The sequence below is a fragment of the Passer montanus genome, unplaced genomic scaffold, assembly GCF_014805655.1.
Source record: "Passer montanus isolate IOZ18808 unplaced genomic scaffold, ASM1480565v1 scaffold137, whole genome shotgun sequence".
Lineage (NCBI taxonomy): Eukaryota > Metazoa > Chordata > Aves > Passeriformes > Passeridae > Passer > Passer montanus.
In genome coordinates, this window is record NW_024360608.1 from 921,101 (window position 1) to 1,058,578 (window position 137,478).

Below are 137,478 nucleotides of genomic sequence, written 5' to 3' on the forward strand. Positions count from 1 at the left end.
GCAATGGGCAGAAACAGGAAATTCCACACAAATATGAGGAAGAGCTTCTTACTGTGCAGGTGACTGAGCACTGGAACAGATGGCCCAGAGAGGTTATGGACTCTCTCTCACTGGAGATATTTGAAAACTGACTAGACGACATCTTGTGCAATGTGCTCAGGGAGGAATCAGCTTCAGCAGGGAGGCTGGACCAGACGACCCACTGTGATCCCTTCCAATCTGACCTATTGTGTGACATTCTGGACATTCATCCACTCTCAATAGTGTGACCTCTTTCTTTGAGAAGGACACAAAGAGACAAGAATGAGGAGAATGTGTTCATAAAAAAAAAGTGTCTAGTCTCCCTTGCCAAGGAGGCTAACAGTGATTTAGACCAACTCAGAGTTGACTTCTATCAGCCTCTGGCCAGTTATCTCAATCGACTGAACAGTGAGATGTTCACTTGAGAAAAAGGCAATACCAGCTAGCACTAACGTCCTGTACATAATGTGCAGCTCTCATGATGCACGTCAGCCTTCCCAACTCCATCTGGGAACAGACTGTGGAGAGCCTTGGGAGCAGGGCTCCTGAGTTAGCTGAACATTTCTGTGCATCCTGCTTTTTTTGCCAGGTGAAGAGATCCCAACAGATTGCTTGAGTAACATCACATTGGGACACAGGTATGAAAAGCTTAGGCTGCATTGGCACTCTTAAACAGTCCTGGGAAGTATTTCCAGGCACAGAACTGTAGCTGTCTGTATTATTAGGACAGTCCCTTGTACATCTCAGCTCAGACTAACTAATGCTGTCTCACACAAGGCTCAGATGTAGTTTGTGGACTGCTCACAGCAGGCACTTTATGTGATGACTGTGCTTTTCTGGAGGCCAAACTGTTTAACCAGGACAATTGACTACCTGCTGTACAGGCTGCCATCAGTGCTTACAAAATGTCCCACATATTTAATTTGTGAGTTTTAACCCAACCCTCATGTTGAGAAGCAGAACCAAAAGTCTGTATCCCTGGATGCCAGACCTTTCAGACCCAGAATAATGTAGAACTGGAAGCTGTTCCTGAGGCCCCCTCCTTGCAGATGGTGCCATGGCTAATGAGTGTTGCAAGGCGCTGGTGGAGGCCTCTGTGGACCAGTATTTGTTTCCATTTTCCCCGTGGTGTGCAGGGAAGGAAAAGGCAAAGTCATTAGCTCATTAGTGGTTGCTGGCTGATGGCAGTGCTGCTTCCTTATGCACACGGAAGGATTCACTCCATTCTCGAGCCAGACAGCCTGAGGAGATCCACACCCCCCACATCAGAGCTCCTGAGTTCTGTCCCCAGTGAGGACACTGCTGTGTGCAGGGGGCAGCTCTTGCTGTAAACTGCACAGCAGCAATCCATCTCCAGCTGAAACAAAGGGATGCAAGTGACAAGTGATCAGGACCTGGCCTGGGTCACTGGTCAGCAAAGTTCTCACTGTTTTTTTGCCGTGAGAGGTCCATTTGGTCAGGTGTCTCCATGGCAGCCTTGCAGGAGGGGATGTTCTGAACTGGTGGCTGGCAGCCAACATGGCTGCTATTGGCTAAGGGGCACTTGGCACAGGGCACTTATCCTTACAGGTGCTGTGTGGAATCTCAGGAGAGAGGGAGAGGTGGGGAGAGGCTGGCTCCTCCCCACATCCCACCTCTTCATTTAGGCTGTGCTAGAAATTTCCCCCCTTATAGACAGCCTCAGAGATTTCAGAGGAGGAGAGCCATTTGAGACTGGGCAGCAAGAACCCCCAGGATGAGGATACCCATCCTCCTGAGCCTTCTGTTCCATGCTGCAGCTGCTTCTCACCAACTGTGAGTGATGCTGAACTCCTCTTTCAGTCTCTTTCATCATTCTAGCTAGATGGACCACATCCCATGCCATCAGCTCTCATGCTTCCTGCTCTGTCAGGTTACCCCAAGGAGTAGCTGAGTCACACACCTTGCCTCCCATGCCTTAGTTTGACTCCTGCAGGTCAATACAAGATTTCCGGGGGTCTTCCAGGTCAGACCTTAGGCCCAGAGATGTTTGCTCTGCAGTCGCAATGCAGATAAAATAATTGGTGTCTACACTGCAAGGTTATGAAACCACCTCTTCTGAAGACTGCATGGGATGTTTTTGGAGAGTTCAGAAGATTACTGGAATAAGGGGTTTGAAATATATTATAGGGCTGTACTTAAGCTAATCAAGCAGAAACTATTTCTCAAGTTTTAGGGAAGCAATAACTTTGCTGGGCTCACTGTTGCTTTTGAATGTTGATGGAAGCCATGGCACATTGCTGAGGGATTCTGCAGTAGTAGGCCACAGCAGGGCAACTTTCTTACACCTCTTGAGACCTCAAACTGATACCACCTCTGCTGTCTTCCCCCACCACAGACATTACCTGGTGGTGATCCCTGCAGCTCTCCAGTACCCATCCACCCAGGTTGCCTGCCTACACATCACCTGTCATGAAGCAAAAGTTCAAGTGAATCTGGCCTTGGAGCGCTTGGCAGGATGGGAGCTCTTAATGCAAGAAACCATCCAGAAGAAGAAGACTTTCCTGTGCACTAAGTTCTGGGTGAGCCACCCTAGACAAATGCCATCACTGATTTTCTTTTCAGGAAATTGCTTGTGTTGCTCCCTAACCAGGGGTGACATGGGTGGGGTCTGCTTTGTCTTGGTGTGAGCCTTTCAGGAAGGGAATAGGTGGTGTCCAGGGATGCACAGCCCAACACAGCCTGTTGGTTAGCACTGAATATCCTTTCTGAATCTAATTTTGAAATGAAATTTACATTTGTTAAAATCTGCCAGAGTTCTGGATACTACCTGTGTCCTTCTCCTCCATTACAGACCAGGTGAAGCAGCTTCAGCTCTTTCTGAAGGACTTGTGCAGGTTCACAGCTAAAGCCTGGGGAAATGGTGTCTTGCAGCAGTTTCTGTAGTACCTGAAGTCAGGCAGCAACTCAGCTCTTGGGAGCTACTGAAGACTAGTTGGATGGAAATGAATATGCTTGTTTTTCTAAACAGCATCTTAGAGGTTATTTATTGTTGGTGAGAACTTAGCAAATGTCTGGGATAAGGCAGACATATCTAAGCAATATCCCTTCTATTATACTGTATGTTCTGTGCTGAGGCTGCTGGGGTCTTTGGTGTCCAGAGTCTTTCTGGCTGTGTTTTTTTACTTTGGATTTCTTGCTTGTAAGTGCTGGGTAGTTCTGAAAGCCTAGCATTTGAGGCTGTGCAACTGCTTGATCTCTTTATTTTGATTCTCTGCTACCATCACTCACCTTCCTATCTTCCTGAATGAGTCTGAAGACTCCAAAGTGTCAGGTGCTTGCTTGTCACCAGTGGGAAAAAGGACAGATTCCAAGGCATGCAGGGCCTGCTGCTGTTTATGTAGGAGTGAGTGAGATCTGGATGTGATCTAGTTTCAGGGGTTGTTGCTGATTGTTCCCTCCTGGAACAGTGAGAGGGAACCAGTTAGTTGTTCGTCTTTACTGCCAGAAGATTACCTCCTCTCTGTCTGTACAGGTTGCCCCTCCAGCTGATGGCACAGAGGAGGTTGCCACTGTAAAACTGACCATCACAGGAGATGGGGTCAATATTGAGGAGCAGAAAAAGGTCCTGATCTGCAAGTCCAGGAATGGCACCATCATCCAAACAGAAAAGCCCATCTATGAACCAGGGCAGACAGGTGAGATGCAAATGGGATCAGCTGAGGGTCCCAGGCTTTTTGCTGGTTGCACCATGTGGAAAGCAGTGCATGAACAGCCCTAGTAGAAGGCTCTGAGACCACATCTCTTGCTGAGTGGTGTTTTCAGTGTTTGTAATGTCTGGTTTGTGATGACTGTGGAGTTGCAGGAGGCAGCAGATAATGATAACCATGTCCATGGTACCTTCCATGTGGGAATGTTCATGACAGATGTTACCACAAGTGTGTCTAGAATGGAGACAGGAGCTGGGGAAGCACATGGAACAGAGGTCTGTAGGGAAAAATTGACATCTGATAATATATTCCCTGATTTTCTTGTCTTCAGTGAAATTTCGCATTGTGACTCTGGATGAGGAATTCCTTGCACTCAACGATTCGGTAAGTGAGTCCTGGGGGCTATGGAAGAGGCTGCCTTGTACCATACATGGATCCTACCTCCCTTCCACCCTGCTCATCTGCCAAAGCTCCAACTTTTCCACATTCACCCCTGGCAGGTTTTATGAATGTGCAGAGGGCAATAGCAGCTGCCAGGAGGATGGCAGAGGTGTGCATGTCTCTTGCTCATCTTGGTAGAATAGTCATGCAGCTGCAAGTATGGGACATATTGATTCCTGATGTCATGGTGTCACAGGGGGAGTGAACAGATTGTAAATCAGGTTTTCCTTCTTGTGGGGAAAGGTGCTTTTAATCTGCACCCTACAAGTTGGAATGTGGGAAGTGCTGCTTAGACATTTTTAGGACAAAGTTTTGATTGCAACAATGTGGAAATGTGTCCAGAAAATACATTTTCATCATTGGAGATGTTCAGAACCCTGCTGAGAAGGCTATGAGCAATCTGCTCAGAAAGACATGTTTCAGCAGGATGTTGGATTAGGTGGCCTCCAGACAGTTATTCCAAATTATGTGATCCTATACCTCTGTAACCCTCTTAAGACCACATCTGAACCAGAACTAGGTTTGTCTGGGTAGTGACTTCTGAGTTTTTCTGTCAGGAAATCATTAGTAAGGACTAAGTACTCCAGATTAGTTTTTCCTTTCCCTTTCTTCAGACCTTACTGTAATGAATCCGCCTGGTATTTCTCCTTTTTGGAGGCATTTGTTTTACTTTATATTGTTGTCAGTGCTGTTAAATTTCCAAATCACCAGTTGCACATCCTTCTGAGTCTGAAGTACCTTGTGTATGTTTCTGGTATGTGTTTCTCTCTTCTAATGTTTTTTGCATTTTTTCCTCTCCAGATTTCCCTGTTTCTCCTGGTGAGTGATGCTGAAATCTCATGTTAGAGTAATGGTGATGGCAGTCATTTCACTGTGCTGTACATATTCAGTTTCTGGTAGATTTTACAGACCTCTGAGTGGAATAGTAGATCATTTTTGTTGTTGTTGTATGTTAAATTTTTAAACTAACATACATCTTTCAGCTTATTTTTTATGCACTTCTTTGAGGTTATGCTTCCAGGCACTTCAGTAGAAATCTGTTGTTCTAGACTTGCAAAACAATAAATAGAAAACTTAGATGCTTATGTTAGAACTGCAAAGAATCTTTGCTTAAAAACATAGTTTAAATAAGTGTAGAAGGAGGCTCAGATGCTGAGAGCAGAATCTGAGCATTATCATGTTTTCAAAATTTCCTGATCAGTCTACACCAAACCTCATTTCCTTAGCTATAGAACCTGTTAGTCTACAACACTGAAATCCTGAATCTCAGTCTCTATGGGATGTGGATCAATGCGATGCTGGAACAACTCCCTCTTTCTTTTGGGTGCAGGACCCTAAGAACAACCAGATAGAGCAGTGGCAGAACGTGGTCCCTCAGGATGGCATTGCAGACCTGTCCTTCCAGCTGAGTGATGAGCCCCTGCTGGGAACGTATGTCATCAACGTCACCAGCGCCAGAGCCTACGGCAGCTTCTCCGTTAAAGAGCGTGGTATGAGCACGCGGGGTTTGGCTGAGCTGCTGACAGGACCTTGCACTCCTGGTCCAGGAAACAGGGGGTTTATTCCTTGATAACCATCCTAGGAACAAATGGGAAAATGGTAGCATCTGTCATAGAGAAGAGTCTGAGCTGAGGCTCAGGAGAGGAGACTGCTTCAGGACCTTGGCTTAGCGTGTGGGAGGAGTGTTGTGCATGGCTTTTGACACAGCTGATTCCTATGGATCTTGGAGTCAGATAAAACAAAGCAATTTAGGATGGACTTTTCCAGAGATTATGAAGTCCAGTGGCCTCTCACTTCACTTTCATTCCCTAATCAACTGTATTGGGAGGCCAGCCTTCTCTCAGTGAAAACAGCTGTCAGAAGTACCAGGGTCATGGGCATTTTTGGTTTTAGTTTAGGAAGAAGCAAATCATCCAGAGCCTACACACAAATCTGTTAAAGATACATGGAAAATCTTTCCTTTCCCAGTCCCACCACCTCCCTCCTCCTGTTTATAATCAAGTAATTGATTATTCCACCACAGTCTGCCTCCATGTTAATTCTTTGTGAAGGCTGTCCCTGGGCTGCGTTTCCTACAGTTCTCTGTTTCTCCCTTCCAGTGCTGCCAAAATTTGAAGTGATCTTTGAGGCGCCAAATCAGATTTATTCGCTAGAGACAACCTTCCCACTCCGGATATGTGGCAGGTGAGGATCTGATTGGAGGGATGGCCCTGTGCTCATTTCTGGCCTGATGTGCACAAGCTGGATGGGTAACCATGAGGAGCTAAGGGCAACTCTACTACACTTCAGTCACAGAAAGCCAGAATATTCCATGGCAGCTGTTTGCACCCTGTGGCAACAGAAAACATTCCTGTAACTATCATTCTGATACTCTAATGCCTCTTTTCTAAAAACACAAATCTCCAATACCTGGGGAACAGCCTACCCTTTTACAAGCAACAGGTTGTGGGACAGGACATGGCAGATATGTGGTGTTCATCTCCCTGAAGAACAAACTCATGGGAAATGATGGGAAGCTTTTCCAGATTATGCTCAAGTGGAAACTAAAGGGAGGCAAAAATTGCCCCAGGTATGATCTAAGGACAATGCTACAGTTAGCCCTGTGCAAAGGTGATTTTTTTAATAGAAGGCACTTTCTTAATTACCCGTGTTTCTGGTCATAAGATGATGAATGCCTTCAGCACATCCTGGGGTTATTGCAGGTGATGCTGATATAGTGCAGTCAGCACCTACAACATGCTAGTTACCCCAAATAATTTAGTTCAGTGCTAATTATATCACAAAGCCCTTGATCTCCGATCACTGCACAGCCCTGTCCTGGCCTGCTTGCTGGGTCAGGACTCCTGGGCCTGCTGTATGGCTTGTACTATAGTGTGAGTATCTGGCAGTGAATGGTCTCTGGGGGCTATGCAAAGCAGGCCATGTGTTCTCCCACTGTGTGTGACTGTGTCTTCCTTTCCCTGCTCCCCCAAACAGATACACTCGTGGGAAAAGCGTCCAGGGGGTGATTCATGCCAGCGTTTGTCAGAAGATAGCCCCGTTCCTGCCCAGTGCTTCCAAACCCAATCTCTGTTACAAATTCAGCAACCAGGTGAGATGCTTAGGAAGAGCTGAGCCATGTTCAGGGGCATTTGTGCTCAGCCTCAGGGTAACACAAGGCTGCTGGATCCTTTAACTGAAGTAACAGCGATGTTAACCCATTGTTTTGGCTGCTTGGCCACTGCTGCTAGTGCACAATCAGCAGCTGTGCCTGATAATTGTGACTGGGCGTCATCACATGCCTGCTCCACATCCTGGGCTGCAATGCCAAAAGGAAAAGCACTCTGACAGCAGGGGTTTCATGCTGCTGCTCCTCTGCCACTTCCATAACTTCTAACCCAAGTGCCTCTCTCAGACCTTGTTTCTCTCCCCTGTACTTTCAGACAGATGAGGCAGGTTGCTTCTTCACAAACGTGAGCCTGTCCTCCTTCAGCCGAGACTTTCGGTACTATCAGAACAGCATAGTTGCAGAGGCCTCGCTGGTGGAGGATGCCACAGGTAACTCTGGAATTTCTGGTACCTGGGAGGAGGCAGGTGAAGATGTGCAAATCTGACCAAAAGCACTGGAGACTTTCAGGCTAGCAAGGGACCTGAACTTTCTGAGCCCACTGGGGCCTGCTATGTTACCTCATGGATAGAGACAGAGCAGCTCTTGATGATGTGACACACTCACTCTGAGTGTAGTGTCAGGTGGTGAGGCTCTCTAAAAGCTAGAAGATAAATGGGAGAAAGACCAGGTACACAGAATCTTGGGCAGATCACCACTGGGATGTGAAATGTGTGTGCAGCTGAACATATCCATCCATATTACCAATGGGTGACTCTCCAGGAAATTGCTGAGGAGTGCTTGGCTTTCTTGTTCCCTCTCTCAAGTTTCTGTCTTGCTGCTTTCATTCAGAAATACAGGTCAATGCTTCCCACAAATTACTTATCTCCAGGATTGGCGGGATAGCCTTGTTTCATGATGTGAACTCTTACTATCACCCTGGACAGATGTACAGAGGAAAGGTAATTCCCAGTTTCACTTCTTTGAAGGGGAGAGTGTGAGCAATGTTTCACAGTAACCTTTACTTACTGTCTTTTCTGACCCCATCTCTAGCCAGGAGCTTGGGAGGGCACAAATGACTCCCAGAAACAAAACTCTGGAATTGTCCAGTGTCAGAGTAACACCCAAGACTGCCATTTACCAAATAACCCATGGCGGGGAGCAGCTATGGGCTTTAATATGTGGGGTGCAAGCCCAAACATCTGGAGTTTCAGCAGCCAGGAAGTCTTCTGCTGTGAAGGAGTGGAGAGCATTGGAGGTTGGACCAGATGACCCACTGTGATGCCTTCCAACCTTACCCATTCTGTGATTCTGTGAATGAACATGGTAGTGCAAGTGGTAGTATGACAGGAGCAGTGGCAATGTTGATAAAATTATTAGTGACTGAAAGAGTGATTTGCTGTCTTTGGAAAAATTGCTTCTGACTTGGGGTAACCAGAGATTCTGTCTGCTAATTAGATTCTTCTGCACTTCTCTTGCTCCCTATGATATTCTCAGATTAAAGTAATTGATTACCAAGGCAAAGCACTGAAGAACAAAGAAGTCCTCCTTGTAGTAAACTGTGCTGAGCAGCAATTTAGGCAGAAGTACATCACTGGGGACTCTGGAACAACTTCATTTAGCCTGGACACCTCTGACTGGAACAGCACCTTGGCCTCCCTGGAGGTAAGTGAGGAAGGCTGTGTCATGTGGCAGGGGTATGTGTGCATGTCAGAGCTATTTACTGCCCCACAGACATCTTCCTTGTTCCTTCCTGCAGGAGAGTAACTCATACCTGAAACACCTCAGCATGTTCTAGATCTTGGCTGAGATCTTGGCTCTCCCACTGAGAGCTTATTCTCCAGGACCTCGTTGCTTTCCTCATGAGTTCTCCACAGACAGACTTGTCATTGGCATTGCTCAGATCATCTTACCAAGGTGATTTGTAGCTGACTTGTTTAACTAGAGAAACTAACTGGCTTGGTTTTTTAATCTCACCAGGCAAGTGTCCTGCCTCAAGATTCCGACAGAGAGCCTGAGACAGCTGACTTGAGTTACCAGCGAGCCTCTTATTTCATACATCCATTCTACAGTACCAGCAGGAGCTTCCTCTCTATCATCCGTGTGCCAGAGACAATGCCCTGTGGTAAAACACAGTCTGTCCAGGTGGACTTCAAAATTTATGAGGAAGACCTGGAACATGGGCCCAAGCGTGTCATCTTCTCCTACTTTGTGAGTTTCTGGGAAAGCACTAGTGGGTGACAGCTGAAGGGCCAAGATCAGGATCTCTTAAAGGTTCAAGCCTGATGTTTGATAATCTTGGCTCAGGCCAGGACAGGGAGTTCCTCCAGTCATCATGGAACTGGATCCTGGTTTTGATCCTGGTACTGCACTAACAGCAATAAAGGCAGAACCTTTCTTTCAGGCTCTGCACAGGTGCAGGGCAGGTATTGGCCTTACCTGTCCTCGCCGCCACTTCATCTCTGAGCTCTCTTTACTAGCTGAGAGCAAATAAAGCTAATATTCCTCCCCCAACCCCCATTTAATCTCCCAATTTAATTTCAGGGATTCTTAGTGATCTCAAAGTCTATGTGACTATATGACCATCCCTTTCTGTGTTCTCCTCTAGGTCACAGGCAAAAGAGGCATAGTCCATGCAGGTCAGCAGACTGTTTGGGTTGGGCTGCCAAAAAGTAAGTGCACTCCCCAGTGTAATTTCTAGCAAGCACTCAGTGATATGCAGCATCCCCTCTTACTTGGACAAGTGGTGTAAGCCTCCCTTCAGTGTAGCCTCCACTTGTGTGCTGTGTCAGAGCACTGTGCCTTTCAGATTTCATGCTCCCTTTGCCCTCCTGCTTTGTACCAAGAGAAGAATACTCAGCATTTCCTAGCCCATAGGCTCATCCTCTGTTTTCTTCAAGTCTCCTTTTGCTGCTGCTTACCCTGCAGTCTTACCCTCCATAACAACTGTGTCTCCAAATAATCTGGGTCATTAGGATGCCACATCTTATAATTTTGATGTCTGTTGACCCACTGTTTCCTATCTCTCATTCTGTTTTTTGATTCCTGAATTATAAGTATTTTGGGATAAGGTCACCTCTTTGTTGGTGATGGGATGGGAGATGTTGGGTGAGAGGAGGCTTTGAAAAATATCTGAGAATCTCACTCTTTGTGGAGCCAAGCTTGAACTCCAAAGTAGTCTCATGTCCCCAAGGCAATAAACAGAAAAGTCTTTTGCTGGCCTTGAATACCAGATCCAGAGATGTGCTGATTGTTTTAGCAGTCTCTAGAAATCTCTTTGGTCTTGAAAGACTTCAATAAATGAGGAAAAGATTTAAGCAGGCACACACAGAATGGCAAAGCTGATCATACTCTATTTTCACTACCAGTCTAATTCCTCTTATTTCCTCTCTTCTCCATCTAGTGCTGGAAAGCTCCTTCTCCATCCCTCTTACATTCAGCTTGACCTATGCCCCAGCTCCCAGACTTGTTGTTTATGTCATCTTCCCTAATGGAAAAATCATTGCTGATTCTGCCATCTTCAGTGTCTCCACGTGTTTCAGAAACAAGGTAGGGTTTGTGTCTGAGGCTATGACTAAATGTGTGAGCAGGGATGTGTCTGCTGCAATGAAAGGAGAGCTGTGTTGCTGTGTGTGGCTGACACTGTGTGTGATGCTGTCACACAAACTGCGGTTTGTGACTGGTGAGGTGTGCTGTGATGTTTGGAGAAAGTGTGTGCTCAGTATTGTGGGGGCTGCTGCAATGCTTGGGAAAGGCAGAGAGCTGCTGTCTGTCTCCATAGGCAACTGCAGCCTGGCAGGATCATAGATAATCCAGCCCAGCACAGATCATTTGTGTGGTTCTCAGAAGAGCTCAGGGCTGCTCTGCTGCTGCAGCAATTAGAATTGCTAGTATGTGGTATTGGGATGGCATCTGAAAGTGGATGATGGAAGAAGTGGATTTTACTGGCCATCCACAAAGGGCTGAGTGCATCTGATCATTGTGATATCCTTGGCATTCTGCTTTCTTGGCTGTGTCTTGCACTGCAGAGGTGAATTTCTGAGAGGGCATTACCCCTGCTGCACAGCTCCACAGCTGCTTGTCTGCCATAGACAGTCAGATTCAAGCAAGAACAGGAAGAGTTTCAGGAAACTGAGGCAAATCCCACAAAGAGCCTGGAGATAAGGTCTACATTATTTTTGATCTGGGGCCCCAGAAGAAGGGGCTTCATAAGAAAGCTGTGAGGTGTGTGACCGTGGCTGGCTGGTTTGCTGGGTAAAGAAGAGAGGTCTGTGTTCTGATACAGGAATGTCTCCACGTGCACACTGATGGCTACCCCTCTGGCATCATTCCTGTTAGAATCTCAATGTGGTCTTTTTTAAATACCTCCTGGGGGTCTTTGGGAGGTTCCTTTGTTTTCTGTCCAAGGCAGGTCATTGGAAACTCTCTTCATGCAGGTAGGTCCCTTGCCTGCTTGGGAAGTGGTAGGGTGGCCACCCTTAGAGATGTTACTCAGGCATTGCCTGCATTCTTCCTGTCCAGGTGGAGCTGAGCTTCTCCACGCCAGAGACTCTTCCTGGCTCACAGGTTGGCCTCCGCCTGCAGGCAGCTCCTGGCTCCATGTGTGCTGTCTGGGCTGTGGATCCGAGTGCCTTTTGGATGAAGCCAGGAAAAGAACTGAGCAGCCACTTGGTGAGCGAGCCTGCTCTGACTTTTTCCCTTCTCTCCTGACACCAGACGGGAGGGAGGCCACTGCACCTGTGCAGAACTTTACTCCAGGCAACTGAAAGCACGGCCTGGAGGGATCAGCAGCGCTCCCAGTGTGGATGGGTAGGGATTATGGATTAAGGAGGATGTTGAGCATCACTCAGTGGTAAAACAGCTTCTGTGCTGGCACTGTCAGAGAGCCCAGGAAGAGTGACAGCGATCCTGGTCTTTCTGGCATATGTTCATGTATAGTAGCCAGAAGCAACTCAAACAGGCCTTGGATGTGAGAGGGGAAGAGAATGCCAGGTTTAATTTGCATTGATTTTTTTCCCCCTTGCTTTCTCAGATCTATGGGCTGTTCCCATCTGTTTATAATGCCAGGTATCCTCGCCAAGTGTCTGAAGATGATCGTTCGTGTGGGTTCCCAAATTCTGATGAGCCTGATGTGTTTACAGCATTCAGGGTAAAAATGGTTGATTTGGTGGGTTGAGATAATTCATGAACTGAGGGAAACGTGGCCCCTGACTTTACCAGTATCCAAGGGGTGCTGCTGCAGACAGGACAGTGAACAGGTGCAGTTTAAGCCCTTGTAACTCACTGGTTATTTGAATAGGTGACTTGAAATGTATAAAGAAAAATCATTGTGTGGTTGCCACACTTGGGTTGTGTGACTCAGGATGCCAAGGATTATTCATTACTTTAATTGGATTTCACACAATTTGTTTAATCTTCATAGCATGAGCAATTGCACCCTGCAGGCAGAGAGGCATAGTACCCAAATGACCATATGTTTTAAAAGGAATAAATTTGGCTGACTCAGACCAGATGAATTACCTTAGAAGACCTTGTTTGTCCATTGCTGGGAATCTGAATTATTCCTTCTTAAAATGAAGCAAGAGAATACAGAGGAGAGCCAAGCCCCACTGCATGAGGGGACAGGAAGGGCAGAGGGCAGAGAGGAGAGGACAATCTTCTGATAATTAATTTTTTCCAACAGGAAATGGGGCTAAAAATTATGTCTAACACCAATATCAAGAAACCCAGAGTATGCCCAACCTCTCAATTGTCACCTATGCTGCGAGAAAGAGGAATGTCTATTTCCAGGCCCATGTTGACGTTTGCCCAGCCCCATAAAGTGTATAACAGTAAGCATTTGACAGCTGTTTCTTCTTACATGTGAGGCTTAGTCTTTCATGTGAAAGCAGTCCTGGGTTTGAGCCAAGAGGCAACACTTGCTGTAAATGCAAATGGAGGAGAAAGAGGGTTTCCTGTTCCTAAACCTGTTGTGCTTGTGTGAGGGCTGTTAGTGGGATGTCTGGATCTCAGGTTTTATCTGTGGAGTGAGGGAAAGGTTGCATGTCCCACAGTGCCTCCACATGCAAGTAAAGTCCAAAGCACCTCTGACATTTGAAATGAGGGAAGGGATTTTCAAATTTGGGACAGCATATTTTTTTCTGTTGCCATGCTTTTCAAGAGCTGACTGCAATTGCTGCAGCCTGAGCTGTGCTGGAGCTCCTCTGCTCTTGACCAGGACCTGAGGACCGTGTGGTGACTATAGGTCTTTGTTGTTTCCAACAGAGCATCTGACATCAACCTATCAGCCCACTATGTTTCCACCTTTTTCTGCAGCTGAAGAGAAAGCACACAAGCATTTTCACCAAACCTGGCTGTGGGATTTGTATTCTGTGGGGTGAGTAAAGTGAGCAGTGGGGGTTTAGTCTGGGTCATTTTGTGTGGCTGGGAGTGGCAGAAGATGCAGCTGAGTTTAGATCATAGACAGCTGTGCAAGACACTTAAGAACATACATCATGGGGCTCTTACCTGTAGGCTGCTCATTGCCTACAGGTATGAGGAGCTGATGTATTCATTAAATGCATTTTCCTCTACTAGCAGTGCTGGTCATCCATGAGAGATAGCTGGCATAGGAAGATAGAAAGGCACAAGGAGCAGCAAACCAGCTTAGTTTTCTATGATCTGCTTTTGGTAGTCCTGTGGGCTTGCGTTTCCCAAAATGTGTTCACAGATATATCCTGGTATCCAGGGGCAGCTGATGTCCATAGAAGTCCTTCACAGGACTGAAATTGTGTCCTGTGAGAAAGGCTTAGTGTGTACACAGGGTCTGATGAGAGAGCTTTTCGAGATTTTTCATCTGAGAATTCAAGATTTTCTTGTGTGTTCTCTGAAGACTGAAATATGTTCAGGCCAGATCCTGAGCATATTTCCCATCAACATCTTCCCTCTCCCACCTCCACTGTCCTTATAGATACATCTACCTCTTCACCCCTAGCACAACAGATATTTCTTCTGTGACTTGTTCACCAACCTGACCTGAGCCACCAAAAGTTTCTGTATTGTGTGGGTTGCCTTTCTGTACACACATGGTAAAATAAGCTGAATAATACCAGTACCTTTAGCTATACCTGCTTTTTGTGTTGGCTGTGTGGCAGCTGCAGAACAGTCTGCTCCTTTCAAAAGTTGTGATGTGTGCACAGGACAAGTCTCTGCCCTGCCCTTGTGCTGGACTTTAAGCTGTCAGTGTCTCACAGGACAGAGAATGGCTGGATCAACCTCATCTGCTAAGCCCTACTGCTGCTAGTCCTGTTGCTCTGTTGGTTTCTGGTTCTCCACTTCTAGGCCAAGAAAAATAAGACTGCTGACATCTGTAAGACATTTTTAGATGTGCAAAGGGCAAGTACTGCCTGTAAATGATGGCATCTTGCAGCCATGTACCCTAATGACCCAAGTGTTCTGTCGGTATAAGCACCTGAGGCGGGGTCCCCACTTCTACAAGGACTTACTTGTAACCCTGCAAGGGCTGCAAGTTCAGTCGGGGTTGGACTGAGGTGAGGGGATGGGTGCTCTGCAGAGAAGAACACAGAGCAGGTCACCTGGTGTGGCATCATTCAATTTAATGCTTCTGTTGCTGTCCACTTCTCTCCAGCCCCAGTGGGAACAAGAGTGTCACTGTCACTGTGCCTGACGCCATCACAGAATGGAAAGCAGGAATGTTCTGCACAGGACGGAACGGCTTCGGGTTTGCTCCAGCCTCCCGGCTGATTGTTTCCAAGCCCTTTCTTGTGGAGCTGCCCGTGCCATCTTCTGTGGTCCAGGGTGAGACCTTCCACTTGAAGGCCACAGTCTCCAACAACCTGCAGCAATGCATGAGGGTAGGTGAGCCCTGATTGTCTCTGCAAGGAAAGCAGGACATGGCTGACACCTGTGGCCTGTGGTCATAGAGTCACAGGGGAAAGGACCTTAAAGATCACCCAGTTCCAAGTCCCCTTTGGGAAGTCATGGCAATTCAGTGACGTTCCCTCTGACTGGAAAAGGGAAAACATTATCCCCACTTTTAAAAAAAGAAATAAGGAATCACCCTTGACATGCTTGAGAGTTGGGCCTGTGCAAGCCCCATGAAGCCCAGCAAGGCCAAGTGCAAGGTCCTGCACGTGGGTTGGGGCAATCCCAAGCACAAACACAGACACACTTGTTGCCCTTGATAACTCTGGCCAGGTTGCCAGGACTTTAGGTTTCCGAGCCTGATCCCTGGCTAATCAAACAATTGGTGTGTATTCCTCTCAGGCTGTGCCCCTGCTTCTACCCTCTGCAGGCTTCCTTTTTGTGTTGTTGGTGTTCAGTTATTGCCACTGCCATCCCTTCTGCTCCTTCAGATCCAAGTGAGCCTGGAGGAGTCTGCACACTTCCAGCTGAAGCCATGCAAAGGCTGTGTCTACAGTAGCTGTTTATGTGCTGGGGAAGCCAAGACCTTTCAGTGGAGTGTCACAGCTGAGCAGCTGGGTGAGAAGCACAGGGAGGTGTGGGGTAGAATTGGGAAGGGACGGGACCAAGGTGGGGGAGTTTTGTAAGAGCTGGCACAGAGTGAGGAGCTGTTTGCTCTGTTACCCAGAGTACTTATTTGCACTTATCCTATGGTTATGGTTACTCACAAGCCTGTGCTAGGAGGTACAGAAACATATAGGGCTCTGATCAAATTTTTTGTCATCAGCAGGTGATGTCTATTGTATTAACAGGAAATGTTTCCTCAGGAAGTGTCTTATGCACCTAAATGTGTGTTATTTTCAGGGCTCGTGAACATCACCCTCAGCACAGAAGCTGTGGCCTCCAAAGAGCCCTGTGGTGAGGAGATACCATTTGTCCCAAAACAAGGACAGAAAGACACGATCTCCAAACTCATTCAAGTCCGGGTCAGTCAAACTGTTCTGTTGCCTAAGCCTCAAAGGAGGCTTTGTGCAATTCCCAGATTTTGTGTGTGCTAATTTTGGGAGTTACCCCTTGTTATTCAAAATGTGCAATTATCATCTCAGGGCCTGAGCTGGGCTAAGCCGTGAGGGCTGATGGATGTAGAAGGTAAAGGATGTCCTCCACTTCATATCATGGGAAACTTTAAACACTTCTTTATGTCCTTGCCTCCTGAGTTCTCTGCTGAATCTGACAGCACCATTTTCACAGATATTTAGAATTCAGGATATTCTGAAAATGCATGCTGGTTTCTGATCTGAAGTGAAAATGGTTGAAAGTAGTTTTTATTTTTGTGTGATGATGAGATGATAGTGCAGCTGACTGTCCACCCTTAACCAGGATTCTGAACATACCTTCTTCTAATCCACTTGTAATCCTGTTTCTCTCCTGGGTGCTCATTAAAATTCTACTTTTATGTGCTCCAACAGCCAGAGGGAGTGTTGGTAGAAAAGGCTCACAGCTCCATCCTGTGTCCCGAAAAAGGTAGATGGATTGCTTTCTACTTTCACCCTGTTCATCACACTCTTCCTGCCTAACCACCTTCTGGGTATTTCCACTGGTTGAACTATTTTTTCTGTCTGCATGATGAAGTTACAGAATTGTACTCTAATTGTGGTGCCAGCTAGGGCTTTCTCCTAGACTGGGTCATGGGAGGTCTGCTCTTTAACCATTAGCATCCCTGGCACTAATATGACAGCTTGAGGTCTTTTTCACCTGTGGAAATAAAACCACACTACTGAACATGGTGAGGCTGGAGGTCATGGCTTAGGACGGCTGTTCCTGTCTTGAATTTTATGGCATATGATGGGGCCATCAGCTGATTTTGAGAGCATGAGGAGCATTGAGAAGACAAGCCTGCAGCTGAAATCTTAAATGGGATGGAATAACTGCTGTAGAGAAAACCAGGTGGCTTTGACCCCTGTGGGTTTCCAGGAGAAAATCCTCTCAACCTCTTTATAAAGAGGTGTGCTAGGACAGCACAGTTACCATGAGGTGGATGGAGGAAGTTAAGGGTGGAATGGGACATGGATTTTGGAAGTGATTTACAGCCTCTGTGAGAGGAAAATGGGAAGTTATGACAGAACAGTCTTGAACAGTTTCTGTGGTTTTGAAGGCTTTTATCATCAGAATCTCTTTCTTTTTCTTCTGACTGGTGTCAGGCAATCCAGCAGAGGAGTCTGTTTCCCTGGTGTTGCCTCTAAATGTGGTTGAAGGTTCAGTCAGAGCCACCGTCTCAGTCACTGGTAAGGAGTTAAGCTATGGTAGTAGCCTTGCAAATCCCATATCTCTGAGTTTAGTCCAAGGAAAGCCCAAATTCCCCTACACACCACTTCTGAGGTTTCCAAGGTTCCACTGCCATGTTCTTCTCATTCCCGATTACTGATAACCTAAAACATGTAGCAAGGGAGAGAGTGTTGTGTTGATGAGCTTCCCTGCCAGGATGGGAATGTGTACAGCTCATATGAGAGGCACGGTGGAATTGATAAGGTGGCTGGACAGAGGTGTCCCCACCCTGCTGTGCTGGGCCCACCTGGCTTGGTGCACTGCTGGGAATGGTCATAGGTAGGAGGAGGTGAATCTTACTGCCTAGGAGGTGCTCAGGGTGCTTATGTTTTGTCTCAGGGGACCTCATGGGGATGGCACTGCAGAACCTGGACCACCTGGTGCAGCTGCCCCACGGCTGTGGGGAGCAGAACATGGTGCTGTTTGCCCCTGTTGTCTATATGCTGCAGTACCTGGAGAAGACGAGGCAGCTGAGCCCTGAGATCAGGGACAGGGCAGCTGGATTCCTGCGCAATGGTGAGTGCAACAGAGCCACCGTGCTCCTCTGCCTTCCCCGGGTTCCTACTCCCCTTCCACCTGGAGCACTCAGCCACCCCATTCCTGCACAGTGACTTCATTGCAAATACCACTGGGAGCACTCATGTCCTATCCTGCTTCCCAGGGTACCAGATACAGCTGCAATATCAGCACCCTGATGGCTCCTACAGTGAATTTGGTACCAAGGATGAGTATGGTAACACTTGGTAAGCCCTGGGTTCTCTCCCTGCTGTCTACCTGCTCTCTGACAGCTAGAAGGTAGGCAGCTTTCTGCTTCCAGCATGAAATCCTTGCTGTCCTATTGGATCCAAAGGGTTCTAGAAGCTTTGTGTACTAGGGCACCTCAGTCCCGGGGATGAACTGATCTTGAACCAGCGTATTAGAAATAGCACAATAGGTAAAGAGAGATCCACCAGTTTCAAACTCCCACTTTTTTCCTTAACTTCTTCTTAGATTCTTTCTTTCCACTTGTTCTTCCTGCTATTTCATGCGCTCCACCTCTCTCTGATTCTCTCTTGCTTCTTTCATGCCTATTTTTCTGTTCTCCTCGATCAGGCTGACTGCATTTGTGGTTAAATGCTTTGTCCAAGCCAAGCCATATATTTACCTGGACAACCGGATTATCCAAGCTACTCTAACCTGGCTGGAGTTCCACCAACTTCCCAGTGGTTGCTTCAAAAATGTGGGACAACTTTTCCACACATTCATGAAGGTAGGAGCCAGTGCACCTTGAAGGACAGCACCAAGCAGTTCTTGCCAAGTCTGCTGGTAACTGTTTAAATTCACTTGCCTGTGTTGTACTGCTTTCTTGAGCGGGAGTAAGCCAGAGATACATGAGACCTCTCCTGAAAAGCTTCAGTATTTGCCTGTTAATTTTCCCAGCTTTTTGGATGTCTATGCTTTTTTTAGGGAGCTGTAGATGGGGAAGTCCCCTTGGCTGCCTACATCACTGCTGCATACTTGGAGGCAGGAGTAACACCAGAGGTAAATACTGGGATTCTTTGCCATGCTCTTGCCTTAAGATCTGAATCTTAAGTGTTTAGTGGTAACACTGGGGCAGGCAACAGAGCACCTTGGAGGGATTTGTGGGCAAAATAATTCAGTGGGTGAGGAAGATTTTACAGCTTCTCAGGAAAAACTCTCCCTTTGAGGAGGACATCCCAGGCAGGGAGAAGGTGAGGTTAAACTACTGGGAACCACTGGACTTCATCGCTAGATACCATGCTGGCCATTTCCCAGGAATGAGCTGTTCATTCCCCCACCTCCCTTCCCCTTGCTGGTCCTACCCAGCTGAAGGCTGTTTATGAGGTGGGTGGAGCTGCTCCCACAGTCAAGTAAATACACATAATGTAACTCCTAATAGGGTTTAGCTTCACAAATAAAGCAGAAGTCTGGGAAAGGAGTGCTGTAGGGCAGCTGGAGCTGCATGCTTAAGTAATGACAATAGGAGGGAGCTCTTACAAGCGCTAAGGATTGTAGCTAGTTACTAGGCTGTGGTACAGGCAAACAAAAAACCAATTAACTTGATGGAGAAACACAATTGTAGACATTGAGAAGTGAAGCTCTGGAAAGCAGAAAAATAAGTGAAAAAACAATGCTTTTCAATGGAATGGAAAACAGCGGGCCTAGGCAAGAAAAAGGAAGGCAGATGGAAATTAACCTTCTTTCTGGCAATAAATGTCCTTCAGGTCACCCTTTTTCACCATAAGTACAATTATTCGCTGTGAAGATGAATTAAACACAGTCACCCTGCTCAGCAGGCTGTGTGTACGCATTAGCAGTTGTGCGGTTTTGCTGCTGTTGTCTTTCGACTGGGAAAGTAAGACATGGTGGTGTTACTCCCTCAGGAAAGGTGTTCATTTCATTGGGAGAGCACTGCTGAAGCCCAAAACCAGCTCAGGGGGGAGGTCTATAAAGCACCTTTCAGCAAGGGCTGAAGACACTGCTACTGCTGGTAGAGAGAGTGCAGGTGTGGGCACAGAGTCACCGGAGCGAATGAACTGGGTGCTTTCTGGCACAGAAACCTGTGCATGCTCCTGCTTGTGTCCCAGAGTCTGCCTGGCTGCTGGGGGTTTGTGTGTGACCAGCAGCATGTCCCTCTCTCCTGCAGAGCACGGTGGTGCGCAGGGCTCTGGGCTGCATCGCTCCTGCCCTCCCCAAGGCTGCCAGCGCTTACACCCAGGCCCTGCTGGCCTACACCTTCGCCCTGGCTAAGGACTCCCAGCGCACCCAGGAGCTCCTCGATGTGCTTGCCCAAAAGGCAATCAGAGCAGGTACAGGGGTCTTGGTGCCAGGGGAACGTCAGAGAAGGGACAGGTGACCTTTCTGAGCCCTCGGTAAGGGGCAGCCTGGAAGGACCACAGCCTCACCCTCTAGGTCCTTCACTAAAGAGAGTTTTTGGGAATGCACCGAATGAGCTCATGCCATGTGCTGCCGGCACTGTGGTGTGGGTGCAGATTTCCTTCAGATCTCCTGCCTTTTTCTGGTACCTGAAGTGGAGGCTGGGGTTTGGGAGACTTGGGAATTATTTTGCAGGATTGCAAAATGCCAGAGAGGAAAGCAAGCTGCTCCATGTCTTGTTAGTCCCTGACCCTCAGGGCTGGCCACTGGACAGCTGGCTAGTACCAGGTTGTTAGTGGACCTGGCAAACAGAATTGGACATCTGGGAGGTAATGCATATACAGATTATTGGCATATTAGTTTTTGCATGTCACCTTGGTGTGGAATATGGAGTTTTAGGTATTGCAAAATGCATTGGTTTTTAGCTGCCCTGGTGATGTGATGACCCAAACAAAAGGTGTTTACCCAATGGTCTCTGCAGACACAAGACACTGCGTCTAGGAGGCTAGGCCACAGGAGTTCTTCCCTGACATTCCTCAAGATTCCCTCTACTACTTTCCTTTCCCAGATGGGCAGATCCACTGGAGTCAGACATCATCCAAGCCCAGAACCAGTACCAGCCCTTGGTCACAGCCAGTGCCTGTGGACGTGGAGTTGACAGCCTACGTCCTCCTCGCCCTGCTCTCCAAGCCAAATGTCACAGAGTCTGACCTCACCACAGCCTCGGGCATCGTGGCCTGGCTCACAAGACAGCAGAATGCCTATGGAGGCTTTGCCTCAACACAGGTAACTCATGGCTAGGGAAGGGAATGTTTCTTGAGAAAGAACCTCTGCAAGATATGCACACACTGTATGCAAGTGTAAATGCTTTGGGCAAAGGAGCCCTTGGATATGGAGGTCCTCAGGATGCTGATTTCAAGTGTCTCTGGATGTCAGAGATGCAAATGTAATCATGTTTTCCTTTTCAGGACACAGTGGTGGCCTTGCAGGCATTGGCCAAGTATGCAGCGCTGACACACAGCACACAGGGGAATGCAGAGGTGAGGGTGAGATCTCATGGAGGCTTTGGGAAGAAGTTCCAAGTGTCCTACCAGAACCGGCTGCTGGTGCAGGAGGCGGCACTGACAGAGGTCCCGGGCAAGTTCTTGGTGCAGGCCCACGGCAGCTGCTGTGTCTTTACTCGGGTAGGTTCCCACAGACCCTGCCGTGACCACCCTCATCTACTCATCTTGTCAAAACCAAAACTCTGCTGCAGCTCTGTGGAAGGAAATGCCTCGTGCCAATGCAATAAACCTATGTGTATGAGGAAACAGACAGAACCTGCCCAATTATGAGGATCATGATGCTTCCATGGCTTTCAGGAGTACTGGAAGATGAAAATGCTTTATAGTGGTCCTACTGCTGTGTGCATGATTTGCACAGTCTCAGCTGAAAGTTTGAGAAGGAGCCCATGGAAGGTTTCCACTCGGAGTGACCTTTATTTTGGGTACTGGGACGAGTGTGCTTACTGCATATAATTTATCCATTCACTGTCTCGGGTTCAATCTCAAGGAGTCAAGTAGCCAGTGGAAAAAAAAAGGTGTTATAGATGATATCAAGTTAATTATCAATGTCTTAGTCTGTCTTTTTGTCTCTCCCTGCAGATGGTGCTGAGGTACAACACGCCTTCACCACAAGACTCAACATCCTTTGCCCTGCAAGTGAAAACTGAGCCGGTCAATTGCACCAAGGACAATGCCCACTCTGTTACTGTCCATGTTGATGTCAGGTGACTTTAAAGATCTCATCCCACTTGGGAAGGAAAGCTGGGCATGGCTGGAGAGCTGAGAGTGCTTCTTGGCTGAGTGGAGGCACCAGGCAGTTTCAGCAGGAGGACCAGATGGAGAGCCTTGGCTCTTGCTGGAGAGAGGTGTGCAGTAGTCAGCTGAGACTGGGGATGCTCAGAGCAGTGCAGCCATCCGTGCACCCTGTGAGAGGGAGCAGTGGCTGCCCTGGCCCCAGCCCTGGCTGGGCTGCCTGGTTCAGGGCACTGCACACAGGGACTCTGTGTGGTAAAGGGAAGGGAAAGCTGGGAGAGATTCTCTTTTTAATGTTCTCCCCCAGAGACTCTCTTTCTAATCTTCTCCCCCAGGTACAATGGGAAGAAATCCACTTCCAACATGGTGATTCTGGAGGTGTCCTTACTGACTGGATTTGCCCTGGCTCCAGGATCCGGGCTGTCTGTAAGAAGTGTGGAATCAGGGTGGGGATGTGGTGTCAGTGGGACCATGTGTGTCCAAGGAGAGGGGAAGGCTGTATGGGAAGGTTGCATGGGAAGGTTATATAGGAAGGTGTTGCCTGTCTCTTCTTTGAGCAATCTCACCATCCCTTCCCCTCTGCCAACAACAAACTTGGACACATACTGTTGGCTGTTTCTACGGGCCTTGAGGATGGTGATACTTCTGACCCAATCAGCTTAGCATACCCCTGTCAGCTAAGTACCCTAGGCTCTTGTCCTTGGGGTTTGCAGGAGCTGAGTGGCCCTGCAGGGAGATCAGCATGAAGCTATAAGAGTCGAAAATACATTTGGAAGTGAGTGAATGAGCATCTGCCAACTCAAACTTAGATAAACCTTGTTGGGATGTCTCACACTTTCAAATGATGTAACTAAATTGTTTTCTCCTCTCTCCTGTCCTAGCTGCAGCATGGACACTCTGTGAGAAGAACTGAGAAAATACAAGGAGGTGTTGCCATCTACTTGGACAAGGTAATGTCTATGCTGCTGCAGAAGCTGAAGGAGTGGAGGGCACTGCCAGAGTTTTTGGGAGAATCCAGAACTGGGGCTAGCAGATCAGGATACTCAAGATTCATCTTGAAGTCCAGTGTTTGAGTCTACACAGTTGTTATTGTCAGTAGTAGGATCAAATTTAGGCGAGGAATAAAAAGAACAGCTTGTAAGTGAACTGTAATTTATTTTCTTCCTCAGCTGAGCCATATCTCTGACACATATATCCTCCATCTGGAGCAGGAGATTGAGGTGACCAACCTGAAGCCAGGCCATGTCAGGGTCTATGACTACTACAGCCCAGGTCAGTGTGGAACCATGGGGTGCCTGGGTGTCTGCACTTGGCTCTGTGCAAGGATAACTTAGATCTCTCCTGGTCTGTTGCAGAGGAGCAGGCCCTGGCTGACTATAATGTCTTCTGCATCTGAGGTAGGTGCAAATCCCCTCCTCAGCCCTCTGTACAGACCTTCTTCTGCACCCCATCCACTTCTCTGTGTCCCATTGGAGCCCTGTGTATCTCTGATTCAGCATGTTCCCTTCATCTGGACTGTATCTGAAACTCTCTAAGCAGAATTCATTGTACTAATTTCAACTTATTATATTTGGGTATGGAGAGTTTCTCTTTCTGGGGAGGAGCTGAAGTAAAACAAAGATAGTGGATCAAACAAAAAAACTCTTTCCTTTAGAGTCCTTAGTGAGAGCCTGTGCTCCCTAACTGTTAGCATGCCAAAGTTAATAATTTGGGTCATATTATTTGCTCTCTGGCTTATTCTCTCTTCTGCTCTCATTTCTCCAGGGACTTGGACTCCTTCCTTACTGCCCACTGCTTCAGCTCACAGGGATCCCACTAGTCCAAGATGCCTTAGGACAGTGGGGCTGCTGCATTATTGCTCCTGGTATAATGAGACGCCTAGAAAGTCACATCTCATGCTTGGGATTTTGGTGCTGGGACACATCTCAGGTTCGATTTCAGGACTAACTCCAGCCTTACCTATGCTGCTCATTCTGACAGCCATTACCTGGTGAAAATTTTTGAGGTGTCTGATTAATTCTGATTGTTTTAATCCAGGGATTTTCTTGCTTGCAAAAAGAATAAAAATAAAATACAAATCATAAATCTGTCTACTGTGATGTGTGTTTGGACTCTGTGACAGTGTTTACCTGGGAAGAGTGAACAGAAGCAAACTCTTTATCTCAGCTGTGTCACTGGCATTCATTTCCTCCAGCAGTGTTGTGCAGCCATCAGTATGGGGTCAGGACTCTAGTCCTGCATGGAGACTGATTCCACTGGGCATCATCTCCTGCACACAGATGTAGCTGAGCCATAAGGTTTTGGCTGCTGGTACACTTTGTGTGGATGTAAATCTACCCTGCTGTGTATCTCACAGACTGACTCTGTCCTTCTGGCATAGAAAGCAGAAAGGAAGTGATTTCAGTTTCTGTACCTCCTGTGGAGCTGGATCTTGTGCAGGACAAGTCAAACATGAGTTGTCAGGAAGGGGTGGTGCCCTGGGGCTGAACGCCCTGCTCATGAACGAGGAAAGTGAGCAGGGTCTTTGCCACATTACAAAGAGCTGGACAGGCAATTCAGCAGCCAAAGAGTATGTGAAAATTCAACATCTATCACCACTTTTTAAAAGCAAACCTCACAATTTAAGTGCTGGTGATCACAGATCTTTTAGGTTGACAGTGTCAAGTCTCTGTATAAACAGGTAGATCTCCACAGACCCTCCCTAGAGCTGGCTGTAAGAGTGTGATGGCTAAGTGAAAGGCAGGCTTAAGAGTGGAAGGCCTGAAAGACAGGTGAGGGTTGAGGGTCAGGATTTGGTGACAGCCCTGAAAGCTCTCCTTATCCTGCAGCAAGGCTAGGATTTGTGGTGGTTTAATGGGAGGGATTTGGAAAGTGTGTTTAAATTTTAACTATGATGCTCCAGAGTATCCTGAAGACTCAGCAAATCCTGTCTGTGAGACAAAGACATGAGCATTTTGAGTTTTTTTTGTTTGAGAGTGAGCACACCGAGGCTATGTGCCAGCAAGGCAAGCTGCTGACAGCCTGCTCTGTGCTTCATGTGCAGTTTAAGAGGGCTAGAATGAAAGCATCAGCAGCTGGATGGTAGCAATACCTTCTGCAGCACCAGAAGTGGCTGAGCTGATGTTGCATCTTTGTTTAATCAGGTGTTTTTCCTCCTCTCTTTATTCAATTTCCTCAGTAGTCTGTGAGCAAAGCAGGTCTCAACTACAGAACAGAATTTTTAATTACTTTCATTGAAACTTTTTAAAAAGACTTTGCAAATATTTCTGATTTCTTTGCAAATGTCTTCTCTCTCTCTTGCCCTTACCACTGGCAAACTCTGTCCTTGCTGGTATCAAAAAGCAGAACTGGAGCCAGTCAGGCCTACAGCTTTTACTGGTATTTGGAGAGTACACTGCCTAGAGCTTGGAGTCTTGCTGAGAGGGAGGAACTCCACCTACCATTGCCAATGCCACCATGTCCTTATAATCTGTTTTGCAGAGCTTAGCAAAGCAGAGGTCTGAGAAAAATGCCCAGCACAGAGGTTTATAGGGAATACAACTTGTGTGGTGGTTATACACACACAAAAAGCCAACCTACCCCTCGCTGACACCACAAGGGGTAGCTCATGCTATTAGTCCAGTCACTCCCAGTATGATCCAAATATGAGCCCAGTGTGCTACAGTCACTGCCAGTATGAACCAGTTATGCTCCACATGGTTCCAGTTGCTCTCTTTCACCCTCACTTTTGTTGAAGTCCTCCCCAGTATCTCCCAGTGTACCCCAGTTCCTTCCAGCATGTTCCCAGTCACTCCCAATTCCTTACAGTATGGTCCCATTTGCTCCCAACCACTCCCAGTCAGCCTCAGTGTAGTGGCACTCACTGCCAGTATGATCCCAGCTGATCCCAATATAAGCCCAGATGTTTCAAATCACCCCCAGCATGTTCCCAGTCACTCCAAGTTGTTGCTCCCAGTTGGATTTTTTTGGGGGGGATGTTTGGAGAATGAAGAACTCCAAAGCTGAGCGGAAAAGGCCCCTCAGACAAGGAGGTCGCACACAACCCCTTGCTACTCCTATGCCTGTGTGTACACACGCTCTGGCTAAAAATTACACAGTGTCACTTTTGACTCAATATCCATTGTAATTTCTATTCCACTTTCTTAACAACTCTTCTGTGTCCTTTAAAATGTTCTTTATGAGATTTAAACAGTTGTACTTGTGATGTGTGGGTACTAGAGAGCATTTGGAAGGAGGTGGCTGTTTTCCAAGAGAATTTAGACAGGGAAAAAAACACTTTTCTACAAAACGCATCTATTTATTATTTATCTCTCTGGCTTAAACATCCCCTTCTCTGCTTAGAGCAGCAGATGTCAAACATCCCAGTCTTTTTTTTTTTTTTAATCCTTCACAAAATCGAGGGGTTGTGGTGATTCAGGCTGGAGCTTGGTGGTGTGCATCCTTCCATTTAGCTTGTGATCAGCTCACTGCTTCAGCACTGAGAACTGCTGGCTTCCAGGGACACAGATCCACTATGGATGTGCTTTTTGCCTCTCTCTGGGCCAGCTGCTGAATGGATCTGTGGGCTGGGGAGAGGTCTTAGCACAGGACATCACCCAGGCACTGTGTGCCCTGTCACTGAGTGCTAGGGGGTGCAGAGCCCTGCTAAGAGGTGCTCCCTTCCCCGGTGCCTCCTGCCTCCACTTTGTTGTTGTTGCTCCTACTTTTATTTAATTCTGTTTCACTGGGATTGGGTGCTCAGGGGTAGCTTTCCAATCAGTGCCAAGCCCAGAACTTCAGAGGTGTTTGCACGTCTGCTCTCACAAAACAGAGAGTCAGTAGGAGTCAGGACTCTCAATACCTTTGCCATTGTGAGCCCCTGTGCTGCTGTGAGGGATCTGGCTGTCCCCTGGAACTGCTGTGGATCTACTGTAAACAAACAAATGCCAGCTGGGATTGTTCAACAGGCACTGCCTGTACTTTTTGAGACCCATGGAAAGAAATGAAGGGCAGCTTAGTGTCAGAATGATCCACATTCTTGCTCCGGTTCCTGTTTGCTTGTTTGTCCAGGTGCATTTATGCATTTTTCCCAACTGCTGGCACCAGCAGCTCTGACCTGAACAAAGCGCACGGAGAGGGAAGGGAGAGAGAGGAGTTGTATCTGCCCATTACATGTGTGTGCATGAGTGGGTAAAAGAAAGCCCCAAAACCTAGTTTCCTTGTTATGATCAGTCTGTACTAAAGAAGAGAAAATATTACTAGGCCCTACATGTTTAAGAGCTCAGTTTGGTGCTGAAGAATAAGTTAGTGGTACATTTTGATATGAAAATACCTTGATACAAAAATTGAAAAACTCCTTATTTTGAGAATGAGCAATTTCAAGAACCACATTCTCTTTTCAATTATGGTAAGATACTCAGGGAAAAGTTCAGTACAATCAGTGGACTAACATATATAAAATTAGCACGTGGAAAGAAGGCCCCAAACCAGACAGTGTGTGTTCCTATTACCTAGGGCTTGAGCACAGCCTTTTGGTAGCTAGGCAAGACCCTGTAGGACTTCAGCCATGCAGATTTTGACCTGCCTGACCAATGTTTAGCCCTCATTTCCTCCACTGGTGAGGGTGTGAGTAGGTTGGCCTTGAACTGGAGCACAGAGCAATGTGATACAGCTGGGGTGAGTTGTAGCTGTTTAATTTTCTCTTCAAACTGAAATATCTGTAGAGTAGAGGCAAGGTGAGGACTCCAGCTCTGTTCGCTCCCTGTGATTTCCTCCTCTGTGAAGGAGCAGTGAGCTATGCAAATATAATGAATTTGTGCAAAGCCTGGTCTCCATTTCAGGACTGAGACCTGCCTTGGGTGCTACAGACTCAGAAAGCCTGGGGACAGTGTGACCACAAGAGTTCACAGTGAGCTCCAGCTGGGTGCACATGCCAAGGGGTCATGGGACAATCCAGCTGGAGGCAAAACAATGGGACTCGGGCTGCAACTAGCCCAGGGAGCAAGGGCAGTACAGTGACCAGGAAACAGGCTGCTGGATGGCAAAATAAAAGGCACATTTGTCTGAATGACACTGGTCCATCCACAGGGGAGTCAGAGAGCAGTGAGGCCGGAGTCCAAAAGGACTTGGATTGGCTGGGGAACGTCCTGGACAGTACAACCCTGTGCCTGCAGCACTATAAATGCTGGAAAGAGGTGGAGGGAAGGAAACCTTGGGACTTTGTGTCTGCTTCCTGGGAGAAACAGCAACAGCTGCAGGTGTCCTGGAGACTTTGGAAGGAGAGGAGCAGCACCCTACTCCTGAGCAGCCCTCTCAAGGAATCCACCCCTCTGGGGTTCTCCCATGAAAATGTGGACTCCCTTCCTCCTGAGCTGCCTGCTCTGCACCCTGGGGATAGTGGCACAACCGTAAGTGCCACTTAAAAATCTAATGATTGATAAGAATGCTGAGGGAGGGGCCAAGATAGCAGGGAGAGAGTGTGGGACCCTGTGAGTCACCTCGTGGAAAGAGGGTGGGGTGCAGAGCCTTGTTGTGAATGCAGGGTCCTCCTGAAAGTGGGAATCTCTCTCAAGGATATCATTGCAGTACAAGAACTAGGTGAGCACTAGTGGTGGGAACAAGAGTGAGAGAGGGCAGTATGAGGTGGGATGAAGGGAAAGGTGTAGGATACAGTGAAGGGCAAATGGAAAGGGCTGCAAGGCAGGGGATGGATAAGCAGGAGGCAATCTGCTGTCAGGGTAGTTGAGGAGCCATGTCAAAGCAAGAAGGGCAAATTCTGTTCTGTCACCTGAAAGTATGTCTTGTATTTGTCTGAAATGAACTCTATACCTTCCACCCACTCTGTGCAAGGTTCTCACTCTGGCAATCTGTCCCAGTCTCTCCAGCAGAGCAGCACCTCCTAGCCTCAGAGAGATGACGAGCTCTCCTGTTTCCTCAGGCCAGCCTTTTAGTGCCAAGAGGGGGTGAGAGGGCTCCCGGGATATGATGATGTCTTATTCCCTCACTGCAGGAGGTACCTGATCATCATTCCAGCTGCCCTGCCCTACCCCTCATCCCAGAGGGCATGCTTGGACCTTCGTGGGGTTGAAAAGCCTATTCGTGTGGCCTTAACCCTTGTGCACCCATCTGGCAACCTCAGCCTCTACCGCAAGGTTGTCCGGAACGACTGGATCTTCGAGTGCACCAGATTTCAGGTCAGAGTCGTTCTTGGCAGGGACCCCTAGATGGCAGCTCACAGAGTGCTCATTTGCCTCTCACCAAAGAAAGAGACAATGAGGAAGACAGAAGATAAGAGGGCATGGAAAAGAGCGAATGCAAAATCAGGGGGAGGGATCAGTGGCAGCCCGGTGGCTTTGCTCATTGTCTTTGTCTGTCTGCAATGGCGTTCTTCCTGTGGGGTATCCTTTTGGCACACTGAGGAAAGGCTGCCTGGCCTGGCAGCAAAGGTCTGAGGAGGGTGGATTGCTTAGAAGCACCCAAATGGCAGTCATGCAGCTCATTCTCTCCCCTGAGGAGGATGCATTGTCACAGCGTGTTGTTTGTGAATCTGTGATGCAGAAAGTGTCACACCTCTCATCTCATACAGCTTCCCTCATGTCTGCTTCTTTCCAAGCTTTTCTTTCTGGGCTTGAAAATGTCCTGGAAGACAAGGGAAGACATGAGAGGGTGTACACACAAGCTCAGCATAAATCTTTCTTGTTTGCCAGACTCGTGATCCTTATTTTCTTAGTTTGCACTGTTAATAAGGGGGGATTTCGGTCTCTGTGGCCCTCACACTGTAGGAAATAGAATTCTCCTCACCACAGACCTTTTCTTTCCTTAAGTCTTCTCCATCTTGCTCCATGCAGATTCTTAACAGTGGAACGTGAAGTAGTAAACAAAATTTCTGTGTCAGAACAGACTCCTTTTTCTCTTGTCCAAGATCTATCCCAGCTGCTGAGTGTTGTTCCCCGTGCTTCCACAGACACAGCCTTTGGCCACTGAGGGGACACCCTATGCTGGCCTCCAGAGTAAGGTGGCAAAGAGCCTGCCTTGCAGTGCAGCTGAAGTGAGAAGAGCACTGCTCTGATGCCTGCTAACCTAGTGGCTCTCTTGTTTTTTGTCCCAGGTGCCCCGACCTGCAGGCAGCCAGGAGGTGGCCACTGTGCACCTGCACATCTCCAATGGCCACTACTTCAGTGCAAGTGAAGATAAAAAAGTCCTGATCCACAGGGCTGGAACAGGCACCTTCATTCAGATGGATAAGCCCATCTATAATCCAGGACAGACAGGTGAGCAATGCAGAGCACAGTGGCCCTGCCTCGACCCTCCCAGGCTTTGTTCCAAATTTCCTGTCAGTGGAGCACTGAGCACTTTGTGCTATGTGGCCTCCATGGGACAGAGGGGAGAGCTGCAGTCAGGGATCCCATGTTTTGGCAGCAGGAGGGGCCTGGCAGGGGAGGCCTGACATGATCTAGGAGCAGAGTTGGCTTGGAAAAGGGAGCAGACCTGAACATGGGCTTCTTGCTCAGGGGCAGGGGGGACTGGTCTGCCTACACTGCAGACAAGGAAATGTAAGGATAGCCCTGGCTGTAACCCATGGGAAAACCCATAAATTGTGAAGCAGCTCTGCTGCTGCCACGTGTTTGGGGCAAGCAGAGGAGAGTGGGGCAGAGCAAAGGGTGAGAGGGGCTGCAGGGCAGGCATGGGGCTGCCACTGGGACTGGGTGTGGGACTGTGGTTCTGGGGTGAGACAAGTGAGGGGCAAGTTCGTTCCCACGTTCACTCTGTCTGTAATGTGCTTTACCCCATTCTGTCCCTCCAGTGAAATTCAGGATTGTGACGCTCACTGAAGATTTTGTTCCTGTTAACAGCAAGGTAAAGCCTGTCTAAGTGGAGGCAAGGAAGTCTCCAGGCTTCAGGTGGTTCTGCTTCCTCTACCAACCCCATGCCAGGGAGGCTGGGACAGTCCCAGCACCCAGGGTGCCAATGCCAACCCTCGAGTAAACCAATTTGAGCAACAATTCGTGTTGGCTGATGGCTCTGCTGTTGCTGTCATAGGACGGCTGCTGGTTGATGGGAGGGTTGGATGGTATCTGGGGAGTGTGCCAGCACTCCCAGCTAGCTGAGTTACCTGAGTGCACCTGCCCTTGCCAAAAAAGCAGGCAGGGCTTCTGGGGAGCAGTCTGTGGGTTGCTGGCCATGGGCATAATTATCAGACAAAGTTGTGTACAGACATCACCACCCGAAGATCACTTCCCACAGCTCTGGAAAGCTCAGTGATTTGTGCAGTGTGTGGCACCTGAGGGTGGCAGGAGAGCCTAGAGCAAGCTGCAACATTTTAAGAAAAATTAATTAATATGGGGAAGGATACACAGAAGTGATCATAAAAAGAAGAGAGAAAACAGTATAACCAAATTATACTGACTTGCTGCTGGCAGCAGCTCATTGTCCCCGTGTCAAGAGGGTGAGAAGTTGCCAGAGACTTATATATGTGGTGGCCAGGAAACTGTAAGGCTAGTGCCATTCTTCAGTAAGCAATTATATCTGCAGCCAGCAGCTATAGCTATTTCACTCCTCAGTCCTCAAGCAATTTAAGGAGAGCCAACAGGAATTCATGCCATGACAATTAAAATACTGAAGGGCACACATTAGGGGAGCTGGACCAAATCCTTCCAGACTAAAATAAAGGAAGAGATCCTTCCAGCTTCTTTATTGCTGACTTAATTTCTTCTTTCTTGGGCTATTGGTGAGGTCCTTGGATCAAACAGTCTCTTCTCCCCAAAGGGAAGGCATGTATCTTATATTAATAAGACAATGAAGTATAAACAATACATTTTCTTCCATGCCTACAATTGTTTCATGTACATATTTGACTGTAAATGTTTGATGTCTGTGTGTGAGTACAAACAAATTAACATTGTAACTGTTAATTATGCTGTGATGAAAATTCAAAGAGATTGTGTTTAGCCAAAGCTATTATAAAGGCTTGAGTGCACTGCAGCACTGAAGCTATAATATCTAGTTTGTAAAATAGATGAGTTGAAGTTAATATGGGTGCTGTTCACCAGCAGGTTAACCTGCACTGTTCTTTTAATTTCGGTGAAAACAGAGCTGCCTCTGGTAAGCTTAGAATGATGAATAATGTGAATTACATGCCAATTGCATGTTTACAGTCTGGTTACTCTCCCAAGCCCTGCTCCTGCCTCTTTATGTGTTGTGATCCCATATTAGAGGCTTTTCACCAACACTGCCCCTTGGATGATAGATGCAGTGATAACAGAAAAAACAGAGAATTAATGGGCCTAGAAGGGCTGAAATGTGTCCTCTTTTGTCCCTCCCTGTTACTGTCAGCTGCAGTCAGCATTGACGTGTAACTTTCAGCCTTACCTCCTCTGCCAGGGATGTTAAAGAAAGATTTTCTGAGTATTCTTCCTATAGATGATGCAGTTTTGCTAATTATTGGGACATATGTTACAAAACTGGGGCCATTTAATATTTGTTAACTTGGGATGATGGTATTTGAGTGTCTTCCAACTCTTCCCCATTTTATTAGAGCAAACTCTAGCTTTTATTGTTGTCAAATACATATCAAAATGCACCTTAAATATTCAGGGGATCAAAAAGCAAATCTGAAGAATAGCATAGATTTTTACTATTCCTTGCTCTTTCAAAGCAGTTGTCCTGATTTCAGTAGGATCAAGCCTCTTGTACCATAATGTTTGTCATAGTACAGGGGCTGGGTGGGTAAGAGAAATTTGTATGTAGGTTGCTGTGTCATGCCAGTTTGTGAAAGTGCTGTCTGTTTGCTTTGCAGTACTCCATGGTGGAAATCCAGGTGGGTGTTCCAGACTCCTCAGGTGTTATGAGGAAAGGTATTTCAGTATGGATAGTACCTTGGATGCTGCCTTACTGGATCAAGTTGCTTTTCTTAGGCTCTATGCATCCACATTCTCTGTCCAAATGCTTTTTGTTAACAAGACTTGATGATAAAAATGATTTGACTTCATCCATTTCTACATTCAGGAATTTAGGCCCAACTTTAGCTAATTTTTATAGTTCATCTTTACTGGACACTGGAGAGTCTAAATGTCAGAACCTTTTCCGTGGCTGTGCAGAGCAGAGTAAACCTGGGTGGGTTGGGTTCACCTCTGTTGGTGCTCCAGCATCACCATCTGGGCTAAACCAGCAGGAACCTGTGAAAGCCTCTGGAATGTCTGATTTGCTTTTGAATCCAGTGGTCTCTGGGTAGAGAATAGCCAACACTGCTGATGCCTGCCTCTTCTTTGCTTCCCTTGCACCGCAGGACCCGAACCAAAACCGCATTGGCCAGTGGCTGGATGTGAGACCAAAACAGGGCGTTGCAGATCTCTCTTTCCACTTAGCTGATGAACTCTCCCTGGGGACTTACACCATCAGTGCCCAGTCCTTTAAGTCCAACTCAGTCCAGTCCACTACCTTTAAGGTGGAGGAGCGTGGTAAGGAGAAGGAAGAAAGGGATGGAAGAAGTTGCTTGTTTGTTGCTTGCCTGTCTGTACAACAATGTAAAGCCAAATATTGTAAAGTAGGGTTTACTGTCTGAGAGCTACAACTGAACACAAATTTATGGGCAATATAGAAATGATCACAAGGGAGATTGTGCTGGAGATTCCTGGAGAAAGTACCTTCTGGCAGATTGAGATTACACTAAAGACCTCTTCAAGACTGTCAGGGCTGGTGGTGGGGGGGGAAAGGGGATTCTTTCTTTGGTTTCCCTGTTTTTAAGTAATGCTTGCTTTTACCTCATAAACATATTCCTTCATGGGAACATACTCTTCCCTTTTGTAATCCTGTGCCCAGGTAGTCTTTTGCCCTTGATGGATTAACTCTGAGGTTTTTGTTCCAGTGTTGCAAAAGTTTGATGTTTTCTTCGAGGGACCAACTCAGATTTATGCTTCAGATAAAACTTTCCCATTGCAAGTGTGTGGCAGGTAAGGAGAATGTTCAGGGGAAAGGAAAGATTCCATCAAAACTGTCTCTCCTTCCATGTGTCTCCTGTCTTTTCAATCCATCAAAGAGAGGTGGCTCAGGAAGGGTCAAACAGAGCCATTCCTTTAGAAGAATCCCAAATAGTTCGAGTCAAGCTAATGGGTTCTTCCTTGGGGAAGAGGTACCTGAGCCACACATGAGAGAAAACATCCAGCTATAGGGAGACTTGCCCTGGGCAACAGATACCCTCCTCTGGAAGATGTGTCTGTCTAGCACAGAAAGATCTTATGTGGGAAAACCACTTGCCAGTCATGGGACAGACACTTGGAGCTAAAGAAGCAGGAGCTGACATTTCTTTAGGAGTTTATGCCATTCCTTCTTACCTACATGCTACTGAACTTACTACCTTTTTAGAAGCAGTAGATAAATTTCTCTAATTACATGATTATCATAAAAAAATTAGCAGATGAGGGTGGGAAGAAGGGCAGAACCTCTGACACAAAGTATAAATACAAAGAAGGGAGGACAATGAGCTCAAAAGCACTCAAAATCTGGTGAGCTCATTTGTATTTGGGGCTGCATTGTCTGGAGACTTTTGGTCTCTTTTGCCACTATTATCTGACATAATTTCTCATTAATTTGGTTTGTTACAATCAGATCATATGAGGCTGTAGTAGTAAATAGTACACACTACTCTACATCACCACGGTGGGTCACAGATGTCATCTTTTTACTGATACTGTCAGGAGCATTGCTCCAAAGGGCAAGTCAGAGGGGAGTCAAAGCAAGAAAAGGCAGCAAAGCAGGCAGAGGAAATACCTATACATCTAAATCAGCAGAGCAGGTCTGATAATGGAAACAAGAGCCCCGATAATGAGATAAGCCCATAGTGAGGCAAGTCTGAGGTCCCTCTGTGGCTCTATTACTGCAATTTGTTGTCTGCAGGGACACCCGTTTCTGCTGCTTTCCCTCTCAAACTAATATCTTCACCGAGTAGATAAATCAGGTCCACTCTCTGTGTCTGTCTCCAATTCCAGGACAGCAAGTGCCCAGAAGTGGGAGAGCTCCAGAGGGTGTGGGTCTGCTCCTGTCCATTTCTGCATCTATTCCTTTGTTCCTGCATCTGTTGGATGCAGACCACGCTATTGCACTCCCAAAGTACTCAAAGTGCTTTATTTTAATTTGTGGCTGCCTGCTTGCCAGCTGCAGTAAGACCTTTGTCACAAAGGCACCTCTGTGGAGCGATGTGCTAGACAGAGCAGGCAGCGCCTCTGCCCAGAAGCTCCTCTGGTCTTCTCCCTGCAGGTACAGTTTTGGGAAAGCAGTGCGAGGGACCGTGCACGTGACCCTGTGCCAGAAGGCAAGGAGATGGCCCCAGAATGCCAGCAAGGACATCTGTAGGGAATACAGTGGTCCTGTGAGTAAAATCCTCAGGTATATGGACAGTACAGAAGCACCACAGAGGATGCAGTGTCAGGGGCTGAGTGAACAGAATGAGCTGCTCAGAGCAGTCTGACCTTGAATGAATGGAACTGCTCCAGTCTGGCCTTGAAAGTTTCTGGGGATGAAGCACCCACCACTTCCCTGAGGAACATGTTCCAGTGTTTTACAAGTTCTGCATTGTTATTTGTTGTAGTCAATAGTTATGACAGAATGACTAATCCCTTGTACTTCTGACCCCTCCCCTTCTCCCCAGCCCCAGATAATACCTGTCATTCCCATTGCAGACAGCAAGCAATGGGTGTTTCACCCCTTCTGTCAGCACATCAGTCTTCAATCTGACTCCCAGCGAGGAAGACAACAAACTTTATGCAGAAGCCTCTCTCCTGGAGATGGGCACAGGTACCAAGGGGCTCAGCAGGGAAAGTACAGGGGTGAGAGGAACCATCCTGGGGTTTGAGGATTAGAGAGGGCACACATCCCCCTCTCCTCTACCTGCTGCTGGGATCATCACAGGATATGGAGATCTACACTGCCAGCAGCAGGAGGATGAGGAGTGGCTGGGAGCTGAATGAGTGGTATGGGTCCATGAGGGTACAAAGAGTCTTGCAGACAGCTTAACTAAAGAAGGAGCTGCCACAGGAGCAGCCTCCAAACCTTGAAGAATGCTGGTTTTCAGAAGGAAGTTACAGACACTGCTAAAAGGGGTTGGGAATAACAAAGTGAGATTAAACTACAGTGCAGTAGTAACCTCTGGTACTGATCCTGCTTCCTTTGCACTCTGCATTCCAACAGGGGTGCAGATCAACACCTCCAGCCAAATCCTCATCTCCAGGACAGCTGCAAGGGCAGTATTTGAGACACCCAATGAATATTACATCCCTGGAGTACCGTACAGGGGGAAGGTGATTTTCTTCCCTTGCTTTTTTGCTCCCTGTCATTTGCCAAGGAATATGGCATCTGGTAAATCTAGCTGACCTAAAGCATTTCTTGCTCCTCAGACAGAGGAGCAAGAGCACACCTTGCACTGTTTCTCATTTCTTCACAGTGTAGCTACAGTTGCTGCATTTCAGGTTCCTTGTTGCGTTTACACTTCCAGCATCTGCTGAGAGCAATGAGTGGTGTCTCAGCAGGGATGCTGGGGTGCAAGGACGTCTCAGCTGTAGGCTAGGAGAGAAACTCCTCATGTTCTAGCCACACACACTTTTTAGAGCAGACAGATTTGAACCATGCTCAGCTTTGTGTTAGAGATGAGGGAGTTGTGCAATTTTCCTGTCTTCCTGGGGCCATACTGAAGGCTGTGGGTGACCTACACAGGAAGGTCTATGCTTGTCAGAGACAGGAAGGTCTTGGGTATGACATTGGAAGAAATATCTGACTTTGACTTTCCTGCCTCACCCTGTTGTCACCAGATTAAGGTTCAGGATCACTATGGAACTGGTATGAAGAACAGGAAAGTTTATCTTGTGATAAGGTTCATGAGGCGTCGCTTTATCAAAACCTACATCACAGATGACAGCGGAATAGCATCTTTCAACCTCGACACTACTGCCTGGAACAGCTCATCAGTCTCTCTGGAGGTAAACACCATTTCTGCATATGGGAAAGTGAGAATCCTTGAGCTCTACCTGTGCTCCCTGCTCCTGCCCTGCAGCCCCCCTGCCAGCTCAGGCTGGGGCTCACCACACAGCTCTGCACAGAGCCAGCTGGAAGGCACCAGCCTTTCCCAAACCAAGCTGATGACAGCCTAAGGAAGCACTGAAGCACGAAACTCTTCATTTCTGTGTGTCTCTGTGCTATTCCAGGGGAAGTTCACACTGGAGGAGTTCATGCGCACTCCTCGAAGGCCTGACTTCACTTACACGAATGCTTACCATCACCTGCAGCCCTTCCATGTCACAACCAAGAGCTTCCTTGACATACACTCACCCACAGAAACACTGCCTTGTGGCCTGAAGCAGAATGTCCAGGTGACCTTCACACTCAGCAGGGATGACCTGGGAGAAGACACCAGCCGTATAAGTTTTGTATATTATGTGAGTAACAGTAGCAGACAACCTGGGGGGAGAGGCTGCACTGACAGGACCAGTCCTCAATGAAAAGCTGAGGATATAATTTAGGTCATCCCTGGAGGGATGACAGCTAAACCTCGTTCTCAGGGGACTGGGTGAATGCTACATCTGGTGGGGCTCAGCCTGGCCCCACCGTGATCCTGGTGCTGGGGCTGCAGTCACCTCCAAGGATAGGAGGAGATTTCTGTCTTTGTAGCCCATCACCCCCTTAGCCTCTGCCAAGGCTGCAGCTGGAAGTTTCTTCTCCCTTTGAGGATACTGGCTGGGTATCCCTTTTTCACTCTGGTTATCAAACAGCTGCTCAGTAGAAATGGATTTTGGTCTGTTCTGGAGGCCAGCCTGCTAGAGGAGAAACCCTTAATTATCACTCACCAATCTGCAGTGAACCCACTACCCATCCATTGTCCTCACTGAACAGACTAGACCAGAGACTCCTGTGCTACAGCCTCTTCTCCCAGCTGTGATGTCTGCAAATCTCCAGGTCTGGGATTGGATTGAGCCCACAGTTAATTTTGGGGGCTTTCTTTTACTTTTGAGAGCAAGATGCACATAGGTAAGTATGGATGCACTCTGGTGGCAAACAGCAGTCTACTCATCCCATGTCCCTCCTCCTGCAGGTCACTGGCAAGTCTGGAATTGTTGTCAGGGGCCAGAGGAATATCCAGATTGGGAAACTGAACAGTAAGTCGTGGCAGAGAAGTGGAAACAGTTGGTTTCTAGGGTGGACATGAGAATTGCCAGAGTTTCTCCCAAATTCCCTTAATGTATAGGTCTGGAGCAGTCAGCAAACAGGACAGAGGGAGGCTGAGGAAGCAGTTGTGTCAGCTGGAAGAGGACAAAAAGACAGAATGAAACAATGATGGGACGATATAGGGGAAGATGAATACATAGGGTCAGAGAATGGAGAGAGAGGGCAGAGTGCAGCAGCACGAATTTGTTTGACACTTTGAGATTATATAGCACAAAAAGAAGAAGGGCAGAAGGAGGTGTTGGGGGACCTATGATGAAAATATTCTGTCTTTCTTTTTTTCAGTGTTGAAGGGCTCGTTCTCCATCCCTTTGACCTTCACTGCCGACTTGTCCCCATCACCTTCCTTGGTGGTGTACGCCATCTTCCCCAACGGAGGGGTCACAGCTGACAGCATCCGTTTGGATGTTGCCTTGTGCTTCCAAAACCAGGTGAGACTCACTTCTGGCTGGGGGAGAGCTGATGGGCAGGAGTCATGAGGCTTGAGAGCAGGAGACCCTCAGATCCTTCCAAGAGAGAACTGGGCAGAGGAGATGGAAGGGGAATCTGCAGCACAGTGCCCAGGGACCAGGAAAGCTTCAACAGTGATGACTTCTGATAGCCATGGCTGAGCAGGGGAGATCCCAGCTAGTCTTCCTCTTTCTGTCTGTGCCATCTGTCTGTCATCCTCCTTGCACCTCCTTCTTTTTCACATTCCTTTCCTGGTGTGTTGCTCCAGGTCAAGGTACGATTCCCAGGTAAAGAAGCCCATGCAGGGTCAGCAGTGCAGCTCCAGCTGCAGGCAGCACCCGGCTCCTTGTGTGCAGTCCAGGCAGTGGATGAAAACATGTTCTTCACCAGACCAGACCGTGAGCTCACCAGCCAAATGGTGAGTGTCTGTGCAACCAGGCAAAACCTTGGGAGTGATGGATGAGCTGTGAGAGTCAGGCAGGGGCTGTAGCAAGGGGAGCTGGAGGCCAATGAATGAGGAGGTCTCTGTGTGAAGGAGAAAGCAGAGCCTGCCTAGGAAGAAGGACAGGAACTGATGTGCATGCTAGGGGAGGATGGAGTGAAGCATCTGGAGGTATCTGCTCCTTGCCCAATCCTTCCCTGCCTGTGAGTTTGCCTAGGTCTATGGTTTGTTCCCTGCTGCCTACCAACGTGGATACCCTGCCCAAGTAGAAGAGCATTCAGATCGCTGTGTGCAGCCTCAGTCCTTGTCATCTCTGCTACGAGGAAGGCCACAACAGTCCTTTCAGCCTGACATCTTCAACCTCTTCCGGGTAATTGCCTCATGATGTTTCCCAGAGCTGTTGCAATTATGAGCATCAGAGGTATTTTCTCCCCAAGCAGTTTGAGAGGGCTTTTCCTCCTCCAGACAGACCCTGCTGTCTGCCCTGACTGAACTGTGTTGTCTCAAAAGATGTACACCCCATTGAGTAGGAATACTTGTATTTCTTTCCCTCCTCATGTGCATAAAGCAAGGTGATGAAATCTTGGACCAAACTCCATTTTTTTTGACTTGAATGGGAATGAAGAATGAGTTACTGGGCTGTGTCTACAGTATTAGGGAAAAGAGAGACAGGGAGCGATCCCAAGCATTAGATCATAGGTTGTTGCCATGGCTCAGTTGTTAGCTGCTCTTTGCCACTATTTTGGGCAGGTCCCAAGCAGACCTCTTGGTGTCTTTAGGGCAGATCTCCTCCATGTCTCCCTCAGCACTATGTCTGCTCAGGCCAGTGCTCCTCTGGGCTGCCTGGGCACTGGGTTGTCCTGACCCCCATGGTTTCCAGAGTAATTTGAAGAGCAGAAGTCAGTCTTCCCCACTCACAAATGCTTTTCTGCCTCCCCTGCCCTCCCTCTTTTCCTAACAGAACATGGGACTGAAAGTCTTCTCAAACCTTGTAATTAAGAAGCCCTCTCAATGCTCTCGTCGGATGGATAGGAAGCCAATCATAGGTGAGCTGCATTTTGAGCCTACCTGAGATCTTTGGGGTTTGTTGGTGGTGGATATTGTCTCTCCTAGGAGTACTGGGTGCCGCTGCCACAGTCCACCAGACTCAGTAGGAGTGACCCAGTCCCCATAAAAAAGAATGTTACTACCTAGATGTTCCCTGACATTAAAGGATGACACTCCCTTTCCTTACAGACAAACCCAAGCAGGGCTCAGGATCTGTTTCCCAGTGTCTCTTCCCATTCTTCAGGCTGTACTGAGACCCAGCTTCTGTCCCCATTTGTAGCCACAGAGACAGCCTCATGTTCTTCCTCTGTGTCTCAGTTTGCACTCGATAACTGTACTAAGCTGGCTCACATGCCTGCCTATATTTAAACCATAGCTTGCTGTGGAATGTGAGCTTTGTACAGCAAGCAAACAGTTCTATTACTCACAGAATTATACAAGTGTTGGTTAAAATGGCCCTCTGGAGGTTCTCAGTCTCTTATGCAAATCTCTGGGTCAGGTCAGGAAAGGGCTTTGTCTAACCAAGTCTTGGAAACCTTGCAATCAGCTGACTGCAAACTGCTTCTCCTGCTATCACTCTCTTTTCCCTTTATTTCTAATCTCTCCCATGAAATTAGTCCAGCCCCTTGTGCTTTCCTCTGCCAGACCCTCCTATGTCTCTCTTACTGCTTGCTTTTCCTCCAGCCTCACTACTGTCTATGGCTGGCAGGACTCATCTCTCCCACTCTGGTGGGACTCCTTACTCTTTCCTTCAGGGGTGCCTTCTACAGAAGACCAAAGAATCAATGAGGAACAACCCCAATTTACAACTCACAGAAGATCTCACCACTATTTCCCTGAGACTTGGCTCTGGAATGTGTACTCTGTTGGGTAAGTGATTCCTGACTTTACAAGTCGACAGAAGGATGACCCTTTGCTATAGGGACTTGGCTGCCTTGAGTTTGTGTAAAAGAGGTGCAAAGAGAACCCTGAATGCAAATTATGGGGCTCTTCCCTGCCTCTGTAATGTGTCAAACTAGTAGACTTTGAGGTGCAGAACTGAAGTGTACACAGATTTAAGGAACAAGAGTAAACTTCCAGACCAAATCACCATGAGTGTACAGAGCTGGAATGCTTGGGCAGTGTCTTGTTCAGAAGGACATAAAGCCTTTACTGATGGCATTTAAAGAGGGTCTAGGGAAAAAAAATCCCCTGTGCCCAACATGCCAGTAACTCCTGCCCTTGCACCCCCTCTGTCAGCACTGTCCCCTCTGTGTTGCTGTGCCATATTAATCACTGTTCCCATCTCCCCAGGGTATCAGACACAACTTCTTTACAAGCACAGAGATGGCTCCTACAGCTTCTTTGGGCCGAAGGATGGAGAAGGAAACACTTGGTAAGCACCGCAAACATCCCTCACTTATTTTTCCTGTCTGGGTCAGAGAACCTAATGGATCTGAGAAAGCTGACAAGATGTTCCTTTTTTTGGGATGGAGACAGAAGGAACTCTCTGACAGGGAGAGTCTGAGGCACTTGAGCCACTTGAAAAAGCAGTCAGGCAGGGCAGCAGAGTTTCTGGGAAAGTGGAACAGCAAATATGTGGTTCCAGGGAATGAAATGTCTTTTTTTTTGTCTCTATGCCCCTGCTGTTGGCCCACAGACAACACCAGGTCATACTGCTGGTGACCTGGCAGCCAAAAGGGGTACCCATGTCTAGAGAAAAATCAGGTGAGAGCAATAAAAATCCTCTCCTCAGTGAGTGGAGAGGAGCTGCCTTGGCACAACTTACACCTATGGTGCTTGGTTAAGATGAATGGTGAAAGGAAGGGAGGAAGAAACTGGGGAATTCCAGATTGTCTCTAGTAATTTGGGGGAGGTAAAGTGGAACAGTGAAAGTAGAAAGAGTAGGAGGGTTTTCACCTGTGAAATTATGGAGTACATCACTAAGTAGTACATAAGTATTATATCTGTGCAGACAGGGGCAGGGAGACAAGCCACTGGGGTGGGTCCTGTGAACCATTTCCACTTTTAGGTTGACTTTCTTTATGAAAATTACTCTTTTTTTGCACCCCCACTATGTCACTAGTTCAGGGACAAGCACAAGGAGACCTCTGACTGTCTCTGCCTTTTTTTTGTTTGCCTCTTTTTCTTACAACTCATCCTCTTCCTAGGTTGACAGCTTTTGTACTCAAGAATTTTGGCCAAGCCAGAAAATACATCTATATAGATGACAAGAACATCCAGGATGCCCTACGCTGGCTAGAGCAAAACCAGCTCCCCAGTGGCTGCTTTGCCACCAAAGGGAACTTTTTTCACTCCTCCCTAAAGGTAATGGTGGGCAAGGGCAGGTAGCTCTGCTGGGGAATGACTGGAGAGATTTGTGACAGCAGAAGATTGTGGGATCCCAAAGGATCCTAGAAAGTCATTCTGCAACCTGTGCAAGCTCTAAAGAGAGGGAAAACATGAGAGGAATGCTTTTCCTTCTGAGGAGTGGACCCTCCTAACACCCTGTAAGAGTAGAAAGATGTGTTCCCCTTGCAGGGCAGCATGGATGATGAAGTCTCTCTGGGGGCCTATGTCGCTGCAGCACTGCTGGAGATGGGTCTGCCACTGCAGGTGAGCACACCCAGCTCCCTCCTGCTCCCTCCTGCTCTCCTGGGAAACACAACGGAGGTATGCCAGCTTGTGATTCTGGTCTTCTCCAGGCCATGAACTAGGAGGGAACTTCTGGGAATGAGTCCATGTTTGGTCAAATGATGAAGTCATTCCTCAAAAGAGCCAGCCTTGTGAAACTGGCCTGATGCAGTAGTGGCAGTGGCTCCCAGTGCACACCAGGGCTGTACTGCCTGTTTTCTGAAGAGTCTGTAAATTAATGGCTTTCTCTGGAGCTATGTTGGGAAGACGTGTGGCTCCCTAGAATGAGTTCCCCAGCCCCTCTTTCACCCCTGTCAGAGTTTGGCACGTGTCTCCTCCCAACACAGGGCAAGCTGATGCAGACTACTCTCCGCTGCCTGCAGAAGGTGGTTCACAACATCACCAACATCTACACAGAAGCCTTGCTGGCCTATGCCTTTGCCCTGGCTGGGGACTATGAGACAACCCAGGAGCTGCTGTACAAACTGGAGGAACAAGCCATCAAATCAGGTGCTGCCTGCTGGGATTCTGGACCAAAGTGTGCCCAGCTACAGCAGTAGAGAATTATATATGTATTTATAGATGCTCCTTGTATTTGTGCAGTAACTGCATTGTGTGACTTAAAGTACAGTAAGGTATTTCACAAACTGTGAGAGTGACTTAGAAATAGTTTCCTCAGACTGGAGGATTTCAAGATCCCTTTGAGGGAGGAGGAAGGAGTCTATCAGCTAAAACAAAGTGAAACCTTGGAGAATAAATTCAAGAAAGCAATCCTGGCCTGAGTACAGGGAATGTACTGAAGGAGCCCTGAAAGCACTGTGGGGTTTGTTTCCTCTGAAACCCAAATTATGTCCTCCCTAAATAGCCTTCATAATCCTTTTCCTTCTGCAGGAGGACAAATCCACTGGAGCCCCAAGCCAAGCTCTCCATCTTACACAGACTTCCGGCCTGGCACTCAGTCAGTGGACATAGAGCTGACAGCCTATGTGCTCCTGGCGTACCTCTCCAAGCCACGGGTGCACGCCGGTGACATGACAACTGCAGCTGGCATTGTGGCGTGGCTGATGCGGCAGCAGAATGCCTACGGGGGTTTTGCCTCCACCCAGGTAACCAGCAGCTCCCTGTGGATCCTTTTGTGGCCCAGGTTGGCAGCACAAGTCCTCTTGAGGAATTCCTGTTCCAAGCCAGCTCCATTGCGGCTGATGCTTTCAGAGGAGCGCCTGTCTCTCCCTCTCTAGGACACAGCTGTTGCCTTGCAAGCCTTAGCGAAATACGCAGCGAGGACGTTCAGCACATCAGGCCAGGCAGTGGTGAGGGTGAGGTCCCAGAGGGCCTTCGGGAAGGCATTCCAGGTCAGCCGCCAGCAGCGGCTGCTGGTGCAGCAGGCAGCGCTGGTGGAGATCCCGGGGCAGTTCCTGCTGCAGGCCCACGGCAGCAGCTGCATCTTCACTCAGGTCAGGAGACGGGATGAGCGTAGAGAGGGGAGGACTGTGCCTCTTTTCTCCTGCGTGAGATCATGCCTGGCCTGTGTTTTCTGCTCCTGGCCCTTACCCTGCAGACGGTGCTGAGGTACCACAAGCGCTCCCCAGGGACTCCTGTGATCTTCACGCTGCGTGTCAGCACAGAGCTGAACAACTGCAGCCAGGCGAATCCGCGCGTCCTCACCGTCCGCATCCTCACCAGGTGACTCCAAGGGCTGCTTCCTCCTCCAGCAAGATGGAGTGAGCCCGGGGACAGCAGCCAGGAAGGTCTGGGGGCTCTGATGGAGAGACCTGGCCCTTGGGGTGAACAGGACAGAGGGTGAATTGGACAGGTGGATGGCTAGGAGTGGGAAGGTGCTGGCTGACTCCTGTGAGAGGGAGCAGTGGCTGCTATGCCCCCAGTCCCAGATGGGACACCTGGCTCAGGGCGTGGTGGTGGAGGGAAGAGGAGCTGGGACGGCACTGTCCTCACAGAGTCAGACGCTCTGTCTGTTTTTTCTTTTCCAGCTACATTGGGAGCAGAGTCACATCCAACATGGTGATCATAGAGGTCTCCCTGCTATCTGGATTCATCATGACTTCCAGATCCAGAGTGCTGGTAAGAACTTTGGAATAAAAACCCCAGCTGTGGTAAATGGATCCTGCTTGCTTACTCCTGTTGAGAATTGTTCATTTCAGGCCAGGTGGTAGCTAAATTTGCTGTTGCAATTGCACCAAAACTGCTTGTTTTCCTACAGCCCCCACAAGGAAAATCAGAGGTGGTTCTGTTTCTCCCACTGGCAGTATTTGGACTTGGACCAGGAACAAAGTGTACTGCTGGGTGTGCTGACCCCAGGATTTGTTCATCAGAAAGTCAAAGACAGGATTTATCAGAGATACTCTAGCTCTAGCTAAAAAGATTCGTTTGTTTTCCAATTAAATCATAAATTAAATCACAGCCTGCATGCAAGTCTTTAAAAGCAGTTGAACACTCAGTGAGATGAAATAAGAATCTCTACTGGTGCCTGCACCCATTTGCTCACCAGCATATCAGTCATACATACTACCCACACAGTCTTTGGTCCCCAGAGGGGGAGATTCCTCTGCCCTGGGCAGGGTCAGTGTGGTTCACACATGAGATGCTCACAAGGGATGTCCAAGAGGGACTAGCATTTTCCACTGAAAAATGCACAGTTCCACACAGAGTCCAGCTCTATACCTTCCCTGCACTGAAACACTGGCTCCCTCGGGTCAGGAATCCCTAAGAAAAATGCTCACAAATTTCATTCCATTATTGTTTCCTATCCTAGCTGGAGAACAGAACCATTGTTAAGAAAATAGAAGTGAAAGCTAATGTGGTCTACATTTATCTGGAGAAGGTAAGTGAGAACAAAAGCATTCAGTGTGGCACAGTGAGAGCAAAAGGTCAGAGGACAAGGAGCTGTGTAAGAAGCCTGAGGCTGGTCTACGTAAGAAAAGAGCACTGGTAGAATTGGGGGCAGAGGAAGTTTGCTCAATTTCCTTGTCATTGGATTAGAATAGTACTATTCCTCACACAATACTCCATTTTAAAGTCCAGAATCTCTAATGGATTAGAGTAATGTAGTGCAGGAAAACATTCAAATCAGGAAAGATGAAGATGCTGTCACTTCTTTCTCCCCTTCCTTGCTAATTTTCTTCTATCTCCACTAGCTCAATGACGAATCTCAGACTTTCATTCTGCAACTGGAACAAGTAATTCAGGTGAAGAACCTGAAACCAGCTGGCATCAAAATCTATGATTACTACCAGCCAGGTGGGTTGCAGATTTCCTATTGTTTGGGGGTGGGGAGCAGGGTTCCTGATTCTCTGGCTGGGAAGAGACATGCAGTCTTCTCTGTATGCATCCATGTGTAATCACCTTCCTAATTTCCTCATTTCCTTTTGCAGAGGAGCGAGCCTTGGCTGAATACAGCGCTGTCTGTAGTTGAGGTAGGCAGCAAGTTCCCATGTGACACCAACAGTGGCATCAGGAAATGGTGGGTCTTGGGCAGGAAACATGGAATATAAGCAAAGACAGGAAGGGGAATGGTAAGCAGTGGGGAACATGTACCCAGCTAGAAACAGGAAGTATCTGTTTCTAGGTCTATGGATCTTTTTTAAATACTCTATCTACTCTTGTGCATGTCTGCACCTGGAGAGGCAGAGTTTTGTACATGAGCAGAGGTAGAGAATTTAATTTTCCCAGCTGCTCTTAAATGCAATTTTCCTGATTTGGGAGAAAAACAGCAAACCTGAATAATCATTCAATCAGACAGTTCTAGTCTTCTACTTTTAATAAGATGCCACACACAGTCTGAGCCTTCCAGAAACTAACTGCTCAGCAGGAAATTCCAAGCATTTTCTCTTTTCTTCATATCTCCATGTGGTGACAGTTGGCAGGGGTGACAAAGGACTGATGGGAGAGACTGCAGGGGAGGGATCTATCCCTGTTCCTGTGAAGACAATAAAGGACAAAAAAAAAGTTCCTGAAGTATTAAAACAAACCACTGGGAACTTAGGGGACTTTTTTGCACCTTGTGACCAAATGGCACTGTCAGGCCAACACCCAGAGGGTGGTTGGGCACTGGAATGGGTTTTCCCAGGAAGTGTCACAGCACCAAAACTGATGGAGTTCAAGAAGTGTTTGGAGAATGCTGTCAGGCACATGGTGTGACTCTTGGGGCTGTCCTGTGCAGGGACAGGAGCTGGACTCCATGATCCTTGTGGGTCCCTTCCAACTCAGAAGATTTTATGACCTAAGATTCTCTCTCACTTTATCTATACAAAGCTTATGTAAGGTAAGGTTGTGGAGCTTGTGGCAGACATCCCAGGACAGGGCTGTGTGCCTCCCTACCCATGATTCATGGAGCAGGTGGGTTTCCCTGTCTTGTGGGCAGGAAAGCACACAGGTGCAAGGAAAGTTTATCAGGGGCAGGCAGTGGTCAAGCTTAAGCTTTGTGTTTGCTCACCCTGGAAAGAGGATGGGCAGGTGTCCATTCCCTGATATGGATCAGAAGCTAGGCTGAGATGGAGAAAGGCTTGGCACTGAAATGTGGCAAGGCCCTGCAGTAAAGGTGAGCATGCCACGTTGTGTGCACAGGGCTGGAGGAATGTGAAACTACAGAGAAAGTGGCAGGGAAGGGAACTGTGGTAACTTGAAAAAAGTGTATTTGATGCAAAGGGCCAGGACTAGTGATAGTACTTGGTACATGCAGTCCTTGTTTTCTGGAACATATCTCCAGCTTTGTCATGATCTTGTTACATCAAATCTTCTACTTCAGTTCTCTTTCTCTCAGTTTAACTGCTGGGGTACAGGAACTCACCCTTACTTGTCATTGCCAATTGCTTTCTACCCCGGACCTGCAGTCTGGCAAGTTTCTTGACCAAGGGCCTTTTCCTGCATCTCCCTCCCCTTCCCTATTCTTCAGGACCATGCCTGTGATAACAAAAGAGGTGTTGAGCACTCACCTCACTTGCATGGGACACTGTAGCTCATCACTGCAGTTTCTTCTGAAAGATAAGAAAGAAAGTGCTGGTGAGACACATTGTCAAAAACCCTTGAAAGCAATCCAGCATTCTGCCACTGTTCCTAGGAGAGGTGTTCCCTCTGTTTACAGGCTACAACTCCCCTCTATGTGACACATGAAACCACAGGTGCGTGCCTGTGACTCTGCAGCTGAGGATTCACCTGAGGCATGAAGTTGCAAGTCCCAAAGAGCTCCATCACAGTTAAGAATTCCACACTCTCTCAAGGAATAGCAATCCCTGATACATTTTGAGCTTTTCTTTCTACTAGGAACCCCACAGAACAGAGGACAAGTTGGTTTTTGTGTTATTCTTCTAAGGGGCCTTTACTCTTCTGAGTCATCCCCCCACTATGGTCCCTCTGCCTTTTCTGTCTCCCACTAAGTGCTCAAAAGCACAGCTCATTGCTCCACTCTTGTGGGGAGAGCCAGACCCCCAGTGGTTCTACACACCAGCTTCAGGCCTGCAAATTCTGGAGCCAGAGGGAGGAGGACCTACCATTTTGAAAACCAACAGGTGAAGCTCATACCTAGAGAGCTTCTAAGGGACAGTCAGATAACCATGTCAGAGATGGTATTGTGTTAGACTCAACAAAATTCAGAAATTTTCTTTCCAGAAGTACATTTGGGTGGTTTTTGTAGTACAGAATCTGAGCTCACCTGGCATATAGTAATCATAGATCTTGATATTGGCTGGTTTATGATCCTTCACTTGCATGTCCTGCTCCACCAGGAAAGTGTAGGTTTGAGGCTGTCTAGTCAGCTAAGACCAAGAAATGCAAGGATTAAAAACAGAAAAGGACAGAAAAGTCCTTTAAGACAACCCCTCTCACCTACTTGCACTCAGGCTCTGTAGAGACCTCACCACTGTAATAGATCTGTTCTGCTTTCTAGTCCATCTCAGAAATACCTTTTACTTCCCATTCTGTGACTGTCTCCCCTTTTTGGTCACCGAATTTAACTCAGCTCATAAGGAATATCAAAAACCTACAGAGTCAGTGTGCACTACCTAAATGGCATGCTAGTGTTCCCCCACCAATCCCACCTTCCCATCCAGCTCCACCCTGAGCTCCTTCATGCACCTTGCCTCAGTGGCTACTTTCTTATCCACAGTGACATCAGCTCTTATTCTCCAGTCTCATATAACCCTCATCATTAAGCAGACAAGTACAAGCTGTGGATGAACATCTGCTGTAGGGTAGTAGTTACATCACCTGCTGTTGATTGAGGTGCAACTTGTGTTACCTGGCAGCATGAGGTGAAATATTTCTCTGTATTTTCTGCTCTGTGCTGTAGATGTAATGAATGCAGCAGTTCTGCAAGTCTAAAGCATCCATGTGACACTAACCCACTTCCTATGGGGCCGGCTTAGCTCAGCCTACTGATAGAAACTGAGGATGAAGGATCACAGAAATGCTCCTTAGAAATGCTGGAGTTTTAAATACACTCCAGGTCTCATTTCTGGTGCTGTTTAGGTATTCATGGAGCTAGAAAAAGGCTGGAGTGGTTGTTAATCTGTTGATTCATGAGGCTGTGGAATTGAGCACTTCTGTTCACACAACCATCTGGTTTAGTTTCAAACGATCTTGGCAAAATCCATGAGCAATCTTGCGTGCTCTCTGCTGCATTCAGGTTGCTTAAGAGCTTTCTAAGATTTCAGGCTTGCTTGGATTTATTAGATTGATCTTATTACTACTCCCCAGTCCTACTCAGGCACCATATATATGGACTTTCAATAGTCTCTGAACAGTGCCAACAGATGTAGGCTTAACATGAGAGTTTGCCTTGTTTTGCTCAAGCTAAGTAGCCCTTTAAGTGGCTCTACAGATGAACAACTGCAAACTGACACTTCTCCAGATCAGCAAATGTGTCTGGTATGCAAGAACAACACTCCAGTAAACAAGAATAAAAGCTGTCAGTCCATAGCCCCTTTAATGATGATGTTAGCCCAAATTACACTCACTTCCTCCAGGTAGAGAACAACTTGGTCAGCTTTGCTTTCAACTTTCTTCACTAAAGGCATTTTCTTTAGCTGCAAATAGGGGGAAAATATCAGAAAGGCTGTAATAAAAAGCAGAAATATTCAAGGGTGTTTGTCCTTGTGAGAGTACAGGCAAATATTTATACAGCCAGGGAAGCTGTTGATGTAGAAGGCAAGGTGCAGCTTGGAAGAGACTTTGAGTATAAGGATGTCTTAGGAAGAAAATAACCCTGTTTCTCTGCCCACAGGAATGATCACATTTCAGCATACAGTCCTGTATAATGGACATCCATCACTGTTCCCATCCCAGCTGGACACAAATTCACGGTCTCACCTCTTCCAGTGAACCTGCCACGGGGCTGTATCCAGACAGCAGCTCCACTTGGATCAGGACCATGTTGGTGGACACACGGTTCCCTGTGTAGCTGCAGCAGGAACCCAGGGGACAGCACTAATGTTACTTTCTGAGCCATGATCTGCAGATACTCCAGCCCAGCTTTGGTACTCAGGTGGAGGAATGTGCCTTTCTTTCCATGTTTCTCCTGTAAGCATACCTGTTTCTGCACTGTAATAAATCTTTGTGCTTCCCTTGATCTCACTTTTAATTGTGCCAAGGACAATAAGTTCCTTGGAAGCCTTCTGGTATTACCTTCTTTAGCATGGCAGGGAATATCATATCCTATGCCTGTTCTCTTGGCAGTTCTGTCCCAAGCCAGGTGGGTGTACAGCAGAGGAGAGTGGTGTGACAGTCAAACAGGAGCAGAGGAGGGAACACTTAGGAGTATGTGGCAGTCCCACAGGACCTTCACATCATTAGTGTTTTGAGACCTAATCCCAGAGAGGGGTGAGACCCACAGACCTTGGGAGAATTTGTGGTGAGGAGCAGGAGACAAGACAGGAGTACAGTCTGAGCCACCCCTCTGGGGTCTTGTGCCTCTCACCCCGCTGGGGAGAGCACGGCGTGGTCACCTCAGCACTTGCACCCCACGAGCACAGGGGAACCCTGCCATCAAGAGCCTGGTGTGGTGCCAGAAGCATCTCAGCACAGGGGAGGAAAGGGGCAACTGAGTGTCTCCTACCGGGCATGAATGGTGACAGGGAACCGGGTGGCGTCGGGCACGGTGCACTCCGTCTGCACGGATACGGCAAAGGTGGCCTCGCTCCTCAGGGGAGGGATGTGGTACCTCAGGATGGCCTGCCAGGACAGAAAGAAGCTGGATGGCAGAGAACAGCAGGGGTTTTTTTGCTGGAGAGTATTCTTGTCTAGACTCAGCTACTGTTTGCTGTCTTGTATTGGTGTAAGAGAAAATCATGTGGCAGAAGCAGAGGTTCTGCTAGTAGTGCACTGCTCCTGGTGGATTTCTTAGAGCAGAGGAGCTGCTCTGGCTGGATGGAGATGATCCAGATTTCATCTGGGGAATAGATGTTACCATCCTGTTGGATCACAGTTACCCCAACTAACCTTGAAGCCCAGATTCTTGTAAGTTACTACAACTGTTTTCACTGTTGGCGAAGTAGCAAGGTAAGATGTTCTCTGGCTTTCAAGGCTTTTCACCAGACAGACTTCTTCTTCCTGGCTGGGCTTACCTGCAGGAAAAGACACCCATGTCCCTGCACACGCAGGGTATAATCTTGGGGAATGGCTGGTAGCTCCACTGTCTGCAGCAGGAGGCGATTGCTTTTGTCTACTCGGAAGTTTTGGCTGAACCCCTTGGAAGTGAGAGAAACCTGAAGATCAGGGCTATCCTTGCTGAAGATGTTGGTTGCATACAGGGCTAGGGCTTCCAGAGCAGCAACTGTGTCCTGAGGAAAGAGAAAAACATCAGGAAAAGTGGGATTTCTGCTTCCTATGCATGCCCAGCCCATAGCCTTTTCCTCCCTCGTACTGCCGCTATAGCACAATAAGGGTTGAGCTTTTTCCTCTGGCTTTTAGCATAGGTTTATCCATAACTCCCAGGACTTGTAAATCTATACAGCCTTTTTTAATTATTCTTTTTTTTTTTTTTTTTACTATGGGCTGTTAGAACCCACTGCTCTCAAAAAACTAGCATCAAATCTGATGATGATGATGATGATGATGATGATGATGATGATGATGATGATGATGATGATGATGATGATGGCGGCTCAAGGGGATTACCTGGGTTGAAGCAAAGCCTCCATATGGGTTTTGCTGCTTGGTGAGCCAAGACACAATTTTGGATGCCTTTTTGATTTCATCTGACGACAAACTTGATTTTGTAAGGTGAGCCATGAGGATACTAGATGTCAATTCCACATCAACAGATGGAGCCCGATACCAAGATAGGGAATCTTCTTCCTGTTTGGACTGTTGACTCCAGAATATTTGGTCATCTAGAGGTGGAGTGGGAACATTTACGGAGTGTGTAGCTGTATCTAGTGACACTGGAGTTCTACTTAGCCCCTGTATATAAGTATTAAACAAACATGTACATTGGGCATAATACACTTGGACAAGATACACATGCATAGCTCCCTGTTTGCTCCCCACAGCCTGCTTTTCCCAGCAAAACCTTGGACCTGCAGGTTGGGGAGCAGCTTCACAATGTCCGTGAAGCTCCCCTGATTTGGGTCATGGGGAGGTCAGGACGTGAGATGATCCATAGGGACAATCTGTCTCACAGTGAGGATATAACCTGGGACAGCTTGGCAAACTGAGGCTTGGATAGACAAGCCTTGGATTCCCCACAAAGCTCAGGCAGTACCGACCCTCCCTACTGCTTCCCTCCATTCCAATGGTTGTTCAACCAAGGATTTCCACACGGTTCTGCCAGTGGCCTTCCCTCATGCCCCAGAGTCTGTGGTACCTGATATTATGGCAGCCTTATCCAATCTTTTGAGGATTTTCTGCCTGAGGGCCTTGTCCCCTGCCATTGCAAAGGCGTTTGCAGCCAGTGCCAGGCTGTAGAGGTTGGGACTGCCAGAATCAGCATGGACCAGATCCCTTATACATTTCAGAGCTTTCCCCACAACTGGGTCCTAGGATACAAATGAAAGCACTCTTGTTATGGGCAGGGTGTTTGGGAAGGGAATGCAGATTTCACGTGTGCAGAAGAGGGTGGAAATCAAAGACAGAGCCCAGGCAGTGCCTGCAGGAGGCTGCACACACAGCGTGCTCCTGCTGCACATACTCACGGTGTGAGGCATCCCTGAGTGTATGAGAGCTATCACAATCACAGAGCTCAGCCCCAGGCCTTCTTCCACTGCACCCTGCAGACACCACAAAGCACAGAAGAGGGATGCTATGAGAAGGGAGAGGGGAAAGTTTTCCAGTGCCTTCTAGTCCCCTAGCAAATGCCAGCACAGGCAACAATGCTGGTCCTATTCCTTCTCCTAAGGAAACGACAGGACTGGTATCTACTTTTAAAGGTCCTGTTAACCAGAGCACTTCTCTGCCAGGGTTCCTCAGTCTCCTCTGGGTAGCTGATTCCCTCCCCCTGCTGAGGAGGGAAAACTCTTTCTCCTCCCAAATGTAAGATTTTCAGCAGATTTCAATGCCAGGAGAAAGTGATGATCCCACAACCCTGCTGCAAGGTGGCCAGTGTTAGCCCTTGAGATGGAGGTAGGGCAGGGCACTGTTTCAGTTCCCAAGTGCACATCATCAAATGCAAACCTTCATCACTCATAAATTCAAAAAGTGCCACAGTAACTAGGCAACCCTGAGTGTCACCCAAGGGCACTTCAGAGCCTTCCTCCTGCAACAGAGTTCATTTGTTCTTGGCACCCAAACTGGACCGGAGAGTGAAGGAGCTCTGAGGTACCTAATGAACCACCAGCACATGTCATACCATCAGACCATTGTTGAAGAGCTTCCCCACACTCTTGAAGCAGCCAGATGGAGTCTGACTTTTAATCAGGGCACTGGCAGCATCCTTTATATTTTGTTCATCTATGTGGATGAAGTCCCGGGCTTGGCTGAAGGTCTTCAGGACAAGAGCGGTAAGCCTAGGCCAAGGAAGGATGAAAGAAAGATATAGAACTGAATTGTCACTTGATGCATGTCTCCAAGAGGAGACAGGAGTCTCTGTGTCTTCTACTATATTCTCCTTGTAGAAATACAAGCAGGCCACAGCCCCTGTGCAGATGGAGAACTGGAAGCAATGCACATGAGGTCAAGAAGCTTGAGATCAGAACCATGTTGCAGTAAGAGAGAAAAAATTCAAATTTTCAGGCCTTCAGAGCTCTGCTAATTCCAAAAGGGAACAGCTCTGTTGCCCTGGAGGGCTGACATTTAGTGAGATCACTCAGACCCATTCCCAATCCTGTTTGGGTACCAAGCATTCTGAAACCTGTAAAGAAGGCACCTTTGCTGCCAAGTTTTCAGAATCAGTCTTGTTTGAGGTGCCCAAGAACAAACAATCCAACAGGGGTACTTCAGGTTAGTTCATTGTCATATTTGACAGAGGTGTTCTATAGATGAAGAGGAAGATTTTGTATATTTATCAAAAGAGATAAATAGGGAAAGTGATGGCCTGGGGAGTGTCAAAGCTGGCATGACATAAATGTTATGGAGTAAGAGATGGATATTGCTCTGATTTCAGCTAGAGTGGAGTTAATTTCTTCTCAGTAGCTGTTACAGTGCCATGTTTTGGATTTGGCATGAGGATGGTGTTGAGCAAACAGCTGTGTGGTGCTTAATTTCTACCTGGGCTTAAGCCACGACACCTTCCAAAATGCCTCGGGAGCAATTTCTTTTCAAAACTCCACACCTTCAGACTGCCTCAGTTTCCCCAGACCAAAATCCAAGCCAGCTCATGCCTGACCAGGTCAAACTGTTGTTCCCCAGTTATGTGTGGATATCATTGCTTACCAAGTGTTTCCTGGCTCACTTCCTTCCCCAAAGGCACTGTATGAGCCGTCTGTGTGCTTGTACAGGAGCTGCTGCTGATATCCTGCAGGAAGAGGCTGGGGGTAGTGAAGATGCTGTGAGCCTGTCCTGTTCTCCAGGAGCCAACCTGCCCCACCAATCCTGCTGATCATTACAGAGAGCATTATCTCTGAGGAATTTAGCAGAGGGGTGCCGTGTACTGCTTGTGCCACTGACATGCACTAGCCTGATTTACACTGCGGAAATTGCCATGATGCCAGGCAATCCTACTCAGCATCAGGCCTCTGCTGAGGCTTCTTCCATACAAGTACTGCAGTGGACATCACCAGCTTAACAAGCAGGAATTCACTCACCACTTTCTAGGTAGCCAATTGCCTTCTGTTTGATTTCTGGGGTCAGCTGTCCTGTTTCTTCAAGGTATCGTGTGATAAAGACGTTTGGGGCAAAATGAACCATGTTCTGCTCACCACAGCCACTGGACATCTGGAGAAGCTCGTCTATGTTGTCCAGTGCTGTTCCCATAATGTCACCTGTAGGACAGAACCACAGTTTTGGGAGCCATACACATTTTTGCATGTAAAACAACTCAGGTCTCACAGATTCTCCAGGTAACCTGCTAAGACTGATCTCAGTTCACCTCTGCTACGTGATGTCTACAGACTGTAGGAACAGTGATTTGGTACTTGGCTGTCTTTCCCCTGGCTTGGTGAAATCATACATCCATCCAGTGCCACTTGTATAGGAGAGATAGGATACTGCTCTGGAAGACAGTACACACCTTGCTGTACATATTCCCTTTCATTACTTTGTTTGCTAAAGAAGACACAGTGGCACCAGAAGAGATGTGTCCTGCAGGGAAAAATATTACTTGCCAAGACTCTTCTAAAAACTCACCTAAGAAAGAGATGTGGGCTTTCTCTGACCCAAGGACAGTGTTCTCTGGGATAGTGAAAGAGACTGTCTCTGAAGCTGAAGTTCCTGCAAACAGCAAAAACATCGGAACAACAGGCATGAGGAAGATGGCAGAGTCACAGGTGTCCCCCAGGAGATGGTATAAACAGGTCTGGGATCACGTCATCAGTTGGTGAGATCAGCATTCAAAAGAGAGGATCAGACAGAGATCTAGCCACCCATTGATGAGGGTCTGTGATGTGGTTAGGCTGTGGCTTGATGTTGCCAGGAGCTTTTAGTAGGACTGAATGTCTTTGCCTACCCATAAAAGCTCCAAAATCCCTGACTTTCTGCTCCCTACACACCTTCAGAGAGTCCTAGAGTTGTTCAAACACCACACTGCTTCTATCTGATCTCTCTATTGTGCACAGCCCCAGTAAGACAGTACTTGGGGGTCTCTGCACCTACCTTCAGGGCACAGGAGTGAGGTGTGGGTCTTTTCCTCCAGCTGCCCCTCTGCCTGGTGGGGAAAAGGCTGGTCAGCTCAGAAGGGAAAGAGGTAAAATCAGAGAGTAGCTATGCAGCACCCCACCTTTGTGCAAGCACCTTTTTCATCCTCGTGGGCCTTGGCAAAGGGCTTCACACAGACATCAGAGACATCCATGCCAACAGTGAAGTTATACTGGGAAGCAGGTTTCTAAGCTGCTGCCTGGCCTTTGACCCCATTGCCCTGCCAGCAAGCAGTTCTGACATTTCTATCCCACCCAGTGGAGGAGCTCCAACCCAAGCTATCCTCAGAATCGCTCCTTGACCAGTCTCCCTGAGAAATGTGCCCACCTCCCCAGCTGACACTTCCTTCCCAGAGCCACCCACCAGACTGTCTTGAGCCCAACACAGCCCCAGCCTCTCCAGAACCCTGCAGTGCAGCCTGACCTTCACCAGCAGGTGTTTAACCACTGTGTCCTTCCCTCCAGACTCCGGCACAACAGCTGTACGCTCCACGCAAACATCTTCCCGCTCCACCACCTCAGCAGTGACAGTGAAATTCACCTTCCCTAAGAAACAAAACATCAAGAGGCTGGTTAGCATATCTATGCCTATGTTTTAGTTCCCTTAGCCTCAGGCTGCTCACTCATGCTTTGCACAGGAGGCCAGCCTCCCTTCCAACCCAGCTCTGCTTTCTGAAGCAGCTCTGCCAGTGCTTCCCACCCCTGCCCCTCCCTTGGCCCCTTACCTAATTTTGTAGCCTTCACATCCCAGGAAAATGTTTTTGCTGAATCAGGACACAGGCAAAGAGTGAACCTGACATTTTCATGAAGAAACTCAAAATCCCTGGAGTCCATTAGGCTAAGCTGGAGCTAGAGGTGAAACAAAAGGGAGTTCAGGTTACAGAGCTGCTGTTGCTGTGTTTTTTCATTCAGGTCCTTGATTCAAATGACAGTCAATCCCACAAGCCAGAGGTGAGTGTGTTGATGGCCTGTTGCAGTATCTGTGGGACACCAGCAGTGTCCCATGGACATGCAATCCACATTTGTAAGGTTTGGCTTCTGGGGAGGGATAAACAGGTCAGTGATGGCTTTGTGTGGAACTAAACTGAACAACTTCTTTGGTGTCCTTTGCCCACTGCCAAAGCAGGCAGCCCCTCTGTTTGGGTCTTTATTAGTAAAGGAGTTCCCACAATTCCTCTGCTCCAAGCCATCCTGGAGGGAGCCACTCACCGCCATGCACTGCTTCAGGTAGCTGAAGATTTTGACTTTCAGGGGAAATGACTCTCCCCGGAAAACAGAATAGGGCAAAGTGGGTTCCACGAAGAAGGGCCTGAAGCTCCGCAGGCTGGTGGTCTCTGAGATTCCCAAGCCATGGCTCTCCGAGGTGCAGAAGGTCATGGCTCTCCAGTCTGTGATACTGTCAGGTACTGTGACAGCTAGCTCAGCAGCCCCTGATCCACTGAGGAGAAAAGAGAGTGGAAGAGGTTGCCCCACCCTGGAAAGATTGCTCTTGAGAAGACGAATGCAGAAATTCAGACTATGAAATAGAAGTGCACATGAAGGTGTGAGGATTCCTGGCAAGTAGGACAGAGGTATGGAAAGGACAGCAAAAAGGAATGACTTGAGAGGAAAATGCAACCCAAAATTTGCTTCTGAGCAGCGCTGCACTTGAAATTCTTCTTTTGTGTGGGCACAGATGGCTCACAGGTGTCCATGTTATACGCTCAGTCTGTGCCATGGAGTATAGCGTGACACTTCCTATTGGGAAGGTGTGGAGACAATGGAACATATCTCTTCTGAGGTGCATATTGACAGGACAAAAAGTAACACAGCTGGAATGTGGGAGATTCTGATTTGACATAAGAAAACACCATGAGTATGGTCAAACACAGAAACACAGTTTGAGGAATCTCTGTCCTTGGGGATACAGAGTACTTTACTACAAATTGATCTAACAGGACCTGCCTTGTGTAGAATGTTGAGCTATGGATCTCTGGAGGCCTCTTATATCCTGCAAGAGTGTGATATGTTAAATTCCTGAAGCATTTGGAAAATCTCAAGCAGAGACAGGAACTGAACCAAAACCCCATTGTCCTTATCCACTTCTTCATACCTCCCTCTTTTACTTTTGTGCACAGAAGGCACTGTCTCTGCTCCTGCCCATTCCCTCTACAGTGTCTGGTAGAAAGTCTGTATCCCTGTGGAGCCACAGCCTGTAATTACTCACTTGATGGGAACCAGAGTCCAGATGAATGTCTCTGGGAACCAGGTACGTGCTGGCGTTGACTCGCTGCCCAGCTCGGTGTGCTCTGCCTCAGCAGCTTCAACAGCAGCATCTGCTTCTGGGTACAAGCTCTCCAAGTCTGCCAGCTCATCAAAAGCTGTTGGGAATACAAGCATTCATTCAAAGGCAGAGCAACAGTGAAACCAGGATAGAGTTCAGCCAGGAAGAGCTCAGTTCTCCTTCCCTCCCACTCCTAGCCCAAACACCTTTGTCCTCTCCAAAATGCCCTCAACTTCATTATTATCTTCCATAAGACAACCCAGGAGGCCAGGAGGATTCCAATATGTGTGTGCTCCCCCATGAGACATTTTACCTGCTCACAGTTTTGCTCTCATTCCCTGCAGAAAAGCCTAGATACTGCCCAATGCCAATCTTGGTTCATTCTCTGGTTTCCACAAAGACCTCTCCTAACTGTACAAACAGATTTTCTTTGCTCAGACAGATGCCCCATTTCCTTCCTTGACTATATTATCTTCCTGTTCACCAGGCGAAGCTTCCAAACACGTTCAAGCCCTGCAGCCACCCCTCTGCCCCTCCAGTGCTCTGGACACACATTCCTGCTAGGGCTATTCTCCTCTCCCTGTGGAGCACATCTGCTGTACAACCTCCCACTCATGCCTGTAAGCCATCCCCAGCTCCTAAGTACACTGCATGTTCAGCTGCCCATGTGCAGCCTATATGTTACCCGTCATCTCCAAAGAAACAGGAAAAATCGAGATGTACACATGTAGTCGTAGTCAAAAGTGGTCTGGGTGCGGCACTCAATTGGAGACTTGATTTTAAGGTTGGTTAAAAATGTTAGACCTGCATTCTGGAGGAAAGAAGGGGGAGAAAAGAAGGTGTATTTCTGTGGAGGTGTTGATGTGTCCAAGGGTCTGTCTCTACACCCTCCTCCCAGCACATCACAGCTACTCTGTGTTGTTGCACCTCATCACAACCTGCAAATTTATATCAGGAGAGAAGGCAGAACTGCCCTGCTCCCAGAACCTGGTCCTCATGCCAAAGGATTATGGGGGTGACCACTTGCATGTGCATGTCTGTACATAAAGTCATTATTTTGGCACCACAGTTTGCTGCCCACCCTAACCCAGACTATTCGTTATCCTTTACTGCCATTCCTTTCTACTGCTCTTTCTCTCCTTTCCCCGGGTTCCCCTTTTCTCTCAGGTCCTTTGCTTCTCCAGCTTCCAATTTTCTCCAGCACAGGCTGACAATCCACTCTGCTTCCAATCCCTAGAAACTCTAAAGAGGACTAATGGGGAGCTGGGTTCTAGGAATCTGCCTGATCAATGGGAATTTATCATACTGGGAGCATACAGTGTCATTGATCTCTTAGTTCAGAAGCAAATTCAGATCATGAAGTCACCAGCATTTATAGGAAAAACAATATGTTAAGCTATCCAGTGCTGAACTGGGATAAAAAAGGGCTCAGCTCTGATATTTCAGGCTTTCTGGAAATTAGATTTACCTTCAGAAGTTCATAAACATCTGGCTGGGACACTGCATAAGAATATCTGTTGTACATGAATGGTGACATCATTCCTGGTGAAGGGGTGGTCTGAGAGGCATCAATGATTCCTGGGCTCTTGTGGATGGTGCAGTAGTCACTGTAGACATCTGTGAGGGTGCTGAGCTGCTCCTGAGCATAGCTGAACATATTATACACCTGTAGAGAGAGAATGAAAACAGTACAGGTCAGTGTGAGAGGTGCGAAGATCTCAGTTTCTATCCAGAGATTTCCTGTGACCTCAGAGGCCGAGCTCAGGTCCTGCCTGTCACAAAAACCCAGCCCCGAGGGGTTTTGAATTTTATGGAGAGCCTCCACAAATTTTGGATGTGTAGCATCAGAGAAGAACATGAGCCCCTCTGGGGTCTGGCTGCATAGCTGTGGCCAATTCTAGCTTAACAATTGTACCTGTGAACTGGATGCAAACACTAAGGACATCTTCCCTGCATGGGGGAACATTGGATAGCTTCTTGTCTGACTGAAGACACATCCTGGATCCACCAAGAGGTAATTCAGGTGTCCTTAGACCAAGGTCTAAAGGAGAAAAGGGACCCTTCCACTGCCAGTACATCACTTAGAGGCCACTCTGTGAATGGAAGGACTATCTGGGTCACGTGTGCTGGAACAAAGACATGGAGCTTATCCCATGTTTGGCATTTTTTTTAACATGACTTTTTTTTCCGAGCATTGTCATGAATCGGTTCAGGAGATGGATGTCTCTTGTATTCTGCTTGCCACTGTGGTAAAGCACAAGTAAGTGTGCTTTTTTAAAGTGTAAGTTTAACCCGGATGTGACTTCAGGCTGTAGCTGGGGACGACAGTGGGTTATTCCAACAGAATACACCCTCTGTAGACACTGGGAATTTTGGCTGGTGTTTGATGTTGGCCATCATTTTTTCTCATTAAACTATGCCCTGTCCCCATTCAAGCACTTGTTGGTATATCCACCATGCCTTATTAGCCAGCAAAGGTCAGCACTGGAGTGACTTACACTATCCCTGGATAGCTCAGCCTCTGGCCTCAGGAGAAGGACACTTTTGTCTACTGCACGGATGCTGCACAGGGAGCCTGGTGCAGCCTGCAAATGGAGATGTACAGTCGATCCTGGGAGAGCCACTGCCTCTGAGAAGCCAAGCTCCACCTGAAACAGCAGAAGAAAAGGGGACTACAGGCACTGAGAGATGAAGGAAAGGGGAAGCTGCTGGATTCTGGGGAATATCTACTGCCAGTTTGCAGATCATTAGCCACCCTCCAGCCTACCTGCCCCTCTATGCTTTGTGCACTGCTTACGTGGTTCCTGAAGCAGCTGGAGACTTTCAGACGGAAGGTGTCAGCTGCCACTTGTCCCTCAGGGAAGGCAATGTAAACAAAGAGGGTAGCCATGGATGAAATGAGGTCAATGGGCAGAGTGATGTTGAAAGTCCCACTGTACTGACCTGAAGGATGAAGGAAAAATTGAAAAAGTATGGCAAGGTGCAAGGAAGTCTTCAATCCAATGATTACAGCAGCAATGTGCTCTTCCTCTGGAATACTTCAGTACAGATTTTTACATAAAAACTATTCTGCCTTGCTTCTGGGGAGGCCACAGCTAGGCTAGGATGGAGGCTTTATAGCACTGACCTTGTATCATGACACACCTTGGCAACAGTTAGCACTTGGAAGAGAAATGAGTCTTTCTACTTGAGCCCAGAAAGACTCCATAAGTTACTTTGGCATTTTCCTGCTTGGCAGATAAACTCTGACAGTTTCATCATTTGATCAGCAGAAAAAAAAGAAAAAAGGAAATTAAAAGGCAGAAAAAAGACAGCATATTTCCTATAGTTTTTTTGTGCCAGCTTAGTGGTTTCCTGTTAGTCTCAGATCTCTTTTGTCCCCTTCTCCATCTAGGCTGGAAAGACTTTCTTGTTGGATCCTTAATCTGTTCCTGGTAGTTAGATGCTCTTACCTGATGGTGGATCAAGAAGCACTGCTGTTTGGCCATGATGCACAAGGGACCCTCTGGCCATAACCTAAAGGGTAATGAACAGAACAAAGGGTTGAGAGTGCCTTTGCTACACGTTTCTCGGCCAGCAAAGGGCCCCGTGCTGACACACCCTGGGCTCAGAGCTGACCTCGCTGGTGCTGCCTACACTCACCAGGTGGTAGAAGCGTGCCCTGGCAGCCCAGTGTCCCAGTTCTGTGGCAATTATGTGGTAGTGCACAGTGACCTGCTGCATATCCCCACAGGCTGGCACTGTCTGCACGGGCTGGATCCTCACGGAGCTGTGGCTGGAGGAGTAGAAGGCCCTCAGGGGGAGCGATGCCATGCCGTAAGAAACCTTCATGTTTCGACCATTCGCGTCCTCCGGCTGGGACTTTGCCTGGGGCACAGAAAAAAGTGTCTGAGGATTTCCTGCAGCTCTTCCTATGCCAGAACCAAGGCTGACTAAACAGTGGGCTCTGAACTATCCCAGTGTAGGGTGTCTACTTCCACCTACACCAAGTTCAATCAGTCCTCTTCTGCAGAGCTTGGCATTTGCCTGCTGTACCACACTCTGGGATAACTAGTGCCTAAACAGGAGCAGGGAGCTGTATACTGCTAGGCCTTTAGCTGAAGTCTGAAATTCTGCCATGCTGCTGCTACCCTGGGAGCAATCCAGGTAATTTGACTATGTAAAGTGGCTTATCAGCCCCTGGATCAAACCACTGAACTCTTTGCTTCTGTCTGCTATATGTGGGTAAAGTATTAGCATAGGTCTGCCCTTATAATGTATTTCAATTCTAGTTACCTTCTTAGCTCCAGACTGGTTTGTAATAATGGTTCCTAACCTGTAATATAACTTTACTGCTGTTGTCCCATGCTGATGTCTCTAAGACAAAGGAGGCCATCCCAGTGTCATCTGTGAGGTAGGTCTTGGCTTGCCTCCTGCTCCCATAGGACACGGTAAGAATCACCTTCTTGTTCTTCAGGGGTGTCCCACTGGCACTTCTGAGTTCCAGCTGTAACAATGCAGAGAACAGTCAGAGAATTGGAAGACTCGGGACTGAAAATCCACCTCCCAGTAGAAGTCCCAGATCCTTCTCTGCAAAGGGACTCAGTGTAATATTTAACTTCTCCAACCCTTCTCCATATATGCAGTAGCCATCTCATCTGGCAAAGCCACAGATCCTGCAGTCACACCTTTGGATAACCTCTTGGTAGAGATGTCAAAGGGGATACTGGGACAGAAGATTTGCTGGCAGCTTTGGGCAGCTTAGAACAAGGGGACCCCTGGGCACTTCTGTGCCCACCACCTGCTTAGGCCCAGCCGCTGGGCTTTCCATGTTTCTTCCCTTTTCACTCACATTTCCGTAGTAGGGAGCTCCTTGCTGATAGTAGTAGCTCGTCCCCCAGAACTGGAGAGTTGTGATGTCAAAAGTGACCTTGCAGTTTTCAGTGGTGTTGAACTCCACCCCTGGGAAAGACAGGAGGCACATGCAGGTGAGGAGTGTGTCTAAGCAGGCATCAAGACTGGATAAACTCAGTTAAGGGGTGTACTATCACTCACAGGGCACTGCAGTTTCTCCATGCAGCTTCAGGAGTCATTTAACACACATGCACTCAGCTATAGTGCCTCCTACACTCTGATGACAGCAGTCTATCTGGCAGTTTCTCTGTCAGACACTTCTCAAACACTCTTTCCCACTTTAAGATGGTCCTACTCATAATTGTACTCTTCCATTCTCCTTCCCTCCTCACAGCAGTCACTGAAAGGCAGCATTTTTCCTTGCCTTTCCCATGTCAGTTTGCATGTCTCGTCCCATGTGCCCACCTGAAATCACTGCACCTGTTTGTTAAATGAAAGTGTGTCACTGCTTCTGGCAAGGGGCTGTGAAACATTTTCTTCACAGGAAGAAAAGGAAGGCCTTCCAAAATCTTGTGGGAGTGGGAACCTTATAAGAAACATTATCTCCCTATCTGGCATGCGGAGATAAATCTAATGAGGAGCAAATAACAGTACACAGTCAGGGCCTTGGTAATCTCTAGTTGCTCTGAATAATATCTCTTTCCAATGGCCTGTCCTAAAATATGTTTTAAGAACAAGAGAACCTGGCCTGGCCCACCTCTGTACCCATTTTTAATGTGATGAGAAGACAAGAGAAAGCGGCTCTTGCCCATCTCTGTCAAAACAAAATGACTGCCAGAGCAGGCATCAAGACTGCATGAAGTCAATTATCTAATAAATAAAAACACAAAGAAAAGCACATTTTACAAGTGTATAATAGAAGATTTTTCACAAAGTGTAGAATCAGTTTTTTCTACCTGTTCCACTTTCTTTCAGAAAAGCCTCAGCCTCCAGATTGAAATCATAATTATCACCATGCTTCCGGTGGAAAATCTTAGTATTCACTTCAGTGGAAAAGCAGCCGTCCTCATTTGTCTGGGAATATGAAATTGTATTTGTTAACCAATCATGAAGGCAAAAGACCATTCTGTCTCTTTGCCCTCTTTCCTGCCTTTTGCAAGAGGGGTGGGTATCTCCCATGCTCACCTCGCCGGTGTAATCCTTACAGATACTGCGCTTGGCTTTGGAAGACTTCCGGTTATAGCGGATGTGTTTACGGCACACCACAGCCCTTACGCTACCCTGGACTGCTTTCCCATAGGTGTACCTGGCAAAGGGGGCACAGAGGGCTTACACTCACACAGGAGCATTGGCTCAGCAGTGAGTGATGTCAGCTTTACCCTGAGGTTTGCAGCTGCACAGCCCAGCAGCCTGCAGTGTATTCATGGGCCATCAGCTCAGCAGAGGAGGCCAAGAAGTACAAATGGCCTCATCAGATTGAGACAGAAGGCACTGGTGGGTGAGTTCTCTTCAAGTCAACACTAGTCCCACCAGGCAGGGCTAGGGGACACTGTGTTGGCCACAAGCCGAGCCATTATTCCTACACACCTGTCACTAACAAATACAGCAGAGGTGCTGTATTGTAGGGCACATGCTACACTGAGGGAATGCACTGCCACACTTTCAGACTCACAGAGAAAGTAGGGAGAGAGAATATGGAGAAAGGTGAGAGTCCAGGAGAATTGCTTGGCAAAGGATGATGGGGTACCAACTCTTGGGGTGGGGGTAGGGTTGGCAGAGACCACTTTGAGCTCAGTTATTGATGGCTGTGCATTTTCCAAACCAGTCAAAATGCACCTTCTGCCACGATAAGTCAGCTCACATGCCACAGACGTGGAGAGGGAAGTTTTCCTCTAGGATGGTGACCACCTGAGGCATCTGGATGGAGACACTGAACTTGGGCAGCACTGTGTGAAAGCAAGAGAAAGATAATTCAGTGAGAATAGAAAGACTTAATTTGCTCCAATCCTTCCAAAGTTGTGTTGTGTACAGAAAAAAAAATAAAAATCTCTCCTTTTGTTCCAGCACATGGCCTAGTAGGAAAACACCAACAGCCCAGCTGGGAGAATGGGATGGGAGTAGGCAGCTTGAGTCTCCTTCCCAGAGCACAGCTGTGGGGCATTGTCTCAGTCCCATCCTCAGGACATGGGGGAGGAGAAAGCTGGTGGGCCTGGGTGAAGGTCAGTGATCACACCTGTGGGCAGGCACTTGCGCTTCCCAGCAGACAGCACAACCAGCACAGCTGTTCACAGCTGCATGGCCCATCCAGCTCTGTGTGAGGAGGCGGGGCTGGAGGCTGGCAAAACACCTTTCTCTGCTGCCACCAGCTTCCTGAGACTCTTACCATACTCCTCTACCCGAAAGGTGCGTGTGAGGCCAGGCATTCTGATGGTGTACTCTCCAAGCGGTGCTTCTGCAGCCAGTGGGAAGGACAGATCCACAATGCCTCCCACGGGTGTAACATCCAGCCACTGCGCAATTCGGTTCCCTTTGGGGTCCTGCACAGGTGGAGCAGAGAGCAGTTACTTTCCAGTGCAAAAAGACTCTTTTGCAGAATGTCCAAGATACCAGGGCATGGTCTGACCACATATTCTCTTGTGCTGAGAGCCCAGGTCTATGGCACAGCTACAGTGCTCAGGTAAGTCCAAGCTCAAAGAGGAAAGGACTTTTCTCCCTGTCTCATTGACAAAGTAAACCTGTGATATTCCCTTCTGGCACTGCCATCTCTGACTGCTGCAAAACTGTTGTTTACTGCCTGCCTGTCTCACTAAGAGAAAGAAGTGGTCCTTGGAGATCTCTGTGGTCACCTGAGCTGGCACAGCCCACAAGGTAACTGTGGAGACACTCTGCCTAAGGCACAAGCTACTGGGGAGTGATGTCTTGAATTCCCAGGAAACAATGGGGAAATGATGCAGGACTCCATGCAGAGGAACAATTGAGGCCCAGTCATGAAGGACAGTGCCCTCCCACTACTGGTTCTGGGAGGGCATGGTGCAGAACTCTAGGCACAGCCACACTGCCCGGCCACTAGGAGCTTTGTGATGAGTTGATGGGACTGTTTCCATTCATTCTGAGCTAACTGACTTTCTGCACCGATATTTCCCAACCACCATCTCCAAACCTGTGTCTTCCCCAAGGTGAGAAGAGTTCATCACTTACAGTAAAGTAGGAGCTTTACCTTCAGTTCCACCAGGCGCTGCTGTGGGGAGAAAACAACAGTTACTGGTGGGATGCTTTCAGATAAGTTACCATCCACCTCCCTGGTATTTTTTATTTCCCTAACCATCCACCAGTTTTCTCTAAGCCATTCCCAGGGACTGCCCATAACCCATTAGCAGGTCCTGTCTTGCAGGTGGTGCCCAACACTGTTTGTAAGCACCAAAGGCAATTCTGAGACCAGATGTATACACTGTACATCTCCTGGCTGGGCCAAGCACTGATCTAGAAGATGTGCAGGCAACTCACAACATTTCCAGACTTCAGGTGTCTTCCCTCTTGACTTACTGTTTCACTGCTGGCAATAAAGTTCTGATCCAAGGTCACAATCCGCAATTTGACTACAAAGCAAAAGGAAAACAGGCTGGCTGAAATGAAATCAAGTCTCTCAATAGAAAATAACAAGAACACCTGGCTAAGAAAGATGTGTACACATGCTTCACTGACAGGATGAGGGCAGCAGATAGAGCCATCCACTCCTAGGCCTATGCCCAAAGCCCTGCTAGGAGCTGGCAGCCTGCTAGAAAAAAAATGTGTTAGGTGGGGCAGTGTGGGGCTTTCTGGGAAAGATGGCTGTGCTGGTGGGAAAGAGCATTTTTCTGGACACTGGACCTGTGGTGGGCCACTCAGTCTTGCCTGCAGTGAAGGCCATCCCAGTGGAAAGTGTGGAGAGGCTTGGGGCAAACAGCTGAACCCTGTGGTGATCTGAGCTGTGCAAGGGCAGTGGTGGGACCGCAATCCTCACCTGAGGAAGTCTGGGGGGAAGAAAGGGACTGAGAGCCCTGACAGACAGACATGGCTTTGACTGGAGCAATCATGAGTATAACACTGTGGCTTCTAAATCTTTTCTCACACATCAAGGAAAACACACAAGCCCTGTTCACAGTGGCATACAGCACTTTGACACAGGAGAGAGATATTCCCAAACCCTTCAAGGCCTAGAAGGAAGCCTGTGGCCCATCTCCCTTCCTGAGCAGGTCTTGCTCATAGGACAATTTTGTGGCCTGAGGACCACTCTGTCTCTCACAAGACATGGCATTCTGTCCATACCAATCTGTCCAGGTTTGTACACAGGTTTGTCTGTCTGGATGAAAGTCTTCTTGTCTGCATGCTTGATTAGGACTTTCTGTTTCTTCTGGAACTCTGAGTTGGCTTCCATGACTGTGATAACAACAAAAGCCACTTCCTCAAGGCTTCCAACAGGAGCAGGGACCTGCAGGCATAGTTATAACCATTCAGGGTGGATCCCATTCACTGATCCCAAGGTTTTTGGAATAACAATTGTGATATAACTTTTGGGTTGCTCTAGTTCTTCTTGCCTGGAAAGACTTCATATAACATTTCTAGAAGGGGGAGATATATAGCAGAAAGGACAATGGCTGGCTGAAGCAGAAGATTTACTGGCCAGTTAAGATGTCCACATGGGAAGGCCCAACTCTTTGTATTCCTGCACAGCAAGAGCAGAACTCATACAATATCCACCCTAGTGAGAACCCTTGAAAGTATCTTACTCACCTGGAAGCTTGTGCAATAAAAGAAAGGGAACTGAGAGATGGACTGAGTGATCAGAGTCTCATTCCCAGCTCTGCTTTGCAAGGTGACTGACACATGGATTGGGACTGCTTGCTCTCTGCTGAGCTGGAGACACACTGTCTCTGAGAAGGGGTAGTAGAGCTGAGATGGTATTGCCACAGCATAGTTTCTGAAAAAAGTAAAAATTAAACAAAAAAGAAAAAAAAAAGAAAAAAGAAAAAGGAAAAAAAGAAAAAAGAAAAAAGAAAAAAGAAAAGAAAAAAGAAAAAAGAAAAAAGTCAGGTTAAACTGACTTTCTGAGAGGGCAGGTTTTGATCTGTATTTAGGTACTTCCTAACAGACTTCTGGTCTCTTCACTCTGCTGTCATGACACCACTGGGACAAGACACTGTTCTCATCTATGGGTACTGCAGACATTGACAGTGAGGCAGCACTATATGCTGTGTACACATATAAAATTATAAAGTCACTGCCTTACAAACTGAAAGTGAAAATAAGGTGAAGGGGCCTCCCCATGTCACCCAAGGAATCAGCACCATCTTGGCTTTCTTGCAGGTTTCGCAAGTCTTCAATGTTTTCACTGAACCACACTACATTATCACCATCAGTTTTGTTGGCTGGTTTCCCCACTACTCTTGGGCTCAGAAACAATGCCCTCTGCAAGGACCCAGTGTCCCAGCTTCATGTCCCAGCCACAGAGACTCAAGAGCACCTTCACTTCAGCTCCTGACACTCCTGTCCTCTTTGCTCTCTACTTGCTCTCCCATCTCTGCATCTACACTGAGCTGCGTTCATAACACCACAAAGCTTTTCACAGTTTGTTTCCATCTTTTACTGTACTGTAGCATCTAGGACCAACAAAAAGCCAACATTCAAGCAGACTTCAAAATTCTTATTACTGACTCCTCCCACTCACTGCCTCTGGACAGGCTCAGCCAGCAACATGTTTTGCAGGAAGCAGAGGGCAGGGCCTGGAAAGATCAGAAAAGCAGGAGGAAGGGAGGTGACCTGCTGGCAGTTTTCAGCTGGAGCTCAGCACCCTGGCGAGAGGGAGTCAAAGTCCTGCTGGCCAGGAGCCTGAGGCTGCTGTCACACTTGAGTGCTGCCAAGCTGCCTTAGGATCTCAAAACACATAAAAACAACATCTTGTTTTTCCTCCTTGAGCTGAGTCATGGGACCTCCCTCTTGCCACTTGTGCCAAAGGATGGGATGAGCACTAAAAATTCACTGCTTAAAACCTCCAACATCCCCCTTGCTTTTAATGATCTGGAACATTTTATTACACCCCTTTAACATTTCATCCTTTGTCCTTGCCTTCTGAGCTATAAAAGTAAGAAAGTACATCTCTGGGGCTGTCATCCAAGGGTCCCAAAATCCAAGCTGGATCATGAATCTATGAAAAAAATTGGAATACAGGCAGGACAGCAGACAACCTGTTGACCAAGCAAGTGGTATTTCCATAAATCAAAGCTTCATGCTGAGAGTAACAGTGGCAAGCAGACAGCAGTAAAATACATCCTTTGTGTGGGAGCTTGTCAGCCTATGGAACATGTCCTAGAGGAAGTACTCCCACTGGAGAAGGTTTTTAAAACTAGGCTTGTACACACCATGCCACATGCAGCAGGAGGGAACCCTGCTACAACCCACTGCCATCTTTTTCACTGTAACATCTACTGCTCAAGCACAGCCATGCTTCCGTTGGCACTTGTGCCATGGCTGCAAAAGCAAACTCCTTCTAAAAAAGCAAGAACAAGTTCACAAGCCAGGACATCGCAGCAGGGTCTGCTGGAACAGGAGCTGCATTCCTGACAAAGTATATGAAGAGAAGCTGTGCTGGGAATTGTCCTTGAGAGAGGTCTGAGGAAAGGCGTGGTGGGAGCAGACGCCCAGCCAAGCCTGAACGAACACACTGCTGTACCAAGGGCATCCCTACCAGATGCTTGGGCTCATGGCTGCTCACTTTGTAAAGGCACTCAGCTTTGCTGGCTAAACCGTTAAATGGTGACCTATGACTCTGGCAAGAAAGGCTTAGCCCAAAGGAAACATATTCTGTAACGTGAGATATTGGGAGGTCAGAATTAAGCACATGCAGAAAGCTGGCAGAGTCGTTCTGCCTGAGTCCTTGCTGAAATACATGGTCCACATCAAGGGCACTAAAGGAAGAGCCAGTTAGCAGGGGGAATGTGAGGAAACGGCACATGGAAACCAAGCAAAACCTTGGGAACCTGAAAAATTATGCCTCCCTGGAAAAACACTCCTCACCTTAAGACTTCTGTCCCATTTCTGTCATCTACTTCCACCCCCGCCAGGATCCCTCACAGACCAGAGCACATTTGCAAAGCAGTGAAGTTCTTACAGCATTGCAGGCATTCCAGCCGTGCTAGGCAGGAGAAGGATGCAGCCCCACAGGAAAATGATCCTCCTCATAGCTGATTGCAGGTCGAATTCCACCAAGGAAAGCTTAGCCACTCCTCAGTACCCCCTTCTCCCCTGATCCTGCTGTGTTCCTTCTCCCCCTCATCCAGAGCCGAAGAAGCATGCAACTCCTGCCCTGACCAGACGCCCGTTCCTCCCTTGGCTTCAAAACCGAGGTGGAGATCGGGCTGCTCGTGGCTGGAGTGTGGGCGGGAGAAAGGGGTGGTGACAGTGTTCACTGCCTACAAGCCAGAGGCAGCTGCTTCGAGGCTTGTTGGTGTTTCTCTGGGACAGGGCTTGTCTGCCTTAGTCAGCACAGCTGCTGGCAGCAGGAGTACTTACTTACTGTATTTGGTACAGAGGCCCAAAAAAAAATTCCCAGCTTTTCACTGGGGCATCATCAGAAACATTTGGATACAAATTAATTCTTTGTGATGTCTCTGGATTTTTCTCCTTGGTTCTTCTGTAGAACTTAGGTATTATTTGCTTCTTACTGAAATTTTACTCCTGACCTGCAGCCTCCAGCTGGACCAGCCCAGGGCTTCACATGCAGCTCTGCCAGTGTCCGCATTCCTCCCTGGAGGAAGGGAAGAACTTTAGCATTTTATGATCTTTTGCTTGTCTTTGTATTTTTTGTCTCACTAGTTTAGACTTGAACTCAAACTGCATTTTAATTTTACAGGCTGAAATGTGCTCCCAGATCAGTGACATACAGTGCTTTAAACCTGAGGTTCTCTGCAATGTCAATGGTAGGTTAAAGGCTGGTGTTCCCCTGTTACATCAGACTGTGGTCTAGGAGAGTGGGTGCTAAGCACACAGATGGAGACTGTGCCAAAGTAAATTCAGGGGATTGCTACAGCTGGGAGCAAGGCACGGGTGGATGGCAAATTCCCTCTGTGCTTGTATACCTTTGATTGTGCTCTGCTAAAACACAGCAGGGGCCAGGACAGAATGTGGATGTCCACCACCTTCAGGTGAGGTTGTAACTCGAGGGCAAATTCATCCAAGCCCTGTGCACTTCACTGCTGCCACTCAGGAGGTGGAAACACAAGGATGTATTGGCCAGGAAGAGTCTGGGGGAGAGGGGTGGTGGTGCAGAATCACCTTAGGGCAGGGGGTGACAGACTGGGCATCCAGCTTGGACACATGTAAAGTGGAGATTTGATAAAATGTGTGTGAACTTAAAGTGTCGTGCTTTATTTGGAAAGGCCGAAGAGTGGAACTATGAGAGGAGTTGGCATAGCAGGAACTGCCCTGGAAAAGATTCTGTACCCAGGAGGATCAGACATGTCTGGGATGGATGGGTGGACAGAGGTAGTGATGCACTGAATAGGCAAGGTTTGAAAGGTTTTTACTCCCAGCTTATGAGAAGATCACTAATGTTGCTTTTTACAAGCTGAGGTCAGTAGCTGACATGCAGATTTGGCTTTCATCAGATACTACAGCCAGGATCCAGACCAACCCTAGATGAGATGAGACTCTCCCAAGTCCCCTTCAGCTTGAGTTAGAGACATGTATTTCCACATCCCTTCCCAGCGTGCTGGCACCCACGGCCTGGAATACCACTGAATGTAAATGTGGGTGGAGAACTGTGCTATGTGACCTTCACTCTGCTGTTGGTGGGAGCAAGTAAATATTAGCTCATGTCATTAGCCTAGAAAAGATACTATCTCCATATATTAACTCCCCTACTCTTTGAACCTAGCAGCATCTGAGGGGGTATTTAGGATTGCTCCAACCCATCAATACATGCAGTTTTCTCCTCCAGTGTGGATCTTGTCAGCTTTCTGTCCCAGCCCAAGCAATGGGAGCACCACTGCTCCTCTTAGCCCTGACCCTATTCCCAGTTGCAGCTGCAGCAAGCCTGGAACCGTGAGACTCTCTCCTTTTGATTTTGGGGGGCTTGGTGGAAGGGCCTGTCCTTGAAGGGTGGTGCTGAGGGGCTGCACTCATTGGCACCCCAGAGCTGGATGGTGGGAGCCTGGCTCACAGGGAGGCTGAGCAGAAGCAGCTCCTGCAGAGCCCCGGGCATCGAGCACTGCAGTGCTGGCTTGTGCAGGAGCTGCACTGCACACACCACAAGGAGGCCACAGGAGTTCTGCCTCTGTGCATGCTGTGCTGGTGGGGTGAAGTCTGGTGTGAGGATGGAAGCCTAATGCCTCAGCCACTAAATTTTTGGCTTCTTTGGCTTCCTCACACAGCCTTGCTCTGTGTACTTGCAACTGGAGCATCGTGGACTGGGCAGCTCTGTCCTGGCTGGTGCCAGGGTGGTGACACAGAGAAATTGGGAGTTCTCTGAGCATATTCCTTCTTTCTTGTTTGAAAAGGAGCTTAAAAGTGCTGAACTTCCTCCAATGCAGTCCCCCAGACATTTCTCACCCTTGGTCTACCTCTTCGTGAAAGCAGCAGAGATGGATTCTGACCCATCCACCTCAGCCTCTGACTTGTTTTTTAACATGTTCTGCTCTCTTCTAGCCACTATATGGTGGTGTTCCCTGCTGTCATTCAGCAGTCCCAGGAGGAGAAGCTCTACATTCACTTCAGCTCCCTAACTGAGGCCGTCCACCTGGCTGTCACCTTGCAGACAAAAACCCAGAATCACACACTGCTGGAGCAGGATGTGGAGAAGCCAGGCACTTTTCAGAGCATCACCTTCCAGGTGAGTGTAGATGTGATTTGACAGGGGATGCTTTTACGTTCACGCAAGAGTGTGGCACTTCTTTGGGTACACTGTCCTTTTCCTTGCCATAGGTTCCAAACAGGCTAAGTATATTTCCCTACCAGTGCTAGACAAAATACAACAGTGCCCTGGAGTCTAAGACAGTAGGGCATCTTTTCTATGTATAAAAGGATTTTTATAGAAAAGAACAGATTTCTTTTGATCTGCATCAGCACATTGCATCCTACTTAAAGCATGGTGCTAAACATTTATTTTCAGTTTAATCAGTGTTTTGTCCCTAAAAGTGCTTGTATATCACAGCAGAAGTCAATGCATTGCAAACACATTCCTTTAATCCTTGTTTCCTCAGGAGCCTGCCCCTTCATCTCCAAGAGGACCATTCTGCTTTAAAGCTGCATCTGCATTGCCAGATGTAGCTGCAGCCTGCATAGACATTGAGCTTACTTTAATTTAGCTGTGATGGCATTGAACCCACAATGAACTGAATTTCACTGAGGCAAACTGGGTATTTCTGGAGTGGCTTGAGTTCCTGTCATTGCTAATTGCTCTAGTTAGCTTATCTAGACACTGACTACAGAACCTTTAGCTAGGTTTCTGGAGAGCCATGGAGGTGTGTGTGGTGCTGAGGCTCTACAAACTGCCCCTGTCTTCCTCAGCACTGCACAAAGTCACTGTGCCTATGCCCTGATTGCCCTGCAGACTCAGCAGAGTTCAGGGAGGGGCTGTAGTCACTTCTGGTTTTTACATCAACATGACAATGATTAACTAAGAGTGCCAGCCCTTAGGAGAGAGCAAGTCTTGGTTCTGGAAAGCCAAGGAAGTCTGTTTTGCTGTTAGCAAAAAATCAAAACCACCAAAAAAATCTTTCTCCTGCTGAGCTCAATCTCTGATGTTGAAACATCCTGTTTGCCTCATCAGTATCCCATCTCCCATTACTTCAGATCTGACTTTCCTATGGTTTATTTTGTTCCATACAACTCTCACATTTATGTTAAGTGAGAGAATGACATGTTGGTCAGCTCTCTATTAAGTTAAGTTCATGAATAAGGCAGTGACTGCTTCTCCCTAGAATCACAAGTGGGTTACAGAGTCATACTGAAGAATTTGGACTCTGAAGTTCCAGGAGTTTTTAACAGTGAGATGATGTCTTATGTCTGTGATAAGATGCAAAGTTTCTGATTAAATTTTTCCATTTCCTTGTGTCAATCAACCTAGGTGCCAGATCTCATGTTAATTCCTGATAAAACAGATGATTCTGAGACACAGGTAGGACATGTCTCTTGTCTGTCTCTCCTCTTACAAATTAGAGGGCTTCAGCCTCTCCTGTGCCTGAGCCATGTTAATGTTGGAGATGCAGGGTGGGAAAGATAGTAAAGAGGAAAAACATGACAAGCAGAAAGGCAAAGAAAAGGGAATGAAGCTGGACAACAAAAAGAAGACTATGACTGGGGAAAGGAGAGACTTAAATCACAGGAGATGAAAGGAGGAGGGGGACATTGGAGACTTTGGAAGGATGGGTGCCTCAGGCTCTCTTTCAAGCTCTTTGTAATTTGAGGTAATTTGTTTTTTTCTAACCTGACAGTCAGAGGAGGTGGCTTTTCTGCATGTCCTGATCCACAGTGGAGACAATCTGCTACTTGAGGGTGACAAAAAAGTTCTGGTCAAGCCCCAGAAGAATATAATTCTGATAGAGACAGACAAGGGCTTATACAAACCTGGAGAAACAGGTAAGGCAAGAAGGTGGCGTATGGAAATGGGAAGGGAAGGGTCAAGATAGCAGCCACACCTGGAGGGAAGATTTCACCAAGTGCAGCAAGATAAGGCTGTTGGAGATGGAAGGAAACAGATCTCTACTATCAAGTGTTTGTTGGAACAGTTTGAGCCAGGATGTTCCCCTCTAAGGTGTGCTACACCAAATTCGCAGCCCGCTGCTCCTGGGTGTTGTTTTGGTGCCGTATCTCTAGTGAGACCTGAAGGGAAAGCCAGGTCTCTCGAGGACACTGGACAGCCTTGAAGACTGTTGTTCATATTTGAGTAAAACCTAGAGTGTCAGTTCCAACCTGTAAAATTACAGAGTCCCCACAGTCTTCTCAATATGAATGGCCTGCAGACAGACCCCACTATAGACAAACCCACTGTTTACCCCAGCTTTGCAATCTCTCTAGGTAAAGGCAGTGGGGTTCTGCAGCACACAGCTGTGTATAAGCCTCCCAGACAAAGCCCTCTGGGGTGGGAGGTGCTGGGGAGGGCTGTTTGGGAAAAGACCTGAGCATCTCTGAGGTAAACAGAGACACGAATACTGGATCATGGAAAAGGAGAAGCAGGTTTGTACAAGGACATGATGCAGCCAGAATGCTTTACTATGTTTTTCTTTATACCTACAGTGAAATTTCGAATTGTGAACCTTGATGAGAACCTTAAGGTCATTAAAAATGAGGTGAGGATCACCTTGTGCCTTTCTAGAAGTAGGAGCTTCAGTATGAAACACGTTGAGAGGCTCATGAAAGAGATATCTTCCTTCATGTCTGTTAAACCACAAGAATAAATTAGCTTAGGAGGAAACCACTCATCCACTGATCCCTTGGAGAGAGACAGTGTAAACTGGCACAGAGGGAGGAGGAGATGTGCTGTGGGGTCTGGATGGGGCAGAAATTTCTGCTCAGGGACCCATGTCAGGCAGAATTCTTTTTACTGGTTCACATGGATGCTGTTTTACAAAACTGAGGTTGTGTTTCTCTTGTTTTTGCAGTATTCCCAGATATGGCTGCAGGTAAGTGACAAAGAAGTGACCAAAGGGACATATCTGTCTCTTCTACTGTGATCTTTCACTCCCAGAGTTGTGCCACAAATGTTAACTTCATGAAGATATGGTTATAGTTCAGGTTCAGCTGAAGGTTTTTCTATGTGGTCAGCTTCTACGTGGTCAGCACAGCTGCTTCTCTTTCCCATGGTGTTACGCTGTTGCCACTTCCCAGTGGCTTTACTGTTCCTGTCAGCCTCTGTAATTCCTAAGTTTACTAAAATAATACTGGAGGGAAGCAAAGGTATCTCCTGGCAATCTGGAGTCCTCTCTACTGGGTCAGGTTTAAGCCCTTGTAGTGCCTTCTTGTGCTTGAGTATGGCTGGATCTGCCAGGTACATGTGCCCAATGTGTCTTGTGGCTCTGCGTGTCCTTTCCCAAATAGGATCCAGAATACAACCGTATTGCTGAGTGGCTGAATGTAAAGGCAAATCATGGCATTGTGGATCTATCCTTCCCCCTGGCATCTGAAGCATCCCTTGGGAGATATACCATCTCAGTGCAGCAGGACATGGCTCAAAAAACCTTCAGTGTTGAGGAATATGGTGAGAGTCCAGCATCAGAGGGGTGGGAAAGCAGTGTGGGAAGCTGGAGGAGAGAGCAGGGTGATGCAGCTGTGTCCATCCCACCTTTTGCCTTGGGAGAACAACAAGGATGGACTGTTCTGTGTGCACACCTCACATGGGTTGGAGGTTTTGCAGCTGCACAGGGTACAAAGGAGAGGCTGTGGGCTGACGTCTTGCTCTACCTGCATCTGGGCCCTGTAATGAGCACATTTTGCTGAGCTAGGTGTGTCATCCACTGCAGTCAGCTGCTGTAATGGGAAGTGGAATCACGTCTTGGTCCCATTAATTTGCATTGGTAAAGGCAAAACCTTGTGCCATTTAAGTGCTTAAGCTTGCCTGAGCTGGAGTAGAAAGCAGTCCCATGTGCAATTGCAGCAGCAAGTACAGGGTGGTGTGGCTGGAGGGAGTAACTCCACTGCAGCATGGTGATGAAGAACTAGGGGACATCACTGTCTTTCCCTCATCTGGACTGCAGCTATAACACAACTTCTCTCAGTGTCCATATTCATCCATACTATCCATTGTTTTTTTCCCTCTTACATATCTTACTCTCTTTCATACAGTGCTGACAAAATTTGAGATTAAAATTGACCACCCTGCACATATCAGTACATCAGATGAGGAATTTCAGCTGGTTGTCTGTGGCAAGTGAGTACGTGATACCATTGTAGTCTCTGCCCTTTGACTCCACTGCCACCTCCAGGTTGCTCATGAAAAAGAAGTGGCCTTCCACTTGTCAGTATGATCTTTTTGTATTACCCTGTGTCTTGGGGAGACAGATCACACTCTAGAATGGGCTCCTTCTCACACCTGGTCACTTTCTGTGAGGCTGAAGGACACAAAAAATGCTGGATGTAGTGGGTGGAGAGGGATGCAAAATGATTTTAAAGGATGAGCTGAAGTTCCTGAGCAAACAAGGTACAAAGCAAAGCTCTCTGGGCTCCACTTCCCCTGATGAGGATGGGAGGTGTCCTATACCAATATTTCTGCTGACAGTCAGCAGACTGTCTTTTGGTGAATGTTACTCTCTTTTGACATAGGTACACTTATGGGAAGCCTGTTCAAGGGAAAGTAGAAATTACTGTTAGGACACTCTCCCAGGCCATGGAAGACAATTCTACAAGTTCTGCAGTTCAGAAGCAAAACAGCTGGGTAGGTGAACAAATAGGAGATCAAAAAGTGTCATGTGCTGGAAATGTGTTTCTGCCCCCTTAACCTGCCTCAATGCACCCCAGATGGGCACCAACCTATTCAGTTTGGTGTCTTCCCAGTGCTGGACATGGTCACACCACTGATTCCTCTTCCCATAACCCTGTTGCTTGAATTAGTGCTCTAGCTGTGCATTCCTGACTCCGTGCTTTGGGAGAAGGTGTAAGTCATGGGAAGCAGGGGTGCCTGGAACCTTTTCCAAGGGTCTGTATCACATTGTGTGGAGTCAGATCTGCCCATCAGGTGGGGCTATTCAGATCACTGGTCTATTCAGCCCTGTGACCACTGCCACCAATAAGCAGGCTATTGGAGCATCACATGGATTGTGGATCCATGCCATATTCCTTGCTCTACCCCTGCACAATGAGTCATCTTAAGCTTGCTGGTATCTGGTCTGAAATTATGTCTATTGCTGGTTACATTTTCTTCTCATCTGTGTCCATTATTTTTTGTGGTTATGCTTTGCATTTTTTTTTCCCCACGGGTTTCAGATGCATGGGTTTTGGCCTGAGAGTCACAGGAAAATATTTCTAAATGTCAGACCAGACAGCAATGAGCCAGAATATAAAAATCTTGCTGGATCTCTGCATCTTTTAAAATGCACTCCAGCTGGAAGGCTGTGCAGTCTTAGCTGTGCAAAACATCAGCTGAATGCCAGCTCCACATGGCATGTAAGAGGCCCTGAAAGGTTCTGAGGAGCATTTCACAGGCATGGCTAGAAACACTGGATATACCCAGGTTCTGCCTCAATAACTGGCAAAGCTCTTGCCATGTGTACCTGGCAGGATGCCTGTGTTTAATATGGCCATGTCACAGGAATGGTCTTGTCTGGAAAGATACACTGTCAGGCTTTATTCATCAGGGCCATAGCATTTCAGGGAGACCTTTAGCTCACATAATGAAACTCATGCTCTCTCAGCTACAGGATTTGGGCTGAATCCAGACTCCCGAGAGTCTCTGTGACATCATTAACTCTTATGTGATTTGCCTTAAATATTTTTTTTTATTTTTGACACTTTTTTGGTGATTGTTTAATCCAAGTATATTGATTTTCTTTTCTGCCTAAGGTATCCATGATGGGTTTCTGTGGTTAGGATTTGGGAGCTTTCCTCTATTTCAAAAATATCTGGAAATCCTTCTTTAGGATTGCCTGGCATCTATGGAACAGTTTGTCTTCCTCCACACCACACTCTTTCTCTCTGTTTTCCTCTTTCTGCAGACAAATAAGGATGGCTGTGCTACTTTCACAATGAAGACAGAAGCTCTGGAAATAAATGAAGCTAACAGCTACGTAACTGCAGGAGGAAAAATAGTGGAAAATGGAACAGGTACTGGATAATATGTGGATCATTCACTTTTTCACAGGCAACAGTTTTGGTTTTGGTTTTTATGTGGCAGCGGAATTTCTTTTGAAAAAGTAACTTGAAAGTTCCCAAATCTTCTGCCATGGCAATAGTCTCTAGTACCTCTTCCATCTGTTTTCACCAGATTTCCTGATCCTCTCCGCCATTCACCTTCCTTCACGTGTATGTAACTTCATAGTGATTGCCTGGACACCAGGGTGTTCCTCAGCCAGTTGCAAAGTGCTGGACTGTTTATAACTAAACAGTCATCTAATTTCCCTTTATCTTCAAAAAACATAAACAAATAAATATGTAAATAAATACTTACAGGCTGTGATGCATTATGTCATGAAGCAGGAAGCCCAGAAAGCTTGATGGAATCATATCCTAGAAGAATGTATTTTGTCTCCTAAATTTAGAGCTTGTAGATGTCATAGGTAGTGCTGAAGTACGTTTTTTACTTCTGCTTCCCTGAGAGCATGGCTTCAGATTCAACAGATTTTTCACCTCCCCATCCAGGAGCCCATTCTGTGGAAACAGCTCTAATTCCTGTTGCGACGATAATGAAATCTGTACAGTTTGTCAACCTCCATCCATTCTACAAACGAGGGATACCATACACAGGGAAGGTAACATTCATGATCCCTTCTCTGCTCAGAATGCACCACAAATGAAACCTTTTGTAGGAAGAAAGGAACAGTCTCCAGGAAAGTCAATGCTGCTCTGCTGGCACCCAGAAACTAGGAGTGAAGCCTCCTGTAGAAGACATTTTTTTCTCCCCATCCTAGCATAGCATATTTCCTGGACTGGAATTCTGGGGCCAGCTGCAGTTTCTGGAGGCTTTCCCAGGAGCATCTCCTGAAACTAATCTGTGCATATGGGATGGGGGTGGCGTCAGCAGGCACGTAACATTCCCTTTGGATGAAAGCTCATGGTAACTTTGCAGAAATCTCTAGAGCCTTGCATATCAGTTCACTGGCACTCATTTCTAACTCAGGTCCCCTGGGTGATGCTAGGACTGCTGTCCTGGGGCTAGAAACACTTTCACCTAGGCCAGTACTGACCCCAGCATGGAGGGCAAGGAACAGCAAGAGTTAAGTTGTTGGGGACAAATCTCTTTCTGATATCAAAGATCCTGTAGCATTGTCCAAGAAACACCTCAGGATCTTAGGAATTCACCTTTTCCCCCAATAGAGATGTCTCATTTGCCTGTAGTCCTATTTTGTTCCAGTCCTGAACAGCTTCAAATTGTTGGTTTCATGTATTTATTGGACTTTTATTTGTATTCTTACATATGGTCTGCAAGCTAGAAGGGCTGAGGGTACCCAGTGATAGAAGCAATTAATATTAAGCACTGGCAGTGCCTCAGAGTCTGGCACAACAGGGTATTAACTTCCTCCCCTTCCCCACAGATGTTCTTTCACAGTGCAGAGTCTCCCCTCAGAAATGAAACAGTCCATCTAATAGTTGATGTCAATGATGAGGAGACACAGCTGTCACTCCTCACAGATGACAAGGGGGAAGCTCACTTCACACTAGATACCACCAGTTGGAACAGCACGATGGTTTCTCTGAGGGTGAGTATCAGCTGCTGAAAATCTTTTGTCTGGTGTGGGGTGAATCCCATGAAAAGATAAAACAGGAAAAATGAGATTGTGGTCAAATCTACTAGGCTTAGATTTTTGCTAAAACTTTGTAAGAGGAAATCTCATAAGAGACTTTGATGTTTCAACAAATCATTTTAGATGTGCAGTCTGCCATCAGCTCAGGTGATAACAGAATTTCAGCAGGTGTACAAATTCCTTTGCATCACTTGGTGCTAACTGCATTGCCACCTTGTGTTTATGTGCTCGGAAGGCCACCTACCGCCCTCCAAGTGACAACAGTTCATTTTCTGGTGACATTGAAGGAGAGGACCTCCACTGGCTGAAACCTTTCTACTCTGAGAGCGACAGCTTCCTTGAGATCAAGGCCAAGGATGACGTGATGTCCTGTGGTCAACAGCAGGAAGTGCAGGTGGATTATATCCTTTCCCAGAATAAACTCAGCTCTGAAGAAGACCACATTGATTTCTACTACTTGGTGAGCACAGAAGACACCTGATTCTCAGGGCAAGGTTATGCTTACTGGCATTTTACCCTTTTCTCACAGCACAGAGATACTCACAGGAAAGGTAAAGCTACTCCTAGACAGTCAGTTTGTGACTCTGTTCTGCCCAAACCTGTGTCTGCTTTCCAGGTCCTGGACCTGCTCCTAGCCCCCAGCTGCATTGCTTTGTTATCCATGTCTGGACTTAAGCTTGGGTGATAGATGCCTGCCATTTGCCCTACTTTCTCTTATGTCCACATGGATGGCAGTGGCTGGCTGGCCTAAACTCTGCCCAGAAGGTGTGCCCTGGATGTCTGTCTGTGTCTGGGGCAATCTGTCTGAGAACTAAGAGGCAATCTCTGGGGCAGCTGACATTCCCTCACCTGTATCTTTGCAGGGAAGAGCTTGAGAGGCCCTTGCACAGGGCCTTGATGCACACCAGAGATAAGCAATAGTATTTTAATGAAGTCCACTTTCAAGAAAGTGAGTCAAAGCAAGGGTGTGACTAAAGCTTAGCTGAGAGGTTATGACTGTCTTGGTTACTGAACTGGACTCACTCGTACAATCAAAAAGTACTGGATCCTGGTAATGCAAAGATCAGAGTTCTCTGGGTCTTAAGAGCAGCTGCCCATAGCTTCAGAGGTATCTCTGGCTTTGCAAGCAGGCCCACCTTCTCATGGCCTAACCAACACCTCTCAAGTCCTACCCAGCCACACCATCAGCATCTCTGCTGCAGAACTCTGGAAATCATATCCTGCCACAAGAACTTAGGGGGCACCATTTGTTAGATGTCATTTTCTCTTCCTGTGTTGTTTTCACACTCTCCTCATACTCTTGGAATTCAGACCCTTGAATGGTGCTTCTCTTTGTTCTTCAGGTGATAGCAAAAGGCAAGATCCTTTTCAGCAGAGAGAAGAAGGTGCCAATTACGCAGCATGAGAGTGAGTAAAAACATGAGAAGTTAAGTGTCTCATAACATACTCCAGAAAACTGACCACTCTCCAGTGATTCTGTCTCTAGGTTTTATTCTTGTCCACAGGTGGGAAATATTGAACTGAGTTCTTAGTGGTGATCCTTCTCCTAAGACCAACACAATCTCCTCTCAATTCAGTGTCTTTCTAGCCAACTGTCCTCCTTCTGTCTTGTCTAATTGATCTAACATCCAGTCTTATGACTTTGCTGCCAACTTGTACCTTTGGAGAAGATATAAGTCAAAGAAATGGTATGCTTGGTTTATTGTTAAGTTGTGACATTGTCTGTGTGGGGCATTCTTATCTGTAAGGTAAAAATTATTAAGTCCCTCTTTTGATTCTTAATGTGTGTTCCACTCCAATTAGTTGATTTGTTTGGATTTGTCCCTCTCTTCCTCGCTGCTGTCTAGCGCAGATCTGCAGGGCTCCTTCTCATTGACTCTGCCTGTTGGCAATGACTTCCTGCCTGACATCAAGCTTCTGGTGTATGCAGTCTTCTCGGATGGAGAGGTTGTGGCTGATGTGGAGCAGTTTGAAGTAGAAAAATGCTTTAGCCATAAGGTGAGCAGAAATCACACAAGGAGTGTGATAGCATCATTGATGTGCTCTGATGTACTGTAGTTCCTGGTTTTGTTTTATCCTTGTCCAAATGATGTAAGCTGGATATATGCAAACCCAGATGCCCAGTATTTTGGGTGGGAAACAAGACAGGTAACCTCCTTCTCCCTGAATTCCTAGTCCTGCTCTCCACAACACCTGCTGGCAAGCTTTGCTCAAGGAGTAAACCCGGACCCCTTGAACCCTTTTTCCCCCCATTCCCTGTTACTGATTTGGGAACACACTGTCATTCATACGCTCCCTAAGAAGGAAAAGGAACCTGTCTGCTCAGCTCCCTGTGGTAGTTCTGGATCAGAGGGTGATGGATGTTTGATGGTAGAGGAATTCTGGCTAGGGCTGTGTGTACTGCAGCCCCTGTAACCTTCCCAATGGATTTCCAGGATGGCCTGATTCAGCACCTCATTCCCCTTCCCTACCTTATTCAAATCTTTCCCTCTGCAACCCAGACATATAAGAGTCACAGGGTCCCACTCTCCAAGGCTAAGTCACCAGACCTTGTCTTCTTTTGCAGGTGGCACTGGAATTCTCACACAAGGAGGACGTCCCAGGATCACAAGTCAAACTGAACCTCAAGGCTGCTCCAGGGTCCTTGTGCTCTGTGCGAGCTGTTGACAAGAGTGTCCTCCTGAAGAGGAACCAAACCCTAACAGCAGACAGTGTGAGTGCAGCCTGCTGTGTCCAGCCCCCTAAGGTTGCCTGCCTTCTGCCTCCATGCACGGGTGGCAGGAAGCCCACAGGACATCCCAGGACAGCTGCAGTGTTAGGTGGCTGCCCTGCCATGCCTCTTCTTTGGCCTCTTCTGAGCAGTTATGGGATGATCTTGCTGCTCATCCTCAGCTCTGTGCTGTGAGCCTCTGCCTGAAGGGTGGTGGATGCTTCATGGCACTGCAGGGGGAGGCAGAGAGAGCTGCTTCAAGGAGATGCTGGTGCTTTCTACTTGGAGGGAGAGTGCTTAGGGGCCTCCCTCACATCCACATCTCTGCTCCACCATCTTCCACCAACCAGTGAGGTTAAGCCTTTAAAATGGAATTTTGCCCTGGCAGGGTCCTCCTATCCCTCTGCTCCAACCACTGCTGAGTTACAACCATGTGACAGATCAGTGGCTCTGATCAGGAGCAGTTCTTTAGAAAACAAGAGCACCCAGAGCACCCAGTGGCTGGTGAAAGTATCTTGTCAGCACCCAGGTGGGTTCTGACAATCAGAAGGGTTGGAGGCACCTATCTTAAAGCAGGTGTGTGTTTCAGAGGAATTAATTTAACACTTGGAGCAAAAATACTGCAAAACCTGAAAAATCCTAACATAAATCCACAATGTGTACCAGAGATAAAACAGGTGCATGCCTCATGCAAAATTGCAAGTTAAATTATAGCAGTACAGTGTGTTACAAAGAAGCCTCACCAAATCCAGGGGCATGCACTACACCTGTTGATAGGGCCCACAGTATGATCTGGTGGTCCATTTCATAGGGATGCTGTCCTAGTGCAGAGCAGTTGCATCATCTGCTAACAGGTGTTTAAAGTAATAATCTTCAAATACATAGGTCAGATGTGCCAATGGCTTGTGTTTAAACTGAAGCATTTATATCCTAATTTTGCACCCTAGCGTTGAACTGTCTTGCAGCCCAAAAGCTGCTTGTCTACGTGCACTGCTTGGATGTATGTCCTTTAGTATATATTATCCTATATATGTGCTTTATATTATGTCCTTTGGTGTAAGCTGGGTCAGTGCCAACTTCCTCAACTGCAAAGCTCTTCAATATGGAATAAAGGGCAGCAACCCAAACGTTCAACCCATAGACGTGCTCGTTGGCCAGTTCTGTTTGAAGGCTTGTGCTTTTCCATTGCAGTTGTATGAGGAATTCTTCAAGGACAGCTTCACGGTTGGAGGACGAGGCTTGCCTTACCGCCTGGAAGACTTTGAGGCATACCCTTGCCTGCCCCGGCAGCCCAGACCCCACAAAAAGGCTAGGATGGGTGCACCGTGGTACCAAAGTGAGGCTGATGTCTACAACCTGTTTAAGGTGAGTGCCTACACCTCCTCTAAACTTTGCCTGAGCTAGTGAGTTCCAGTATGCCATCCTGAATGCCTACAAGAAGTCATCTGTTCCTTGCTGTCTGCTCTAGCCACGCTCATTTGGGGACTATGGGGAAAGCTGAGTAAGCATAGTACAAACCACCTGATAAGAAAAAGATAGTGTGAAAATGAACAAATTTACTTCAGGCTCCCATAACTACAAAGGGGGAGTGGCAAGAATACAGCAGTAATACTGAGCACCTCACCATACTCTGACCAATCACCACTTGGCTATTATTGTATTTACAAACTGCTTTACTCTGTGTTTTATTGAGCATCTCCTTACTTATCCTCAAGCAGTTTAAATCAAAGGAAGTCTTTCACAGTTTGGCTTTATAGCTAACTGTCAAGATAAACAACTAAATAAACTGATATGCTAACAAGCATGATAGCCAGAAAAGTGTTAAAATGTCTGCTAACTGAAATGGAAGAAGTGCAGAGTGCTGCTTCTGGCAGAATGCTCTTTAATAAAACATATGCAAGTTGAAGCACCTCAAAATAGAAGAGGGTAACAACACACTGAAAACAACCTAAAATGTAGACTGAATTGCATGGGTTTCTTAAGTTGACAGAACTCTACCATGCAAATACAGACCCTGATTCTCTTCAAAAGGCATGTTACTGTGCTGTCTCCTAGATGATTATTCCTTAGACTATGTGTCATTGCTAGGGTTGGGCATATTAAATGCACATCTAGTTGAAATCTTGTATGAGAAATAATAGTTGGTCCCAGTATTCCTCAGAAACTGGTTTTGATTCCTCATGCACTGGTCAGAATCTGAACCACAAGGTTATGCATATAGGTGTAAAGAAGCAGCATTTAAAGTGTTGCACCACTGGCCACCAGCTCCCATTTGATACCCATGATCACAAGATAGTTTCAACATTCCTCGTTCCCTTTTATTTATCAATGATTTACTGTCTGTACTATTTTCCCAGAAACTGCGCATGAAAATATTTACCAACACTAGAATCAAGAAGCCTGTTTCCTGTGTGCTTCCAGACTTTCGTAAAAAGATATATTTAAGAAAACTCTCTATTGTTGGTAAGGAACAGACATGTCCAACTTCTTGAGTGAAGGGTCTTCCCTCTCCCAGTTCTGGCCAGCCTGCAGCTGAGACAACTGAGCCCCATCCTGCTGTGTTTCTTGTTTGTGTATAACAGCAACAAAGCTTGTGTCCATTTCAATGGACCTGATTTACAAATCACAGGTAGAAGCTCAAATCTCCATTCTTTCTTGGTGTCCCTGTGTTCACTGTTTTTCATATGGAATGTAGTGTTCTCTCTGCCAGCACTTTCACAGATTACTTAAAGGAGTGTGACTCCATTTCATCGTGCTGTCTCCTGCTGGATCCAGACCAAATTTGGATCCGTCAGACTGAGCCTTGGGCTAAACTCTATACAACTGTCTTCCTAAAGCTCTGTTCCCCAATATACCCACACTGTGTCAGATTCTCATTGAAACACCAGCCCTGTCCACTCACATTCTGTGTCACAAAACATTTGCGGTTTGTGTTAGATTGCCTGTGAATGAAGAGCCAGTTTCACCAGTAGCTATATATGCTGTTTTCTGAGGTTTCACTTGCTCTCTACCAGGCAGCCAAGCTCCCCATGCTGAAACTAAACCTCACTCTGATGACAAGGAGAAGCCAAAAACACGGACGCTTTTCCCAGAGACCTGGATTTGGGATTTGGTCTCTGTCGGGTGGGTAACAGCCTCTGCCTTCCTTCCCCAGGGATACTCCTGGAGTATTCTGACTGCTTTTAAGCAAGTCCTCCTCTTCTGCTTCCTGCTGCAGGGGTGATGGACAAGCGTCTCTCCAAGTTGCTGTACCTGATACCATCACAGAATGGAATGCCAACACCTTCTGTGTAGCCGATACTGGCTTTGGTTTCTCGCCTCTGACCTCTCTTAGGGTCTTCCAGCCATTCTTTATCGATGTATCACTGCCATACTCTGTGATCCAAGGAGAGACTTTCAGGCTAAAAGCCACTGTCTTCAACTACCTCAAGGACTGCATCCAGGTGAGTTCCTCCAAGTGAGTTTCCCCAATTACATGGCCTCTGTTAAAACAAAATCTTGAGCCCAAAGACAAGCTGTGAGTTCCTCAGGAGCCCTTGATGCTGGTATGTGGGCCATAAAACACAACCTCACAACTTTATGACCCAGGGCATTTGCTGCTTGGTGCAGTGCCTCTTACTAACACTAACCCAATGTGTGCCTGTACATCCAACCATGCTCAGGTCCACACCACCCTCATGGAGATCCCAGAACTACAGGTGGATGCCTGTCCAAGCTGCCAGTTCACCAGCTGCCTCTGTACCAACGAAGCACAAACCTTTGCGTGGAACGTGACAGCAACCAGGCTGGGTGAGTCAGGGCAGAGGGAAGTGTGGCAGCCCCTGGGAGGAGGGGTGGAATTTGCCCACGTTTGCAAATCTAATTTGGATCTAATGCTCTACATACTGCTGTCTACTGGAAGTGCTCAGCAATGTGTCCCTGTGCTCCCTGCAGGCAGAGTGAATGTCACCGTGAGCAGTGTGGCAGAAGAGTCACACAGTCTGTGTGGTAACAGGATTGCTGTGACACCTTTGCAAGGAGAGAGAGACACAGTGATAAAATCTCTGCTTGTGAAGGTTGGTCACATCTTAGGGTGGAGAACCCCTAGGGACAGGGGTTTGTGCCCTGGGGCAGTCAGCAAGATACTGAGAGGAAGTTTAGCCCCTTCTTGGACATCAGACAAACTTGCTAAGGGGAGGGTGACTTCCTTTCTTGTCCTCCCTACCTGAACTACTCTTTCTCCATCTGCAGCCAGGTGGTGTCCTACAAGAGAAGACCCAAAATGCCTTTCTCTGTCCTGCAGGTAGGGGACAAAAATTCCTGACTGTCATTGATCATGAGACCAGGAGGGAAGGGACAGGGTTACTGCAAATACCCAGAAGGTGTCGGGGCGGTGGGGGGGTGGCACCATCCTGCCTGGGAGAACAACCACTATAATTTGTCCTTGTCAATCTTTTACCTGACAAAATTTCCTGTATTGAGGCATTTGTTTGCAAGTCTTGGCTCCTGTGACTTGATGTCACATTTTGCTTCACCTGGGCCTCCTTGGATGCTACGCTTGTATGAATGGCTTCTTCTATGGGATAAATGTCTGGGTTCTACCTTCCTCAGATAACACCATCTCTGAAGAGTTCTCCCTGACTCTGCCTACAGAAGTGCTGGAGGGATCTGCCCGAGTCACGTTCTCTGTGATTGGTGAGAAAGGCTTTCCCTGCTCTTGGGTCTGTAGTGAGAAGAATACGCACAAAACTTTGGCCTTATTCATGCATTGACCCAGCTCCTAATGAGATCATTTGTAAGGGGTGTGATGTTGGCCTCAGAAACGCTGATCAATTAATCTTTTAAATGAACCAAAACTATGCCTGCATAGTTCCACCAGTTTGTCTCTAATTTCTTGATACCCACTCAGGAATGACATCTCTCTTTACCTTTCTTCAGACACCCTCAAGCTTCCTTTCCTCCTCCCAGAACAATGATGGCTTTCCTTTCTGTGCTGGGCTAATGTAGGAAGGGTCACCAGAAATCTCAGTCATGTTCAGGCAGGGACTGGGTCTTCTCTATGATCCCAGCAGAGCCTAGGGAAGGCAGCAGTCCTTTTGTTTTAAACTGCTTAGTGTCTGTGCTTTTCCTTGCTCATGTCTCTCCTCTCAAATGAAAGGTGACATCATGGGTCCAGCACTCCAAAATTTAGACCAACTGCTAAGCATGCCCTTTGGCTGTGGTGAACAAAACATGGTCCAGTTTGCACCAAACATCTTCATTCTCCAGTACCTGAACAAGACTAAACAACTGAACCGAGAAATTAAGGATAAAGCACTGAAATTTCTGACAACAGGTAAGCATTGTCCGTCTTCCTTCTGCTGCAAAATGAAGCTGCTAGAAATCAAGACTGTGGGGCACAGATCTGGTGGGGAGCTGAAGAGCAGGAGTGGCAGCTACTACCAGAGCTGTGACAAAGGAAGGTATCACAGAGGAAAGGGAAATGTCTCATGGAAAGAAAAGTTTCTGAAGAAAGCACAACATGTCACTGCTGGTAATTGAGGTACTAAGTCAAATTTTTTGAGAAAGATGTAGGTAATTAGTGATTTCCATCATTATGTGATGCCTGTTTGTTCCCTTATCAGTCTAAGGCTGACAGAAGCACTTTGTGAAAAGACAGCATCAGCTGCTATTACATGGAATAAAGAGTAGCCCTTAGGACTAAATAAGAATTCAGTAGCTTAATGTTTCCCTGTGTTTTAGAAAACATATTTTGGGGTCACGTCAATTCTCTCCAGTATAATCTGAATTTAATATAGTGCCAGTGTTCGTGTCTCATGTTGTAATGTGCCTCATATTTTAGCCTGCCAGTCTCCTTGTTTGGACAGGATTTGACTCCTTTTATTTCCCCCTATTTCTCTGGTACTGAAGGCACGTACTAAGAACATGTACATGTATTTGGGAGAGTGGGGTCTACCCAAGAGAATGGTGGTGGCAGAGAGGAAAGACAAAGGGTAAACGCTAAGACTGTGAGGAGGGTGGAGGGAGAGCAAACAAATGCAGACAGAATTCTGCCATTAGAGCTCAAAGGCATGGCCTTGTTGCTTCCTGTACATCCCATAAAAAGTGCTTTGTTGAGTCCCAACAGGAGTAGGAGAAGTGCTGAAAAGCAATTAGTGTTTCCTTTGTGTTCCCTCTAGGAAAAGCCTTCCTCCTCACTCCTACCACTCTTTTTGTTCACAGCAAAGCCCCTGAGGGCTCCCTGGCACATGGGGAGCTATGAGGTGGCTGAGCATGTCACTCTTCTGCAAAGCAGCAGGGCAGGAAGCTACAGCACCTGCTCCAAACAGCTCCAGTGGTGCAGAGCTGCACGGCCACTTCAGCAGTGCTGTGCAGCTGCTTCTTGTCACACTGATGCTGTGGGGTGCATGGAATAAAGAGTAGCCTTTGGGAGTAAATAAGAGTTCAGTAGCTTAATGTTTCCCTGTGTTTTAGAAAACATATTTTGGGGTCACGTCAATTCTCTCCAGTATAATCTGAATTTAATATAGTGCCAGTGTTTGTGTCTCATGTTGCAATGTGCCTCATATTTCAGCCTGCCTTTAGGCCCCCCTGGGGTTGGTGTCCTTGTCTCAGCAGCTCTGACTGTAAGACCTGGTGAAGCCTCTTGCTGTGAAGCCATCTTCCCATGGCTAGGATGCAGTCTGAGATGCTGCAGGTGCTCACAATGTGCCGCGTTCTGTTATCACAGGGTACCAGCGTCAGCTGCTCTACAAACACGACGATGGCTCCTACAGTGCCTTTGGGAAAGGTGATGAGCAGGGCAACACGTGGTGAGTGACCAAAATTGCTGTTGTCACCCTAAACCTGTCCTCCTTGCTGGTTCATCTCCTGGATGTGACATGGGATTCCTCTGTTCTCTGCTCACAGGCTGACAGCTTTTGTAGCCAGGTCCTTTGGGCAGGCCAGCTCTCACATTTACATCGACAAGGACCATGTGCACAGCGCTCTGCGCTGGCTGCAGAAGCACCAGGTGCCCAGTGGCTGCTTCCAGAGTGTGGGGAAGCTCTTCAACAATGACCTGAAGGTATGGCTGCCAGACATGGGAGTGGGAGCAGGAGGAACATTGTGAGACACCGGCTTGCTTCCTCAGGCTTTCCCACTGTGAACAGTGGCACAAAGCAGTGTCCCCACACCCTAGCATAATTAAGGCATCCTTCCAGAGCTGAATGAAAAATGTGGCCTAAACCAGCAGTCATTTCCTCTGTGTGAGGTTTTAGACTCTGCTAGGCTTTCTTAATTTTCACTCTAGCCAAAAGACAACACAGCTAATTGTGCCAAGGCACTACAAGGGCAGAGGGAAATGAGAAACGTTTTTATATTTTAGTGCTTCTCTAGAATACCCCAGCTGGATTCTCCCTCTTCTCATATCTTACAGTGCACAATACCCTATGTGCTCTAATACAGGATTGTCTGAAGACACAGTTGTCCCTCCACTGCCCCAAAAATATGACTCCTTTTGGAGCTTGGCATCCCCCAAATGATCCATGCAGTGCAGCTGGAAATGCACCAAACTCTCAGTGAACATGCCCTAGAGCTTAGGTACTCAGCAATGTGTGTACAGTATGGCAATACTTGGGTTCATTGCCTTTGTAAAGGTGCAAATAATCCACACAGGTCAGATTACAAAACTGCCCACATTAAATCCAAAGCAAATTTCTGAAAGAAAACAGGCTGCTACATTCACAGAGCAAATGGTTACACATTTTTTCCTAAAATTTGGATGCAGTACAAAATAAAACCAGAGTGTGCATGAAGACTGTTCATCCCTGTCTGACTGTCATTGATTCCCACCTTGAGCTTTCTATCTGAACAGAACTTTTTGGAATAGGCTTTGCATCTCCACCTGGCTTACACTTGCAAAGTTTCTTCTAGTCAGTGTGAATAACACTATTTAGCATCTTAGCCCAATTTCTCCCTCTCATTTTAGATGTATTCTTGTCTCATACCTGAGGATGTAAGCAGAACATCCCCAAGAATGAATGTCCCCTGAGATGAAAAGCAGCTCCTGAAAGCCTGTTAAACACATATTAACCTGTGGTTTCTCAAAGTCAGATGACCTATATGTAAACTTGCATAACTTCTTCTTTATGATGCAAATCCTGCATCATAAAAACTTTATTCAAGTGTACAGTGGTAACATATTTAATGAGATAAATTGCTTTACAGTTTGCTTCATGCCTTTCTATGAGAAGGGATGTCTAGGCTGAGAGTGCCTTCAACAGCAACCTTTCAGCAAGTGAGACTGGAGGGGTTTCTAGTCCAGGAATGCCTAGAAGGACGTTGCTGTGCTCTCTCAGATGCAGTTTTTGGGGCTATGCAATGACAGGCAAGCAGTGGTTGGGTTTGCCCTTTTCTGAGGACTGTCTGTGTGCTTGCAGGGTGGTGTGGATGATACAATCTCATTAACAGCCTATATTGCTGCTGCACTGCTGGAGCTCCGTCTGGAGAGGAATGTAAGTCACACCTGAACTCCTGCAGGGCTTGGGAGCATGCTCCACCATTCCTTCCTCCCCTGGTTGGGGGCTTGAGGGAGTACCCAGCTTGAGCTGGTGAAAGGTTCTGTCATTCCCACAATAACAGGAAAAGTTTATCTTGGTGAGGAGTTCTTAATATTAAATGGCCTGTTTTGCAGCAAAGCAGAGCACTTGCTTTTCCCAGCTCATCTCAAGGGAAACAATTGTGTCTGAAAATAACAAAGGGTTTGCAGGGAGAGGCAATGGTTTTCATTAACCTGATCAACAGAAGAGAAAAACCCCCTACTTTTCAGGTATGCACTGTCCCTCCTCCCCCAGATAAAAGCAGTGATCTTCAAGACAAGTGTAGACTGTTCTAGAAAAAAAGAAATTATATTCCAGGCTTAATGGTACAGTTCTAAAAACATCATACCCTTCAGGATCAGACACCCACAGCATGTGTCTCTGTCAGTTCTGAGCCAGCATGTTACCAGATGCTTCCTACAGCTGGATTCTCCAGTGTATTAGCAATCTTCTATATCCCAATGATAAGTCCAGCACACCTTTGCTTTCAACTCACAGTCAGTGATGCTTGGACCACTCTATCTCACACTTCACAGTCCTGGGAGAGATGTTAGCACTGAAATACATCAAGGATGTGTCTGGGATTGATGTTCACAACAACATGGTGTTTGGTCAGAGGAAATTCACTTGGTTTGGTTTCCTTTTTCAGGACACTATGCTGGAAAATGCTTTACATTGCCTCAAGAAGGTAACACTTGATGAGACAAGCCTTTATGTCAAGGCTTTGTTGGCTTATGTCTTTACACTGAGTAAGGACACAGAGATGAGAAAGCAGCTCCTGGATATGGTACAGAAGGAAACTGGTAGGTTGTTGCTTTGGGGTCCTAGTGATCATGACTGTGTTCAAGGTCTGATAGCTGCAGCATTTACTTGCAGTATTCTAGGTGATTTAGCTATTCACAAATACAGTTTTGTGTCAGAAAAACGTAATTTATTCATCTCTAGTTTTCTCAGACCCAGGAAACAATTTCTAATCAAAAGCAGCAGAGGTTATCCATGCTTAATCTGTGTCATTAAAATGCTTATTTGTGTCATGGTGTTCCTGTCATTCTTCAGCAATTCATACATAGCACAAGAGATCTTGCAGAGCAAATTTGTTTTACCATGTGTGTTCAGCTACTGGTCAGGACATTTACTTGAAAAATTCAGACCTTTTGACTGCTTCCCCATTGCTGCTTTACTCAGCTCAGTGCTCTTGGGTGGGTGGACCTTTACTGCTGTACTGCTGAGCTTGGTTCTTCTTTTTGTCTCATTGGCTTGGGGAAAAAAATAGACTTCTGTCCTGAGTGAGAATGCCGGGTTGGATGTTCAAAGCACCTAAACCTATGGTTAAATATTTGGTAATATTACCTAAGTGAGTAAGTGAGTTCTTCCCCACATTTGCTTGTCTGGCAGTGTGGTGAACTACATTGAGGGCTGAAAAATAACATATTAAAAAAAAAAAAGGGAGAGAGGATTTTTCAGCCTGACCAGCTACCAGCACTGAATGTTGCTCACTGCATAGCCACTTGAACTGCCAGCTGGAACAGGAAGGAGTAGAATTGCACACATTCAGTGCAGTACTTGTTCAGAGCTGCCTCTGTGATAATACACATGGAAGAAGCAAAATACCTTCCATTGTGATAAACACAATGAAGGTTCTCCATAGAGGACCTTAGCTAAATTCTGAAGTCTTGAGGCTGGTATTATGCAAACAAGTGATTTGGTGATTCTCCTTTCAAAAGTGAAGGTTTCTTTCTGAAAACTGATTTTGAATGTAAAAGCATTTCAGGTTTTCACACTTGTACCTTTGCAGAAGATTCCTACACAACTAAGCCTGGCACAATTAAGTTAAATTCTTATGTTAGTCCCCTACTACCACTACAGCAAAATATTCAACTGGACTCAGATGTATCCAGTGCTTGTGAGCTTGGACCTGAAGTGGGAGCCCAGCTCTTGCTTAAATTGCCCTTCACTATGCACTGCATAGTGAGGATGCCAGAAAAGTAAGTCAGGTAGTCTTTCTCCTCCAGTAGCCTGACAGCAATTTGCCCTCGAAGACTGAGCAGTTCTTGCACAATAGGTACAAGTGACTGGAAATGAGTCCAAAAGCTTTTCAGCACAGGGGGTCCTGTTACTCCATGCTAGGCAAATGCAGAAACAGCAAAAACACTGAAGCTTGGAGACTGAACATACAGGGATCTACACTTCTTCTCTTCCACATATTTCTTCCCCTATCAGCACAGCTACTGACATCACAATCTGCTGATGAAAAGTCTTCTTCCATGATTGAGACAGTAGCCTACATTGTCCTGGCTCACGTCTCCAAACCAGACTTGTCAGTCAATGAAGCCTCGGTGAGCAAGCTTGTGCGCTGGCTCAGTGCACAAAGAAATGCCTTTGGAGGATTTGCTTCCACACAGGTAACAAACCAGGGAAAGTCATGGAGGAAAGAGTTGTTGTGCCTGGCGTGATGTGTACATCTCTCACGTGCATGTTACTCTAGACCCATCCTTTCCAGACAAAAATATATGAGCCCTGTTTGGGAAAGGGAGTGTCATGGGGAAACACTTCTCTGTGTAGTGTAACTGGGATTACCCAGGGTCTCTGGCACTGTTAAGCCCAGAGCTCACAAGCTGCCTGTTCCAGGTAACAGAAATTATCCTTCTGCCTGTGGCATAGACCCTACCTATGCACTTAGCGGGACAGAGCCTGCCTGTGTCAGAGTGTGAATCAGGGCCATGAGGACTGTAGTTCTCTCTGCAGTCCCTGAACTGCTGTGCTGGGTCTTGTCCTGCATGGCCCCTTAGTGAAGTGACAATGACTCTCCCTCCAGGACACGGTTGTCAGCCTGCAGGCCCTCGCTCAGTATGCAGCCCTGATTCCTCAGGAGATCAGAGATGTCAAGGTGGCAGTGAAAGGAAAGGGGGCTTCTCCCCTGGAGTTCCATGTGCACAGGAACAACAAGCTGGTCCTGCATCAGGCATCTCTCCTTGCAGACACAGGGATCTACAGAGTGCAAGCGACGGGCAGTGGCTGCGTCTACGTCCAGGTGCGTACGCGTGAGGCACAGAGCTCTCAGGTTTTGCCTCTGACTGCTGAAGGGAGGCTTGTCTTTAAGTACTATAGCCTCAAGTTCTGAGTAGGATTTTGTCTTCTGGGCAGAATCATGTCAAACTTGAAGGTACTCAGGTGTACTTTGTTGACAGGGTTTCATGTAACCATCTCTGTTATCTCCTCAGAAATGTCTCAGCTTTGCTTTCCTACCCTACAGAGGCATGTCATTATTAAGAGACCAGTAGCTCTGAAGTCAGGAGTAATGAGACACAGAAGAGTAGATGCTTTGATTTTGAATGTGTGTTGTTGATATCACTGCTTCAGGAACTGGACACTATATCTTCTGACACAAAATTCTTTGGGTATTTTTCACATGCAGAGATGACAAGTGATGTGGTACCACGGTCTTCTTATTCCAGTACACCAACAAACACAACTGGTCCATCAGGAAGATACATCTTATTTTTCTGGTAGTTTTGATAGTTGTTCACTTGTGAGCCATTCATCCAGCAACTTAAGTCACGCCCTTTGGTGAAAACCTTTTCTGCTGGGTCACTTCCATTCAGATGATGTCCACAGAGAATCTGCAAGCAGTGTTTAGTCAAGGGGACACAAGAATTATTAATTGTTAATGCACGTAGGAGGTAACTCGAACCATACTGCCTGGCTACACTTGCATACAGTCAATGAGCATAAGACATTTGATGAGCACAGGCAGGTGGAGGAAGATTGGCTTATGGTGCTCTTTGGATGACTGTGATCATCCTGCCTGCTGAGTTGTCTTCTTCCAATTTTTTGTTATTCTTTTTTAAGGGAGTATAATTGTTCTACCAGTATTTTTCCCTTGAGACCTAGAGCTACTGATTATCAGCATGTCAAGCATTAACAGCTACAGTTCTTTCTCCTTGTGGGGCAGTGTTTTAGCTAATGAGCTTCCTTGAACCTTAACAGATATTTATTTTTTATGAGACTGAATGAGACCTTGAATCACAGATAGCTGAGTCTCCAAGTTTTGGGTTGCATTTGACAGGTGTAGCTGATGCAATGTGCTTAACAGCACATCTCTGAACAGAAAGTGCATCTGAGTCCAAGTGTGTTAGCCACCAATCCGTTAAAGCTGGATGCACAGGTGGTGCTTTACTCAGGGAAACTCTGGGGCACTTCACAGAGATGTTTTCTTCCCCACCAGACTACTTTGTACTATAACATCCCACCACCAAGAATAGAAGAGGTCTTTCTCCTGGATGTGGAAACAGTGCCAAGAGAATGTGATGGTGTCAGGAAAGAGTTTGACATCCATGTGTCTGTCAGGTATGAGATCCCTTGAGGTTCTTTCTTCAGTGGTAAAAAGTATGAACCCAGTTGTATGACTAGAACCCCATGAAAGCCTCCTGTCTGTAGAATCACAGACACAGGATGACTCTTCTTCTCCATAGATCCCAAGGAGACTGTTAACTGAGAATTAAGGCCTGGAGAAGCTTGGCAGTGCACTGGTAGTGTCTTGCACAACCACAGCAACCATCTCAGGCAGCTCAGCAGTCCCAGAGCACCAGCAGCTGAGCTCCCATGTTGGGAACACTTGGCATCCTGGGCTGAACCAGCCCTGAGGTGCACCCCCCTGCAGTGTGAACCACTGCTGGAACTAGACAGCAGAAACTCCAGTCCCTCTCCATATTTCACTTGCCTGCATCTGTCTAGAATGAGAGTCTTGATCCATATTCTTCATGCCATTTGTCCTTACTGAAAGAGAATGATAGCAACATTTCCACTCAGCCTGTAACAGCAAAGGTAATTTCTACCTTGGAGAGGGCAACAGGAAGCCATATTATTTCCACAATAACCACAACACATTTGCTGCACAATCTCTGTCCAGATTGAGTAAGTAGATGGGGACCACTTTTTGTACCTTTGTCTTACCAGTTAGACATACTGCTGAGCTTTCATATCACTGTAGAGCAGGGCAAAGTTTCGAAGTGTCAATTAGTATCTCCTAGAAATGCTGTGCTGCCTTCCACGTCTAACATGCTTCTCTCCTGACCCCCTTCAGATATGTAGGAGACCGTGGGACAAGTAACATGGCCCTGGTGGAGGTGGAGATGCTGTCAGGGTTCATTCCTGTTCAGAGCTCTGTGAAAGAGGTAAGACTGTTCCTCTGGCTTTCCTTGAGGATATCAAAATCTATTTTCCAGAGGTAGCTCAGTCAGAAATATCCAAACATTTAAGAAGTGTTGGAGAATAGTAATTACAAGTGCAGATATAACAGGCTATTTCACAAGGAAACTTTCCACTTGCACAAGTGGTTGTACAGTTTTTCATGTCCACAGTGAGGATTGTATACACAGGAAGAGGTCAGAGACAAGATAAAAAAGCACCTAGCTAGAATCACCTGGGGTGCATTGGGCCCCTTTGCACTTACCAGTGCCATTTTTAGGAGTATTCCATAAAGTGGTGTTGAATCCCATAGTGTTGTTCAATGAAATGCTCCAGTGTTCCACACAATAGCTAGGAAGATCTGACATAGCCTGGTACTAACCAGTTTTCCCTTTGCTACCAGTGGTGACAGTAGGAATATGGCCCAAGAACACTTGTACCAAAACTGAAAAATATTTTCTAAGGCTTGATGTGCTCTCAGCAATCTCAATGCCAAGGAAGGCAAACCTGACTAGTCCTCAGGCTAGGCTAAATGCTTTTGTCAACAGTGGTTCATGTACAAATACCAAACCTGGTGTGAAACAGGGAAGCCCAATAAGCTGATGTTGACCAAGCTTATCTCTTGCCTTCCTATACAGCTGGAGAAGGTCCCCCTTGTGAAAAAGACAGAGATAAAACCAGACAAAATCACAATCTACCTGGAGGAGGTAAGAGGAAGACCACAGGGAACTGCCCATTCAAGTAGTAGCAACTGAAGTACTTTGCATGGGGACTTTTGCAGATTAGAAGTACAAATCTCTAGGCTGGCCAAGCAGGCTAAACTTTATTACAGAAGAAGAAGAGGGTGGAGGAACCTGGAAAGATAGAAAAAAACCCCTCTGATGCAGAAGGAGTAAAGTTAGTATATGTAGGTGATTTTTGAGATGATCAGTGCAGTTCTGCTCACTTCCATTCGTCTCTCCAGCTGGGGGAGAGTTCTCTGAAGCTTAACATCTCAGTGGAACAAGATATTGAAGTTCAGAATCTGAAAGCTGCAACAGTGCACGTCTATGACTACTATAAGCCAGGTGAGATTTCACTGACATTGGTGTAAAGTAACTATTGTACCCCCCACCCAGACATAATTATGTGACCCTGTGACCCTAATTCTCTTTAACATCCTTGTTCCAGTGCATGTCCTCCTGCAACTTCAAACTTGGGTTTCCTCTAGAAAACTTCAATATTCAAGTAGCAGTTGCTTAGAAGAGTTCTTGAGACAAGCCTGCCTGGCACTAGGATTATGTTGTGTGGTGTTCTGTGTTCCACGACTGTGTTTGTTTTCTTCCTCTAGCTTCAATCTAGAAGACTTCTCTGACAATTTGCCATGAGTTCTCCAGCTTTTTAGCTCTCTTGAGAATACTTAGGCATTTATTGAAAATCAGTATTACGTAGTGCTACCCTGATCCACTAGAAGGCAGAATTTAGTTGTATGTATTTCATGTATAGTATAATAATCCTGCCATCCATTGTGTCCTGCCATGTCTCAGAGGATAAAAGGAAAATAATTTGTTACCCTTTAAAGCTCTAAATGAATTATTAGCACAGAGAAGAGAGATTGTGATGATATTTTGAGTCTCTCCGATTATTCTGTGCTCAGTATGAGACAAAACAGCAGATGGAACATTAAAAGTTATTTTAAAAAAAATGAGAACAAAATGGAAAAACTGCCACTGGAGATTTCAAAAACAGCACTATGTGTCATATACTAAATTCCATTCCTGTTCCCCCTTTCACCATGGCAAGAAAAGGACACTTTTTAATCCAGCTATTACAGAGCTAAATATTGACACCTAATATGTTCTCTCTCCGCTATTTCATCCTGTACAAGAATTTTTGTGCTTAGTACATACAATTTAAAGAGTGTTATCTGACATGAAAATGCTAATTATCTCTAAATAAACCAGCCTAGCAGGGCATGCTGTGGAAAATTTTTATTTACAAAAATATGTCCTTGCATTAGAAGGTATCACAGTGCACAAGGTGATCTTTTACAGCTGTATAAGATACATGTTGTGGGGACAGACTGCTGGCCTGACCCACTAGAGACATTTCTTTGTTCCTGCATTCACAGTCTGAGGAGTGAAAAATTTAGGTAGTGGGGTTTAGCACTACCCTGCTCTGCAGTCCTGCAGCTCACCACCCTGTCCCTCTTGTTTCTACAGATGACCACTCAGCAAGAGAATATGCTTTCCCCTGCAGTTCAGGTCAGTGTTAACAGGCTCCCAGATGGGACCGGGCACAGACTGGTGGTGAGCAGGTAAAGCATCCCACCTCTGCTCTGCATTTTACCTGTCATGTGATGTAGAGCCTTCTGGGACTGCAGGTTGAATTGGGATCTACTTACTAGTTGTGGGCAATTTCTAGCCCAGGTATTAATCTCAATGAAGACTAAGGCTTGAGCATACCATGGAAGGTTAAAATGATCTCTTTTTATTTCATTTCCATGCAGTCCTCACAGCATCCCAAATCCAAGTACAACTGAAATGCCTATGTCAATGCCTGTGTTGCAACTCATCCCATAAGATCTCTTAGTCCGCAGACCCCTTCCTAAAATTTCATCAGGCACTTTGTCTTTTCTCTTTCTTTCCACAGATGCCTCAAAGCAGGTTTCCTCCTAGTATGCTCTGACTCTGCAGCCGGAGTTTTCTGCCTGCATAGGGAAAACTTCATTGCTCCAGCTCTCCTCTTCCCTGCTGTGTTGGGAACACCCTGTTTCCTTTGTGCTAAGTTTATATGTGAAAACTGGTTTAATACACACTAGTTTGGGAACAGGTGAAATAAAGTATGTGGAACCTGGAAAGAAGGTAGTGACTTGACAGTTGATGAAGACTTCAGTGCATGAAAAAGAGGGAAACACTGTGCATGTTGTGTTACATACTTTGCATTTGGTCACCATAGTGATTTAAATCTTTCTCCTCCCCAAGTCCCATCTCTGAGCTCCCTTTTCAATTCAATTAACTCAATAGTTGATCTGCAACCAAACTCCACACTAAAAAAAACCCCTGCATTTTAAACCCTGGTCTGGTTTACTGCCTGATCCTGTGAGTCATTTTTCTGTCACAACTGAAGAGAGAGAGCAGACAAGGGAATGCGATGGAAGAAATACTTTACCAGTTCAGAGAGAAAAGAACTGTACAGCAAAATCTTATGAAGGGAGGGCATGAACCAAAATAACACTCAGTACACATTCACTGCTTGTTGAGACTCTGACAACACCTAGTCCCATCCTGTCAAGACATTAACCCAAATGACTAATCCTTACCCGTGGCACTACTTAAAAAAGACAACAATCTGAGGAATTTCAGGATGCAGCACATGAAACAAGACAGCAGAGTGTATGCAGATGGCCAGCGGGATTTGCAGTGCCATTAGGGAGATAGCACTCATAAAAAGGGGGACACTGGATAAGAAAAAATCTTATCTCAATCTGGGTACTAGTTTTACAGAGCTGATTGCCAAAAGAGAAATTACCAGAACAGTCATACCAAAAATTTGAAGTAAGGGATGAAGTCAACAAGCCCAGGGGCAATGGAAAAGAAGTCAACAAGATAAGCTTCTAAACAGGAAGTACTTTGCGAGAAAAAAAAAAAAAGGGGGGGGGGGGAAGGAACATAAAGTGAAGCAGGTGATGTGACAAGGATTGCTTGGGTTGTCCCTATGTAGTAGCCCTTTGCCTGATCAACACATCTTGCAAAAGGACAGCAACTATATATTTTTTTCTCTGACCATTCAGAACAATTGGTCCATAAGGTGTGCAGACCCAGCCCTTCTGCACAGGGACAAAAGGAAAATAAAAGTCTCACAGCAGTGCTTAACGAGCATTTAGTGGAGGTAGAAAACCTGAGGAACCGAGTGACACATTTTGTGAACAGCTGATGCAAAAAGCAGACAGGGTTGAGTTCAAGGAAGCAAAAATATGAAGGGACAAGCCTCTAAGGATTGTAGGAGTCAACAGAGACTGTTCAATGGTGCTCTGCAAAGGGAGCAAAGCAAGACCTGTTTCCTCTCCTGGCTGCCTTCCTGGCAAGTCTCTTCCTCTGGATATTTGGGCTGGACTGGAAGAGCTTTGGGGTCAAAGGCATCTGATCTGTTGAACTTCAGATAGGGAGGTTGTAAATAAAACCTGAAGCCTGTTACCCAACATGCTCATTGTGTCCATAAGCCAGGCTTTCCCATTTCTAAATGGACATGTTCTAAGGGTCTGCTTCACAGTTCATGGGATCAGATTGCCATGAAATTAGATCCTAATAGAAGCAGCCCACCAAGATTCCTCTGCTTCTGAAGACAGGATGTCTTGGCACCTTGTACCTGCATGGGGCAGCTAAGTGAGAAAAACAAGTGTGTGAAATATGAATACAAACAGATATTTCCAGGCAGTGGTTTCAAATCAGATAGATGTTATTGAGCTGCAGATGAGGGGCTGAGGAAGCTGGCAAAGCAGAGAGCTGAAAAAAAGCTGCTGTGTGGCAAGCTCCCATAAGCTAGAATGTACAGCAGAAGCCAGTGAGGTCTTTGCCTCTTGAATTAAATATTAGAAAATGCAATAAGTGGCTAGTCTGTGCTGAATGGGCAATCTGATGCTTGCTCAGTTCTGTGGCTGTTGAAAAGTGGTCTCTGTCCTTGGTGACATCCATCGGAAATACCTTCCAGAGCAAGAAAGGAACCTTTGTAATGTGTAAGCAAAGACAGGGCTGATGGCCAGGAGACTTCCTTCCACCACCTCTCTACAAGCAGCTGTGTGGGTCTTGGTTGCACAAACAGTCTGGGGGCAACTGGGAAATTTCCTGCAAAGTTTTGCTGCTTTAATCTGTTAAAAAAAAAAAAAAAAAGGTCCATAAAAGCATAGCGTATGCAGCAGCTAACAGGCAATCTGGTCACCAGCATCTCAGACAGCAAGGGGTTTTTCTGCTCTGCAGCTTTTAAAAGGAGCGGAAAGTATGCCCCTTGAAAAGAGGATGACTGTAAACACACAAGATGGCCCCAAATGGATTCTGACCTTGTTAGGGCACTATTATAAAAATAAATGGCATATTAAAAGTCTGTACATGAAAAAAGGTAGTCTGTACAATGAGCAGTCCACCACAAGAGGCAGGATGTTTCTTCTGAGGTACCTGAAGGTGATGGTCTCACTTCCAGGCTGAAGCGAGTAAGTGGGGGTGGGAAAGGGAAGGGGTGGGAAAGGGTGGGAAAGGGTGGGAAAGGGAAAGAAGACCAATGCAGTTGTATAGACTACATGTCAATTTATATGCCTATACTATAAGAATCTGTACGGCACAGTATGCACGTGCTGTACAGATTCTTATAGTATAGGCACGTGCTGTTTATTCACCTGTGTATAAGGTTCATTTACTACCACTGTCTTCCTGATAAATTGGAAAAAAAAAAAACCCGTGAGCTCGGAAGGTGCACTTTTCCTGCAGGGCCACTGAGTGTCACCATCGCTCCGTGGCTTGCTCTGCAAGATGCCGTTTCTCCAGGGAATAAACCTCCTTTTCTAAAACGGGCTGGAATGGGAAAAAGAAATCATTCGAACGAAAATGAGCTGCTTCTTGCTTCTTCCCAGAGCTGCGAAGAGCTGTACCTAAAACGTGAGCTATCTACGCAATGAATTCTGCCTTATGTGTAGGCAAAGCATTTGACAGGTTTCCAGTCAGACCCTCTAGCCAGGCTTACAATTCGCACCATGATGCTCAGTGACAATTATGGGACTGAACAAGTGCTTTATCGGGAGACACCAAAAAGGCTGGGATCTCACCATTTGGGGAGCAGAATAGATATTGGCCAGGTGCACCTGCTTTCCCTGAAAGTATTAAGGGCAGCTGAACCTGGTGGACTGGAAGGTCCAGTGGCTTCCTTTTTTTCCTGGGTCAGTGGAGGTGAATGAGAGCTTTCTTGTTTCACACCCCAGCAGTAGCAGAGTGCTGTGCAAGACCACAAAAGATATATACACATAGGTTAATCTGACAGGAGACAATACTCAGAGACAGCCATATGAGCACAGTGTCACTGGCCTGATCCTGTTCCTAAGGATCAGCACTCAGAGAAATGCATTTTCATCAGTCTCAGGTTTTTGGCCCTATAAACCTTTCATCCTACTTGCTGATTAGACAGACCATATGCACAAAACAAAGAGCACAATAACACGGGAAACAATTAAAATAATTTATTAAAAATGTAATGCAGGCTCCGGTGATCAGATACGCATCTTGTGCAGACAAACATACTGATTGCATTTGACTGGCTTTGTTTATACCTACTTTCTCTCCATTTGATCCACCTTGATCCTACCATTTCCCTGCCGGTGATTTTTACCCCAAGCATACCAGTGCAGTTTTGAAAACCCTAAAATTCTCTTTATCGGTCTCAACATCCCCCCACAGCTGCTAACTACTCCCCCTCGTAAGTCCTAAAGCCTCTTTATTGCAGTATTTTCCCCTAGTCGTATTGCAGTAACTGCCCTTCGTTTGCATACATTCCAGAGTTTCCTCCTTTGAATCCACTTCGGTGGGTTTTGCAAGTGGGACAAATGGCTTAGTCGTTCATCCAGTTGCTGGGGCTTTTAGGCGTGGTTGATTCACAGGGATTACTCTTTGCTGGGTTTCCTGCCTTGTCATTGTTTCTTTGTTCGCTGTCTGACCTTTTGTTTTGAATAACCTTAAATATCTCCTTGAAAATCAGCCAGACGGTTTTCCATCTGAATTGAAAAAGAACCCTCAGCATTTAGAGCAAGTATGTTTGGTAACAGCCCAAATGCCCTCCTGTACGGTGTGTTTTGCTGCTTTTTAGGCAGCAGCAAATATTATTCTGTGATTCTAAGTCAATGGGAATTGACTGCAATTCATAATGGGAATTTTTTTCCTGTGAACTGATAGCCCAGCACTGTCATTACAGAGCCAGATGCAGCTTTCTTGCAACATGAAGGTCAAAGATGCCATTTGCAGGAGTATTTATGGTGCTTATAGCCTCAGTGGTGCTCGAGCTTCTGCACCTTGTACATGTGGATGGATCGTGACGCATTCCTGTTTGTCTTTTGCTGCATTCCACTTGTCCTTGATGCACGGGATGGCATTCTGAAAGGAAACTCATCAACTCTCATTTAGACGAGCCACTGGTCTGACTCGATGGGCATTTATTTTCCTAGAAACAAATATGTTGATTGTAAAATCATAGAATGCTTTGGGTTGCAAGAGACATTAAAGATCATCCAGTTCCAAACCAAGAGGACATGGGCAGGGACACCATGCACTAGCCTGGGCTGATCAAAGTCCCATCCAGCCTGGACTCAAACACTTCCAGGGATGGGGCATACACAGCTTCTCTGGGCCACCTGTGCCAGTGCCTCAGTACCCTCACAGCAAAAAATTTCTTCCTAATAATTAATCTAAACCTGCTCCTCTTCCTTTTGGAGCCATTGCCCCATGTCCTGTCACTGCATGCATACGTATTTCCCCTCCACTTACCATCTAAAGATGACAACATTACGGTTAAAAATTCATAAATTTGTCATAATCAACCACTCATACCCTAAACCAGGCAACTGACAGGCAACAAACTGATGCTCTTTGAGAGTAATCAAGAGAAGCACGGTCCAAGTGCCTGCACAGTGCAGCTTCTCTTCTAAAAGCTGCCAGTGAGCTCTGGCACTGTGGTTTTTTATGCTGTTCATGCAGGTTTCTACTGTGCACCTCTACGTGTGTACACATGTAGAAGGCAGAAAACCTCCTGCTGTGATCCTGTTTGTTCATCAAAGCTTGTTGCAGGTACCAACACAAACAGTTTACAACCTACATTCTTCTCTCAGGCAGCCGACGAGAGGGCATAGTCTTTAGCTGCTGTGCCAGGGGAGGTGTAGGCTGAACAGCAGGAGGAATTTCTTCATAGAAAGGGTGATTCGACATTGGAATGGGCTGCACAGGGAGGTGGTGGAGTCACTGCTCCTGGAGGTGTCTAAGGAAAGGCGGGATGTGCCATGGTCTACTGACATGGTGGTGTTCGGTCACAGGTTGGACTCAATGATCTCAGAGGTCTTTTCCAACCGAACTGATTCTGTGATACATAAACCCACTAAGATGCGACAAGGCTGATCAGTCTTCAGAAGGACGGACGGTAAAGCGAGACCCGGCAGAGGGAACACGCTCTCAGGCTGGCGAAGAGCGCTGTGCGCCCGCCGAGCACCCGGGCTGTGAGTCTCATCAGCGCCGAGATGCCCCGGTGCCAGCCCGCAGGTCCAGCAGGCGGCAGCGGGCTCGGAGCGGGGCGGGCTCGGGGCCGGGCCGGGCCGGGCCGGGCCGGGCGCTGCTCCCGCCGCCGCCGCCGGACCGCGGGCTCCTCTACGTCACCCGGGCAACGGGCAAGCGGCGCCCAGGGAGGGCACCACGTGCCCGGAAGCGCCTCGAGGGAGGAAGTGACGGAGCGTCGGGGGAGACCCGGAGGCCGAGATTAAAAAAAAAAAAAAAAAAAAAAAAAAAAAAAAAACCCAAAAAAAAAAAAAAAAAAAAAAAAAAAAAAAAAAAGAAAACCCAACAACAACAAAAAATCAAAACAAGGAAAGGAAACAGGGGATTAAAAAAGAGGGATACGGGGAATGGGGCGGGCGGAGCGGGCGCGGGTCCCGCCCCTTCGGGGCCGCCCCGCCAGACCGCGGCCCCGCCGGAGCCGCCGCCAGTCCCGCCCCCNGAGTTCCCCGGGGCCGGCGCGGGATGGAAGTTGACAGCGGCGGCGGAGCAGCCATTGTCTGCCCGGCCCGGCCCCGGGCAGCTCCCCCGCGCAGCCCCGCTCCCTCCCCGGGCAGCCGCCGCCCGGCTTCGGGCATCTTGCGGCGCATCCCGCCTCCCGCCGCGGCCGGGCTGCGGGCACGGCACGGGCGGGCAGGGCGCCGGCACGCCGTGTCGGATGAACTTTGCTGCCGGAGTTGCCGGCGGCCTGGGTGGCTGCCGCCGCGCTGTCCCCTTCCATCCTCTCCTCCTTCCATCCTTCCTTCCCTCCCTCGCTCCCGCCGCCGGCCGGGCGAGGCGCTCGGCGGGGAAAGGCGGGCTGGGCACCGAGGGGTGGGACCAGGTGGTGCGGGGGTCCTGCAGTGCTGGAGCGTCGCACCCGCCGCTGCTTCCAGAGCATCCCAGAGCAGTCAGCTTGTCCCGGCAGTTCCACACCTCTGCTTGTGTGGCTTGGAAACTGTTGTGGAAACATATAGTAGCAGCAGCGAATATGCTGTACTGCGGGGTGCTAGCTTTGCTTCTCCAAACCTGTGGTGTAAACCCGTGTAAATCTTACGTGTTTTTAACTTAGCTTCTCAAGGATGAAGTGACAAAACCACTTAGGAAAGTTAGAAAAGAAAATGTTATGCAGGCAACAGTCGTGTCCCGGGGGAATGGATGGGGTGAGCAAGTAAAACTTTTCAACTTCCTACCTAGTGCTTAGTGATTAAGAGTATTGTTTGGCTTGACTTTTTTTTTTTTTGTCTGCTCTTGTGCTTGAGAAAGGTCAGGAGCTTGTAGATGGGCCACCTGTGGTGTTCTCGGTGTGTGCTGAGATCAGCAAGTGTGGGTTAGGCTCTGGAGTGGCCCATGTTCTCATGCTTGTATGCTGCCTGAGCCAGTTTTCTCCCTTCTCCTTCCCGTCCTTTTTGCTGTGTGGTCATTCCTGCCATGGTGCTAAAAAGCTTTTGTATCCTTCTGTGTCTGCCTTTTAGGGATGCAGTTCTAGCTATTGTTCAAAGGTTAATTTCCAGTAGTGACCACGTTGTTAACTGTGTGTTGGTTTTCCTTTTTTGGTTTGTTTGGAAAATCCATGGTTTAATAATTTTTAGTAGGTTATCCATCTCACAGAGCAGCTAGCTGAGTCAAGTGATGTGATAGCCAGTGATCACCAGGTTTTTGTAAGAGGAAAGTGCTTGGGGATGCAGTTGGAGGAGGGGAGGGTGTGTAATTCTCCTGTTTTGTGTGGAAATGGCCTGTGTTTGGATCGGATTACACTAACATGGAGCTGCATCCTCAGATGAACTTGCTTGGGGAAGTGCTGTGCCTTTTCACTTTTGTGTTTGGAAAGAGTTTTGCTGGATAACTCTCCTTCCTGTAAGTGACTTAAAATTCTTACTGCCCTTCTGCAAAGCAAGTGTATGCTTCTCTGCCCACATCTCCAAAAGGCCTTCTGTCTACAGAGAGACCAAAATTTTTCTATGCCTCATGCCAGAGGTGTTTCAGTAAGATTCTGTTTATACTAGGACCTGATTTTAATAAGATCTAGATTATGGGACTCTCAAAAATGCTGGAAATCTTAGGAATCCATGGTGCTGTTTCCTGAGGAAACACAGATTGACTGATGGAGCAGAGCACCAAGGCAGAAGCCTGGCTTCTCCTGTTGAGGACAAGGTTGTTTGCTGTAGCTAAGGTGAACATCAGTTACATCCTTTCCTCTCTCACAGGCACTTGTGGCATCACAAGTAAGGTAATTCAGCTCAGTGATCTGTCAGAAAATAGGGTTTTAGGGTACCTTTTCTGTAGCTACCAAGTTGATCTAAGGAGCACCAGAAGCGAGGTGAAGGAGGAGGATCTGCATTGAGAAGTTGAGGTGGGACAACATAAATTATCTCCTAATGGCATCTGGGCTACTGGAGAACTTGGTGCAGTGTGTGTAGCTTCATGTGCATTTTAACCCCACTCAAAGTATTTATCCACCACTGTTTCATTCATCAGAAAGTCTGTATTCTCTCTCTTCTCAGTGTTTATTTTCAGGCTTCACTTAATTTTTCCTCTCTGGGGAAGATTTTTAAGGCAGTTGTTTCTCCAAGAGCTTTTATATTCTAGGTAGGTTTATTGACAAGCTGTTTCTAGCTGAAATAGGATTGTGCCTGAAGACAGTAGTGGCCAGTTAGGATGAAGTGTGTCTCAGCTGAGGAGAAGGTGGCCACTGCTGAAGCAGTGCAGGAAGCCAGTTTTGCATCAGCAGGGAGATGCCTGGGCAGGGCTTGAGGGCAGAGGTGAAGATGTTTTTGGAAGACCAGACTGGACCAGCAGCACTCTGCTTGCCAGTTAAAAGAATTTTTCAGATTTTGAGGAGCAGCAGTTCCCTGATTTAGCCACCCATCCTCTGCAGAGTTAATGCTGTTGTCCTGTTTTGAAGTCATCTGCTACCCTTAGCACCATTTCAGAATTTAAAAAGTTGTCTGGCTGAGAGCGTTGTTGCGCCCCCTTTTCTGCTGCACGGGTCTGTTTGCTTATACACCAGGAAAATGTTTGGTGAAGGTTGTAAAGCTCAGAATCTCTGGATTTGAAAGATTAGATATAGGGGCTGTGCTGGTGCTCTGGCTCCTGGAAGCTCATTTACAGGGGTCTCATTTAGAGGTCTCAGATATGCTACAGAGGAACCAGCTGGTACTTTGGAAACAAATAGGCTGTTTTGGCGATAATAAGACTTAACCAGAAATAATTTTTTAAAAATCTTACATGGAGTTTTAACTTTCTAAACAGTCAGGTTGGTTTTCTTTTGTTCCAGTGGAATTCTGTTTCAATTTTTCTCCCTTTTCTGACTCTAGCCCCTCCTGCTCCCTGTGTAGCTCATGTTTCTTGTTGCAGGAAACTCCCTGATCATCTCAATGTGCTACTCTTCTGCTAAGCACTCTCTTCAGTCTCACTTCTCTTCCTCTTACCTGATGAAAGCCTTCTCCAGTCCTTTCTCAGTGCTGCAATGCACTGCAATTCACGCTGCTGCTGCTGGAAGGTCTCCCTGGTTCTTCATGACCTCTTCAGCAGCTTTTGCCTCACAAGTGTTGCCAGTGAACACTTTGTCCACTCTGTTTCTGACTCTGTTCCTCCTAAAAGGAACTTGCCACCACAGATACCAGCTTCTAATCTAATATTCAAGTTAAGATCTGTTGGGAGCAACAAGTAGCTGGAAAGTTTGTGTGATCAGAAGAAGAAAGAGTCGAGGCCTGGGGGCTAAATTGAGAGAAAGAGGGACTCAGTTGGTGTCAGTAGGGCATTGGAGCTGAGGGACTGGAGGAAGAGAGGATCAGAAATTGCCAAAGTGCATTGGAGGACTGGAAGCACAGTGCAATTTGCCTCAGTTTGCTAGTCTCTATTGAAAAGAGAGGCGGTCAGGTCTGTAACCAGAATTGTTTCAGTGAGCTGCAGCTGCTTCTTCATTCCACTACCTTTTTAAGAGTTCAGGAATGTAGTTGCAGCTTGCAGCTATAGCATGGCAATAAAAGTATGAGAACATGCACATTACCTTTCTGATGGTGGTAGTAAAAGATTTAAACTGTGAGTAAGATTTCTGGATGGTTTTAGAACCCCAGCTTCCCTGGACCCTGCAGTGTAGCAAAGATGTAAAAGGAGACTGGTATTGAAATATTCTAGTACAAAAGCTGTGTAATGTAGTCAAATACAGTTTGGTTCTTTCTGCAGCCTGACTTAGTTTCCAATTCTTTCAGTGTAGATCTGGAGTCCATCTCAGCCTGAGCTCCTGGGATCCTGTCACCATGGAGACCGAAAGTGAGCAGAACTCCAACTCCACCAGCGGGAGCTCCAGTTCTGGAGGAAGCACCCGGCCTCAGATCTCGCAGATGTCTCTTTATGAGCGACAGGCAGTACAGGTGAGACATGGGTGTGCTCTGGGATGGCAGTGCATCACTGGAAGGTGGTGGTGAGCCCTTTTGTGTTCCTCTGCATTGTTGTGTGTCAAGGTGAGACCCTGCTTAGAGGACTGTCATCTTTTCAGATTTAGAAATTCTTATGCTAGGCCTGATGTTTAGTACTTGTAGCCTGAGGCTTTGTGTTTTATAGGTTACTCCTTTGTTGTCCAGCCTCCTAGATTTAATCTGTACTGTGATCCAATAGATTGGTTTTAGCCTGCTGTTCTAGAGCAAATCAGTTTGTCATCTCAGTTCCTCTATGCCTTCCTTACACAAATTACACTTGTCTGCCTGTGTGAGCATGTACGTCCCCAGATTCCTGAAGTTTATTAAAATCTTGCAAGTGTGATTCCCACTGTCCTGGAATACACCTGTGATTCCTTGTGCCACCAAATTTGTAACTGTACTATGGATTTGCATGTGTTAATCTGGTGCCTGCTTCTTCATGTGCTCTAGGGATGTTCTCATGGCTTACTTACTTCGTCACTGCTCTCTTCAATCACATTTCAACGGCATGCTGTTTTTGCCAATCGAATTTTCTTCTTTATCTAGGCCCTGCAGGCACTCCAGAGACAGCCCAATGCAGCCCAGTACTTCCATCAGTTTATGCTCCAGCAGCAGTTTAACAGTGCCCAACTTCACAGCCTGGCTGCTGTCCAGCAGGTGAGTTGCCAAGAGGCAGAAGGAGAGGAGATAGATCATTCTCTGGGGAAGATCCAGACGTTGTGTTTTTATACAGTGCCTTGTGCACCGAGTCATCCTGATCCCTGATGAGACAATGAGTCCCTAAACACATTGTTTAGAGGTAATACAAACAGCCAGTCAGCTGGAAGCCTGAAGCAAGGATTAATTTTTTTTTTTGGCTACAGAGCAGGGGAAGATAAAATTTGGCATCACCATCAAGGAACTTGCACTTCAGAGGCCTATTACTACCCCCTGCACCTTCTTTAACTGAAAGATGGGTGGTTAAATCAGCAGTGGATGCAATAGTGCTTAAAAACTGTATTAAAGGGATCAGTGGGTAGTTGCTTCTGTGAGCATAAACATTTGTGTTTGCATGAAATGTCAGGCAGCATTCTCTGAAATTTCTGTCTTGGAACTTAGTAGCCATGTTTTCTTTACCAGCAGGAGGGTAAACCTGTCCAACCAGGAGGCTGTCTCTAATTGACACCTATACAGATTAATATAAATAAATATATTTTATAATATATAAATGTTGAATGTTTGTTTTTTTTAATCTTATCAACTTTGCTTACCTACTAGACTTAATCATCAGTTCAAAATTGATTATGTGTGACATGAATGCATTCTTTTTATGTAACAATACCTCAGTAGCTGTACTCTTTGGCAATTAGTCCAGGATGTCATTGTTCTCAAAATCCCTGACTGCAGTCTTAGAGTATAGAGGAAATAAAATCCTCCCCTCAGTTTTGCACAAATTTTACTTACAAAACTGACTAAACTCTTGCAGGGAAATTCCCCTGGCATCAGAGAGGGGGAAATAAATCTATCAATATTTATGTTCTTCACAAACCATATGCTCTCTAATCTGAATTTTGTTACTTGGAGTGCTATCACTGCATTGCTACTAAGCTGCCTAATTAGCCCAACAAATTGCTAATATTGTGGGGAACGTCTGGGTGATAAGTGGATTCCAGCATGGGGTTGCACTGTGTAGTACAACAGGCTGGGCAAGAGTAGTGCATGCACCCATGGGTGGAAGGACTGGAGGTCATGCACTCTGAGGGTAAGGGACTAGGTGTTCTAACAGAGCCAAGTAATTAGGCTGGATTGAAAAGTTTGTTCAGGCATTCATTTCTCTGCCAATCATTCCTGCAGGCTACAATTGCAGCCAGTAGACAGGCCAGCTCCCCCAACACTAGCACCTCGCAACAGACCACCACCACCCAGGCTTCTGTAAGTAAAACTGCTCCCTCACATCCATCAAAACCTCCCTCCCCACCTTGTTCTGGCTCCTCCATGTCTTTTAGGATACACACAGCTTCTAAGAATCGTGGGAATCAACAAGATGCAGACAGCTTTGAGGATTTGGGATACTGTTGTTATTGGTGGAGCTTGAAGAAACCAGATAAGGTTTTTGTGTGGGTGGCGCCTCTTAGCTGGAAAGGTAGACATGGATCTCTGTTTGTTGAGGCTTTGGGGATACATTGTCATGGATTAGAAAAGGATCAGGACTTGTAAGAAAGTAGAGTCGTGAGCAGCTTTTGTTTTAGGTTGAGCAGTAGTTTGTTGAATGAGAGGATATCTGGTTTTATAGCGAGTGTTGAGGAGCTTGGATTTGCTCAGAGAGTAGATGAGTTGGTAGAGAAGGTTTTGTGGGTTTTTTGCCTTTACTTGGGAGGGTGGAGGAAATGATGTATTTTTTTGGCTCTCTTATTGCAGTTGCATGCTAACAGTGATTCTCAAGCTCAGCATACAAATGAGGTCAGTATCCAGGGCTCTGGCTAATATAGATTGTGTAGCCTGTAGGACAAGTCCTCTAAGACAAGAACTTTCTTCTTCTTGGTCCCCTGTGGGATACAGGAAAAAACTGTAAAATGTCTGTTCTGACTGTACCCCACTAAGCGTATTTGTACTTATTTCTTGGCCTCCATCTCTTCATATGTGATTTGAAACTTTTTTTCTCTTCTAAGATCAACCTTGCCACCACCTCAGCTGCTCAGCTGATCAGTCGGTCCCAGAGCGTGAGCTCCCCGAGCGCCACCACACTGACACAGTCTGTGCTCCTCGGGAACACCACCTCACCACCTCTCAACCAGTCACAGGCTCAGATGTACCTGCGGGTAAGAGATGTGCATCAAAATGTGCCTGACCATGAGCCCCACTTAGCAGCCACTGCAGAGTTTCACTGCTTGGGTTTACCAGCACCTGCAGACTAACCTAGCTTTAAGGATGTCGCAGTATGTTTTAAAATTGCATGGGGAAACTCATCCCTGAAACCACAAGTTTGATTCTGGGCTCAGCCTTCGAGAATGTTAACAATGTGTGTCTCTACCCTGTGTAGATGTTAAAGGTTCCATAGCACTTCTTACTAGAGTGTAAATGTGAAATACATGTCCTAGACTTGAATGTAGCTCACAGAAATAAAGCTGCTCTTTTGGTTCCATGCTGGAACAGATACATAGTAAATTACTCCTGCACTGCTTGCTCAGCTCAGGGATGTAAGTCAGAATTCAAGGAAGCCTGGACAAATAAATCAATGTGAACAAATGTCACCCTTTTAATTGCTTTGAAGTGCAGCTAGGTAGAAAGCATTAGGCTTGACTATGTAGTCAAGTCTGGGGTTTGGGTACCTACTTGCAAAATGTTTTCTGTTTTCCAGTTGACTTCAGGTACAGATTGTAATCCCCTTCTTTTCAAGCAGCAGTAATCTTGGGTGTATGTTTTGTATCACTGTTGTTCAACCAGTTCTAGATACACAGCCTTGGGCAGTCTGTGGGAGTTAGCCCAGGCCTGTGTTAGATAGAAGAGTGCTTGTTTCCATAAGGAAACTGTTCCCAGTTTCCTGCTTTGGAGGGTTATGTTTAGTGTTGCAGTGCAGGGAGGGTTGGTAGTTTTGCAATGTGTGACATTGCGGCCTAGTGTTCCTTTATGATCTGTTTGCTTGTGGTTTTTTTGTCTTCCTTTCTCTCTTCTCCCTCCATTCCTTTCACTGCACATCACCCGATCCTCAACAGCCGCAGCTGGGGAACCTGTTGCAGGTGAACCGGACCTTGGGCCGCAATGTGCCTCTCGCCTCCCAGCTCATCCTGATGCCCAATGGGGCTGTGGCTGCTGTCCAGCAGGAGGTACCACCCACTCAGTCTCCTGGGGTCCATGCAGACACAGACCAGGTCAGTGACCCTCCTCCCTTGTCTCAAGCTGTCCCTGTATAGCAGATTAGAGCTATTTTATCACCAGCCCTTGCCCCTGTGCAGGCAGGAGATTTTGCCACCACGTTTTCATGTTTGCTTTCTGCCTCCAGAGATTAAATTAATTTCTGCTTAAAATTTCTGAGGTGAGCACAACTGGATCAATCCCATCTTCACAGTTTCTTGGCTGTGACTGTGTGAAAAGAACTCTTGAGTTCTACATACAGTTTTCAGTCACACTACAATTAAGAGTCTTTGCCAGAGGTGCTATTCCTTCATGCAGCTAGTTCATTGTTGTGATGATGCCAAAGACTTGTCTGAAGCAATTTTTTTGAAGAAAAATCAGCTGTGATCAAATTTTGGAGATAACGTGGCATTTGGAGTAGAAGTTAATAACAGAGGATGGAAGCACCAAAATGCAGAGTGAAATTGGAAAGGGTGTGGGCCACGAGTAGATCTGTGGCCTGGGGGGGCCTGAGGCAGTCAGATGGGACAAAAATTGAAAATGAATGAATGCTCTTTAAAGGGTAACTCAGTGCTTCTAGAGCGGTGCTGAACTACCCATGCCCAGGGTATGGCAGACAGGTCTGAAGTCTGTCCCATGCCCTGGAGAAAGACTGTGTTCCCAGATCCTGTTCACAAAGTGCCATGAGATCTTTAATTTCCATCAGAGATTGGGCAGGACAGAGTTCAGCATAATGTGCTTCTTGGGTAGGGGCCGTGCTGAGCTCTGCCCTGCAGTGTTAGCAGCTCCTCACACAAGACCTGAAGTATCAACTCAGCCTGCATCCCAGCAGAGTGTGTTGTTGCTTACATGTGCTCTGTCACACTCCTGGCAAGTACCGCATATAAAGCGCATGGATTCTGTTTGGTGTGTGTGTCTCTAGGTGCAGAACTTGGCTGTGAGGAGCCAGCAGACCTCTGCCACTAACGCCCAGCTCCAAGGCTCTGCTCAGAAGACAGCCCTGCCAGGAAGCTCCCAGGCTTCGGGCTTATCGCAGGCCGCCAGCACGGGCCAGACCATGGCGGTGGCGCAGGCCTCCTCCAGCGGGGCAAGCCAGTCCCTCAACCTGAGCCAGGGAGCAGCGGGCAGCAATGGTGTCTCCGGGGGTGTGGTGGCCACCGGTGGGAGCCAGCCCCCAATGGGACTGAGCCAGAGCTCCTCAGCAGGTGCTGCTGGCAGTTGCCAGAGGAAAGGCACTGGCGTGGTTCAGCCGTTGCCGGTGGCGGCTGCCCAGGCCGTGACTGTCAGCCAGGGGAGCCAGACAGAGACGGAGAACGCAGCTGCAAAGAAGGGTGACGCAGACAGTGCTGGACAGCAAACGGTGGGCATGAACCTCACCAGGACCGCTACACCAGCACCCAGCCAGACGCTGATCAGCTCAGGTAAAAAAGTCATCTGTTTTTTTCTCTTCAAAGTCATTGGGTCTTCACAAGAATGAAATTCGGAAGCCTGGTGATAAAAGGTTTTCCAACACCTCTCCCAACTTTGGTCCTCCGAGAGACTTGTCTCAAGGGGTTATCCCTTTCTATTAGCACAAGAGGTTGATTTAATCCCTCATGTCCTCTGCAAGTAAGCTGTCGATTAGTTTGGAGTTTACTGTCTCAAATCAGTGCAGTGGCTGCCTTATTTTTGTTGTTGTTCCCAGCTGCGCTGTTGCTAACTTTTGTGCTCTGTTTTTCTTACTCTGTTTTTGTATAGCAACATATACACAAATCCAGCCACACTCACTGATTCAACAGCAGCAGCAGATCCATCTGCAGAAGCAGGTGGTGATCCAGCAGCAGATAGCCATTCATCACCAGCAGCAGTTCCAGCACCGCCAGTCCCAACTCCTCCACACAGCCACCCATCTCCAGCTGGCTCAACAGCAGCAACAGCAGCAAGCAGCATCTCTGACCCAGCAGCAGCAGCAGCAAGCTCCGCAGCAGCAGGCTCCCCCTCAAAACCAGCAGCAGGCACAGACCCTTGTGGTGCAGCCTATGTTGCAGTCCCAGCCACCGCATTTACAGCTCCAGCAGGACAGTCCGTGCCAGCCAGCCACCAAGTCACCCATTCCCATCCAGTCAAAATCTCTGGTCACCCCCATCAAACCCCCTCAGCTTGGGCCTGCCAAAATGTCAGCAACACAGCAGCCTCCACCACACATCCCAGTGCAGGTAGTGGGCACTCGGCAGCAGGGCTCAGGCCAAGCCCAAGCTCTGGGCTTGGCTCAGATTGCTGCAGCGGTGCCGACATCCCGGGGAATGCCAGCTGTGGTCCAGCCTGTTTCCCAAACCCATGCTGCTTCCCCATCATCATCTTCAGCTCCAGCATCCTCACAGGAAGCTCCCCCTCTCAACACCGGGGTGAATTTGGCACAAGTTCAAGGCACAGCCCACATGGTGAAGAGCCCAGCTTCCTCTCCAGTTGTGGCTCAGATGCCAGCAGCATTCTACATGCAGTCTGTCCAGTTGCCAGTAAGTGATACCATTGAGAAGGAGAATAGCATATGGATTCTCTTTGTTCATTCCTAGGACACCAATCGCAGTCCAGGCCCAGGTCAGTGGGATGGGATGGGTAAAGGGTTTGGGGAAAGGGATATGGAGACTTTTTTACCCTCAAAAACACTAATTCTAATCCAGCCCCTGGGGTTACTGACTACAAGCATTTCTTTTCCACGTTATCATTCAACGGCTTGCATGAAGTTGATAGTTGAAACTCAGAGCCTGCCCCAGCTGGGGTGGCTGTCCACATCACATACTGAGTATCCCATTTTACAATGGGGTTTGGTTCACCTTGGCTGGTTCCTGGGTGACCACCAAGTTGCTCCATCGCTCTCTCTTGACAACATGAGAGGAGGAGAAAAATACAGTGAAAAGCTTGTGGCTTGAGATAAGGATGTGGAGATCACTTTCCAATGACCATCATGGGCAAAATAGACTCAGCTTTTAGAAATCATTTACTGCCAATTTAGTATAGGATAATTGAAAATAAGCACAAATACAAAAAACACCTCCCCCCTTCTTCACAGGCTCAACTTCACTCCTGACTCTTCTACCTCCTCCCCCTAAATGGTTCAGGAGGACAGGAAATGGGATCTGTGGTCAGCTCATAAGGTTTTGTCTCTCCCTCATGCTTTTCCCTTGCTTTAGCATGGGGGAATCCCTCCCATGAGATACAGTCCTTCACAAAGGATACAGTCCTTCATAAAGTCTTTCTCCAGTGTAGGTCTTTCCCACAGGCTGCAGTTTTTCATTAACTGTTCCAGTGTGGATATTTCTGGGTTATAGATTCCTTGGTGTGTAGTACCAGCCACTGACTCTAGGCCTCAGAGGACTCCCTAGCAACAGGCTATGCAGAGGAAGGCTCAAATTCCATGGGCCTTGTCCATGCTGTTGTGAATTGTGCAGCTAGGGCCCACCTAAATCCCTGAGACAACAGCACTTTACCAGCTCAGATCATGGAATCATAAATAATTGGAGTAAAAAAGAATCCTAAAGATTGTGTAATTGCAACACTCCTGCCATGGGCAGGGACACCTTTTGGTGAACTAGGTTGCTCCATCCAACCTTGCCTTGAGCACCTCCTTAGCCAGTTGCTGAGACTCTTTCTAAACTCTGTCTGCTTCTTCAGGAAGGTGTCACAGGATTTGTCTTGATTTTTAGAGCAGGGGGGGTCAGTTCTGCTCCTGGTGAGTGTGTGTCCCCAACTCTTTTGACTCTTCATTGAAACTGATCTGATTTATCCAAAAAACCTGTTTGGAAACTGCTGGGTGAATGCCATTCCATTTCTTCCTGCAGTAATCCTTTGAGGTTCACACAGTGTCTTGGTCTTATACCAGTGTATCAACATGACTTGGGGCATCAGATCCTAGTCTGTGGCGTAGTAGTGGGTCTCCTCAAGCTTTGTTCCTTGCTAGGCAAATACTCCCAAGCAGAGATATGTACTGAGGGAGCTAGAGGCATCTCCAGAAGAAACCAGGCTGGAAATCAGATATGATTGAGCAGGATGCCTTTTTTTTTTTTTTTTTTTTTTTTTTTTTTTTTTTTTTTTTTTTTTCTTTATTTGGGTTTTGGGTTTTTTTTTCCTTTTTTTTTTTAATCTGGCTTGTTCATCGCTTTGGAGGTTTTCTATCTGCTTACATATTCTGCTTTATTCATGCAGGGCAAATCTCAGACCTTGGCAGTAAAGCGCAAGGCAGAGTCAGAGGAAGAGAAGGAGGAGCCGGCCAGTGTCACCACAGTCCTGCCTGCCAGGTCCTCTCCCGTAACAGAGAGCCCCAAAAACATGGAGGAGAAGAGTGCCCTTGGAGGTGAGGTACAAAGGAGAGCTCTGCCTGTGTGTGCTAATGACCTGAAGTAGGTAGAGCAAAGTTAGCTCACTCCTGTGCTGTTAACTTTCCAGATAATTCTGATACCGCTGCCATTGCAACCCCAAATGCCATGGCAAGTGAAGGAGTCTCGGCAACCCCCACCTCTGCTTCCACCCCAAACCTGGCATTGGTGTCACGTCAGATGGGAGACTCCAAACCTCCTCAAGCCATTGTCAAGCCTCAGATCCTCACACACATCATTGAAGGCTTTGTCATCCAGGAGGGAGCAGAGCCCTTTCCAGTAGGGATTTTTTTGTTGTGGGGGAAGGAGGTGTAGCACTTTCTTGGGAGGGTGGTGGGCTTCCATCTTTGCATAGAAGTATCTTTCTCCATGTTCCAATTCTGCATTTTTAGCCTGAGATACAGACAGTAAAGAGGAAGCGAAGGGAGGGCGGTGTCATGAATGAAGCAAGGCATTAGAGGTGTCATTAAAGAGAAGGAGTTTGAAGGAGTAAAACAAGTGTTGCAGCAACTGCTTACTCCAGTTGTCACCAAAGCAGTAATTAATGCAGGAATTGCAAGGAGGCTTTCTTCTCCATGAGGGAAAGATGCATTTTGAGCAGGCAGCAAGTAAAGTTGAAGTAAAGAAGGGGAAATAGAGCTACATGGAATTGGACATTATTCAAGGCAGATAGTGCTTGGGTGTCTTTAAGTGAACAACCAAGCCTGTGAGTCAGGAAGCAGTAATGACTTTTTTCAGCATCTCTTCTTCCCTATTAGGCAGAGATTCTTCTGAGTTGAATTTTGAGCGGCACGTACCTTGGCAGAGGGTGGTGGACACAGGGAATCCTTTATTGGTGGGTCCTACTCATTCTCTCCCTATCCAGGTGGGTTGTTCTCAGCTGCTGAAAGAATCTGAGAAACCACTGCAGGGAGGAGAGGCTCCTTCTGGTCAGAATGAAAACCTGTCCAGCAATTCTCTGGGAGAGGATAGTGCTTCCATGGGTGAGTTTCAAGACCAGGAGGACTAGCTAGTGTTACTGGAAGTTTCTGCTCTGTATTACTAGCTTAATGGACTTGTATCTCTTCCTGCCAGCTCCTTGGAGATTTGGCCTATGGAACTAAGATCTCACTTTTTTTGAGTGCCAGAAGACTGACAATGCTTTTTTTGTTGTGAATATGATTTAACACTTCCTGTGTCAGTAGTAAGCAGGAGGTTCTGAACTGTACCTGTCTTTAATGACTGTAGGCTATGAAGGATGTGTGGACAGAGCAGAGTGATGGAGATTTCCTCCACAGCCTTGTAGGATGTGAGGAATATGCTGTTTTTTCCATTAAGAGGTACTGACCAGGACAAAAAAACTGCTCTGTTTGATATCCTGGAGTCCTAATTAGCAGAGCTTGTGCTTCTCTTTTCCCAGTTGCTTCCCCAAGTAACTACTTACTAGATTCAGCAGAAAATAGTGCTTGGCATCAGTCGGCTCAGAAGGAGAGCAGTGGAATGGGGAATCATTGGGTGTGTGATATGCTTGTGTTCAGATCACCAACTGATGTGTGTCTCTGTATCTCACTAGAGCTTGACAAGAAGGCAAATTTGTTGAAGTGTGAATATTGTGGGAAGTATGCCCCAGCAAGCCAGTTCCGTGGCTCCAAGAGGTTTTGTTCCATGACCTGTGCTAAAAGGTAATAAGGAATATTACATCTTGCTGTCATCTGTGACTACATGTTTGCTGGAACTGGGCATGTGCCCTTTCTCCAAGTAGTGTGACATCTGCCAGTACATCTGATCCTGCCTCTGTGGCATGTACTGGCCACAGAGATCCTTTACCACTCTAAATGATTTGTAAATGCTTCTAGGTCTGCAGAGCTGGATGTGATGCTGAGTATAAACAGGATTTCTGGCTTGCTCAGAAAATGTACTGGGAAGTGGAAAATTCTGGGGCTGTAAAGAACCTCTCTTCAGAGAAATGTGCATTTGACTGACTAAATAAATGCGTACTGGTAGCTGTCTCATGCATTGGTGCTAGACAAAGACACAAGGGAGCATTGGGGGAAAAAAACGGGGAAAAGTTAGACTAGTCATTGTTGCCTCTTGTTGATAGCAGAGTGCTTGTTATGGGTCTTTTTTCCCTTAGGGGAATTACTTAATTGACCCTTCAGATGTTAGATCGAGACTCTGGTGTCCAAATATTGCTTGTGTCAGAAGTCTGGACTGGCTCCTTCCAAGGGGAAGTCTTAGAAGGAGGAGGAACAGAACTTGATGGTAAAGAGGAGTCTTATCCCCATCTAGAGCAAGGAGAAGTAGTTGGTTTAGATACGTGCTGCTTTCTAACTACTGCTGTGCTTCTGCTTACTTGAGGTACAATGTCAGCTGCAGCCATCAGTTTCGGCTTCAGAGAAAGAAGATGAAGGAATTCCAGGAAGCCAACTATGCCCGTGTGCGCCGACGGGGACCACGGCGCAGCAGCTCCGAAATCGCTCGAACAAAGATCCAGGGCAAACGCCACAGGGTAAGGACACGCACCTGTCAAGGCAGGTCTGTGTAGGGTTTGTCCCTTCTGGCTGTACCGCTTTGTCACAGTGGATGCAGTCGTGCAGGATCTGCCATGCTGACACAGTTGTTACACAAGACACGGGGAGCTGCTCTAATCCCTCATGGACTGCAGGAAGTGTGTTCACATTTGTACTTGTTCTGTGAGCTCTGTGTTCGCTCCTGTGTGCATCTTGAAGGTCTCAGTGAGTGAGACCAGCTGACAGCCTTGGCAGAAAGCAATCCACTTGTCCCATTTGATTAGCAGTCTTTCACATGAATGACTTGAATTGGGCAATAGATGAGTTGAATGAGCCTCAGTTCTGATGTGAGGAAGAGAGGGAACTCTTGTGTCAGGTGCCCCTGGACCAGCAGCCTGGGATAGTTGTTCCAGACTGTTGGGACAACTTCTGCTGCTCCCAATGTCTAGTTTTGCAGCTTGTCATTGTGAGTTTCTTATAAAACCCCTTTTATTTTTTTTTCTTTCTTCTGGGCTTGTAGGGCCAGGAAGACTCGAGTCGAGGCTCTGATAACTCCAGCTATGATGAAGCTTTGTCCCCTACATCTCCAGGACCCCTGTCAGTAAGGGCCAGTCATGGAGAGAGGGACGTGACAAACTCTAATATGGCTCCCCCTACCTCAGATCTACATGGCATCAATCCAGTCTTCCTGTCCAGCAATCCTAGTCGTTGGAGTGTGGAGGAAGTGTACGAGTTCATTGCATCATTGCAAGGTGAAGTTAAGATCCTCTCCTGCACTCCTGTGATCCAGTAGCATGGGGAGATTGGGCTCAGTGGTGCCTACTGCTTTTGAACATGTTTCTGAATTGGAGTAGATCATGGAGATGGATTCTCAAGATTTATTTCTCAAGTAGCCTGTATGCTGAAGGAGACTGTGGACTAGAGTGGGGAAAAGGGTTGGTTAGAGTCTTAGTTTGCTATTCTGTACCTGCCAGATATGCAGGAGGAATGAGGGGAGTGCCCAATGCACATGTGTTTCTCACTGCTTTTTTTTTTTGTTTGCTTCACAGGGTGCCAGGAAATTGCTGAGGAATTTCGGTCACAGGAAATTGATGGTCAGGCCCTGTTGCTTCTGAAGGAGGAACATCTCATGAGTGCCATGAACATCAAGCTGGGACCAGCTCTCAAAATCTGTGCCAAAATCAATGTCCTCAAGGAGACCTAAGAACTCTGAAGCCAGAGGTCTCACTTCTGCTCTGACTCCAGAGCAGCTGCCAGTTTTGGAGATTCCTGCTGGGGCAGGGAAGAATGGGACAGTCCCCTGTGGTCTTGCATTCAAGAAGAATGAGAAGGAATTTAACTGACTGAAACTGCCAGGCACAAGCCCATCTCTTGGTCTCTTAATGGTGCTACAAGGTTGAGGAAAACCTGCCACCTGGGGCCTTTAAACAACTTTCCTTCTTCCTCATTTTGAATATGCCTCCCCTGTATACACCACATAAAGATGTTAAGGGGATTTCTTTCTGTCTTAAAAGACTTCTGAAAGGGAATTGCCCTCAACCCTTTCTGCCACAGCAGGTCTGCTAGATCTTAGCTTTGAGTATCATTGCCAGAACTCAAGGCATAGGAAGAGCTGGCCCCACATGGACAGTGGGAGCACCTGTGCTTGGCTTTTATGAAGAGGAAATAGCACATTGCAAGTGACAGAGGTGACAAACAAGAATTTGAGCAAAAGGGGCTGCTGCTATTCCACTTTTAAAAATACTTAGGCTGCTCATGAACTGGGTTTAATAGCCATTCCAGCATGCATACCAAACTTGAAGGCCTGTGGCAATAGGAGCTGTCTTGTCTTCACTCTGCATGTCTACAGGAGACAGTAAAGCTAAAGTGTTGTGGCAGCTATTCACTCCAGGTGCTCCTCTCAGAACCAGTCAGAGGATTTTTCCTGAGTACTTATGACAAAGTGATGGGAAACTAAAAGGGGAGGGGATTGTTTTACATTAGGGAACCTTGCAGCACGAGGTTTGTCTTCCCATTGTGTTAGAGTATACTTTACAGATCCAAAGCAGTCTCCAGAAGCACCAAGACTCTTCATTAAATGGGCTGGGTTTTGTTTTGTGTGTTTTCTTTCCTGTTTGTATTCTTTGTTTTTCATGTCTGTCTTCGTTATCCTTGGGAGAGCTTACAGGACAAAATTTAGGCTGACAGGATTGTACTGCTTGCCTCAGGCGTTGTGGTTTTTTATTTTTGTTTGGTTTTTTGTTTGGTTGTTTTTGTTTTTTGTTGTGTTGTAAAACAAGTATTTCTCAGTTACAAGAAACCAAACACACACCCTATAAGTACTGAATACTGATCTTTTAATATGACTTCTCATTTTGAAAGGGTAGAATTTATGTTACAGGCTGGTTTTCTTTTACTCAGCCCCTCCAGGTTTGCTTAGGAGTTCTTTGGTTGTTTTATTTTTTTAAGGACCAAATGTGGTATTCTGCAGTTTTGTAGCCAAATTGCCAAAGGTGAAAACCTGGGCAAAGTTATTCTCACAAGCACCTCTGCTTCAAACAAACAGGCAAAACACCTGAAGGAGTTAGACTGCGAAGAGGTAAGTGCCCTCTAGAGCCAAATACCTGAAAGCAAGATGGCATTACAAAGCATGTATCTCAGCTTTTCTGTTTTCAGAAGTTTCACGTGAATATTTGAGTGAAACATAAGAGTGTTTTCTGTTAAGCACCTGCTGTTGCAGGAAAGCTGTAGTGGCATGGCAGAAAGCCTTATAGCATAGGTAGGAAAACATTAGAGATCTAAAATGGGTTCTTTATTGACCCATGTTAGAAAAAAGAGGAAGGAAAGTGCTTAGTAGATGGATAAAATGTGGCAGCAGCTTCCTAGTCTTAACTGTGCTGCTGAATCTCACTTTTCTGACATCCTTTTTCATGTGAGAAGACTAAGGCTTTGTGAATGCAAATGAGCCCAAAGGAAGCTGCTGGTGCTTGCTTGCACCCTGGTACCACAGTTTGGTCTGATGTAATCTCGGGACAGGGGAGGGGGACGTTAGAATCAGCAGTGAGCAGAGAAGGCTGCCCTTAAACCATTTTATCCTTAGCAAACTAGGTGTGGTACAACTCCTGCTTAGTTTGACCCTTGGCAGGGTAGGCAGACACGTAGCCTGCCACCGTTACCAGCTACTCCTGAGGACTGGATTTTATTTCAGTCAAATGGGAAGGCTTCACTTCTTCATTTCATGTTCAGTGTTCTTAATAAAAAATGCTTGATCAGGCTTTGCAGGTCTGGCTGCTTTTTAACCCCCAAGTGTTTGGAAAGTACAAATCTCATCACTAAGTTACTTTTGCCTGTCATTTCTGCAGAAAAATACAGAGCATAATCCATCCATCCGTAAGTTTCAGCTTTGAAAGATGTGGATAGCCTTCCCTCACAGGCCTGAGAGGACCTGGAGTGAAACGAGGTGGCGGCAACAAAAACCATGAACTAACAAAAACATGTTCATTACTGGAAAGAGTTCAGGCACCAGGCACCACACACTAAGGACCCTTTACTTTTGGGTGAGAATAAAGGTGCTCTGGCACCAAAGCAAGGTCTTGCTACATCAGCACAACACTTCACCAGGTTTTTTGGTCACTTTATTTTTTTTATTTTTGAAAGTTGTGTTTTGTACAAAAAAAATTACCTTAGACACCACCATGAAAACAGTAAAGGACTTACTGACTTCTTATTTTTCCCGTTATGAGAAAGAGAGACTGTAACAAAACTCAGAGAAAGCAGGAATTGCTTGCCCACTCCAAACCCAGAAAGAAAGCAGGGCCACCCCTTTTCTCTCAACGTCTTAAAAATGCATGACCCTTGTCTGTACTCTGCTGTTAACACAGTGGTGGCTTATTCAGTCTCTGAACCCCAGACAGAGGGCAGTTCTCAGCCAGTCCACACAGTAGGGTAGAATGGGATTGCTGGAGTCTAGCCTCTCAAACAAAAAGCAATTTAGAATCAAGGTGTGAAGTTCCTGAAGGTTCCCATTAAGTCTACAACTCCAGTGTACCTGCTTTTCACCAGGGCCCAAAGAGAAGGTCTTTCTCACTCCCAGCCAGTGGCAGTATACTGAGTACCATCTGCGCAGGGCAAGTGTCTTAAGATGCCTGCACTGTGCTTAAGGGGACAGTGATTTATAAAAGCTGACCATGTAAGGATCCCTTATGCACTTCTGTGTTAGCATTCTTAGCCAGGACTTCCATGGTTTCTTTGATATAAAAATAAATTCTGACGGCTTCGTAGGAAAAGCCTCTGCAAAACATGGAACTTCTGGGGAGCGTGAAATCACAATGCTGACAGTGACTGAGGTGTGTGGGCAGTCACCTCAGGAAGCCTGTGTCAGAACTGAAGTGGCAGCTACCTGTCTCATTTTGTCTCAATGTCACTGTCAGTTTCGGCAAATGTTCTTTTTCCTTAGCAGCACATCTTTTCCTTTTGCTTTCCAGCGATTGAGAAGACTGAGTCAATACTTTGACTGAAGTCAATATTTTGACTCCATTGAACTCCTATGGTTTTTCAGCATTGCCCCTCTCCAGTCTGAGAGGATGGCATGCATCCCTTTACAGCTGTTGAAAGAAAACTGTTCAGAAGTTCACACCACTGTCATTAGGGAAACAAAAGATTGCAGAGGTGCGAATGCCTCTTCACCCCCAGAGTCTGGCACAGATCTGTGCCAGTTATGCTGGCAGAAATTGTATAACAGTGCAGAAGCTAGCAAAGCTGAAAATGCATTCAATGAAAAATAATTCCAGTGTCTTACAGATCCTGTAAACCCTAGGGAAAAAAAAAAAAAGACACAGAATATCCCTTTTACAGTGTCAGCTGTTTTAACCCATAGCCTTTTTCCCTTTCTGCACCCATCCATGCCCCTTTTTTCCTCTTAGTGATTCATCTCCCATTCCTGCTCAGTGCTGAACTGAGCAACTCATATTGCTTTTTCCTGCTCAACTGTCAACACTTCTCCCCTGAGCTCTGCTGCACTTTTGAAACCCAACCCAGCATTATATTTATAAGACATGCCATTAGGAACCAGTGCTGTTCACATCCAGAGGCATCCATGGGACTTGACACACCGGAGACAGCGGAAGCAAACAGTGTAAAGAAAATCAGAAGTGAGAGAAGGAGAACTGGCTGGGAGGCACCTGGCTAAACAAGCACTGGGAAGATGGGGAGAAAAGATCTTGGTGTGGAAAGCCTGTCACATGGGCAGCAAGTGGTCATCCCGTTCTTCTGACTCTTCTCCCAGCTGGTCATCCCCCACACCACGGTAGGCGGCTGGCGCGTTCCGAGGCTTGGATCGGCACACAAAGTCACAGCCATCCTACGAGCACAGGACACAGCACCAGCATCAGACTGTTTGCAACTGACTCAGCATCCAAACCAAAGCAGTTCCTGTGATTTCTCTTTTGCTAAGAGATTATGCCTATCCTTGTGCTACCTGAAACATCTCCCCAAAACCTGGGGAAAAAAACCATCCTACTCTAAAAGCTCTGGACAGTTGTGCAGCAACATCAGGCCAAGGCAAGTACGAAGGATAAATAGCACTGCCTACAATGACCAAGGAACGATTTCACAGTCAGAAATAAGCATTTCACAGTCCCCAGGTGAACATTTCTACCTGGGAAGTGTTAACTCCTGAGGAGCTCATGTTCTAGTTTGTTATAGAGCAGTTGCAGGAAAGAGACAAGGAGTTGGTCTCAGCAAGGATTAAAAAATGGCATACTCAAGACAAAGGAAACAGATGCCCTCTTCTTGTGCTTCAAAGTACTCTGCCCTGGTGGTAGGTCTACCCAAACCACAGAGTCAATCCTTTTTCTCCTAACATGGGCTAGGCTGAGAATACATAAAAATTTTTACTCACTGCCACCAAATTGCCCAGATCTTGCCAGAAGGCAAAGTGAGGAATCTGCTCCATGCCCTTTGCTCCCACAATGAGGCGCTGGTAGAGGAACCCACCAATGATGTAGACTGCAATCAGTGACACAAACCTAAAAGGCAGAATTTAAAAAAAAAAAAAAAAAAAGGAAAATCAAAGCTGAGGAAATCCTACAGAAAATCTCTTCCGAGCCAGTTACCTGCCTTACATTAGCATTGGAACAATGCTAGCACCACTCAAGAAGAGAGCTGTAAACAGAAACCAGACCATAAAAGGTCCCCAAGTTATCAATCTGCTTGTATAAATCTTTTAGCAGCATTATCTGAAGTAGTGCCTCTAAGCACAAACACAGAAAATGGGTCAAGACTCCTGGTCTGAGTTCCCTGCTCTGGCAAAGAGCCATCCAGGAAGATGTTTACTGGGAACAAACCAGCCTAGCATCATGCCCTGAGCAAGAGCTTTTGACCAAAAAGCTCAGAGGCATAGTAACATCTAATGGTGGCTGTGGGAAAGTTACTGCAGTAATTTAGTCTTACTACGGCATTTGCTACGTTTCTAAATAGCACTGGAGATTATGACTCAGGCACAAACAGCTCTTCAAATGACTCACGTGATCAGTAGAATGGAGCCAGCACTGAGGTGGGAGTTCTCAGCTGGACAAGCTACACTGCTGTCCATTTCAAAGAGGTAGAAACACTCCTGCTCCTTTTCCCGCTCTTCAGATATAATGCTGAATGAACTCTGCAATTTGGGAGAAGTGAAGTCATGTGAAAACATGTCCACGCACACTGAAGGTCACCAGGAGACAGTTTTATCACTGTTGGTGCAGTTGGGCACCAGACACTGGAGGCCAGCTCACTGTCCCCCCAAAACCCCTCTGCTCAGAACCAGCCATTGGTCTGGCAGCCCCCTGGTGCTCTCTCACCCCAGGTGTCACTCACCGCTGTCACTCCCCGCTTGCAAGAAATCATTATCACAGCTCGCCTCTTCTCACCACTGCAGTGGCTGCCGTATGAATCACCTCCTTTATAAATCAGCATGATCCAGTCACCTGCCAGGAGAGAAACAACACAGGCTACAAATCCAGATCAGGAGGCAAAAGGCAGCTACTGAGTAAGCCAAGTATTGAGTGGAATCATACTTCCATTGAACACCTGGGTTTCATTGATTCTTCCTATCACTGTGGTCTTTCCATTCTGCCTGTCTGTTTGCACCAGGCCACCGAAGTCGTGCGAGGTGCTGTTGACCTCCCTGCACACCCTGAAATGGTAGATGTAGTTTTCTGTTTTGCCCTTCTCCACAGTTATGTTAAACCTGCAGCAGGGAGAAGACAGAAAAGACAGCCCATTAGATTACAAAGAACACTCAGAGCAGTGGCACTTTAGACCAGGAAGCCAGTCAGAGACCTTACTAACAGGAGGAGACCATTCTGCAGCCTGACCCATTCCTCCCTTCCCCTTGGCCCACTGTGCAGCCCCGAGGCCTGCAGGGTGTTGTGCTGTACCTCATGTGGCTCAGGGGCTCCAGTTTCTTCAGCAGGGCTCTCTCCATCTGTGACTCACTGCTCTCATCACCAACCACATCACAGCTCCTCTCTTCTGACTGCTCGGCCCCCACTACAGCCAGGGCCACCAAGACCAGCAGCAAGGCAGAGGTATGGCAAGGTGGTGACATCCTGCACACATGCCACAGAGAACACAGGATTAACTTCACAAAGGATTAGTTTCAGCCCCCTGCAAACTAACTTCAGGGTCACGGAGTCAATGATTAGCCACTTCCTCAGTCCTGACTGCAAAAAGGAGAAGCTGAAATCTAGAAACAACTCATGGTTCACAAGAGACTAAATCTGAATCTCTTGCGCAGCCAAAGACAATTCACTGGGCTGATTTGGGGCTCTCTTCTGCATTTGCCTCGAGACCACAAAAAGTTGTGCTGCTGAGCACATTAATTAGCTGCCAGAGCAGAGTCCAGCAGACTGAACGCTGGAGTAAATTTCAGGCATAATCCACTGTTTGTTATGGTGTTGCACTGAGAAGCCAGTCAGCAGAAAATTATTTATGAGACCTCTAATCAATCATCTTCACAGCTCTCATGTAAAGAGCTCATAGGGAAGAGCCACCGTGATTAGTCAGGCCCTGTTCGTTCAAGTGCCTTAATCTTTATAATGATCTTTCCAGTACTCCTTTAGCTGAAAATCTGAAAGACATTAATAATGCTAAACGGCATCTTCACAGAACAGTTTCCACCAGGGAAGAAGGAAAGCAAGGCATCCTATGTAAGATCCAATCAACAAGGCAGTAATGAAGTAACAGTAATAATTAATAATAATAGCAATAATAATAACAACAACAGTAATAATAATCTATAAGATTTGCCCTTCAGGTTCACGCTAAAACGTGAAACGTTCACATCACATATGAAACGTTCAATGATAGCACCAGCCAAAGAAAGCAGTGCAACAGATTCCCCTCTGCTTCTTGTGCCGCAGATTTCGGTACAGCTCCAGTCGCTGCTGGAAGGCAGGCCCTCCATTAAACAGCACCTGGCTGCAGGCGGGCACAGAGCCCTTCCGAGCGAACCCAGCGATGTCCCCAGAGCCCCACGGCTCACAGCTGCTGAGGCGGGCTCTGCTCGCCATGGGGCACCAAAAGAAGGTTAGGAACGCAGAAATCACGGAACGGCTAAGGCTGGAAGGGACCAAAGTGGGTCACTCGCTCCAACTTCCCTGCTCAAGCAGGGTCGTCCTAGAGCACATGGCACAGGATTGTGTGCAGGCGGTTCTGGAATATCTCCAGTGAGGGAGACTCCACAGCCTCCACGGGCAATCGCTTCCAGTGCGCGGTCACCGAAATGAGGAAGCCCGTGACACGAGGGCTCGTGACTGCTCTCTCCCGAGGCCAAGAGCAGGACCTGCCCTCAGCCCCAGGCACGGCTTCTCCCGGGATCTTGCTGCGCTTCGCTGGGAGCGGCCCGACCGGGCTCCTCCAGCCGGGGCCGCTGCCCCAGACCCGCCCGGGACGGAGCGCGGCTTCGCCCCGCGGCCTCGCCGTGCCCGCTGCCCACCTCGGCAGCCCCGCGCACCCACCTGCGGCCGCCCCGGGACCGGGAGCCGCCGCGCACAGGGAACAGAGACCCGCGGCTCACGCGCATCCCATGCTGGACGGCACGGGGACCACAGGCACGGGCGGCACCGGCCTCCTCCTTCGCGTCCCGACCGGCTCCCTCGCCCGCCCCGCCAGCCGGAAGCCGGGAAGAGCGTGGCGGAACTGGAGCCCGGCACCAATGGGAACGCGGGAGCGGCCGGGATCGCCCGCCCAGGAGCGCTTCGGAGCGAATGATGCGCGGCGGAGGAAAGGCGGGCAGGGCCGGGTGGCGCACCGGGGCACGCCCACTTCCTCTCTATCAGCCAATAGACTATGAGATTCAGCGCGTAGGCCCGCCCCCGCTCGCCTTTCTGCCAATGAACGACGAGGGCGGGCAGAGAGGAGGAGCCCTCACGGCGCGGAGCTCGAGCGAGCCGCTCTCGGCATGCCGATGAGGCGGGGAACAGCGGGCACCAGCCCCGCGGGATCGGGATCGGGATCAGGATCGGGATCGGGATCAGGATCGGGATCGGGATCGGGATCGGGATCGGGATCGGGATCGGGATCGGGATCGGGATCGGGATCGGGGGGCTCCAGGCTGCAGATCAGCTCACCAAGGTGTCTGTGACTGTCCCTCGCTGCAGTCGCGCTCTCTTCTCTCCTGTGGGGGAGAGCCTGTCCTCCACACAGGTCCGGAGTAGCAGCAGGCAGGTGGCTGCATCAGCGGGGACGAAGGGCTTCTCGGCATCAGCCTCCCCTCGCTGCCGCTGCCGGAGGCGGTAGCAGTCCCTCTGTCGCTGGGCTTGGCCATCCCCACCAGGTACCTGCAGAGTGACTTTGTGTTGCAGGAGCAAGGTGTCTCGACTACCTCACTAAACTGTTTTGTGGCCTTGATCCTTCTGATTTTGTCCCCACTTTGTGCCGCTGGTGGATTCTCTCCATGATTTGTTTTGTTCTTGTACTTTGGAATAAAGGTGCCTTCCCCAACTCCTGCAGATTTTGCCACTGTAGAGGAATTCCAGGTCCAGCATACAAAGTTAGTGTGCTTGAGCATCTTGGATATCATTAATAAAACTATAAATATGAGATGTAAGACTGGCCTGTCCAAAGGACATCTCGCTCCTTATGATGTGTTCCCTAGAGTACATCCACTTTCCAGGAGTCTGTTACTGGACGGAACAGATGTTCTTTGCCAGAGTTCTGAGGCTTTTGCATCCTTTAGTTAAGAAAGAAATGCTACACTTAGTGAATGTTGGAAATGCTGGAAAAGGTACCTGTCTGAGAGAAATTTAGGAGGTTCCTCCTCTGGTATGCTGCTTCAGTAGTGAAGAACTGGGGAAGCAGTGCTGCTGGCTCCTGGAAAATTCATCAGTTTAGTCCTGCTGTGACTCCATACTGACAGTATGGCATAGCTGCATTAGTCAGATTTATTTATTCACACTTACATAATAACTGAGAGTTGCCCTCACACCTTCTGCAGTGTGATCCCTCCCACTCTAGTTCCTGTCCTGCTGATATTAGAAGAAAAAAAGTAAACCACATTGAAACAGCTCTTAATTCTTTCCCACCAGCTTTCACTTCTCCAGTTCTTCACAAATAATGCTGTCTTTGTAGTCACTCTGGGCCAGCAGGCAGCCTGAGCACTTAAAAAGTGACAAAACTTGCAGGAGCTGGGAGAGACACCTTTACTCCAAAGTATGAAAGAACATGGACATACTGGAGAGAATCTACCAAAGAAACACAAAGCGGGGACAAAAGCAGATTTGGACACTTAAGCTGTGTCTGAATCTTGTTATATACTTTTGAGCCATACAGACTGTATTCCCAGCTAAACTCCCATGTGAGTATAGCAAATTCTCTCACTCTGAGCTTGAGAGCTCTTTTTGACTTCTCTATTATTAATTTCAAGCATTTAGGAGAGATGTTCTGCCTTTTGCCTTGCTCTACTGCCTTATGCCTTCCCCATCCTTTCAAGCACACATTCCCTATTTTGCTGTCCACAGGCCCTACCTAGGATTGGAAGGAATCTTGTGGGTGCAATATGCCACCCTTACAGGCAAGTGAAGCAATTTGCAGAATTACCAATCCCCTCCCCGAGATGTGCATTGTAACAAATTGGCCACTCTGTGTCAGGTAAGCACCTCCCATACAGTAATCTCTCACATTTAGAACCTGTCACCAGAAGGGGGAACAATCATCCCAGCTGGAGGTAGCAGTCGTCCCAACTCCTTTGTTGAGCATGCCCAAACAGTTACTGGAAATTAACTGTAGTGTACTGTGCTGAAGAAGTGCAGCCTGAGCCTGACCAATATCCCCATTCTGAGCACGAAATGGAAGGGATCAGCATGTGGATTAAAACAAAAACCAGCCAACCATGCAGCCAAGAGATTTCTCAGGGTGCTGGAAACATCTCTACTCCCCACCACAGAGTCACAGAATCTTTTAGGTTGGAAAAGATCCTGAAGATCGAGTTCAACCATTAACCTGACCCTGGCAAGCCCAGCACTAAACCATGTCCCTAAGCTCCACATCTGCATCTTTTTAAAATACCTTCAGGGGTAGTGACTCAACCACTTCCTTCTGCAGCCTGTCCCAGTGCTTGTTATCCTTTTTATTAAAGAAATTTTTGCCAATATCCAATCTAACCCCCCCCTGGCACAACCTGAACTTTTCTCATCAATGGTCAATACTTCAAAAGAAAAGTAGCCTTTCCTGTTGTTGCTGACCACAGAATCACTAAATGATTGAGTTGGGAAGGGACCTTTCAAGTTTATCTGGTCCCACCCCCTGCTCAAACTACAACCTGGTCCACCTACAGCCCAGGACTGTGTCCAGGCCACTCTCCACTGAGGGACACACCACAACCTCTCTGGCCAACCTATGTCAATTTTCAGACATCCTCAGAGTAAAAAAAGTGTTTCCTGATGTTCAGAGGCAACACCTTCTGTCTTTCAGTTTGTGCCCATGGCCTCTTGTCCTGTCACTGTGCACCATTGAAGACTTTGACTCTTCTTGAGTCAAATTAATGCGTATAAATACCCTTCCTTCATACATATATAATGTATTTATATACATTAATTGGATCCTAATCAAGAAGTCTTTTCTCCAGGCTAGACAGTACCAGAGCTCTCAGTCTTTCCTCCCAGGACAGCAGGAGTCTGGTCCCATTATGCTCCTTGTGCCCCTTTGGCAGATTCTCCTGAGTATGTCCCTGTCTCCCTTGTACTGATGCTGTTGAGATGGTGACTTGGAGGGCCTTGAGGAATGCCAGCTCTCAGTGCCTGCCTTGTGTCTTAAGCACAGTCACAGCGGTATTTGGTATGGACAGAGTTCCCAGTCTGAAGTGGAATTGAATTGTCCAAAGCTCACAAGGCTTCCTTTTCAAACCTCTACTTCCTGTCTGACAGCAGTTGGGCTGCCACTTTGCCATAGCCATTGCTTATCCCATTTTTCACCTTGTACTGTCACTAGTCACCTTTTTTACCTTGTGCTGTCATCATCCTGCTGCTTCCACCCTGAAGGGAGCTCCTCAGAGCAGCACGAATCCTCCCAATTCCTGCATCAGTGTAACCTCACCCTCTTGCATTGGCAACAATTAGAGTACCCCTGAACTTTGTGATGTTTGTGAACACCTTTTCCATTAGCAGCTGTTCTTGAGACATCCTCCATCAGGTTAGAAAAATGAAAGCTGCTGCAGTTCCACTGTTCTCCATTCCGTTGTAAATTTGGTTATCTTAGCAGCTGGAGATAGAGGTAGCAGCTACATTATTTCTTGTCTTCTGAATGTAGCCTCAGGCTTCCTGTTTCACAGGCATTGAGCACTGTTGTTCAACAGCCCGATCGAAACATCCTTTTGTGCACACTCCTTGCTTTGGCATGGAGGCAAACAGATCAGAAATTTCTGCAGCTGATGAGAGTGAGGAAGTAACTTATACTTCTATCAAATTCTCTCAGACTCCTCTTCCAAGGGCCAGAGCTCCACAGGAGAAAAGAGGTGAGGAAAGATGGATCAGGTAGGTGAATCAAAAATTTTACTTTGAGTGAAAGCAAGATTTAACAGAAACACTCTGAACTGGCAACTGATTCTGAGTGCCAGCTTAGAGAGTTGTTGCTTTGGTTTTAAAACTACTGTGGATTTTTAGTGTGATTAAAGCTGACAAGTTAGAGACCCAGCATTTTTCCCCTCCCTCTCACCAACCTCCTTCAGTGTCTACTCCTGGGCATTCAACCCAGGCATCCTTTTCTTCAAAACTGGTTTAAAGTTGTCTGCTTGTCAGCAGCAAGAGGTTGTGAGCAATAGTTCTTTGAAGGGCAGGCAAGATGCGAATACAGATAAATTAGAGGCGCATGCTAATCAGAGATCAGAGGCAGAGAAAGCATATGAGATCATCCAGCCTCTCTCCTGTGGGGCTGTGCAGGATTCTTCTGTGATTTTTTCCTGTTTTCTGTGTTCTAGTGTTACATACCTCCCAGTGAGCAAATTTTCAGCTTTTGCTGCGAAACAGTTCTTCAGAGCACTTTACTATCAGGAAGATTTTCTTAGTGCTTTCCTTAAATTTTTACTTTCCTTATTTCCTCTCCATTACCCCTGATTAGACCTGCAGATGTCACAGCAAACAATTCCTCTGGCAGCTTAGTGTAGAAATACCACCTTCAAAGAGTCAAACATTGCATTGGTGATCCTTCTTTGTAAATATTTCCTTCAGGCAAAATGGTGGAGGGGTTGGAACTAGATGAGCTTTGGAGTGCTTTCCAACTCAGATAATTCTATGATTCTATGAAACATCAGTGAGCTTTAGATGAGTTCTGTTGCATTGTCTGCAACACTAATGGTTGACTTTAAATTTTCAGAGGTGTTACAGCAAAGGGGACTCTCACTGTGGGATACAAGGTTTCTATACCCTGATCAGAACAATTTTGTATACCTGTGGTGTTTACTGCTGCCTGGTCACTCGTTTCACTATGGAAACAAAGCCAGCACAGAAACTCCCCAGTTCCTATCTGGTGCTCACACTCCATCTGTTTGGAGGGCAGTCTTGCTTTTGCATATGTTTTCGCCAGAAATTATGTTTTCTGTTGCATCACACAGTAACATGGTTTCATTCCCTGCCATTCTTGTTCACCCCCACCCTGTTCAAAGGGGTTTAACCAATGCCCTCTTTAGATGTTTGCATTTTTCTTTTTAACATCTCTCCACATTCTTTTATGGAACCTCATCTTTTTGAGCTATGGTCAGACAACCGAAAATAAGGAAGCTGATATTTGAACACACTTTTTGTGCATATTATTTGATTATTTCTCATCTTTCTTCAGCAAGAAAGAGATCCCTAAGGAGCTCACTTTAAGTACCTTTATTTTGAAAATCTTTATGTTCAATTCTGTTCCTACCTCCATCACTTCTGAGAGATGTGCTCTCAGGTATTTTTCCCTTGCTGACTTTGCAGGCACATTATTATGGGTGTGTAGATCAGTCCTCTGGTCAAACCAACAGGTTTTGGTGCTTATAGATTCCTCAAAAATGAAGAGCTGCCCTGGTTGTTTCTTCTGTTTGGCTTCCAGAGAGCCTTAGATGTGCTGCACTACCAGAATGTCTGTACAGCAGTCACTTAAGACAGTGTTAGCCCGTGTAGTGCTTGTGGTAACAGCAATAACCAGGTCTGTGCCACAGCCAGGAACAGAATCCTCGTATCTCAAATTCTCCTCCTTGGCTCTAGGTAGTCATGCTGCTCCCATAGTGAGGTAGACAGGAGCTGAGGGGAGCTGTTTGGGACAGTGCCATGACATTCTTCAGATTGTACTGATTAATTGAATTGTAAAGTGCTAACAGCTTTCAGTTTTTGAACTGAATCTGGACTCCCAAATCTAAAAATATTGGGTCATGTTGCTTGCAAATGAATAGAGAGTATCAGAGTAATTTCTCCAGAGCACAGACTTATTGGGGTGTTTTGTAAACAGAAAGTGATAACATTGTATATTTACATTAAGTGCCCACCAGTCCACTTACCCCTTTGGACAGACTCTTCCAGTTCATCACATAACTACATGGAAATATTTCTGGATGCTCCATTCAGATTTTCCTCCTGTTTCAAACTCATCTTAGGTACTTCTCCTGTCCATTCCTGCAAGAGTTTCACATGTAGTTCAGGGGCTGAAGAGGAAACAGAAACCATTGAACCTGTTTTAAAAAGTGTGAACTGCAGGGGCTCCTTTTGCAGCAGGTGAAAATCCTGATTTGTGAAATATTTTATTCCACTTCTCTGGATTGATCTCTGCAGTTCGAGAGCAGCTTAAATTCACATCAAACACTTCCTGTTTTCCAACTTCACTTTGTTGGTTTTTTTTTTTTCCTTCCAAAATTATCTAATGCCATATTTTTTCATTTTTGTGAACTTTAGTGACTCTCCCACTGTTGGGGTTGTGGAGGTGCCCTGGGATTTTGTTTTTGTGATGAATCATTCCCTTTTTTCTGCAATTGGTTTGAAACAATAGAGAGTGAACTGCTCTATTTATTGCCAGGAGGCACCAGCTCCATGCCCGGTGCTGACATTTAAGGATTAACTGTTTCGAAGACTGCCATCCTGGTTGCCTTGTCTTGGCAGTTTTCCCTAAAATCTAAGAGTGATCAGAAGGATGCAGGAGACAGCTTCTTTGGAGAGGCAAGAGAGGAAGGCAAACAAAAATACAGATGTGATCTCAGAACCAGGAGTTGTGTTTCATCAGATGTTTATCTCCTTTTGCCAAGTTTTCAGTTGTAATATGCAGAGAAAAACCTCCACCCTACCTCTTAACCTCGGGCTGACTTCATTCTCTTGAGGCCTAATCTGATGACAAAACCCAAGCTGCCAGGGATACAAACAAGAGGAACAGAGAGCAGAGTCAAGTTTAAGTTCCAGACCCAGTCCAAGTCCTTCAGTTCTCCCACTGTCCCTTTGTGTGAAGCTGAGGAGTAGGTTGTAACTCAAAAGTCTTTCTGTATTGTCTCTGAAAAGGGATGGGGTTTTGTTCTATAATAATGATTTTTAAAAATAAGAGATGTTACTATTTTTAAACTATGTTTGGGACAGCTAGAAGATCCTACAAGCTTCAGGAAACGTGAGAAAACCTCTATCTTAGAAAAGATCTTTATACCAGAAGAGTGATGCTTACAACAATGCTCCCTCATGATCTCCCTTGTTACCTTAGAAACTACTTCTGGGTAAAACCATAGGCCTAAGTGTGTCGCTATAGATGAGAAACTGGCCTTTACATAAGTGACCCTGCTCAAAATCAAAATAAATTAATTTTTATTAATTTACTGATCTAGTCTACTTTCTGTGTTTGGACAATATTTCCAATGTTTAAAGGATGTGTTCTTATTTTTAAGTGGAGTCCCTTCACCTTCTGTTTTAGCACTGGCTTTCTTTGTCTTTCTCACAATATTCTTCGTATGTGATCTGCGTTTGTTTTCAACCTCCCCCAAGTGATGAAATATGTTTCTTCGTGACATGACGAAGAGAAAAGCACCTCACATTTCATGAGATCCATGGAGATTTTGTTGCTAGATTTGGGTAGAAGGCTCTGGAATATCACAAGATCAGGATATGGTACATAAGTTAGCTGCACATTTACTGCTTCTTAGAAAGTGCTGTTGTCTATGGAGCTGTTGTACTGAGATTAATAAAACAAGCAAACCAAACTCCCCTGGAACTCATCTGTGCCAGTAAGTGTCATCCTCTCTTCTGTCTGGAAGAGATTTTAGTGCTGAGATTTCAAATGTTTTATGCAAACTGAATGCCTCTTGGGCCAAACACAGCTCCAGGAGATGGCAGTGGAAAAGCAGCATGTAGCCTGGAGGTTAAGATGTTGTGCTGTACATAAGCAGACCTCTACAGGCCAGTCCTGACCAGCCCTTTGAAAGTAAGCTGTGATGGGCTACAGTGGAAGCTGCCCCAAGGACTCACTCTCTGCCACGGACAGCCAGTGAACAGCAGACAGTGGTGGTGAAGGTGTGAAGGGGGAGATGTCCCAAGGTCTTCAAGGCTGGCTCTCCCATCCTGCCACCCTACCATGGAAGATGAAAATATAGAACTGCCTTGGGAATATCCTGGAAAGATGTA

General features: G+C 46.9%; 7 protein-coding genes across 12 annotated transcripts in view; 5 read left to right on the forward strand and 2 right to left on the reverse strand.

Annotated features, from left to right (window-relative positions):
- Positions 1-1,078: 1,078 nt before the first annotated feature.
- On the forward strand, positions 1,079-24,025 carry LOC120497752 (alpha-2-macroglobulin-like protein 1). The gene is made up of 36 exons (XM_039699639.1): positions 1,079-1,125; positions 2,378-2,561; positions 3,515-3,677; positions 4,021-4,073; positions 4,932-4,949; positions 5,461-5,620; positions 6,230-6,314; positions 7,107-7,221; positions 7,553-7,667; positions 8,068-8,177; positions 8,713-8,880; positions 9,196-9,426; positions 9,824-9,887; positions 10,619-10,764; positions 11,737-11,886; positions 12,248-12,364; positions 12,899-13,063; positions 13,482-13,591; positions 14,843-15,068; positions 15,570-15,696; positions 15,982-16,103; positions 16,587-16,641; positions 17,319-17,402; positions 17,782-17,958; positions 18,104-18,185; positions 18,535-18,691; positions 18,889-18,963; positions 20,090-20,260; positions 20,896-21,105; positions 21,288-21,503; positions 21,963-22,087; positions 22,451-22,541; positions 22,997-23,065; positions 23,285-23,387; positions 23,471-23,512; positions 23,880-24,025. The coding sequence occupies exons 1-35, from the start codon at positions 1,079-1,081 to the stop codon at positions 23,509-23,511; spliced, it is 4,332 nt and encodes a 1,443-aa protein (XP_039555573.1). The 3' UTR covers position 23,512; positions 23,880-24,025.
- A 4,417-nt stretch (positions 24,026-28,442) lies between these two features.
- On the forward strand, positions 28,443-50,217 carry LOC120497753 (alpha-2-macroglobulin-like protein 1). Its single transcript, XM_039699640.1, has 29 exons — positions 28,443-28,501; positions 29,104-29,287; positions 30,202-30,364; positions 30,898-30,950; positions 32,890-32,910; positions 33,379-33,550; positions 33,958-34,042; positions 35,346-35,457; positions 35,768-35,882; positions 36,276-36,385; positions 36,893-37,060; positions 38,170-38,251; positions 38,586-38,731; positions 39,019-39,168; positions 39,410-39,562; positions 40,154-40,238; positions 40,995-41,109; positions 41,408-41,614; positions 42,390-42,546; positions 42,760-42,834; positions 43,200-43,362; positions 43,744-43,958; positions 44,091-44,306; positions 44,411-44,535; positions 44,841-44,931; positions 45,623-45,691; positions 46,005-46,107; positions 46,242-46,283; positions 50,087-50,217. The coding sequence occupies exons 1-28, from the start codon at positions 28,443-28,445 to the stop codon at positions 46,280-46,282; spliced, it is 3,435 nt and encodes a 1,144-aa protein (XP_039555574.1). The 3' UTR covers position 46,283; positions 50,087-50,217.
- On the reverse strand, positions 46,610-70,567 carry LOC120497757 (alpha-2-macroglobulin-like protein 1). 3 transcript variants are annotated; one of them, XM_039699650.1, is made up of 36 exons: positions 70,328-70,567; positions 67,954-68,140; positions 67,489-67,651; positions 66,727-66,779; positions 66,401-66,418; positions 65,567-65,720; positions 65,045-65,129; positions 64,369-64,489; positions 64,140-64,257; positions 63,182-63,291; positions 62,666-62,836; positions 61,993-62,217; positions 61,803-61,866; positions 61,148-61,293; positions 60,849-60,998; positions 59,819-60,016; positions 59,074-59,161; positions 58,294-58,447; positions 57,297-57,525; positions 56,813-56,936; positions 56,512-56,633; positions 56,047-56,098; positions 55,582-55,665; positions 55,041-55,217; positions 54,670-54,751; positions 53,648-53,804; positions 52,995-53,069; positions 52,667-52,838; positions 51,979-52,193; positions 51,426-51,641; positions 50,918-51,033; positions 50,173-50,263; positions 49,821-49,889; positions 48,518-48,620; positions 47,802-47,843; positions 46,610-46,786 (listed from the first exon to the last, which is right to left on the reverse strand). In XM_039699650.1, the coding sequence occupies exons 1-35, from the start codon at positions 70,396-70,398 to the stop codon at positions 47,803-47,805; spliced, it is 4,401 nt and encodes a 1,466-aa protein (XP_039555584.1). In that variant the 5' UTR covers positions 70,399-70,567; the 3' UTR covers positions 46,610-46,786; position 47,802. The 3 variants fall into 3 exon arrangements, with proteins under 3 accessions (XP_039555584.1, XP_039555583.1, XP_039555582.1); XM_039699649.1 differs by having other exon boundaries at positions 57,297-57,522; positions 66,401-66,421; XM_039699648.1 differs by having other exon boundaries at positions 66,401-66,421.
- Positions 70,568-72,113: 1,546 nt separating this feature from the next.
- Positions 72,114-100,073, forward strand: LOC120497755 (alpha-2-macroglobulin-like protein 1). 3 transcript variants are annotated; one of them, XM_039699646.1, is made up of 37 exons: positions 72,114-72,258; positions 72,862-73,045; positions 74,282-74,332; positions 74,649-74,793; positions 75,451-75,503; positions 75,816-75,836; positions 76,252-76,411; positions 76,996-77,080; positions 77,473-77,584; positions 78,861-78,969; positions 79,504-79,613; positions 80,397-80,561; positions 80,842-81,066; positions 81,950-82,013; positions 82,459-82,604; positions 83,173-83,319; positions 84,508-84,681; positions 85,674-85,779; positions 86,331-86,439; positions 86,534-86,759; positions 86,979-87,105; positions 87,250-87,371; positions 87,547-87,598; positions 87,907-87,990; positions 88,454-88,630; positions 90,026-90,107; positions 90,205-90,361; positions 91,716-91,790; positions 92,524-92,677; positions 94,095-94,276; positions 94,690-94,905; positions 96,100-96,221; positions 96,958-97,048; positions 97,700-97,768; positions 98,026-98,128; positions 99,263-99,357; positions 99,693-100,073. In XM_039699646.1, the coding sequence occupies exons 1-36, from the start codon at positions 72,191-72,193 to the stop codon at positions 99,313-99,315; spliced, it is 4,326 nt and encodes a 1,441-aa protein (XP_039555580.1). In that variant the 5' UTR covers positions 72,114-72,190; the 3' UTR covers positions 99,316-99,357; positions 99,693-100,073. The 3 variants fall into 3 exon arrangements, with proteins under 3 accessions (XP_039555580.1, XP_039555579.1, XP_039555578.1); XM_039699645.1 differs by having other exon boundaries at positions 99,263-99,304; positions 99,693-100,072; XM_039699644.1 differs by lacking the exons at positions 99,263-99,357; positions 99,693-100,073 and adding an exon at positions 98,232-98,911.
- Positions 100,074-107,825: 7,752 nt separating this feature from the next.
- On the forward strand, positions 107,826-123,659 carry PHC1 (polyhomeotic homolog 1). Of its 2 annotated transcripts, XM_039699651.1 has the most exons (16): positions 107,826-107,902; positions 109,528-109,689; positions 110,281-110,391; positions 111,568-111,645; positions 112,132-112,173; positions 112,383-112,532; positions 113,427-113,582; positions 114,488-114,986; positions 115,303-116,060; positions 117,748-117,895; positions 117,988-118,196; positions 118,783-118,900; positions 119,470-119,578; positions 120,255-120,405; positions 120,927-121,158; positions 121,456-123,659. In XM_039699651.1, the coding sequence occupies exons 2-16, from the start codon at positions 109,576-109,578 to the stop codon at positions 121,608-121,610; spliced, it is 3,030 nt and encodes a 1,009-aa protein (XP_039555585.1). In that variant the 5' UTR covers positions 107,826-107,902; positions 109,528-109,575; the 3' UTR covers positions 121,611-123,659. The 2 variants fall into 2 exon arrangements, with proteins under 2 accessions (XP_039555585.1, XP_039555586.1); XM_039699652.1 differs by lacking the exon at positions 112,132-112,173 and having other exon boundaries at positions 107,827-107,902.
- A 344-nt stretch (positions 123,660-124,003) lies between these two features.
- Positions 124,004-129,569, reverse strand: M6PR (mannose-6-phosphate receptor, cation dependent). Its single transcript, XM_039699653.1, has 7 exons — positions 129,385-129,569; positions 127,804-127,974; positions 127,441-127,613; positions 127,241-127,350; positions 126,910-127,040; positions 126,285-126,411; positions 124,004-125,744 (listed from the first exon to the last, which is right to left on the reverse strand). The coding sequence occupies exons 1-7, from the start codon at positions 129,447-129,449 to the stop codon at positions 125,622-125,624; spliced, it is 900 nt and encodes a 299-aa protein (XP_039555587.1). The 5' UTR covers positions 129,450-129,569; the 3' UTR covers positions 124,004-125,621.
- A 3,658-nt stretch (positions 129,570-133,227) lies between these two features.
- KLRG1 (killer cell lectin like receptor G1) overlaps positions 133,228-137,478 on the forward strand; it is a 9,160-nt gene continuing 4,909 nt past the window's right edge. The window contains exon 1 of the mRNA XM_039699655.1: positions 133,228-133,376. Within this exon, the coding sequence (XP_039555589.1) occupies positions 133,259-133,376 (118 nt within the window). The 5' untranslated portion in view covers positions 133,228-133,258. The remainder of the gene's footprint in view (positions 133,377-137,478) is intronic.

Excerpts from the sequence above, each read along its gene's own strand:
- LOC120497752 (XM_039699639.1), top strand. The coding sequence starts at position 1,079 with ATGGCTAATGAGTGTTGCAAGGCGCTGGTGGAGGCCTCTGTGGACCA. Across the intron at positions 8,178-8,712 it reads GACAGATGTACAGAGGAAAG|ATTAAAGTAATTGATTACCA; the intron begins GTAATTCCCAGT and ends TGATATTCTCAG. Across the intron at positions 18,692-18,888 it reads TTTTCCACACATTCATGAAG|GGAGCTGTAGATGGGGAAGT; the intron begins GTAGGAGCCAGT and ends TGCTTTTTTTAG.
- LOC120497753 (XM_039699640.1), top strand. The coding sequence starts at position 28,443 with ATGTGGACTCCCTTCCTCCTGAGCTGCCTGCTCTGCACCCTGGGGATA. Across the intron at positions 28,502-29,103 it reads CTGGGGATAGTGGCACAACC|GAGGTACCTGATCATCATTC; the intron begins GTAAGTGCCACT and ends CCCTCACTGCAG. Across the intron at positions 33,551-33,957 it reads CTTTAAGGTGGAGGAGCGTG|TGTTGCAAAAGTTTGATGTT; the intron begins GTAAGGAGAAGG and ends TTTTTGTTCCAG.
- LOC120497757 (XM_039699648.1), bottom strand. The coding sequence starts at position 70,398 with ATGAGGAGGATCATTTTCCTGTGGGGCTGCATCCTTCTCCTGCCTAGC. Across the intron at positions 67,652-67,953 it reads TTTATTGCACAAGCTTCCAG|GTCCCTGCTCCTGTTGGAAG; the intron begins GTGAGTAAGATA and ends CTATGCCTGCAG. Across the intron at positions 64,490-65,044 it reads CCTCTCCACGTCTGTGGCAT|GTACACCTATGGGAAAGCAG; the intron begins GTGAGCTGACTT and ends CCCCTTTGCCAG.
- LOC120497755 (XM_039699644.1), top strand. The coding sequence starts at position 72,191 with ATGGGAGCACCACTGCTCCTCTTAGCCCTGACCCTATTCCCAGTTGCA. Across the intron at positions 78,970-79,503 it reads AATAGTGGAAAATGGAACAG|GAGCCCATTCTGTGGAAACA; the intron begins GTACTGGATAAT and ends CTCCCCATCCAG. Across the intron at positions 94,277-94,689 it reads GAGGATTTGCTTCCACACAG|GACACGGTTGTCAGCCTGCA; the intron begins GTAACAAACCAG and ends CTCTCCCTCCAG.
- PHC1 (XM_039699651.1), top strand. The coding sequence starts at position 109,576 with ATGGAGACCGAAAGTGAGCAGAACTCCAACTCCACCAGCGGGAGCTCC. Across the intron at positions 114,987-115,302 it reads CCAGACGCTGATCAGCTCAG|CAACATATACACAAATCCAG; the intron begins GTAAAAAAGTCA and ends GTTTTTGTATAG. Across the intron at positions 120,406-120,926 it reads TCCAGGGCAAACGCCACAGG|GGCCAGGAAGACTCGAGTCG; the intron begins GTAAGGACACGC and ends CTGGGCTTGTAG.
- M6PR (XM_039699653.1), bottom strand. The coding sequence starts at position 129,449 with ATGCGCGTGAGCCGCGGGTCTCTGTTCCCTGTGCGCGGCGGCTCCCGG. Across the intron at positions 127,614-127,803 it reads GAGCCCCTGAGCCACATGAG|GTTTAACATAACTGTGGAGA; the intron begins GTACAGCACAAC and ends TCCCTGCTGCAG. Across the intron at positions 127,351-127,440 it reads AACCCAGGTGTTCAATGGAA|GTGACTGGATCATGCTGATT; the intron begins GTATGATTCCAC and ends CTCTCCTGGCAG.